At 42.2% G+C, this 116,845-nt stretch overlaps 1 protein-coding gene across 8 annotated transcripts; it reads left to right on the top strand.

Moving 5' to 3' along the window:
• Window positions 1–4,862: 4,862 nt before the first annotated feature.
• On the top strand, window positions 4,863–85,771 carry rmp24 (ribonuclease MRP subunit p24). 8 transcript variants are annotated; one of them, XM_078539193.1, is made up of 7 exons: window positions 4,875–4,954; window positions 16,015–16,127; window positions 36,595–36,710; window positions 41,675–41,697; window positions 41,786–41,985; window positions 68,727–68,947; window positions 80,177–85,771. In XM_078539193.1, the coding sequence occupies exons 3-7, from the start codon at window positions 36,622–36,624 to the stop codon at window positions 80,328–80,330; spliced, it is 687 nt and encodes a 228-aa protein (XP_078395319.1). In that variant the 5' UTR covers window positions 4,875–4,954; window positions 16,015–16,127; window positions 36,595–36,621; the 3' UTR covers window positions 80,331–85,771. The 8 variants fall into 8 exon arrangements, with proteins under 8 accessions (XP_078395324.1, XP_078395319.1, XP_078395322.1 ...); XM_078539197.1 differs by having other exon boundaries at window positions 4,893–4,954; window positions 16,067–16,127; XM_078539194.1 differs by having other exon boundaries at window positions 4,907–5,012.
• The last annotated feature ends 31,074 nt before the right edge of the window (window positions 85,772–116,845 follow it).

Below are 116,845 nucleotides of genomic sequence, written 5' to 3' on the forward strand. Positions count from 1 at the left end.
CATTCTCTCACTGTTAAAGACCCCGCTGCTCCTCTCGCGCTCTCACTGTTAAAATGGTGATCACCCACACCGCTGTTTCACTTTTATACTCAGTATATATATTGAGGGATTCTTCAACTTATATGTTGACGTCTATATTATTAGAAAAGCAGGGGGCAGTAGGGAGGGAGAAACTTAAAACAATCACTATCACTAGAGAGAAGGTACTAAGAAAACTAATGGGACGAAAGGCTGACAAGTCGCCAGAGCTTGATGGCCTGCACCCCAAGATCGTAGGCTGCAGAGATAGTTGGCTGTAATCTTCCAAAATTCCCTAATTCTGGAAAGGTCCCAGCAGATTGGAAAACCACAAATGTAGCACCACTATTCAAGAAAGGAGGGAGACAGAAAGCAGGAAACTATAGGTCAGTTAATCTAACATGTCATTGGGAAAATGCTAGAACCCAATATTAAAGAGTTAGTGGCAGGACATTTAGAAAATCATAATACAATCAGGCAGAATCAACATGGTTTTGTGTGTGGGAAATCATATTTGACACATTTATTAATGTCCTTTGATGATGTAACAAGCAGGATGGATAAAGGGGAACCAGTACATGTAACGTATTTGAATTTCCAAAAGGCATTTGATAAGGTGCCCCATCAAAGGTCACTGCACAAAATAAAAGCTCATGGTGTTGGGATGCTATATTAGCATTAGTTAGAGAATTGGCTAATTAACAGGAAGGAGAGAGTAAAATGGTTCATTTTTAGGTTGGCAAACTGTAACTAGTGGAGTGCAGAGGGATCAGTGCTGGCCTTCAACTATTTATGATTTATATTAATGACTTGGATGAAGGGACTGACTATATTGAAGCCAAACTTGCTGATGATACAAATATAGGTAGGAAAGCAAGCTGAGAGGAGGATACAAAGAATTTGCAAAGGGATATATATAGGTTAAGTGAGTGGGCAAATGTTTGGCACATGCACTATAATGTGGGAAAATGTGAGGTTGTCCACTTTGGCAGGAAATATAGAAAAGCAAAATATTATTTAAATGGAGAGAGACTGCAGAATTCTGCAGTACAGAGGGATCTGGGTGTCTTTGTACATGAATCATAAAAAGTTAGCATGCAGGTACTGTATGTAATCAGGAACGCAAATGGAATGTTTGGCTTTATTGCAAAGGAGATGGAGTATAAAAACAGGAAAGTCTTTCTACAACTGTACAGGGCATTGGTGAGATCGCACCTAGAGTACTGTGTACAGTTCTGGTCTCTTTATTTAAGGAGGGATATACTTGCATTGGAAACAGTTTAGAGAAGGTTCACCTGGGATGAAGGGTTTACCTGATGAGGAAAGGCTGAGCAGACTGGGGCTATACTCATTGGAGTTTAGAATGAAAGGTGATCTTTTTGAAACATATAAGATTCTGAGGGGGCTTGACAGAGTAGATGCTGAGAGAATGTTTCCTCTTGGTAATCTAGAACACTGTTTAAAAATAAGGGGTCTCCCATTTAGGATGGAGACAAGGAAGAATTTCCTCTCTGAGAGTCATTAGTCTTTGGAATTCTCTTCTCCAGATAACAGTAGTGGCTGTGTCATTGAATATATTCAAGGCTGAGTTAGACAGATTTTGATTGACAAGGGAGTCAAGGATTATGGTGGGCAGGCAAGAAAGTGGAGTTAGGCTACAATTAAATCAGCCATGATATTATTGAATGGCAGAGTAGGCTTGATGAACTGAATGGCCTACTCCTTCTATTTCTCATGATTTTATGATCCTCGCACAATCCGTTTTGTTACATAATCTCTCCTGCCTTCCAACCTATCACAGATTGTGAGACAGGAATGATGGGTGCCAGACCTTACCATTGTTTCCTATTGCTATTTTTCATGAGCCATAGACTTAGTATAGAGCATTACATGAAAGATTTCTATATCAAACAGGAACAATTTTTGTACTGCAGTAATTGCCTCCCTATCAGTCCATAATTGTAATCGCAAGCTTGTGTTTTAACCTAACAACCTGTTTATTTGTATATTATCCAACTATCTTATTTATTTAACAACTTTTTGGTAGTACAGAATTTAAGTATTGCTGAAAAAAGAGACATGTTGAAGCTTTTCATCTGGCACTCATCAGGACACTTTGCAAGAATACCAATATAAGGGGAAAACAACAATTTGGACTGTATGTGAAGAGAGTGCTAATTGGTTGGCAAGTGGACTCTGGTAGAGACGTTACCATGGAGAATGCACCAGTGATGGTGACTGACAGTTAACTGCCAGGCATTGTTTAAAATTTAAACCAGGCAGCTTGACCCTGATTGGTCAAGGCATTGCCCCGAGGAATGAGTCAGCGAGTGGCTGTCACTTATTTTGTTTAGCTGAAACAGGTGCAATGTGTGTACATGTTCTTTCTGTCTGCAAATTTTTCAGATACCTTGCCCTTCCAAGGTAATCCAGGGTCTATTGCAAGCCTACCTTCACTGGTCAATATACGTGTTGGGATTCTTACAGTTCCTCATGCTATAAGATTGGTCTTATCAGCAACCTTTGAAATAGGGCCGAAGCTATTTGCTCACCATATAAGCTTGATGCTGAAATAGGGCACATCAAAGGCATCCTGCAGGATAATGGCTACCCTGATTAGATCATTTTGCACTGCATATCACGCAAACTAACGAAAGGGCCACTTTGGTCCCTGAAAAATGCCCAGTCTACCTCAGATCACCCTGAAAAGGCAAGATATCTCAAAATTTGAGCAACAGGTGAAGCTAGTTGTTTCATGCTGCTACTATGCAGTAGCAACATGAGTGATATTCACCACTAACAGGATGCTGCCATTAAGCGAAAAAGACATTCTGCCTATCACACAAATGAGTAATGTGGTATATGAATTTCAGTGCCAGTGTGATGTTAGGTATGTAGGCCGTACGCCCCAAAGACTGACGGATTGTATCAAACAGCATGTCCCAGCCGCTGTTCGCAATGGGCAAGGTACAGACCGTACCAACCAGGCGTCCTTGCAAAATTCAAAACACAGTGTCCAACATTAGATGTGATTCTGCGATTGGACAACATTAGCTAAATAATCCTCAGTGTGCTAAGAAATAAATTGACAACCAATTTAAGATTGTCAGTCGGTCTCGCAGTGTAGCGCCTTTGCATATACTGGAAGCTACACATATTAATGCACAGGGCCCTGTTTTTTGCAAACAGAAAGAACATATACACACATTGCACCTGTTTCATTTAAACAAAATAAGTGACAGCCATTCGCTGAATCATTCCTTCAGGAAAAGTCTTGACCAATCAGGGGCAAGCAGCCTGATTTAAATTTCAAACAATGCTTGGCAGTTAACTTTCAGTCACCATCACTGGTGCATTCTCCATGGTAATGCTTTACCAATGAGTCAACTTGCCAACCAATCAGCACTTTCTTCACATACAGTGTAAATTGTTGCTTTCCCCTTATATTGGTATTCTTGTGAAGTGTCCTGATGAGTACAAGATGAAAAACTTCGACATCTCTCTTTTTTCAGCAACAACATTTTTTTGTGCCTATCCTTTGGACTTGAAATTTATCCTCTCCAATATTAGCAATGTCATGAGGGAAAAAGACAAGAATTGTGTGTATAGTTTTAACTAATTCAGCTACATTAGCTATTCTGTCTTCATTCTGTATTAGAATAATATAAAACATATCTATATATCTTAGAACAAACTTTATAATATTTTTTATGCCATTCCATCACATCATGTAACCTGAACCCATAGAAACCAAGATGACTTATGTCCACTGTGATACTGATGAACGTTTTTGGTTGCTAAGGGAATTAAGAAATATAAGAGCAGGGCAGGAAAGTGGAGTTGAGATGGATCTTATTGAATACCACAGAAATTTGGAAGAACCTGACCCTAATTTTCTTTATTGCAGCACAGTTAAGTAGGCAGCAGTAAATAAATTGCTAGAAAGTTCAGCTACCAGTGGCCTCTAATAATATAGTTAAGTTTTACAAGTTTATTTTTGTTATGTTGAATATATTTTTTGGGGGGGGGGGGTGGAGGACGGGGTCAATGGGCAGTGTCAGCTGTGGCTCAGTTGATCTCACTCTGAACCACAAGATTTGGGGTTCAAGTCCCACTCCAAGGTGTGAGCACAAAAATCCAGGTTGACACTCGAGTGCAGTGTTAAAGGAGCATTGCACCGTCAGAGGTGCTAAGACATTAAAGCAAGGTCTCATCTGCATATTCAGATGTATGTCAAAGATTTGATGGCACTATTGAAGAAGAGCAAGGGAAACATCCTTGTCTCCTAGCTAATATCCACTCCTCAGTAAACAGGTAGCGGGTGCTGTCACTGACTAGCTAATGCTTAGACCCACCGCCATGCTCTAGGGACCCGGGTTCAAATCCCACCACGGTAGATGGTGAAATTGGTGATCCTTCCCCAACGCACAGTAAATACACAGAGGCTAAATGATATCACAAAACAGATTTCTGTTCATTAGCACGTTGTTAACCACATTTGTAAATGTTGGCAGAAAACGGATGTTAGTCTGTGATGACAATCGAAGTATAAGCAGAAGAAAGAGTTAATCGTTACTGATTCCTTCTGCTTTGATTTCCAACAGCCGCCGCATTTTTGCTTTTCTACAGTGGAAGGAAACCCCCGTCCCGCGCGCGTGCGCGCCGCCGCCCTCAACCCCCACACCCCGCGCGCCGCCGCCCTCAACCCCGCCCCCCCGCGCGCGCCGCCGCCCTCAACCCCACCCCCCCCGCGCGCCGCCGCCCTCAACCCCGCCACCCCCCCCCCCCCCCCGCGCGCGCCGCCACGTCTTTCCCGACCGCGCGCCGCCGCGTCCCTTCTTCTCCCCTCCCCCCCCGCCTGGGCCTCTCTGAGCGACGATACTCCCAGTTCCTTCCCCATATTTCCGGCAGCGGCGCTGAAGGTGAATGTGGCCGGGTGAACCTCATTCTTTTTTGAGGCGGCAAAGGGACCTGCAGCGTCAAAACCCGTGCACGTAGGTCGTCATGTGTAATGAAGTGTGGGTTGGGAGATAACGGACGTGGGGAAAGCGACAGTTCCAGGCGGAGGGTTTGCACCACACCCGCCTAATCCAGCAGTTTAGTTAGTGTCCCGACACTGACAAATTGCAGCGTCAATTTGAGGATGAAGATTCCCAATTGGAAGGAGAGTGAGTCTCAGCTCCACTTTATTCTGAAACCAGGCCGGGTCCTGACTCTTGGATCTGGCCTACTTTACAAATGAACTCCTTAAGTTGGAGCTGCAGTGTGTAAATGTCCCAGTTAACACGTGGAATCATTCTTCATGTCCCAAGCTCCTCGCTGTGGTAAACTTGTCATCTGTGCAGCATCAGGTTTTAAACTTAATGAGAGCGATTTAATCGGTGACCCCCTACTCCGTTTTTCAGTTACACCTTCGGTTCTTGCACTCTTTTACTGATCTTTAACCATGTTATGCTATTGTAAAGTCCACATGGTCAACATTAATTTTAAATGTAACTATTTTTAAACATAACAGCTGGCTGCTGATGGGTCTGTGGTCTGGGTTACAGTCTTGGTAGGATGGATACTGTGAAATTAACATCAGTATTAGCATAAATTTACTATATACTTCATACACCATTGGTTCACATTTATTCTGTTATTTGATCAAAAAACAGCGGTTGCTGCTCATTGGAACACTTGGTGTTGTGTCACGTGATATATGCCAGCAGTGGCTGACCAATATGACACACTATAACATCCTAAAGTAATTTTCATTTTTGTTGGTGAGCACATCAGAAGAGATAAATAATGTTTCTCTGTTAAACTGTGAACTATCAAAGTGTCTTGAGATGAACTTTGCTTTTATTTTCAAAATGCATGTTGTGTAGCAGGACACGTGATAGAGGGTAGTCTCCAATTGGATAAAAGATTGACTCAAGCAAAGAAAACAGCGAGTTGTACTTTTTCAGACTGGAGGATGGTAGACAGTCAGTGTTAGAATCACTGCTTTGACCTTGTATAAATGACTTGGATCTTGGAGGAGTGGCCAACAATGAGGATGATAAAAATCATCTGCGATGTAACATATGAGCAGAATGGGCAGGCGAGTGATAGATGGAATTTAATATAGAGAAGTGTGAAGTGGAGCATTTTGGCACAAGGGATAGGGAGAGGTAACATAGACTTAACGGCACAGTTTAAAAGAGCCTAGGAATAGAGGGATCTGGGGGTTCATGTGCATTGATCTTTGAACGTGGTAGAACATTTGGAGAGAGTGGTTAGCAAAGCACAAGGGATCTTGGACTTCACAAATAGAGGTATTGAGTGCAAAAGCAGGGAGGTTATGCTGAATCTTCATAAAGCACTGGTTAAGCTCCAACTAGAGAATTGTGTCCAATTCTGGTCATGCACTTTTGGAAGGCTGTGAGGGCCCTTGAGAGGATGCAGAAGCAATTTACCAGAATGGTTCCAGGGATTGGGGATTTTAGTTATAAGGTTACGTTGGAAAAGCTGGGGTTGTTCTCCTTGGTGTAGAGGAAATTGAGGGGAGATTAAATAGATGCGTACAAGATTATGACGGGTTTGGATAAGGTAGACAAGAAAAAACTGTTTCCATTAGCTGATAGAGGGCACAGATTTAAGCTTTTGGGCAAGCGATGCAAGGGAGGAGAAACTCTTTTTTGCTGTGAGTGGTAATGACCTGGAACTCACTGCTCCACAAAGGTGGTGGAATCAGAAACAATCAATGATTTCAAAAGGAAATCGGATGAATATTTGAAGGAAATAATCTGGAGTGCTATGGGGATCAGGCGGTGCAGTGGACTGACTGGATTGCTCTGCAAAGAGTCAGCACGGGTTGCATGGTCTCTTATGTTGCAAATGACTCTTGACTTGAGTCATGCTTGACAAGTTGCACTACACCATCCGAGAACTTGTAATGATAATCTGACCAAAAATAACCATTTTATATCACAATAATATGACTAACAATTATGTTCTGTTTTCCAATAAATACTTCTGCTGAAACTACTTGTAGTGAATCTGTAAATGCAGCACTTATATAATTAACAGTCTTGTGTTTAATACATTTCTGTAGTCTCTCAATTATCACACATCTGTTGGGGGAAAACTTGGTTGTGGGGTCAAATAACCATGACCTGTCAAGGAATAGGTTGGTAGATTTCCACCTGATAGAGGGTCAATCTCCAATTAGGTAAAAAATTGGCTCAAGGAAAGAAAACAATGATTCATTCCAAATAGTAACAGCATTTATTAAGGTGCAGAAGATATTGCCTGACAAACCTCAAGCTGTTGACATTGAATTTCTATCATTTTAAATATAATACTGTGGCAACATGTCCAAGTTAGGATGATCTGGAACTTGGAGGTAATGACATTCCCACAACATTACCATTAAGCAGGGTGAGCAGCAGAGATTGTAGGGGAGAAAGGTATTGTCAAAGTGGCAATGAGATGCTGCAGTTAATCTTGTGGATTGTAAATACTGTAGCAATAGTGCACCAATTATGGAACGGTGGATAAAAAAGCCCAATGACAGGCACCAGTCAAGCCAACTGTCTGTACTGAATGGTGTCAAACTACTTGAATACTTTTGTGGCTGCGTACATCCAGAGGGGTTGAGTATTCCATCACATTCCTGACTTAAGCTTTCTAGATGGTGGAGAAAATTTGAAGTGTTATTTATTGTACCACTGAAGGACAATGGGACAACTTTTGCTTATTTGACAATGTCATTATCTGGCACTTTTTTGGCATGAAAGTTACCTGCCACTTGTTCACCCAATTCGGAATGTTATCCAGCTCCTGCTATAAGCTGGCATGAGCTTCTTCATGATCAGAGTTGTGAGAAGGGCTAAATACTGGAGTCGTCGTTAAATAGGTCCATACTTGACCTTATGGTGTTGGGGAAAAGAAAGGTCATTATTGAAGCAGCTGAAGCTGGTTTGCCTTCTGGAGTGATGCCTCAGGCTTTGATGGCTAACCATAACCATCTTCCTTTGCAATATGTTGGACTCCAATCACTGGATGATTTTCTTTTTGACCCCTAGTGACCCCTTGTACTTGGTTGAACGCTGGCTGGGTTTTCAAGGCACCCCACCGCACCACCCCACCAAATTATCTGGCATTCATTTGTTGCATCCCAGGCTGAAACAACACTTTGTGGTCTGGAGCTAAGTGTGTCTGGCTAAACCTGATTGAGCAAAAGATTATTGATGAGTAGGTGTCACTGATGATTGGAAAAATGGAGATAGGGCAGGAATCGGAAGTTAGATTTTTCTCTATTTTTATGTGGATAGGTTATACCTGGACAGTCACGTTGTCAGATAGAAATCAGTATTACGACTGCACTGGATCAGCCTGGTAAGCAGCCAACTCTGGTACACATGTTTTCAGTGTAGTAGCTGGAATGTTGTCAATGTGCAGAAGACATTTGCAAACATTTTAGTCTTGTCTCTTTCAATGGTGATGCTGTTTAAAGTCAGCAAGAATGTCTGGCTGCCTCTTGCTCGAGATTGTCTTTACATGTCACTTTTGTGGCACCAATGTTGTCTGCCAATTGGAAGCTCAAACCTGGATGTTACCTGTTATAGGCTGGCATAGCCTGTTATAGTTTAGTTGTACCTTCTAGATGCTCTTCCATAAAATTATCAATGCTAAAACTCTAATACTTAAGGTAGCATGTGAGACTGAATATGAAATTATAAGAATTGAAATATAGAATGCTGGTGAGGAGTACTGTTTTGGATTGCAGTGAGGTGCTGAGTGCAATATCACAGGTCATTGCTTAGACCCTTAAGGAGCTAAAAGGTAATGTAGATGCAGTTGACTCTGTAAATGGCATTGTAAGCAATGTAGATGGAAGCATAAAATATGATATTGATAGATTAAATGAGTAGAGCAGCAGTTTGGGTAAAAATAAGCAGTATTGGTTAGGAAGGGGCAGTGAGAGTAACGAAAGCAATACGGCATTAGTGACTGATGTCAGGGCCAATTAGAAAAAAACGCTGAAGGCACTACATCAGCGCGAAGCATTTGCAACAAATTAGTGAATAGATGGCATGGATAGCTCAAACCTATTAATTTGTAACAGTCATTATAGAAATGGTGTTGGAAACTAAATACTCCAGGATGCTTGACCTTTAGAAGAGATTTACAAAATGGAATAATAAAGGGCTGAACAAACACAGTAGACTGAAAGGATCTTAGGTCAGAAATTGAGAGGTTGGATTAGTTTGGGTAGAGCTAACTAATGGCATGGGGCAGAAACCATTGCTGGGAATTGTTAATAGATTCTTTTAATATTGGTTGTAATTTAGGGCAGAGTATAAATCAGGAAAATTTGATGGTAATACAGTAATTAGGGGGATCTGAAATTTGCAGTAATAAGTCAAGTTTATGGAATGTATAGAAGATGGTTCCTCAACATACTAATCCAAAAAAAAACTAACAAGGGAACAGTCTAGTTTGGATTATATTGTACGATGAGGAAGGGTTAATTAATAACCTTGTAGTAAAGAGGCCTCTAGGGATGGGTGACCATAATATGATGAGTTTGAAAGTGATTTAGTTGTTAGAAAGAATAGTCTTAAATCTAAACAAAGCAAACTATATAGGTGTGAGGAGTGAGTTGGCTAAGATGGATTGGGAAACTACATTGAAAGTTATGATAGTAGATGAGCAATTGCTAGCATTTAAAGAATTATTACATAATTTGCAACAAGCATACATTGCTTTAAGGCACAAAACCCCCACAGAGTGGTTCATACATGGCTGACGAGTTATAGATTATTAGATCAAAGGAAGAGGCTTACAATGTTGCCAAAAAGAGTTGAAAGCCTGAGATTTGGGAGGATTGTAGAATTCAGCAAAGGAGGATCAAGAAATTGATAAGGGAAGAGAAAAGAGAATATGAGAGTAGACTAGCAAGAGACATTAAAGCAGAGTGTAAGCATCACTAAAGGTTTGTACGTAGAAGAGATTAGCAAGAATAAACTTTGGTCTCTTAGAGATAGTGACAGAAGAAACTATAATAGAGAATAAGGAAATGGAAAAGACATTAAACTAATACTTTGTATCTGTCCTCGCGGTAGAAGGCCCAAAAAACATTCTGGAATTGACAGGGAACCAACGGTCTAGCGAGAATGAGGAACTTGAAGAAGGAGTACTAAAGAAATTAATGGGAGTAAGTGGCAATGAACCTCCTGTACCTGATGCCCTCATCCTTGGGTCTTAAAAGTGCTAGTTGCAGAGATAGTGGATGCAATGGTTTTGATCTTCCAGAATTCCTTAGATCCTAGAACAATTCCCAAGATTGGAACTTTTCAAACATAACCCTGCTATTTAAGAAAGGATGAAGAGAGTAAACATGGAATCATAGGCCAGTTAGACTAATGTCAGTTGTACACAAAATGCTAGAATCTATTATTCGGGATGTAACAGGACATTTGAAAAATGATAATATGATTAAGCAGAGTCAACATGGAGTTATGAAAGTGAAGCAGTGTTTGACAAATCTGTTGAGGTTTTTGAGGATGTAACTAATAAGATGGATAAGGAGGAACCAATGGATGTAGAGTATTTGGATTTTCAATAAGGAAGTTGATTGTGTGCTACAAAATTACACAAAATTAGGACTCATGGGATTTGGGATAACATTAGCATGAATTGAGGATTTGTTAATGAATAGAAAATAGATTTGGAAGACATGGACCATTTTTGGGTTGGCAGGCTGTAACTACTGAGGTACAGCAAAGATTAGTACTTGGGCATCAACTATTTACAATCTATAATAGTGACTTTGATGAGGGAATTGAGCGTAATGCATCCAGTTTGTTGACAATGCTAAGTTAGTTGAGAAAATAATCAGTGAGAAGGATACAAAGAGACTGTACAGGCTAGGTGAGTGGGCAAGATTACAGTTGATGGAATTCAATATGTGGTGAACTCTAAAGTTATCCACTTTGGTAGGAAAAATAAAAATGAGCAGAATATCTTTGAATGGCGAGAGACTGGGAAATGTTTGCATTCAGAAAGACCTGGATGTCCATGCGCATGAATCACAGCAAATTAATATGCAAGTACAAGCAATTAGGATAGCAAATGGTACATTAGCTTTTGTTACAAAGGGACTGGAATATCAGAGTAAAAAAGCTTTACTACAATTATACAGGATATTGGCAAGGCCACACCTGGAGTACTGTGTGCAGTTTTGGCCTCCTTACCTAAGGAAGGACATAATTGTCCAAGAGGAATTGCAGCAAAGGTTTACTAGACTGGTCCCTGGGACAAGACAATTGTCTTATGAGGAAAGATTGAGTAGACTAGAACTATATTCCCTGGCATTTAGAAGAGAGAGAGATGATCTAAATGAAACATACAAAATCCTTGAGGGGCTTAACAAAGTAAATGCTGAGAAAATATTTCCCTGGGCGGGAGAATCCAAAACATGGTGTCACAGTCTGACAATAAGGGGTTGGCTATTTAGAACTAGGAAGATAAATTTCTTTACTCAGAGGGTTGTGAATCTTTGGAATTGTCTACTCCTGAGCACTGTGAATGCTCAGTCATTCAAGACAGAGGTTCTAAGAGATTTGGAGTTAGTGCAGGAAAGTGGAGTTAAGGTACTGTTGAATGGCAGAGCAGGCTTGAAGGGCTAAATGGCTTACTCCAGCTTCTGTTTATTATGTTCTTATGAAGAATTTTGATTTACTGTGCAACTAATTAGTCTCCCTAGGTGTGTGCATGTGTAGTCAGGATAAATTTGAATAATTTACTTCAAGCCACGTTAGAGGGTGACATATAAACGAACCAATGCTGGAGGTTGGAGACATGGATGAAGAGAGAAAAAGTAAGTAGAGTTGAACAGGAAAGGAGAAGTAAGAAGTGAAGAGACAGGTCAGTGGAAGAGAGGAAGAGGCAGGTCAGTTCTGAAGAAGGGGAATTTAGATCATAGGATAGGTAGACGGGGATTAGGCAACCAGCCATTGGTAACAAAAACGCAGCTGGATGGGAGGATTTTAAAATGCAACCAGACAGGCAATTACTATAAAAGGAAAATGAAATGGGATAAATGTAACCTATGAATGGGGAACTGCAGCTCTTAAGAGTTTGAGCGGGGGAGAAATTACCAGGTAGTGGTGGTTTGGAAACAAATGCACCCAGAAGTGAATGACTGGGAATTTGATCTGGGGGGAAGGTTGGTTAATTCCTGCACAGTGGATGGAGGTATCAGCAGCTAATGGTTTTGTTTCTCAATTGCTTTGAGTTGTGACTTCTACTAGTGCTTCAAGAAAACTTGATACCAACTGTTTGGGTTTACTATTTTCCAACCATCATTCTCCAGGAACTTTTGAGGATGCATATTTGGTGCGGATTCCTTATTTCTGTTCTGTGGGGAGAGGAGGGACCATTATTTTTGGAGTTGAGGCGACCAAAATCTTGCTCATTGGTGAAGTTTGATAGTTGCTGAGAGGGAGAGGGTTTGATGGGAGACGGTTTCCCAACTGAGTACTTGATTATTGTGGTGGGTGAATGCTGAAAAATTGCTCAATGTGGTACGGAGGTAGTGAGGTTTGGGGCCTATTCTTGCTCAGTAAAGGGCAACCTTAATGCTTAATCGTGCATTAGAGGTATTGCAGGGATTTATAGTTTTTCAAATTATACTGCTGGCTTGGAGCTTACAACCTGGTAAAAACACAGTAATTGATTCAACAGCAACAGTAGATTGCCCTGCTGTATATTTGTGTCACCTAACGAATGTACCTCACTCTATACCTGATGATGACTGGCCCTTGTCGAATGATATTTACTGTGGCCCCATTCTGCTCTTGCCAGGATCATGCCAAAATTTTCTGCTATCCTGTTCATAATGGTCTGATGTGTACTCCTGGAGGCCTTCAGGTTGAACTGCCACTTGAGATTGGTCTGATGAAGTCATTGTGTACCATTCAGAGAAGGATGATGTGAAGACTTGCCGTCTCTCGCTGGTAATGTTGCTTTCTTGGGTCATGTTCTTCCTAGCAGCAAAGAATGTTAGTTTGTATGAGTTACTTATCTGTTATTTGTCTTTACAAAGGTAGCTATTTTGCTTCAATAAATAAATTGGTGCACTGCTACCCAGTGGCAAGTGTAAAGAAGTGCACTGAGTTCAGATAAACAAAACACCAGCAGTCACTTTACAGTAGGTGCTTCCAATGAGTTGTGTAACAGCACCATCTACAACTACCTTTAGAATCCTGAAACCACTCACTGCATTTAATGCATAAACAGATTAGGGAGACTTGATCGAATTGTTGCTTAGCACCAGCGTATTTCACATTAATTAAAATATATGACTAATCTTTATACAGAAAATATAGCTTGTATTGCAGAGGATTTGTAGAATTTCTATTTCATGGCATGGTAGGGGGGGAGCCTCAGAAGCAAAAAGATTGAGAAACTCTGCACTACAATAGGAACAAATGAAATATGAGCAGGAGTAGGCCATTCAGCCCCTCGAGCCTGCTTTGCCATTCAATAAGCTCATGGCTGGTCAGTTTGTACTTCAAATTCCACATTCCCATCAACCCCCGATTACCTTAGATTTCCTTGCCTAACAAGAATCTATATACCTTTTTTATTCATTCACAGGATATGGGCTTTGCTGGCTGGGCCAGCATTTATTGCCCATCCCTAGTTGCCCTTGAGAAGGTGGTGAGCTGCCTTCTTGAACCGCTGCAGTCCATGTGATGTAGGTACACCCACAGTGCTGTTAGGAAGGGAGTTCCAGGATTTTGACCCAGTGACAGTGAAGGAACGGCAACATATTTCCAAGTCAGTCCACCTTAAAAATATTCAATGACCCCGCCTCCACTGCCTTCTGAGGCCAAAGTTGCACAACCTTTTGAGAGCAAAAGATTCTCCTCATCTCTGTCCTAAAAAGGCGACCCCTAATTTTAAAACAGTGCCACGTAGTTCTGGACTCACCCAGAAGAGGGAACATCCTTTCCATGTCCACCTTGTCAAGACTGTTCAGGATCTTATTCAATGGACAAGTTCCAATTTTAGATTTGTTTATTATACACTTGTGTTCTCCATCTTCAATCCAAATTAAATAGCCAGCTCATGTCTTCATTATACCTCTGCTTATTTTAAAGGGATAAATCATAACCTCTCCCAAGTTTTTCTTCATTAAAATCAAGTTGAGTTCTGCAAGTTTTTCTTCATAACTCAGAAGCACTAATCTCGGGATGGTGCACCAATGTCCTATTGAAGGTCGGTTGCCTAAATTGAAAGCAGTATTTAAAGGCTGATAAACTTTTCAAGATTAAGATAACTTGTTTTGACATCATATAAATACATTTGCGCTTAACTATGTGAAATAAGGAAAATTGGTTTTTTTCTAAATTGGTCTCTATGCCATTTACTTAACTGAAAATTAGAGAGCAGCATGCTTTGCAGAAGAATCAGGGTATGCTTAATACAGTGGTAGTCATAGGGCCCAGAGCCCTTGATAGAGTTGCCACTTCTTATTTCTTTGGGCCTTCAGTCACAACCCACTACTCATTAATTAACCTCTGGCAGCCACTTCATCGAGTCCTTGATATGTAGCCTGTCACTTGTCTTCAGGAAGTGCAGCTAAGCACATTTGAATTTTGTGGCACTACTTGAACCTAGAATTTCTGAGGAAGGGGAGTTTAAAACTTGTTCTGGTTTCAACTCGAATGCACAATTAGTCATTTTTCTGTTTTGTTCGTTGTTTTCAGATACTTATAGGATCTTATCTATTTGGCAGCTCACCACCACTTTCTCAGGCGCAATTAGGGATGGGTGGTGAATGCTGGCTTAGCCAGTCACGCCCATGTCTCGTGAATGAATAAACAAAAAAGATATTGCATCAGATTCATTTCTTCAGATAACTGGTGAAATTTTATCTGCTTTCATATGCTGCTTGCATTAAAAGTTATCATTGTTGTTGTTCAACTCTTTTAACATTATGGATGGAACAAAAAGATGATAAACTATTTAGTATAAGAAACAAATTGCAAATGCTGGAAACCTGAATAATTAAAAATGTTAGGTCCACGCAGCAGGCCAGGTGGCATCTGTGGTGAAGACAGGCCGTTTAACATTTTGGATGAGTCAGTAAATTACTATGCTGCCTTTTGCAAGCAGTAGGGTAGATTAATTCTGTGAATGGATATACTAAAATGGGACCAGTGACTTTTGTGAACTGTATCTCATGCAATCTTTTGCAAACAGAGAAAATAAAGTACAGCAATATGATGGAAACGCATTCATCTTTGTGCTCCCTTCCAAGTCACACGGACATATGGTGCCACTTTTTTCATTGTTACTAGGCTATCTAACTTCCTACATAGCACCACGGGAGCATCATTGCTACAAATATTCCAATGATTCCATGAAAAAGCCTTCACTGCTGACTTGGGAATTAGGGACAGGCAGTAAATGCAGCCTTACCAGCATCACCCAAATCCTGTGAATGCAACCATAAAGATGAAACTGTGTAGTGACTTTGAAGCAACTGGACACTTGCAAGTTTTGGCTGCTGGTGTCGTACAATTGAGAGAGTTAGATTAACTACCATGGTTATGGTCTTCTGCACAGTTGTTATAAAGTCATAGAGTTATGCAGTACAGAAACAGGCCCTTTGGCCCATCGTGTCTGTGCCAGCCATCAATCACCTACCTATTCTAATCCCATTTTCCAGCACTTGGCCCGTAGCCCTGTCTGCTATGGTGTTTCAAGTGCTCATCTAAATACTTCTTAAATGTTGTGAGGGTTCCTGCCTCTACCACCCCCTCAGGCAATATGTTCCAGATTCCAACCACCCTCTGGGTGAAAATATTTTCCTTCAAATCCCCTCTAACCCTCCTGCCCCTTACCTTAAATCTATGCCCCCTGGTTATTGACACGCTAAGTAAAAAGTTTCTCCCTATCTACCCAATCTATGCCCCTCATAATTTTGTATACCTCTTTCATGTCCCCCCTCAGCCTTCTTTGCTCTAAGGAAAACAACCCTAGCCTATCCAATCTCTCTTCATAGCTGAAACGCTCCAGCTCAGGCTACATCCTGGTGAATCTCCTTTGCACCCTCTCCAGTGTTCGTAAGTATACTTTTAATTGCCACATAATATTTCTGTGTGTGTGTTTCTGATTAAAGGACAGGTACAGCAAGTAATCAGGAAAACTAATAGAATGTTATCATTTTTTGCAAGGGCAATTGAATACAAAAGTAAGGAGGTTATGCTTCAGTTATACAGGGCATTGATGAGACCACATCTGGAGTACTGTGTCCAGTATTGTTCTCCCTATTTAAGGAAAGAGGTAAAAGCGTTAGGAGCAGTTCAGAGGAGGTTTACTAGACTAATACCAGGAATAGCTGGGTTGGCTAATGAGGTAAGCTTGGACAGGTAGGCAAGGGTATGAAACTAAGTCCTTTGCTAGCACTGAACCGGGGCTGGGATTGGAAGATGGGGTGGGGACGGAGGGACAGGCAGGGGTGGAGGGTCCTAGATAGGTGTTGGTGTCAATGAGTTGTTGGAGCTTGGACAGGTTAGGCTTGATTCACTGGAGTTTAGAAGAGTAAGAGGTGACTTGGTTGAAACATAAGATCCTGACGAGTCTTAACAGAGTGGATGTGGAGAGGATGTTGCCTCTTGTGGGAGAATCTAGAGCTAGGGGTCACTGTTAAAAATTAGGGGTCGGCCATTTAAGACAAAGATGAGGAGAATTTTTTTCTGAGGCCGTGAGTCTTTTCCTCAAAAGGCAATGAAAACAGAGTCTTTAAATATTTTTAAGGCAGAGCTAGATAGATTCTTGATTAACAAGGGGGTGAAAGGTTATTGAAGGTAGGTGGGAATGTGAAGCTGCAGTTACAGTCAGATCAGCCATGATCTTATTGAATGGCGGAGCAGGCTCAAGGGGCATAGTGGCCCACTCCTGCTCCTAGTTTGTATGTTTGTATGTGGTCCAATTTAGAGCTACTTGTCCTTTGTGTGATTTTCAAATGTTCTTATTGTTACTTCTTGTTCACCTGTGTTAAAGCACTACTTTAAATGCTATATACAGCATGGATGGAGAAAAGCACCTGACCAAGATTCTTGATAGCACAAATCAATGAAGGTTACGACCCTATGGATGATTTTCTATTACCAGCCAGGGAGAGGGCTGTCCATGCAGCAGCAATCTGAATTGTCTGATTGTGCACCTTATCCAGATATCTGACTAAAAACAACCTTCAGTTTAGAAGTTTACAGGTTTTTCTTTTATCATGGTGCTTCTGCAAAAATATTTGCCAATGGAAAAATGATGGTTGAAATGCCATTGCTGAAAGCAGGACTAAAGTGGGACACTAAATTGTATAATTATGGGAAAAGTGCTGTTTCGAACATGTCAGATGGACATGCTGTACTTGGTGTTACATAACCAACCTAATCAGATGGCAGTTTCCGAGACCCCTATGATTGTGGGTCTACAATGCTGATTATCTAACTTTCTGTCATTTACACATAACAATGTAACTAATGATGGAAGAACCAACTGTTTGTAAGGGAGGGAAATGAGGAAAGAAAAGTGAAGAAAATTATGTAGTTTAGATTGCTTCTGTGATTGCTGTGGACCAGAATTAATGTTTGATATTGTATATTTTGTAAATTGCTGTTTCAAACCACTCTTGTCAATTTGGGGACTATTTTAGTTAAATTGGCACCAGTTAAAATGTTATTCTGTGATGTTTAAAAAATATATTGTATCGAGTGCATGAAGTACTTAAGTAGGAATGTTCATGCTATCGACTAAAGTATACAGCTGCAGTGTTCATTAGATTGTCTTTAGAGCTTTGTTTTTTACAGCTGTTATATACCCTTGTAATTCTGTGATCATATTTAAATTTGTGGAAGACTAAGTGTATTAATAAGAGGTCACATTTAGCTCCATTTAGAATTGAGACTGTTTACCTAAATAAGTTTTTACCAGGTAATATGTTAAGGTTAGTTTATCATGTGAATTATTTGCTGTTGCCTTGTACATCGACAAGGTTTTTAGCTCTCAAGTTCTACACGTTACCACCCAGCAAAATTTGGCTATCTTACTTTCAGCATTTTATACCTGCCGTGGTTGTTGTCTCATCCTCTAATTCTTTTTCACAGCTCCAAAGCTTTGCTCTTCTTCTCTCTCTCCCACCCATTATTTCTTCATATCTGTGATTTCCTCCCCTCAATATCCAACTGTGCCCGATTCTTGTTGCTGATGACTCATCAAATTCTTCTCATGCTCCTAATTTCCAGCACTTCATGTTCCAATATGGGAGATTGGGAAAATCGATTTGGCTGAGGTAGCCACGAGCAAGAATTCATAGTGTATTCGGAATAGTTTCTTAGAGCAATATGTTGTGGATCCAACCAGGGATCAGGCTATTTTGGATCTGGTAATGTGTAATGAGGCAGGTTTGATAAATGATCTCAGAGTAAAAAATCCCTTAGGAAACAGTGACCAAAACATGGTAGAATTAGCATTCAGTTTGAGAGTGAGAAGCTTGGGTCGGAAACAATTGTGCTAAATTTAAATAAGGGTAATTGCAAAGGAATGAGGGCAGAGTTGGCTGGAGTGGACTGGGAAAGGAGTTTAGCAGAAAAGACTATTGATGAACAATGGCAGACATTTAATAAAATGGCTCATGACTCACAACAAAGATATATCCTGGTGAGGAGGAAGGATTCTAGGAAGGGGATAAACTGACCATGGTTAATCAAGGAAGTTAAGGATAATATCAAATTGAAAGAAAAACATACAGTGTGGCAAAGATTAGTGGTAAGCCAGAGGATTGGGAGAGTTTTCAAAACCAACAAAAGATGACCACAAAATAATAAAGAGGGAAAAAATAAACTTTGAGGGTAAACTAGCAAATAATATAAAAATGGATAGTAGGAGCATCTTTAAATATATAAAAAGGAAGAGAGAGGCCAAAGTGAACATAGACCCCTTAGAGAATGAGGCTGGGGAAATAATGGGGAACCAGGAAATGGCAGAGGAGTTGAATAAATACTTTCCATCAGTCTTCACGGTAGAGGACACTAATAGCATTCCAAAAATACTAAATAATCGAAGGGGCAAAAGTGGGGGAGGAAATAAATACAATAACTATCACGAGAGAAAAAGTACTAGGGAAACTAATGGGGCTAAAGGCCAAGAAGTCCCCTGGACCTGATGGGTTGCATCCTAGGATATTAAAGGAAGTAGCTACAGAGATAGTGGATGCTCTGGTCGTAATCTTACAAGAATCCTTAGATTCTGGAAAAGTCCCAGAGGATTGGAGAACTGCCAGTGTTTATTCAAAAACTATAGGGCAGTTAGCTTAACATCTTCATGGATAGCACGTACAGTGAGGTGGTAACACCGCAGGTAAAGAGTGCACAGGCAAAAAGGGAATGGGTGGCTGCCAGACAGAGTAAATGCACTAGGCAGGTAGTGCAGGAGCACCCTGGGTCTCTCTCCCTCTCCCAACAGATTTTCCGTGTTGGATATGCTGGGGAGATGGTTTCGCACGGGAATGTAACAAGAGCAAAGTCCATGGCACCACGAGTGGCTCAGCTGCACGGAGAGGGGAAAAAAAGAGTGGGAGAGCAATAGCAATAGGGGATTCTATCGTAAGTAGAACAGATAGTTTCTGTGGTTGCAGACATGACACCAGGATGCTATGTTGCCTCCCTGGCGCTATGGTCAAGGACGTCACTGCAGGATATTTTGAAAGGGGAGGGTGAACAGCCAGAGATCGTGGTCCATATCGGTATCACCGACATCGGTAAAAAGAGGGATGAGGTCCTGAGAGCAGAAAATAGGGAGCTAGAAAATAAATTGAAAAGCAGGAACTCAAAGGTAGTAATCTCAGGATTACTTACAGTGCCACGTGCTAGTGAGATCAGGAATAGGAGAATAGACCAGATGAATGTGTGGCTAGAGAGATGGTGCAGGAGGGAGGGATTTATATTCCTGAGGCATTGGGACCGATTCTAGGGAAGATGGGACCTGTACAAGCTGGACGGGTTACAACCCAGCCGGACTGGGACCAATATCCTCACGGGTGTTCACCAGTACTGTGGGGGAGGGTGTAAACTAGATTGGCAGGGGGTTGGGAACCTGAGCGGGGAGACAATAGAGGGAAACAAAGGTAGGAGTGAAAGACAGAAAAGTAGAAAGCAAAATTGGAAGGCAGAGGAAGGTTAAGGTACTGTATCTGAATGCATGGAGCATTCAAAATAAGATAGATGAATTAACAGCGCAAATAGATGTAAATGGGTACGATATGATTGTGATTACAGGGACACGGCTGAAGGGTGACCTTGGCTGGGAACTGAATACCCATGAGAGCTATTTAGGATGGACAGGCAAAAAGGAAAAGGATGAAATCCATGCAATAGTGAGAGAGGATATTGGCTCAGAAAATCTAGATGTAGAATCAGTCTTGGTGGAGCTAAGAAGCAACAAGGGGCGGAAAACATTAGTGGAGTGTTGTCTATAGGCTTCCAAACTACTTAGTGATAAAGTAAAGTAGTGATAAGGTAGGGGATGGCATTAAACAGGAAATTAGAGATGCATGTAACAAGGAAGTAAACATGGATGACTTGAATCTACATATAGATTGGGTAAACCAAATTAGCAATAATACTGCGGCAGATGAATTCCTGAAGTGTGTACACGATGGTTTTTTACACCAGTATGTCGAGAAACTGACTAGGGAACAGGCTATCCTAGATTTGGTACTGTGCAATGAGAAGGGGTTAATTAATAATCTTGTGTGGGGTCCTTTAGGGCACAGTGACCATAACATGATAGAATTCTTCACTAAGATGGAAAATGAAGTAGACTGATCTGAAACAAGGGTCCTAAGTCTAAACAAAGGAAACTACAAGGTATGAGGCGTGAGTTGGCTAAGATAGATTGGAGAACTTAATTAAAAGGCATGATGGTGGATAGGCAATGGCTAATATTTAAGGAACGAATGTATGCAATGCAACAGTTATACGTTCTTTTTTGGTGCAAAAACACTACAGGAAAAGCAGCCCAACCATGGATAACAAAATAAATTAAGGGTCTTATTAGATCCAAAGGGGAATCATATAAGGTTGCTAGAAAAAGTAGCAAGCCTGAGGATCGGGAGCAGTTTAGGATTCACCAAAGGAGGACCAAAATATTGATAAAGAGGGGGAAAAATAGAGTATGAGAGTAAACTTGCAAGGAACATAAAAGCGGACTGTAAAAGTTTCTATAAGTATGTAAAAAGAAAAAGATTAGTGAAGACAAATGTAGGTCCCTTACAGCCCGAAACAGGAGATTTATAATAGAGAACAAGGAAATGGCAGAGCAATTAAACAACTGCTTTAGTTCTGTCTTCATGAAGGAAGACACAATAACTTCCCAGAAATACTAGGGAACCAAGGGTCTAGTGAGAAGGAGGAATTGGAGGAAATTAGTATTAATAAAACAATAGTGCTGGAGAAATTAATGGGACTGAAAGTTGATAAATCCCCAGGGCCCGATAATCTACATCCCAGGATACTAAAGGAGGTGGCCGCGGAAATAGTGGTACGTTGCTTGGCATCTTCCAAGATTCTGGAACATTCCTGGCAGATTGGAGGGTGGCAAATGTAACCCCATTATTAAAAAAGATGGGAAGGAGGGAGAGAACAGTGAATTATGGACCAGTTAGCCTAACATCAGTAGGAGGGAAAATGCTAGAGCCTGTTATAAAGGATGTGATAATAGGACACTTAGAAAATATCAATGGGATTAGGCAAAGTCAACATGGATTTATGAAGAGAAATCAAGTTTGACAGATCTACTGGAGATTTTTGAGGATGTAACAAGCAGAATAGATAAGGGAGAATCAGTGGATGTGATGTATTTGGATTTTCAGAAAGCTTTTGGTAAAGTTCCACATCAGAGATTAGTTTGTAAAATTAAAGCACATGGGATTGAGGGTAATATATTGGTACAGAGTGAGAATTGGTTAGCAGACAGGAAACAGAGTAGGGATGAACAGGTCTTTTTTGGAGTGGCAGATGGTGACCAGTGGGGCACCGCAGGGATCAGTGCTTGGGCCCCAGCTATTCACAATATATATCAATGATTTGGATGAGGGAAACAAATGTAATATTTCCAAGTTTGCTGATGACACGAAACTTGGTGAGAATGTGAGTGATGAGAAGGGTGTTAAGAGGCTTCAAGGTGATTTAAACAGGTTGAGTGAATGGGCAAATGTATGTATAACGTATAACGTGGATAAGTGCGAAGCTATCCACTTCGGTAGAAATACAGAATGGCAGAGTATTATTTAAATGGTGATAGATTGGGAAGTGTTGATGTATAAAGGGACCTGGGTGCCCTTGTACACCAGTCACTGAAAGCAAGCAAGCATGCAGTTGCAGCAGGCAGTTAAGAAGGAATGTTGGTCTTCATTGCGAGAGGACTTGAGTACAGGAGCAAAGAAGTCTTACTGCACGTGTACAGGGCCTTGGTGATACCACACCCAGAGCATTGTGTGGTAGTTTTGGTCTCCTTACCTAAGAAAGGATATAATTGCCATAGAGGGAGTGCAGCAAAAGTTCACCAGACTGATTCTTGGGATGGCAGGATTGTCGTATGAGGAGAGATTGGGTCAACTAGGCCTCTATTCACTGAGTTTAAAAGAATGAGGGGATCTCACTGAAATGTATAAAATTCTGACAGGAATGGACAAACAGGATGCAGGGATGCTGGGAGGTCTAGAACAAGGGGGCACAGTCTCAGGATACAGGGTAAACTATTTAGGATTGAGATGAGGGGGAAACTTCTTCACTCAGAGGGTCGTGAACCTGTGGAATTCTCTACCACAGAGGGCTGTGGAGGCCAAGTTACTGAATAATAATAGAAGGAAATAGATTTCTGGACTCTAAAGGCATCAAGGGGTGTAGGGAGAGTGCGGGAGTACAGCGTTGAGATAGCAGATCAGCCTCAAAGGGCCAAATGACCTACTGCTGCTTCTGTTTTCTATGTTTCTATATCAAGTTTGAAGTCAAAAATTATAAGGCACATCAGATGCTAGTTCAGTTCACAGTGGTTATTTTGTTGGCGTTACAATGTAGTTCAGTAATTAAACATGATTTGGCAAACCCACAACAATGATTCAGCAAACAGGAACAATAACATCTTGTAACAATAACAATTACATCTTCATGTAGGAAAATGGTCAAAGGTGCTTTACTGTAGTGTAATCAGACAAAAAAATAACTGGCCAAAGAAGGAGGAGTGACTAAAAGCTTGGTCAAATCATCTTACATATGACATTTTAAGAAATTATTCTACAATAAAGGTTTAAAATGAACAGTAGTTGTGAACTGCAGCCTCAGAAGTGTTAACTTGGAATTTAAAAACACAGTTGATGTCCAAAAATTACCCAAAAGACTTTACTCATGTTGGCTGAAAAAGCTACTGCTGTTAACAGCAGTCCATTTGAGTTTGAAGGGCAAACAGAACTATTACTGAAACCAGGAGAGTTCAGTAAAGAACAGTATAACATTTTTAATTAACTAAGGACTGAGCTAAGTCTGTATTCTTAATTGAATGGGATTTCTAATGATTTGCAATTAGCAACTTTGAGAAATTAAAGCTGAGTATGTGAAATTAGTCAATGCAGCAATCAACACTTGCCCACCTGAGCTTCTGATTAATTGAGATCACATGGGATTCATATTGTCCCATTTTCAAATTAGATATTGTGTGGACGTTGTTGCCCTAGATAATCAAAGGCAAATCACTGCAGTTGATGCTGGCAGGAGCTGGCTCTATTGTAACAAAATAATTTAAAGCTGCTTCATTGTAGTGTGAGCTCCACTGCCCTTTTCAGATCCCAACACATTTATTTATGGATTGCAACTAGCTGCATATGAGCTGCACATTGGGAGGCTAGAATCAGCACCAATTCAGTTGGGATATCACGCATTCAGATGGTCAAATTGTATAACTATGAGTGGATCAAAAAGGTGTTATTTGTCTCAAGGAAAGGTCTGAAACATTGACTGACATCTGTTTTTCCACAGATGCTACCAGACCTCTAGGATATAGACAAACTTTTCTGTTTTAATTGTCATGCTTAGAGCATCTGCAATAATTTGATTTCTGACATTTCATGCTATTCTATTCTAACTGGCCCAGTCAGTCTGCAGTCACATGCTATGCCAGGGAGACCTTCCCGCCCTCTCCTTTAATGTTTAAACTTGATGCTCAGGAAAAAATCTAGTGAACTATATGATCAGCAAATAGTAAAAGAGGAAAAGAGTGGGCCCTTAAAATTCATAAGTGATATAATTGGAGGTGATAATACAAGAATACAAGAAATAGGAACAGGAGTAGACCCCACAGCCCTATCAGCCTGCTCTGCCATTTAATGTGATCATGGCTGACCTTGGGCTCCAACTCCATTTTCCCATCCGCTTTCCGTATCCCTTAATTCCCTGAGAGACCAAAAACCTGTCTATCCCAGCCTTAAATGTATTCAACGATGGAGCATCCACAACCCTCTTGGGTAGAGAATTTCAAAGATTCACAGCCCTTTGAGTGAAGAAATTTCTCCACATCTCTGTCATACGTGTGATCTACTTGATTGTGAAAGCATCATTAACAGTCCACTCCTGGCTTTATGATGAAGGGAAGGTCATTGATGAAGCAGTTGAAGATAGTTAGATCAAAACTGATTCTACTTCCCACCTAGAACTCTTACAGTGATGGTCTGGTGCTGTGATGGTTGGCCCTGTGGTAACCTTAGCCATCTTTATGCCAAGGATGATTCTAGCCAACATAGGAGTTTTCTTTTGAGCCCCCTTGAACTTGTGTTGCTAGGGTCCCTTGGTGCCATACTTCGTTGAATATTGCCTTTAAGTAATTTGAGACGAGTGAGCCAGTTGGTAAAAAGATGGTTAGTGACTTCAAATAAAGATCCCAATACTTTAGATGGTAAATTGCATCTGTTATTGGAATTAATAAGACTTTTGCACTTCCTTATTGGTCTCTTTACTAGTGCAAGCAACTCCTACTTAAGATCTACTTAAAGTGTTGTTTTAAACCAGTGTCGCAGACACAACAATGCCATGTATTTACTTCTGACTGTATGCAAATATATCAACATTGTAGAACTGCTGCGGGCACATTTTTGTACAATTTCAGATACCTTATCTTCAATAAGACATTTGTGTATTGCAGAGGATTCATAATGTGATAGGAGCTAGACGTGTATAGTATGAGGACAGGTATGAAATAAACTTACTTTCATTGATGAAAAGAAATCTGGAGGACAGGGAGACTTGTATAATGTGATCTATGTAGGTTATCTGGTTGATGGGTAGCACTGAGCAGTTCAAAATTAACCAGCCCAAAATGAGACTAGAGGTCAGAAAATTTGCTCCATTATATCTTACCCAGCGTAATGGAACGTGACATACATTTAATATGCCATTGTTGATTATTGCCTTAAGACAAGCCGAGCTGGATAAATAGCTAGAAATGGGATTAAAGATTAAGAGGAAAAATATAGATATATTCCTTGAGGCAGGCTGATTCAAGCAGGGTTAGTTTGGGTCAAGGAAGGTTGCTTGGAGCCTGCTGGGGGTCTAGATACTTCAGAGATTTTCAAGATTACGTTTGAGGCCAAGGAATTGTGTTTAGAAGTTTTCACCTCAGAAATTAGGGATATAGTTCAAAATAGAGTTAAATGTACATTGATGATGATAGGAATGGGCTGTGGGGGTGGCCGGAATGGATGGAAATAATGGACAAAAGTACATAACTTTGTAGGTACGGTGTTGCCCACATAGGTTAACAAAATTATAAAAGCTGGAATCTTCTCATTTTCAGGCATTCCTGGAAGCAATGCTCCAAGAAAATGAGGCAAATAGATCTATATTAATATCCTTTGCTGTGGGGTTGCAGTGTTAGTGAGATTCAGAGAGACATTCCTAGTGCTGCTTTGCATGATAACAGTGCATGCTTCCATATGTATGACTCCAAGAGTTAACCCAACCTCGTTTTGATGCCTGAGGTCTGTGGTTCTGCTGCTGCAGGCCTGCCTCAGCTCTTCTGCTCAAATCCTCACCATTTGTTACCTCCAGACTTGGTTGTTCAAATTACTCCTGGCCAGCCTCCCATTTTCTACACACTGAAAACATGAGGTCATCCAGAACCCTGCTACCTATGTCCTAACTCGCATCAAATCCCATTCACCTATCACCCCTGTGCTTGTAGATCAACACTGGCTCCTGGTTAAGCGATGCCTTCATTTTAATGCTCCTGTGAAGTGCCTTGGGAACTTTTATTCCATTGAGGCACTATATTAATACAAGTTATTTTTGTTGTTGCTTGACTCCATGGATGCCGGGTCTTCTCTGGCAATTTTGAGGGAAGTTTTATTCTTTCATGGATATGGACATTGCTGGCAAAGCCAGCGTTTATTGTCATCCCTAATTACCCTTGAGAAGATGGTGGTGAGCCGCCTTGAATTGCTGCAGTCCATGTGGTGTAGGTTCAGCTACAATGCTGTTTGGGAGGGAGTTCCAGAATTTTGACCCAGCAACAGTGAAGAAGTATGAAATCAAGTTTAAGTCAGGTGAGTGTTATGATGTGCTTTGAGAGTAGCATAGCTATTTTCAGAGAAGCTGAGGTCTGTGTGGCTGACAGTTCTTCAGCAAATGGCTCAGCTTCTATGTTATTTATTGCTACTGAGCAAGGATCATTGGAAGTGCATAGTGCAGAAGATGGTTGGTGTGGTCCCAGTTCTGCTACCTATTCTATTTAACTAATGAGCTGGGGAAATATTTGTGCTTAGCTTTCTGACTTTTAGGCATGCAGAGAAACAAACAAGGATAAAGTTAAAGGTTGAATACTGATATTTTCTTTGATTTCTAAATCTATGGTATACAGTAGTATAATAATGCTAGACCACAGGCCTGGACTAATGATCCAGAGACATGAGTTCAACTTGTACCATGGCAGCTAGAGATTTTAAATTCTGTTTAAATAATTTGGGAATAAGAAGAAAGTATTAGTGATGGTGACCCGTAGAACTACCAGATTGTCATAAAAACACATCTGATTCTCGAATGTCATGCTCAGGAAAGAAATCTGCTATCCTTAACCGGTCTGGCATTTATATGACTGCAGCCCCTCAGCAATGTGGTTGACTTTAAACTGTCCTCTGAAATAGTCTAACAAGCCATTTGATTGTATCAAATTGCTATTTAAAAAAACGTTAGATAAGAATAAAACCACACAGACCACACAGTATCAACTTAGACATTTAATGCAACAAAGACAGCCCCCCCACCCCCCCGCCCAATCTACCTTGAGATGTCTTCCTCACTAATTAGTCCAACAACAGCCCGACATAGGTACAATTCTGAGTGTATGACTTTCAGCCACCGTCCCAGACTTCTCCATCACCATCCCTGGGTATGTGTCGTTCAATCGCCAGGACAGATCCACTGGAGGTGGTGGTACAGTGGTGTACAGTTAGGAGGGAGTAGCTCTGAAATTCTTCAACATTGACTCCAGACCCCATGAGGTCTCATGGCATTAGGCCAAACATGGGCAAGGAAACCTCCTGCTGATTATCACCTACTGCCCCCCCCCCCCCCTTCAGCTGATGAGTCAGCACACTTCCATGCTAAACACTACTTGGAATAAGCGCTATAGGGGTAGCAAGGGCACAAAATGTACTCTGAGTAGGAATCTTCAATGTCCATCTATGGAGCAGTAGCACCATTACTGACCGAGTCCTGAAGGGCATAGCTGCTGGACTGGGCCGATGGCAAGTGATAGGAGAACCTACAAAGAAAAACATACTCGACTTTGACCTCATCAACCTGTCTTCACAGATGTGCCTATCCATAGCAGTGACAACTTTGTCCTTATGGAGACAAAATCCCATCTCCGCACTCCAACTTGTGTGGCACGATCACTGTGCTAAATGGGATTGATTCAGATCTAGCAACTCAAAACTGTGCATCCATGAGGTGGTTTAGGCCATCAGCAGCAGCAGAATTGTTTACATCCGCAATCTGTAAGCTTATGACCTGGCATGTTCCTGGATTCTAGCTCTTAACCCTGGCTTAATGAAGAGTGTAGAAGAGCCTGCCAGGAGCAGCAGCAGGCATACCTAAAAATAAACTGCCAACCTGGTGAAGCTAAACAGCAGAAATAGCATGCTGTACAACAGAGCCAAACAATCCAGCAGATCAGATCAAAGCTCTGTAGTTCTGCCATGTTGAGTCATGAATTATGGTAGCAATTAAACAACTAACAGGAGGAGGATGCTCCAAAAATTTGCCCACCTTCAATGATGATGGAGCCCAGCATGTTAGCGCAAAAGACAAGATTGAAGCATTTGCAACCATATTCAGCCAGGAGTGCTGAGCCACTGATCCTTCTGAGCCTTCTTCTGAGAGCCCCACCATCACAAATGCCAGACTTCAACCAATTTGATTCACTCCATGTGATAGCAAGAACTGGATGCGGCAAAGGCTAGGGGCCCTGACAACACCCTGGCTGTTACTGCTGAAAACCTTTGCTCCAGAATTAGCCATGCCTCTAGCCAAGCTGATCCAGTGAGCTACATCACTGGCATCCAACTGACAATGTGGAAAATTGCCCAGCTACTTATGTCCTGTCCACAAAAAGCACGACAAGTCCAATTGCTGCCCCACCAGCCTTTTCTTAATCCTAAGTGAAATGATGGAAGGTGTCGTCGGCAGTGCTATCAAGTGGCACTTACTGTTAGAATCCCTGTAGAGACTGATACCTTTAAAAACACATTTGAATTTCTAGTGACCAACATAAAGGAATCACATGACAAGGTTTTAAGACTTTTTTAAAAATTAAAATCAACATCAACTAAACATTATTTAGGCAACTAATACTCTAAACTATAGAAAAGATAACCCTTGTTAATGTCTTAACACAACTTCACGCTGCATATATATATATATATATATATACACACACATATATATTATATATATATGCTCTCCACTGTTATGACACAGCAATTGGTAAAGGCTGAGTTACTTAAAATCTCAGCCTATATTTTCAATTAGTATGTTTGAGATGCAGCTCTGAAGAGGTTTTTTAATATACATTTAATTAAATATTTATTAATTTAACAAGAAATTAAACAAATATACATTCACATGTCTACAAATTGCTACCATAATAACTATTAAAAAAATCCCCAAATTAATCACTCCCAGGTAAATCTTCACCAAGGCAACAATAACCCATAGACTTTAAACAGACACCAGGCAAAGCACATTTGATCTTACAAATTCAAAATGAGGTCCCTTGCAATTTGGTTCCTTTGCAAACAGTTGGAGGGCTTACAAGCTGCTTAGATCTTACGTGCCTCTGACCTGCACCCACAAATTCCTCTCGGGTTATACCTAGCTTTCCCTTTGAATGTAAATTCTCATTGTATCACTAGGCTTTTGAACTCCACCTCTTTTGACAATAAAACCCCTTTCATAACTCCAATTTCATTAGTAATATGAACACATTTCTTGGTGTTTCCCAGCAAGGTGCAAGATTTTACTCCCTCCTTTTGAATGGTTTATTCACAAATGCAAATATACTCTGTCTTTTAACTTACTGTTCACCCAATTAACATCTCAAAACTAGTATACATCAGAGCACTCAGACTATCTGGCTTTAATCCAAATAAGTCACACACACACACCTGTAGACACAGACCCTACTACAAATCCAATTTAAAAATAATTTCCAATAACACTATATGCATTAATATCTTTTACACCACAGAATTGCAGTCTTTATAGGAAACATTCCACAATCACTCTCAGCTTCCAATGGGTTCAATTCTCCCAATTGTGCTGAGTCGTAACACCCCTTTTCCACTGATGGTCCTTTCCCTCTGTCTCCTGAGAATTGGTGAATCGACTTTCAGCAGTAAGGCCCACTCTGGTGATTCCTTCTCCCAGCCTCACCATGGCTAATCTTCCAGTCTCCTTAAATTGCTGCAGGTTCTTTCTCTTCAGCCAGTGGACAAGCTTTCCCCAGCATTCTGCCTAGAAGCTAACAGATAAAACAGCCTCTTCCCTCTGCAGACCGCAGCAGTTGTGATGTCTGTCCCTCTCTCTGTCTATTGAGTGGTGGCCGAGTTGGTACTATTGATAGAGTTGATCTGCAGACACCACTTGGGTGGAAACTTAAAGTTTATTTATAAGATACTCAGCAGCAACTACATGTGTGCTTTCAATCTTTACACTACTCGCTCTGAGGTGGCCTGTGCTTCTCTCCTATTGGTTACTGAAGATCATGTGATCTTCCTTAAGCATTATTCTTAAAGGTACATTACACTAAACAAAACCATAATTACTACATTCCTCCCCCTTTAACTTGGATATATATATATTTACAAGTACAACATTTTTTAAGACAACATAGTATTTACACTGGGTAAGGAATTTACAAGTTCAGCCTTTCAGGTGGTTTCCTGATGTGTGTAGAACATCTCAGCTCCACAATTTCTGAAGCATTGTCAGGAACCTCCTTTTCCGGAGTTGCCTGAGCATCAGGTGCTTCGGTGGGCACCTGCAGTTCTGTATCCTCAACTCTTACAGGAACATCAGACATGTCTGTTCTGGGCTGAGTACTCTCAACACGGAACACTGACCCGGTCATGAACGCTGTTGGAACCAATTCTTGGTGATTTGTTTCTCTCTTCCTTAAATGATCCACATGTTTCCTGATAATCCGGTCTTCCACCTCCACTTGGTAAGATAGAGGTCCAGTCACTGCACTTATTTCACCCCGTAACCACTTTATTCCTTCTCTGAAGTTCTTCCAAGTATACCGTCTCTCCCATGGTAAATTTCTTCTCACGATTATGCCAGTCGTGTGTAATTTTCTGGCTTCCCTGACTCCTTTCCATCTTCTGTTCTAAATTCAGCATTATTAAGCTCGATCTTGTCCTGAGATGGAGTTTCAACAACTCCGTAGGTGTGACACCTGTTGCTGTGCGAGGGGCGGTCCTGTAACGAAAACGAAAGTGTGCTAACTTAGTTGATAAGGAGCCGCCAGTTAGCTTTTTCGTGCCTGCCTTGAACGTTTGAACCACCCTTTCGGCCAGTCTATTTGAGGAAGGGTCGTACGGTGAAGTTTTTACATGAGTGATACCGTCGAGGCTTATAAACCGTTGAAACTCAGCACTCGTGAATGCCGTGCTGTTATCAGAAATGACTACTTCTGGTAGTCCATGAATGGCAAAACTTTGACGTAGTTTCTCAATTGTAGCAGTTGATTTTGGTGACTTCACATCATGTGTGCAACCATTTTGAATGGGTATCGACAATGAGCAGTAACATTGTTCCCAGGAAAGGTCTCACATTGTCAATGTGTAACCGCACCCAGGGTCTGCCTGGCCACTCCCAGTGGTGTAACAGAGCTGTCGATGGTAACTTTTGCAGTTGCTGACAATTGCACACAATTCTTCACTAAAAGCTCTATTTTGCCATCCATCCAAGACCACCATAGGTAGCTGCATGCTATGGTCTTCGTTTGGGAAATTCCTGGATGTGCGCTGTGTAGTTTATTTATAAGTGGCTCCCTTCCCTTTGGAGGAACTATCACTCATGCTGCCCACAATAAGATGCCATCCTGGATGGTTATTTCATGCCTTCTGTTGAAGTACGGTTTCATTTAGTCAGATACGGGCTCCTGTGACCAACCATGAAACAATTGTTCTCGTACTTGAGATAGGACTGGGTCCCGACTTGTCCAGTCTCTGATCTGTCGAGTGTATACCGGCGAAGAATCTAAGAAATTTAACAATAAAACAAGTTCCTGTGGAACTGGGACGTGCTCATCATTTTCTTGTAAAGACAGACGACTAAGTGCATTGGTGTTTGCGATTTGATTGCCAGGCCTATGTACGAAAGTGTATTCATATGCTGCCAAGATTAAAGCCCATTGTTGTATTCTTGCTGATGCTATGGTTGGTATAGCCTTGTCCTCACTAAACAATCCTAGCAATGGTTTGCGGTCTGAAACGATTGTAAAATGGCAGCTGTGTACGTACTGGTGAAATTTCTTGATGTCAAAGATGATGGACAGGCCTATTTCTATCTGCAAGGATCCCTTTTCCGCTGTGGTGAGCGTTCTTGATAAGTAACCTATAGGCAATTCCTTACCAATGTCCATCAATGAGCGAGCACTGCTCCCACTTTGTAGGGAGATACGTCACATGTCAGCACCAATTCTTTTGTCTGGTCATAATGCACTAATAGGTTGATGAGTGCAACAATTGTTTCATCTTTATGAAAGCTTCTTTCTGGGGTGCCTCCTAAGACCAACGTTGGTTCTTTTTGAGTAGAGAATGCAGGGGGGCCAGCACAGTGGACAAATTGGGTAATAACTGTCCATAATAGTTAATCATTACTAGGAATGATTTGAGCTCTGAGGTGTTCTTTGGCCCAGGTGCCTCTCTTATGGCTCTCATTTTCTCCTCAACCGGGTGGAGGCCCTGTGAATCTACCCAGTGACCCAAATAGATTACCTCCCTTGTTTGGAACATGCACTTTTCTTTTTTTTAAATACACTCCAGATTGCAAGAAACGTTTCTAAATTTGCCAAATGCTCTTTTTCAGTGAACCCTGCCACCAATACTGTAGTCTAAATAGATTACAACCTGGGGCAGTTCCTGCAGTAAGCTTTCCTTTGTTCTCTGAAAGATGGCACAAGCCGAGGAGACACCGAAAGGCAATCGTTTATATTGGTACAACCCTTTCTGGGTATTAATTGTGACAAATTCCCGGGAGGCATTATCTAACTCTAGTTGTTGGTAAGCATGACTCATATCAAGCTTTGTGTAGGTGGATTCACCTGCCAGCTTGGCATACAGGCCTTCAGTTTTTGGAATGGGGTGCCTGTCTAGCTTAGCTACTTTATTAACCGTCAATCTGTGGTCTCCACAAATTTGGACGCTTTGGTCAGGTTTGAGGACAAGGACTGTGGGTGCTGCCCATTCTGAGAACTATACAGGTTGTATAACGCCCAGTTTCTCTAGTCTGTCCAGTTCAGTGTCGACCTTTTCTCTTAATGTGTATTATACCGGTCTCACATTCATGAATCGAGGGGTTGCTTCCGGATCCACGTGAATTTTTGCCTGCATCCCCTGGATCTTCCCAAGTTTGTCCTTGAAGACTGTGGCGTAATTTTGAAGTAGCTCTGGTAACTCATTTACTCTCAACTGGAAAATTTCAGCCCATTCTAACTTATTCTCATTTAGCCAGTTTCACCCCAGGAGGTTTGACCCCTTGCCTGCTACCACCATCACGGGTAGCTTTGCCAATTGGCTTCCATAATGGACAGCTACTCTGCTTATGCCTTTGAATTGAATGTCTTCACCCGTATATGTTTTTAGTTTGGCAGTTGTTTCTTCCAAACTTAATTGATGTTCACCATTATTCAGATATCTGAAGGTATGTTCCCCAATTACTGTAGTGGAAGCTCCTGAGTCCACTTCTATTCTAACAGGTCTGCCATTTACTTTCACTGTGACAAATATTGGTTCTGTCTTTCCAATTTTCAGATTAAACAACGAATAAATGTCAGAATTTGTTGTTTCAGGCTCTTCTACACTGTAGATTTCATTGGGCTTCTTCTTTTGTTTACAAGCCTGCTTGAATCTTTCCTTGCACTGTCTCATTATATGTCCATTTCTGTGACAATAATAGCATTCTATTTTTTTAAACTGCCGGTCGTTAAAAGACTTTGTTTCAACCTCTATTGAAATTATTCTTTGATTTTGCTGCTAAGTTATATTTACTTACTCTTGCCTCTTCCCACCCTTTTCGGCTGGGGCTTCCCTCCCGATGTGGAGGATGGTACCATTTTGCACAACCTGTATTGCTTTTGAATCTCTTACTGCACTTTCCCTGGCCAGTGCTATCTCTAGCACCTTCTTAAAATTCAAATTCATTTCAGACAATCTTTTATGAAGAGTGCCCTCATTCACACCACACACTAAACGATCTCTGAGCATATCGTTTAGAGACGTGCAGAATTTACAATGTTCTGTTCACTGTTTCAAATTTGCCACGTAGCATGCAATTGTCTCACCCAGGGCTCTATTTCTCGAATCTCTGTATCATTACTGAATGCTTTGGTTGAAAATGACCCTTGAAAAGGTACACCAATTCATCGCAATTTTTCGAATCTGGGGCACTGGGTGCCATCAAACTTTGAATCAAACCATGGATTTTGCACCCACAAGTGCTTAAGAGGATTGCTCGCCTTTTCTCTGCCCCCGTAATCTCATATGCTTGAAAAAAGAAACAGAAACGTTCTATGTAATAAGACCAATCATCTGTGGCTGGATTGAAAGGATCAATTCTCCTGAATTGTGGAATTTTGAGAGGGGATATCATCTTCAATTCTAGCGGAGCTTTCTACTTCCAATCACTGGGTGAGGCACAATGCCGATTTCTTTTCAACTTGATTTCTTCTGTTCAATTCTGTTTTATCCTAGTTGCCAGTTTGTTGTGAGTGGTGGCCGAGTTGGTACTATTGATAGAGTTGACCTGCAGACATTTCTTGTTTATTTATAAGGTACTCAGCAGCAACTACACGTGTGCTTTTAACTCAAACTCCTATTTCTACACTACTCACTTTGAGGTAGTCCACGCGACTCTTCTATTGGTTACTAAAGATCATGTGATCTTCCTTAACATGCATTATTCTTAAAGGTACATCACACACACAATAAAACCATAATTACTACACTATCCCTTTCTCTTTGTCCGCTGCCCACGCTGTCTGCCGCCCACTCTGTCCACCCAGGATTTTTTAATCAAACTGCCTTGGAGTCTACAGTCTACAGAAAAGCAAAAACAGCTGCCTCAGAATCTGTAAATCTCCCCTCAACAAAACTGCTGCCTCTCTTTTTTGCGTTCAGGTGTGAAATACATTTCAGTAGCATTTGCCCTGGTCCGCATGGTAACCAAGCTCCACAGACCGGTTGTTGGACAGAACTTGTATCAGTTCACATTGCTCCATTTTACCTTGCTTTAAAGAGACAGCCCAAAATATAATTATCTTATAAAACCTCACATTCGTAACATCATTCATCAATAATCTGCTCATGAGTTCACAGTTTGGGTTCCCAGGATCACCCTGCTCCAGACCTCATTACAGCCTTGACATTAAGGCAGCATTTGACCAAATGTGGCATCAAGAAATGCTAGTTAAATTTATGTTATGGAAATTTTTTGGGTGGTAGGGAGATTTGACACTGGTTGGGACCATACCTAGAACAAAGGAAGAAAGTTGGCGTTTTAGAGACCAATCACCTCAGTCCTAAGATATTGCTGCAAGAATTCCTCGGGGTAGTGTCCTCAGCCCAACCATTTTAAGCTGCTTCTTCAATGACCTTCCCTACGTCATAAGGTCAGAAATTGTATTTTTGCTGAAGATTGCACAATGCTCTGTTTTCATGACTTCCTCAGATAATGAAGCAGCCCATGCCTGCAAATAGCAAGGCTTGGGCAACGTTCAGGATGGACTGATGTCTGGCAAGTAGCATTTGTGCCTTCAAGTGCCAGGCAATGACTACCTCCAATAGGACAGAGCCTATCCACTTCCCCATGACATTCAATGATATTGCTGATGCTGAATCCCCAGCATCAACATCCTAGAGGTCACCATTGGCCAGAAACATGACGCACAAATACTGTGATTACAAGAGCAGGTCAGAGGCTGGGTCATGAGAAATTCACCTCTACCACCATCCCCCTCCCCATCTCCCCCATTCCCAACCAAAAGCCTGTCCACCATCTACAAGACTCAAGTCAGGAGCGTGATGGAAAACTGTCCACATACCTGATTGCAGCACCAACAACACTTGAAACGTGACACCGCTTGGGACAAAGTAGCCCACTTTATTGGTACACCATCAAACATTAAACATTCCACCACCAACACTGCAGGATGCATTGCAGCAACTCACCAAAGCTTCTTCCGCAGTACCCTCCAACACTGTGGCCTCTTATCAGCTCAAAGGATAAGGTCAGCAGGTGTATGGGAATACCTCACCTGCAATTTGCACTCCATTCAAACTTGGAATTATATCAAAGGTTCCTCACTGTCGCTGGTCAAAACTTTGGAATTCCTTATCCTAACACCACTGTGGCTGCACCTTCACACAGATTACAGTGGTTCAAGAAGCTGACTCCCCACCACCTTTTCAATTAGGGATGGGCAATAAATGCTGGCCTTGTCAGTGACATCTGCCTCCCAATATTCCTGGTGCTCTTCAGTTGATCTGTTCGGAGGCTTGAGAAGGGGCAGTGTTGCTTCCTGATGGGTTGGGGTAGCTGGTGTAATGTCTTGCAAGTCCAGTGTTAATGGAGATTAGAATTTGAACTGTGGACTCCTTATGGAAAGTTTACCAGAAACATTATTGCAATAAAGCATACTTTGTGTGTAAGCAACCTTTTGGAAATTAATAAACCGTACTTATTAGCATACTATTTTGTCTAGGTCTTTATTTCCCATTGATGCTGTAACATGGCTGATGTTGCCAAAAGACTGCAATTTCTCAAGAATTCAGCTTTTCAGCTGAAGGAAACGTGTCCAGCGGAGGCGCGCTACCTCTTGTAAGTAATGTACAGTTGGGTCATTTTAATCAACTTCTTTCATTGTTGCTGTTACCATATTACTGATCAATTGGATCTAAGAGTGTAATGTGGAGATTATGTCCTGCCAAACTGAGACTTTAGATAGATCCACCTTTGGGGGGCCGACCAGATAATTTGCAAAGAAATATATTTATCGTGATGTATCACCTGACTGGTCATGCCAGTCTATTCATAACACCTGTTTTTAAATTGCTAAAATATTAAACAAATACCTTATGAATTGAAACTGATTTGTGTTGGCAAACTGTGATTTTGATATTATAATTCTTTCTACTTTCATTTCCCCTTTTCAATCCTTTATCTGCATTATTAGGATCTTCAGTAGTCACTTGTGTTTGGGAGAGAGCTCCTAGCAAAAGGGAAATATGTAAGCAGTCTCCATGCTTGTAATAATCACCATTTAAAACTAAAAAACATTTTAAACAAAATCTTGACCACATTCGTACAAGGGAACAGTGCAAATCCAATTTAGTCAATTTTTGAGGAATGTTTCCATAATTCAGTCATGAGTATGTCAATGTTACCCACCGTGACTTCTATTAATGACTTTAGCTGCAATGTATTTTAATCTACTCTTTCATTATATGGAGATGTGAAGGCTGTGTACAGATAACTTCTTTAATCTGACATGAAGGGGATGGTTGAGATTTACTGGGGATTCTGAATCTGAGTGAGCCCTTAAGAATTACTTCTGTTTATTTCAATTTGCTCAGACTGGAAGAAAAGTTTGCCTTCCTCATGGCTTTGGGCATCACAGAAATTGAAACACTCAAACCAGCTTTGGAGAAGAGAAAAAAGTGCTATTTCATTTCTGGTTCATGCTTCTTCCTACCCAGCTCTGAGTGTTGCAGGGTGCTGGGCAGCTGAAGATATGCATGTTATTTTTGGCTAGGTTGAGTTAATGCAGCTCATGTGGCTACTTTTCAAAGTAACTTTTTCCTTTCAGCTGAACGGGAAGTTTAGTGGCATAGTTATTCTTGTTAAATCCTGTTGGATAAAATATAATTTTCAGCCTGTAGAATTCTTTTAAAGGAATGGAACTGCTATAATCTTGGCTTGACTAAAGTTTTCTAAACCAAAACTTTTGTAAGTGGGTACTTAGGAGCTTAGATTGTCCTCAAACTTCATTTTTCTATAATGAGGCATTGTATACAGGTTCTTCCTTTACTGCTTTTATTATTCATCCATGTCTGCTGATTAAAAAATGTATTCTGGTGTTTACTACTTATTAAAAAAAAAATCACTGACCTCCAGTTCTGGCTGTGGACCTTCCCCATTGGTTTAAGATGATCATAGGGCAACAATACTGAAGTTGCATTGTTGGGTTTTATGGGCCAACCTGAAGCTCAGCCCACCTACTACTTGTGGCCAACTTATATGGCACTACCAGTTCTTTGCCTCCAGGGCCAGGGAGTCTGTTCATTTTTAAGGTGATGTTTTCCCTGCCTGTTATAATATAAATAGAGCATTACCAAAGCAAAAGAAAACTAGTATAAAAGCAAAAAACTGCGGATGCTGGAAATCCAAAACAAAAACAAAAATACCTGGAAAAACTCAGCAGGTCTGGCAGCATCTGCGGAGAGGACCACAGTTAATGTTTCGAGTCCGAATGACCCTTCAACAGAACTAAGTAAAAATAGAAGAGAGGTGAAATATAAGCTGGTTTAAGGGGTGTGGGACAAGTAGAGCTGGATAGAGGGCCAGTGATAGGTGGAGATAACCAAAAGATGTCACAGACAAAAGGACAAAAAGGTGTTGAAGGTGGTGATATTATCTAAGGGATGTGCTAATTAAGAGTAGAAAGCAGGACAAGCAAGGTACAGATAGCCCTAATGGGGGTGGGGTGGGGTGAAGGAATCAAAAAAGGCTAAAAGGTAGAGATAAAACAATAGATGGAAATACATTTAAAAATAATGGAAATAGGTGGGAAAAGAAAAATCTATATAAATTATTGAGAAAAAAAGAGGGATCGGAAAGAGGGTGGGGATGGAGGAGAGAGTTCATGATCTAAAATTGTTGAACTCAATATTCAGTCCAGAAGGCTGTAAAGTGCCTAGTCGGAAGATGAGGTGCTGTTCTTCCAGTTTGCTTTGAGCTTCACTGGAACAATGCAGCAAGCCAAGGACGGACATGTGGGCATGAGAGCAGGGTGGAGTGTTGAAATGGCAAGCGACAGGGAGGTCTGGGTAATGCTTGTGGACAGACTGAAGGTGTTCTGCAAAGCGGTCACCCAGTCTGCGTTTGGTGTCTCCAATGTAGAGGAAACCGCATTGGGAGCAACGAATGCAGTAGACTAAATTGAGGGAAGTGCAAGTGAAATGCTGCTTCACTTGAAAGGAGTGTTTGGGCCCTTGGATGGTGAGGAGAGGGGAAGTAAAGGGGCAGTTGTTGTACCTTCTGCGGTTGCATGGGAAGGTGCCGTGGGAGGGGGTTGAGGTGTAGAGGGTGATGGAGGAGTGGACCAGGGTGTCCCGGAGGGAATGATCCCTGCGGAATGCCGCCGGGGGGATGAAGGGAAGGTGTGTTTGGTGGTGGCATCATGCTGGAGTTGGCGGAAATGGCGGAGGATGATCCTTTGAATGCGGAGGCTGGTGGGGTGATAAGTGAGGACAAGGGGGACCCTATCATGTTTCTGGGAGGGAGAGGAAGGTGTGAAGGCGGATGCGCTGGAGATGGGCCGGACACGGTTGAGGGCTCTGTCAACCACCGTGGGTGGAAAACCTCGGTTACGGAAGAAGGAAGACATGTCAGAGGAACTGTTTTTGAAAGTGGCATCATCAGAACAGATGCGACGGAGGCGAAGGAACTGAGAGAATGGGATGGAGTCCTTACAGGAAGCGGGGTGTGAGGAGCTGTAGTCAAGGTAGCTGTGGGAGTCGGTAGGCTTGTAATGGATATTGGTGGACAGTCTATCACCAGAAATTGAGACAGAGAAGTCAAGGAAGGGAGGGGAAGTGTCAGAGATGGACCATGTGAAAATGATGGAGGGGTGGAAATTGGAAGCAAAATTAATAAATTTTTCCAGGTCCAGACGAGAGCGTGAAGCAGCACCAAAGTAATCATCGATGTACCGGAGAAAGAGTTGTGGGAGGGGGCCTGAGTAGGACTGGAACAAGGAGTGTTCCACATACCCCATAAAGAGACAGGCATAGCTGGGGCCCATGCGGGTACCCATAGCCACACCTTTTATTTGGAGGAAGTGAGAGGTGTTTAAGGAGAAATTGTTCAGTGTGAGAACAAGTTCAGCCAGATGGAGGAGAGTAGTGGTGGATGGGGATTGTTCGGGCCTCTGTTCGAGGAAGAAGCGGAGAGCGATCAGACCATCCCGGTGGGGGATGGAGGTGTAGAGGGATTGGACGTCCATGGTGAAGAGGAGGCGGTTGAGACCAGGGAACTGGAAATTGTTGATATGATGTAGGGTGTCAGAGGAATCATGGATGTAGGTGGGAAGGAACTGGACAAGGGGAGAGAGAATGGAGTCAAGATAGCAAGAAATGAGTTCCGTGGGGCAGGAACAGGCTGACACGATCGGTCTGCCGGGACAGTCCTGTTTGTGGATTTTGGGTAGGAGGTAGAAGCTGGCGGTCCGAGGTTGGGAGACTATCAGGTTGGAAGCTGTGGAAGGAAGATCTCCAGAGGAGATGAGGTCAGTGACAGTCCTGGAAACAATGGCTTGATGTTCAGTGATCATGGTCCAGGGGGAGGTAGGAGGAAGTGTCTGCGAGTTGTCGCTCAGCCTCTGCGAGGTAGAGGTCAGTGTGCCAGACAACAACAGCACCACCCTTGTCAGCGGGTTTGATGACAATGTCAGGGTTGGACCTGAGAGAACGGAGTGCAGCAAGTTCAGAGAGAGACAGGTTAGAGTGGGTGAGAGGAGCAAAGAAATTGAGACGACTAATGTCACGCCGACAGTTCTCAATGAAAAGATCAAGAGAAGGTAAGAATCCAGAGGGAGGGGTCCAGGTGGAGGGAAAGTATTGGAGGTGGGTAAAAGGATCCGTTGAACGGGGAGAGGACTGCTGCCCAAATAAGTGAGCACGGAGACGAAGGCGGCGGAAGAAGAGTTCAGCATCGTGCCGAACCCGAAATTTATTGAGATGAGAGCGTAAAGGTATGAAACTAAGTCCTTTGCTGAGCACTGAACGTTCAGCGTCAGAGAGGGGATGGTCAGGGGGTATGGTGAATACACGGCCGGGGCTGGGATTGGAAGACAGGATGGGGACAGAGGGACAGGCAGGGGTGGAGGGTCCTGGGTGGGTGTTGGTGTTGATGAGTTGTTGGAGCTTGTGTTCCTTTGCACCTGAAAGAAAGAAACAAAGTTTCTTGTTGAGGCGTCGGATGGGATGAAGAATAAAATGAAACTGGGGGCATGCACAGCTTTGAAAAAGGGTGCGGCGGTGCTGCTGAAGGGAGAGGTCAAGTGTGTTCACATGGCGGCGCATGGCATTGAGTATGGATCTCAGACTGTGACGAGGACAGCAGTCCGAGGAGCGTTGTATGTCCCGGAGATACCTGTAATCCTGGGTGGGTTCGAAACATGAGGGATTGAACTTCAGTTGAAATCTAGTATAGCTTATTCAGATTTTGGACATTTAGTGATCTGTTATTATATTACCTTAAGCTTTTCTGTGATTTATTTTGTGAAATTGTATTTATATCATTCTATGTAGAATATACTCTTGAAGTGATTCGAGGGCAAAGTACTGTGGATGCTGAAAATCTGAAATGAAAACAGAAAATGCTGGAAATGCTCAGGTCTGGCAGTACCTGTGGCGAGGGAAACAAAGTTAATGCTTCAGGTCAATGACTGTTTGTCATACATTTCTCTTTGCACAGAAGCTGCTGGACCTGCTAATTTCCTGTTTAAATATTAAAAGTCTGGTTTAAATAATTTTTGATTTTTTTTTCATTTTCCCTTTTAGATGGACGCATCAGTCTGTAACAGGTCAGTATAAAACACTGTGCTGCTTCATTGCTTGGATCAATATACAGATTTTGGACTAACTTTTGTTAACCATGCCTTTTTCTTGCAGGTATGAAAGTTAAACTAGAAGGAGTCTGCAGCCACTGCTTCGAGTGCTTTCTTCCTGGAAACCACAGAGTGCGAATGAAATCCAAAAGGGGGATGAAGTGGCAGATAAAAAAGCTACTGCAACGTGAAGCAGCCAATTGGAAACTTAATCTCAAACAAGTACGACAGCTGCAGAAATACAGAAACTCCAGGAGCACATTGGTAAGGTTTGACGCAATCCTGTCAACGTGTAAGAAAAGCTGCTGTCATGTTTACCGTGATTTTTCTCTCCCTTTTCATTGTAACTCTGAGCTTCAACATCCTAGAGTAAATTGTGGCCTCCAAGTCACATAGAGCTGTCAGCTATTGAATTAGGATAATGTCCAATAACACATTCTTATATATACTTGAAAGCCATGTGCCATTTGCAACCACTGCAGAATTCAATGATTGTAACTGTGGATAAAAGGGCCAGAGAGGGATTTTATTTCTGGAGTAGCAGCCTCTTTTTGTTATTTCTATGTGCAAGATGCTGCAGGTCACTGTGTTGTCCTACCATAGGGAGGGGCTTTGAAAAAATTCACTTTGGGAGCTATATTTGTGTAATTTTTTTTATTTGCTCATGTGATGTGGGCATCGTTAGTAAGGCCAGCATTTATTACTCATCCCTGATTGTTCTTGAGAAGATGATGGTAAGCCGTTGCTTTGAACCGCTGCAGTTCGTGTGACGTGGGTACGCTCACTGTGCTGTTAGGAAGGGATTTTGACCCAGCAACAGTGAAGGAACAAATCAGGAAGATGTGTGACTATGAGGGAAACTTACAGGTGGTAAGTGTTACCATGCACCTGCTGCTCTTGTTCTTCTTGGTTTCCCAAGAGGAATCACAGGAATTTTGAAAGATTTACAAATGTATAATTAAAGAAGATCAGTTAAAGTTCCAGAATCTAAATGAGAGATCACTTATGGATTTGTAGCTGCTCACGGTGATAGGTCTACAATGCTGTTGGATCTGAATGTTGTGTTGTTTACACTGAGGAATCCAGATGGCTGTAGAGAACCGCATGCCTGTTATCAACTGTACCCTATTTGCCTGTATACAATAGTGACTGCACTGCTAAAGGTAATTTATTGGACACGGAGTGCTTTGGGACAAACTGAAGATGTGATATGGCGATATTTAAATGAAAGTTCTTCCTTTCTGCTGTCACAAGTGTAACAGATGACATCAGGCCTGTCATAACCTTTTCTGTTGGGAAAATACTGTAAAGTATAAAGTAATTTTCAACTTCATATCTGGCATGAAGGACATACCAGCTATTTGGACGTACGATTTTCTGATCGTCATCTTAAATGGTCAGAAGAATATTCTTTGTATATTATGTTATAACAAGTTGCAACATTGCATTCATTTTTCATTGGTTACAATAATGAGGGAGGGAAAGAATTGTCAGCTTCCACTACTTCAAGAGGTATGATCTATAAATTCTTTTGGTTCCATTTTCCGATATTTACTGCGCTCAAGTAATCTAGTGTATCTGCATGCAGACTCAGGAATACTTCTGTCTGAACATCCTGCTCAACAGATTCTTGGGTCCCTGAGATATTGGGTGACCAATCTTTGTTCTTTTACTTTTCCTGGTTTGGTGTGCTCTGCCTTTCTGGATCTAATTTAATTGCCTGGCGTGATCCACCTCATGTCTCCTCTCTGCTGGTCTTTCAGTACCCTCTCTCCCACCACCCCTGTCACTACTTTCTGACTCTCACTGTCCAGTACTTAGTTTCCATATTTCAACCTTATAAAGATTTCTGGATGCATGGACGAGGCCATCTCTTACCACTTGCTTGTACTCTTTACTGCCTGTGTCCCCGTACAACAGTCCAACCTCACTTCTCTAGATAAAAGTCATCCCCAAGTCACTTAGAACTGCAGTATCGAGCTCCCAACTGCCTCGTCTTTCACCCACTATCTGTAATAACAGCTGTCTTGTTGATTTTTTGAACCACTTGATTACCACATTCATCCTTGTACCCAACAAAACTTTGTGTCACCCATCCCAATCATTCCACTTGGTACAGCCCCCCCTTTTCATTCCCTCATCAATGGACAGAGCAAAACAATTCGACAATCAACAGATCAAAGAAAAGCTCTGCAGACCTGCCACATCAAATCACGATGGTGATGGACAACTAAACAAATAACTGGAGGAGTAGACTCCACAAATGCCCCCATTGTCCATGATGGGGAAGCCCAGCACATCATTTGTAACCACTTTCAGCCAGAAGTGCCGAGTGGTTGATCCATCTTAGCCTCCACCTGGGGTCCCCGTCATCAAAGATGCCAATCTTCAGCCAATTGGATTCACTCCACGTGATATAAAGAAATGTTTGAAGGCACTGATACAACAAAGACTATGGGCCCTGACAATATCTCAACTGTATTGCTGAAGACTTGTGCGCAAGAACTAGCCATAGCCCTGACCAAGTTGTTCCAGTGCTGCTGCAGCACTGGCAACTACTCAACAATGTAGAAAATTACCAATCTATGTCCTCTCCACAAAAAGGAGGACAAATCCAATCTAGCCAATTACTACCCCATCAGTCTACTCCCAATGACCTACAAAGTGATGGGACATGTCATTGACAATACAAACAGACGGCATTTATTCAGTACCAACTTGTTCACCATTGCTTAGTTTGAGTTCCAGAAGGGTGCTGGGCTGCAGATCTCATTACAGCCTTGATCCAAATATAGACAAAAGAGCAGAATTCCAGAGGTAAGGTGAGTGTGACTGCCCTTGACATCATGGCAGCATTTGACCAAGTGTAGTATCAAGGAGCCCTAGCAAAACTGAAGTCATTGGGAATGAGGGGAAAACATTCTGCACTGGTTAGTCATACGTAATGCAAAGAAACATGGTTGTGGTTGTTGAAGGCCAATCATCTCATCCCCAGGACATCACTGAAGGTGTTTCTCAGGGTAGGCCCAACCGTCTTCAGCTGCATCATCAGTGACCTTTCCTCCATCATAAGGTCAGAAGTGGGGATGTTTGCTGATGATTGCATAGTGCTCAGTACCATTTCTGACAACTCAGATACTGAAGCAGCCTGCATGTAGCAAGACCTGACAACATTCAGGCTTGGGATGATAAGTAGCAAGTAACATTCACATCACACAGGTGCAAGACAATGACCATTTTCAACAAGGCAGCATCAAGGTTTCTCCCCTTGATGTTTATGTTTAATGGCATTACCATTGCTGAATCCCACAGTATCAACACCAACATTGACCAGAAACTTAACTGGACCAGCCATATAAATACTGTGGCTACAAAAGCAGATCAGAAGCTGGGGTGGGGAGGCGATGGCAGAGTGGTATTGCTGCTGGACTAGTAATCCAGAGACCCAGGGTAATGCTCTGGGGACCTGGGTTTGAATCCCGCCATGGCAGATGGTGAAATTTGAATTCAATAAAAATCTGGAATTAAAAGTCCAATGACATTGTCAATTGTCGTAAAAACCCATCTGGTTCGCTAATGTCCTTTAGGTCCCACTTGCAGGACAGACCCAGCAGAGGTGGCGGCACAGTAGTATACAGCCGGGAGGGAGTCGCCCTGGGTGCCCTCAACATTGACTCCGGACTCCATGAAGTCTCATGGCATCAGGTCAAACATGGGCAAGGAAACCTCCTGTTGATTACCACGTACTGCCCTCCCTCAGCTGACGAATCAGTGCTCCTCCATGTTGAACATCACTTGGAGGAAACACCTGAAGGTGGCAAAGGCACAAAATGTACTCTAGGTGGGGACTTCAATGTCCATCACCAAGAGTGGCTCAGTAGCACCACTTCTGACCGAGCTGGCCGAATCCTAAATGACAGCTGCTAGACTTGGTCTGCGGCAGGTGGTTAGGGAACCAACAAGAGGGAAAAACATACTTGACCTCATTCTCACCAACCTGCCTAACGCAGATGCATCTGTTCATGACAGTATTGATATGAGTGACCACTGCACAGTCATTGTGGAGATGAAGTCCTGCCTTCACTTTGAGGATACCCTCCATCGTATTGTGTAGATTTCAAACAGATCTAGCAACTCGAGCAGCAGCAGAATTGCACTCGAACACACCACATGGCCTAGCATATCCCCCACTCTACCATTACCATCAAGCCAGGGGATCAACTCTGGTTCAAAGAAGAGTGCAGGAGGGCATGCCAGGAGCAGCACCAGACATACCTAAACATGAGGTGTCAACCTGGTGAAGCTATAACACAGGACTACTTGCATGCCAAACAGCAGAAGCAGCAAGTGATAGACAGAGCTAAGTCATCCCACAACCAACGGATCAGATCTAAGCTCTGCAATCCTCCCATATCCAGTTGTGAATGGTGGCGGACAATTAAACAACTCACCGGAGCTGGAGGCTCCACAAACATCCCTATCCTCAATGATGGAGGAGCCCAGCACAGTAGTGCAAAAGATAAGGCTGAAGCATTCGCAACAATCTTCAGCCAGAAGTGCTGAGTGGATGATCCATTTTGGCCTCTTCCGGAGGTTCCCAGCATCACATGTTGCCAGCCTTCAGCCAATTCGATTCACTATACGTGGTATCAAGAAACGGCTGAAGGCACTGGATACTGCAAAGGCTATGGGCCCTGACAATATACGGGCAATAGTACTGAAGACTTGTGCTCCAGGATTTGCCGCGCCTCTATACTGTTCCAGTACAGCTACAACACTGGCATCTACCTGGCTATGTGGAAAATTACCCAGTTGTGTCCTGTACACACAAAGCAGGATAAATCCAACCCGGCCAATTACTGCCCCATCAGTCTACTCTCCATCATCAGTAAAGTAATGGAATGGGTCTTCAACAGTGCAATCAAGCAGCACTTGCTTAGCAATAACCTGCTCATTGATGCCTAGTCTGCAGCGGTTCAAGAAGGCAGCTCACCGTCATCTTCTCAAGGGCAACCAGGGATGGGCAATAAATGCTGGCCCAGTGAATGCATTAAAAAAAAAAATCACCTCTTGACTCCCCAAATCCTGTACACCATCTATAAGGCACAAGTCAGGAGTGTGATGGAATGTTCTCTACTTGCTTGAATGCTCACAGGTCCAACAACACTCGAGTAGCTTGACACCTTCCAACACACAGCAACCGGCTTGATCAGAACCTCATTCACCATATTAAACATTAATGCTCTTCACTACCAGTGCACAATGGCAGCAGTGTTGTACCATCTACAAGATGCCCTGAAACAACTAGCCAAGCCTTCGACAACACCTTCCAAACCCGCGACCACTTCCACCTTGGAAAAGGGCAGCAGACACATGGGAGCACCATCGTCTTCAAGCTCCCCTTGCCAAGTTTTGTGCCATCCTGACTTGAAATTGTATCACTCTTGTTCACTATCACTGTGTCTAAAGCTGAAACACTCCCTCCCTAAGAGTGCTAGAGATGTACCTACACAGATGGACCGCAGCAGTTCAAGAAGGCAGCTCACCACGACTTTCTCAAAAGCAGAAAATGCTGGCTGTCCTGGCAATGCTCACTTTCCATAAGTGAATATTAAAAAAAACATTGGAGCCAGACCTGAGCATAGCTGGCGCATAACTGGCTGAGCCATCTACTGGCCAATCAAGCTGAACCACATCAAAATCCTACAGGGCTTCAACAGCATAGTACTCTAGGATTTTTCTGGAGTTTAAAGTTAAACCCTGGCTTCTTTTCTGCACTACCAACCAACTCCTTTAAACCCTTCACCCTGCCCATCCTTTACCTCAATAATGCCAAAAACTGTGTTTATATAGCACCTTTAACGTAAAATATCTTAAGGCACTTCATGGAGACATTAGAAAACAAAATAATACAGAGCCACATATGGCAGTATTGTGACTGATGACCTAGAGTTTGTCAAAAAGATAGGGTATAAGGCTTGTCTTAAAGAAAGGTGAAGGGGTTCATGAAGGGCATTCCAGAGTTTAGGGCCCAGCCAGTTGAAAGTATAACCACTAATGGCAGAGCATTTAAAGTCAGGGATGCTCAAGGCCAGAATTAGGGGACCGCAGAAGAGGACAATCAGATGGTTGTGGGATTGGAGGAGGTAACAGAGATAGGGAAAGACGAGGCCATGGATGGATTTGAAAGCAAGGATGAGAAATTTAATGTTGAGGCATTGTTCAGCTGGGAGCCAGTGTAGGTCAGCAAGTACAGGGGTGATGATTGAACAGGAGTTGGTGTAAGTTAGGGCATGGGCAGCAGAGCTTAGGCTGACCTCAAGTTTACAGTGATAGAACATGAGAGGCCAGCTTGGAGTGAGTTGGAATAGTTAAGTCTAGAATAGCAGGCATGGATGAGGCATTCACCAGCAAGTTAGTTGGGGAGGGGTGGAGTCAGACGCTGTAACAGAAGAGGAAATAGGTGGCCTTAGTGATGGCATGGACACGTGCTTGGAAACTCATCTCAAGGTCAGATCTCTAAGTTTGAGGATAGCTGATGCATAACTGGCTGAGCCATCTACTGTCAGTAAGATGAGCACCAAAAATTCCACTTCCTCTGCTGCTTCCCTTTTGTCCATCAAGCCTCTTCATTTTGGGGTATTCATTATAATTTCATCGGCATCGTGAGTCCTAATTTTGTTCTTGGGCGTTCTGACAGTTTCAGATGCTGCCTGTTAATCCCTTCTATGAACATTTGGCTTCATTGCTTATCAATAGTTAGAAATTGAAAAAATATTATTAACACACATGTACATTAAAAAGTTAGTGGTGATCCCTTAAAAATTTCTTGTGGAAAAGAAAATCAATGCTTATGTTCAGAATTCTCTTTTTTTTCCCCCTCCCCCTTTTTGGCTCCTGAATTGTGAAGACTCTGACTTCCACTGGGGTAAAGTTGTCCTCTGGTACCATTGACCTTCAGGTACTTCAACCAAGATGCTATACACCTGTGTCTACTCAGTGAGTGTCAGCAGGCTTATGTAACTTTTTTTTATTCTTTCATGGGATATGGATGTCACTGGCTAGGCTAGCATTTATTGGCCATCCCTATTGGCTATGCAAGAAATCAATTTTGAGCCTGAGTTTATCCTCATCTGACACTCAAAAATACTTGTAACTTTCCAGGAGAGGTCACTGGTTAGTGATCAGGGATGAGAATCCTATTTGTTTTAATTTCAACTATCTTTCCTTTTTCCTTCCTAGCCTCAGCACACTCAGCTATTGGTGGTCAAGGGGTGAAGCATGGGGGATGCTTGATTAATGGTTGGAGTCATTCCCATTCAAGTGTGTGCAAATGCACGACTCAGAAGGCACCATGCAGACTGCCTGCAAGTCGTCCTGTCTAAGCTAATGCGTGTGTGAGTCTGCTTAAAAATTTTAAAGATACGGTGCATTGAAATGAACAGACAGTGTGCAATGAAAGAAAATTAGAGGGAACATTGGGTGGAGTCCTAGTGAATTCCTCCACTAATGTTTGAAGAGCTGCAGATCTTATCTAAAATACTGCTGCGAAGATCACTCAAACATAAGGACTGTACTTTTATAGAGAGCTGATATTAGCTACCAATTTCCTTTAGGCTTTCCATCGACATGTAGAATTTTAAATTAGTTGACCAATTACAGTATATACATATATTTACAGATACTTTATTATCAGGAAATCCTGATAATTGTGCTCTTCATCGAATCATAGAAAGTTTATGATATAGGAGGTGGTCATTTGGCCCATTGTGATGCTGCCAGTAATTTTCTACTATATGTTGATGGGAGAGCTTTGAACAGTCAATAATTGCTCCTAGACTTTTTGTTCATGCTTTTATTTTCACTTCATAATCATAAATTAGCCTGTGGTCTTTATGGTATTTTACAATCGTTACAGGCATGTACTGCAGATCAGGGCATCAACACCGTGCTTCCCATGCCATCCAGAAGCCCTGACAATCCAACCATAATAGCTCAGTTGTGTTGTGCTTATATTTTTTTTTTGCATTGTCCTATTTGAATTTTGAGGTTTGGAAAGGACTGTCCTTGCCACTTACTAAATCAGAACACCAAGATCTGTTGCAATCAGTACCTTGAGACGTTTGCAAATTATTGGGCAAAAAGCTGGCGCATCATTCCTGTTGGTGGCTTTTGTGAAGGAATATTCCAAGATTAAGCCATAGGGATATTATGATTTTACCTTTTGAGTGCTTTGTGGAGAAGATTCCACGCATCCCACCCCCATATTGGTTCCAATGTGTCACATAGTACGGCTAACCTTCGATGAACATTTTCAAGGTGGAGAAATGTGACGGTTAATTATTTAGATTCTAGCCAATCCTCTACCCCTTTCAAATCAATGGGCATCTGTTATCATGTGTGAGGCTCGATAAGAATGCCAGATCTCATTTCTGCCTCTGAAATTGATGACCTTCACACTCTGAAACGCCCTACACTCATTTGTTCAAATTGATTTTTTAAACTACAAAAATAGTGTTGTTTATTTGGACATTCTGATTTTTGTTTCTACTCCTGTGCTCTAAAAGTCGCAGGAAAACACTTCAACCGAGGACAATATTAGGGTCAGGAGACCTGCCTTTTGAAGTTGAAGAGCCTGCTGCTCCACACTGTTGAGGCTCACACAGTAATAATAGTCATTTGGGTCAGATTCCACAAGCAGCTATAGCACTATACCGCAGTAAAGAGCGAACAGTTGGTAAAAAGAGAAAATTGGCAGTTTTTTCATGTTTGGTGTTTTTAAAGTTTGGGCTCAAAATGAGATGTAATGTAAAGGAGGAAAAAATTTGGATTTATGCACTATACCACATCCATGGGGTGGCCCACAGTACTTTACGACAAATGATAATTTTGATGAGTAGTAAATGTTATATAGGCAAATTGGCAGCCAATTTGCCCTCCCACAGACAATGAGATAATATGTAGATAAAAGACTAGGTAATCTGTTTATAGTGATGAAAGTTGAGGAAGGATGTTGGAGCACTCCCTGCTCCTCTTTGAATATTACCCTGGGAGCGTTTACATCTATCTGAGCGAGAAGATGGAGACTTTATTTAATGTGTCGCCTGAAAGCTGACATCTTCAATACTGCAGCAGTTCTTCAGTAATAAATTGAAATGTCTTTCTAAATTGTGTTCCAAGTCTGTGGTGGCACTTGAATCTACAGCCTCTGACTCCAAGGCAACACCTGATCCTAGTTCACAAAATGGAAATATTCAGTGTTTATTACTGCTCCTAATCTTTTTCCTTTGTAATCTTTTTATTTCCCTTGTAAATTTGCATCCTGCTGTAATAATTTTTCTCTTTTCTGTTCTCCGAAAGATATTTTACAGTTTCATGAATGCAAGGAAGCATCTAATCCAAGCCCAATTTGTGCTTCCCTGCTGTATTATTTCCTGCGGAAAAGCTAGGAACAGTGGAGGGCAAAGAGGTTTAGAGGTCCATGTACATAGATCACTAAAATGTAGCAGTCTGGCACAAAAAATAATCAATAAGACTAATGTCATGTTAACCTTTGTAAATAGAGGGCTAGAATATATTGGAGAGGAAGTTTTGCTATAGCTATACAGAGTCTGGATAGACCACATCTGGAGTACTGTATACAGTCCTGGCACCATGCCTAGGAAAGAGTTCAGTGCAGGTTCGCTAGAATTCTACCAGTGCTCCAAGGTTTAGATTTTGAGAGATTACACGAACTAGCCTTGCATTTCCTTGAATATAGAAGTTTTAAGTGGCTTGGCAGCAAAGTTGGAGCCCATGATTAGGGATAGTGATAGCATGGATACGAACTTGGCTGAGTGACAGGAAAGAGAGTAGTGGTGAACTGTTTTTTTGACTGGAGAAGATTTACTGTGGTATTCTCCAGGGCGTGATACTGGGGCCTCTGTTTTTCTTGAAAAATATTAATCACCAGGACCTGGTGTACAGGGCACAATTTCAAAATTTACAGATGACACAAAACTTGGATGTATAGTGAGTTATGTGGAGGATAGTGATGGACTTCAAGAAGACATGGGCTGATGGAATAGGCGGACAAGTGGCAGATAAAATTTAATGCAGAGAAGTGATATATTTTGGTAGGAAGAATAAGAAGAGGCAATATTCGCAAAATTTTTTATTCTTTCATGGGATATGGGTGTCACTGGCTAGGCCAGCATTTGTTGCTGATCCTTAATTGCCCTTAAAGGTGGCGGTGACCACATTCTTGAACCACTGCAGTCCGTGTGCTGTAGATACACCCACAGTGCTATTAGGAAGAGGATTCCAAGGGTTTTGATCCAGCAACAGTAAAGGAACAGTTCCAAGTCAGGATGGTGTCTGGCTTGGAGGGGAACTTGCATGTGATGGTGTTCCGAAGCGCTTGCTGCCCTTGTCCTTTTTGGTGGAGGTCAAGGATTTGGAAGGTGTTGCAGAAGATACCTTGGTGAATTTCTACAGTGCATCATGTGTATAGTACACACTCGTGCCACTATGTCAGTGATGGAGCGAGTGAATGTTTAAGGCTGGCGTATGGGGTGCTGATCAATCAAGCTGTTTTGTTCTGGATAAAGTTGAACTCCTTGAGTGTTGTTGTCTCTGCACTCATCTAAGTAAGTGGAGAATACACACCACTGACTTGTGCCTTGTAGATGGTGGACAGGCTTTGGGGAGTCAGGAAGTGAGTTTCTTGCCTCAGAATTCCTAGCCTCTGAACTGTTTTTGTAGCAAGTATTTATATGGCTGGTCCAGTTGAGTTTCTGGTCATTTGTAACCCTCAGAATAAGATAGTGGAGGATTCAGCAAGGGCAATGCCATTGAATGTCAAGAGGATTTAGAGGTGGTCATTGCCTGCCACCTCTGTGGTGCAAATTTTACTTTTAACTTTTTAGCCCAGGCCTGAATGTTGTCCAGGTCTTGCTGCATATGCACAAGGACGGCTTCAGTATCTGAGGAGTTGGATATTAAGACTGCAAACATTGCCACTTCTGACCTTATGATGGAAGGAAGGTCATTGATGAAGCAACCAAAGACAGTTGAGCCCAGGAACCTACTCTGAGGAACTCTTGCAGTGATCTCCTGGGACTGAGATAATAGGCCTCCAACAACCACAACCTTCTTCCTTTGTGCTAGGATTGACTCCAACCACTGAAGAGTTTTCCCACGGATTCTTGTTGACTTCAATTTTGCCAGGGCTCCTTGATGCCACACCCAGTCAAATGTTGTCTTGATGTGAAGAGCAGTCACTTTCACCTCACATCTGGAATTCAGCCCTTCTGTCCACGTCTTGTCCAAAACTATAATGAGTTCATGAGCCAAGTGTCCCGGTGGAACTCAAACTGTGCATCAGTGAACAGGTTATTGCTGTGTAAGTGTAGATTGAAAGCACTGTGGATGACACCTTCCTTCACTTTGCTGATGCAAGATTAGGGTATGGGCAGGAAATGGCTGGATTGTATTTGTCCTTTTTGATGTCAGGACATACCTGGGCAATTTTCCACGTTGATTGTTAGATGCCAGTGTTGTAGCTGTACTGGAACAGCTTGGCTAGGGGCATGGCTAGTTGTGGAGTACAAGTCTTCAGCACTATTGCCAGGATGTTATCAGGGCCCATAGCCTTTGCAGTATCCAGTGCCTTCAGTCATTTCTTGGTATCAAATGGAGTGAATTGAATTGGTTGAACATTGGCACCTGTGATACTGGGGACCTCGGGAGGAGGCTGAGGTGGATCATCCACTCGACACTTCTAGCTGAAATGTTTGCAAATGTTTTAGCCTTGCCTTTTCAACTGACCTGCTGAGCCCTGCCATAATTGAGGATGGGAGTATTGGTGGAGTCTCTTCCTCCTGTTAGCTCTTTAATTCTCCACCTCAATTTGCAACTGGATGTGGCAAGATTGCAGTGCTTTGATCTGATCCATTGGTTAGCTCTGTCTGTTGTATGCTGCTTCAGCTGTTTGCATGCAAGTAGTTCTGTGTTGTGTTTTTCAACAGATTGACACCTCATTTTTAGGTATATCTGGTGCTGCTGCTAGCATGCCCTCCTGCACGTTTCATTGAACCAGGATTGATCCCCTGGCTTGCTGGCCATGGTAGAGTGAAGCTATGCCAAGACATGAGATTTCCGATCCTGGTGGAACATAATTCTGCTGTTACTGATGGCCCAAGGCTCCTCATTGATGCCCAACTTTGAGCTGCTAGACCTGACACTATATCATTTAGCTTGGTGGTGGTGCCACACAATATAATGGAGGTATGTTCAGTATGAAGACGGGAAATCATCTTCACAAGGATTGTGCAGTGGTCTCTTTTCATTCTTTCATGGGATGTGGGTGTCACTGGCAAGGTTCATTTGTTGCTCATCCCTAATTGCCCTTGAACTGAGTGGTTTGCTAGGCCAATTCAGAGGGCAGTTAGGAGCCAATCACATTGCTGTGGATTTGGAGTCACATGTAGGCCAGACCAGGTAAGGATAGCAGATTTCCTCCCCTAAAGGACATTAGTGAACCAGATGGGATTTTATGACCATCAACGATAGTTTCATGGTCACCTTTACTGAGACTAGATTTCATTTCAAGATTTAGTAATTGATTTAAATTCCACCAGCTGCCATGGTGGGATTTGAACCTGTGACCCAGACCATTAGCCTGGGCCTCTAGATTACTAGTTTGCTGATATTGCCACTACGCTACCATCTTCCCCCCACTTCTTCCTATACTTCATGGGCAGATGCCTCGTCACCTGCAGCTGGCCCAGTCTTGCAGATATGTCCCTCAGGACTTGGTCGGCTTGGTCAGTAGCAGTGCTACCGAACTACTCTTGGTGATGGACATTGATGTTCCCAACCCAGAGTACATTCTGTGCCCTTACCACCTTCAGTGCTTCCTCCAAGCAATGTTCAAAAACGGAGGAGTACTGATTCATCAGCTCAGTGGGGGTGGTAGTGCAGTGGGTAGTAATCAACAGAAGGTTTGACCATCTTTGACCTGATGGAGACTTCATGGGGCCCGGAGTCAATGTTGAGGCCTCCCAGGGCAACTCCCTCCCGGCTGTATATCACTGCAGCGCAGCCTCTGTTGAGTCATTCCTGCTGGGCATAGGACATACCCAGGGTTGGTGACGATGGTGTCTGGGGCATTACCTGTAAGTTATGATTCAGTGAGCATGACTATATCAGGCTGTTGCTTGACTAGTCTGTGAGACAGCTCTCCCAATTTTGGCACAAGCTCCCAGATACTAGTAAGGAGAACTTTGCAGGGTCGACAGGGTTGGGTTTGCTGTTGTCATTTCCGGTGCCTGGATCGATGCTGGGTGGCCTGTCCGGTTTCATTCCTTTTTATTAACTTTTTAGCGGTTTGATACAACTGAGTGGCGTGCTGGGTCATTTCAGAGGCATTTAAGAGTCAGCCACATTGCTGTGGATCTGGAGTCACATGTAGACCAGACCAGGTAAGGGTGGCAGATTTCCTTCCCTAAAGAACATTAATGAACCAGATGGGTTTTTACGACAATCAGCTGAGTGGGTTTGGTGGTAATCAGTAGGAGGCTTCCTTGTCCATGTTTGACCTGATGCCATGGAGACTTCATGGGGTCCAGAGTCTATGTTGAGGACTCCCAAGACAACTCCTTCCTGACTGTATACCACTGTGCCATAGCCTCTGCTGGGTCATTCCTGCCAGTGGGACAGGACATGTCCAGGGATGATGTTGAAGGCGTCTTGGACATTGGCTGTAAGGTATGATTCTGTGAGTGTGAGTATGACTTTGTCAGGATGTTGCTTGACTAGTCTGTAGGGCAGCTATCCCAATTTTGGCACAAGCTCCCAGATGTTAGTAATTTATTCCAAGATGGTGTAGGAACAGAGAGACCTGAGGGTATATGTGCACAAATCATTGAAAGCAGCAGAGCAGGTTAAGCTAGTGGTCAAAAAGGCATCCAAGATCCTGGGCTTTATAAATAGAACCATAGAGTACAAAAGTAAGAAAGGTATGAGGAATCTTTTAAAACACTGATTCAGCCTCAACTGGAGTTTTATGTCCAATTCTGGATACCGCACTTCAGGAAGAATGTGAAGGCTTTAGAGAGGATGCAGAGAAGATTTATGTGAATAGTTCCAGGGATGAGGGACTTACAGTTACGTGAGATTGGAGAAGGTGAGGTGGTGATTCTTGTTGAAGAGAGGATTGAGAGGAGAGTTGATAGAGGCATTCAAAATCATGATGGGGTTGAGAGTGTGGATAGGGAGAAACTGTTCCTATTGTGAGAAGGATCAAGAACCAGAGGACATCAATTTAAGGTGATTGGCAAAAAAATCAATGACGGCATGAAAAGTTTATTACACTGGCTTGGATCGGGAATGCACTGCCTGAGAGTGTGGTGGAGGCAGATTCAATTGCAGCTTTCAAAAGGGAATTGGATAAGCAGCTGAAAAGAGAGAAATTGCAGTGCTGCGAGGAGGTAGGACTAGCTAAATTGCTTATGCAGAGAGCCAGCATGAACATAACAGACTGAATAGCCTCACTGTGTTATAATTCTATAATTCTATTCTTAGTTTCATGAAATAAATAGAACTGTTCTAATATACACACCGATCTTATTTGCCACTAATAAAGTTCATTTCCAGCTTAGGTAGAATTACAAAGCACAACAAATTAAGCTAATACTAAAGTATCAGATAAATATTCACGTACATACAACACAAACAAGATTTGAAAGCTAAAAGCAAATTTTCAACAGAGAATATGAAGTAATACTGGCATAGCATAAACAAACCATTAATTCCACCTGTCCCGCTTTCAGTGCAGATCACCAACTTCTTCAGCTTCCCTCGAATAGTAATCATCATATAAACTTTATTGGTCTCTCTAAACCCTGATCAGGTTTTTACCAATAAAACAAAGAATCACAGTGGCAATCATTTTTATTTTAACCTATTTATTTTCCTTGAAACAGGACGACAGGTAAATTTTAATTGTAATCAACTTCTAAAGGTAGAAGCTGAATGGGGTAACATTTGTGGATTGGAAACAGTTCATCAGCTTCATTTTGCATTGCCTGACAGGTGTCTTTAGTTTGTAAGATTGGCAAAACCACAATGGAGCTTTTCCTCTCACAATGGTGAAATTAATGTGTACAGTCCCCAACGTCTAAATTGGATGCAACACTCATTTGGCAAGTGCAGAATATAAGACCTGGTACTTGCATTGAAAACTTCCATTGGTGTTTCAATTTCATAAGAACAAAGATAACAAACCACCTTTTTATTCCTAAAAGAAGAAAACATTTTTTTAATGTAGTAAATATGTATCCTATACTGTATTGTTTTACATTGGCTAATAAATTCTTCTTTTCTGATAAGTAATTGGCAACCAATCTTATTAATCATATTGTAAAAAAATCCTTTCTAATTAATGAAATAAGAAACAATAATAATCAATCACATTTTCTTTTAAAGGTTCAGGTGCTATCACAGTTCCCCCACCATCATAAGTAAAATGAATCAGAATATATGAAAATTCACAAAATTACCCATCTCGACACTCAGTTTCGAGTGTTCCTGTGCCTCCTCTCAGCACATGATGCAATTATTTCTCCAGACCTTCTCATTCTTAATTCCAGATGCGCCGTCACCTATAATGGACAGCACCATATTTGCCTACGCAACTGTAATGAGCAACAGCAATGAGCAACAGCCTGATTAAAATGAAGTTCTAGATGAAGAATACACAATCTGTGTACTACTATATATCATATTTGTAAACACAAGCATTTTAAGGATCTCAGTATAAACGTCAGTTCTAACTCCAGCAGGGAGAGATAAAGGCGCTATGTTCATGAGTGATGCCACAAGAAATCCATTTGTACATATCAAAAATAATATGGCACAAATTTCACAATTTGTGACCCAAGGCTTGTGTGTTTTTTACATTTTGAAGACTGTATTGAATCATCCTTGGATTATAAACAAAAATTGCTGGAAGAACACAGCAGGTCTGACAGCATCTGTGGAGAGAAAGACAGAGTTAACGTTTCGAGTCCATATGACTCCTCTTCAGAACTAAAGAGAAGTAAAAATGTGGTGAAATATATACTGTTTAAGGGGGGGTGGGACAGGTGAAGCTGGCTAGAAGGCCAGCAATGGGTGGAGGCAAAGAAGAGATTGAGAAAGATGTCATAAACAAAAGGTCGAAGGGGTGTTGATGGTGGTGATACTGACTAAAGGAGGTGCTAATGGTGACATTAAGAGTAGAAAGCAGGATGAGCAAGTAACGGATGGCCTAGTGGAGGCAGCGTGAGGGGAGAGGATGGTGTGGGAGAAAAGATCAACATAGGCCAAAAGGTGGGGATAAAACAATGAATGGAAATAAATTTTAAAAATCATAATAAAAAAAGTGGGAAAAATATATAAAAATTAAAAAATAAATATTTGAAAAAGGGGGATCAAAAAGGGGTGAGGATAGAGTAGAGTGTTCATGATCTGAAGTTGTTGAACTCAATGTTAAGCCTGGAAGGCTATAAAGTGCCTAAGCGGAAGATGAGGTGCTGTTCCTCCAGTTTGCTTTGAGCTTCACTGGAACATTGCAGCAGGCCAAGGATGGACATGTGGGCATGAGAGCAGGACGGTGTGTTGAAATGGCAAGCGACAGGAAGGTCTGGGTCATGCTTGCAGACAGATCGAAGCGGTCACCCAGTCTGCGTTTGGTCTCTCCAATGTAGAGGAGACCGCATTGGGAGCAGCAAGTGCAGTAGACCAAATTGAGGGACGTGCAAGCGAAGCACTGCTTCACTTGAAAAGAGTGTTTAGGCCTTTGGACGGTGAGGAGGAGGGAAGTAAAGGGGCAGACATTGCACCTTTTGCGATTGCATGGGAAGGTGCCGTGGGAGGGGGTTGAGGTGTTCGGGAGGAGTGGACCAGGGTGTCCTGAAGGGAATGGTCCCTACGGAATGCCAACGGGGGGGTGAAGGGAAGATGTATTTGGTGGTGGCATCATTCTGGAGTTGGCGGAAATGGCAGAGGATGATCCTTTGAATGCGGAGGCTGGTGGAGTGAAAAGGGAGGACAAGGGGGACCCTATCATGGTTCTGGGTGGGAGAGGAAGGTGTGAGGGCAGAGGCGCGGGAGATGGGTCGGACACGGTTGAGGGCCCTGTCAACCACCGTGGGTGGGAAACCTCGGTTAAGGAAGGAGGACGACATGTCAGAAGCGCTGTTTTGGAAAGTGGTGAAGGTGCAGAAAATTTGGATTTATTTTAAAGTGCCAGCCAGGACCAGCAGCTAGGGCGCCAAAGTATACACAGACAATCACAGCCTTAGATGAAAGCTAAAAACTTGTACGAAGAGTTCAGCTGTAAATTTGCAATTAGGAAATGGGAGACACACATGGGCGGGGACACGGGATGACTCGATCAAGAAATGGGGAAGGCCATTTAACACCTTGAGCCACATCCAGTCAGCCTTTTGTATAGAACAAACATACATTCTTTGCTCTCTTCAAAAGGACAATGCCCAGTCTCTGCACTGCAATTACTGTACAAGAACACCATTATCAGCCCACCAGGGAGTCATTGTGCTATGGCCTTTGTCTAACTAATACCATTAAGTTGTAATTGATAGTAAAAAAATCTATAAACTGTGCTCATTTGAACCTCGGTGGAGAAGCACCTGGATTGCCCAGCGTTTGCTCCCCGCATGCGCAATAAAGGAACCACTTAAATATTGTATCTGGACTCCGAGTGTTGAAATTTTGTACCAGAGTATTCCTCGGACCTTTTAGTGGCATCATCAGAACAGATGCGAACTGAGAGAATGGGATGGAGTCCTTACAGGAAGCAGGGTGTGAGGTGTTGTAGCTGTGGGAGCCGGTGGGCTTGTAATCAATATTGGTGGACAGTCTATCACCAGAAATTGAGACAGAGAGGTCAAGGAAGGGAAGGGAAATGGACCACGTGAAAGTGATGGAGGGGTGGAAATTGGAAGCAAAATTAATACATTTTTCCCAGTTCCAGATGAGAGCCTGAAGTGGCACTGAAACAGTCATCGATGTACCGGAGAAAGAGTTATGGCAGGGTGCCTGAATAGCACTAGAACAAGGAATGTTCCACATACCCCATAAAGAGACAGGCATAACTGGGGCCCATGCGGGTACCCATAGCCACACCTTTTATTTGGAGAAAGTGAGATGAGTTTAAGGAGAAATTGTTCAGTGAGAGAACAAGTTCAGCCAGATGGAGGAGAGTGGTGGTGGATGGGGATTGTTTGGGCCTCCGTTCGAGGAAGAATCGGAGAGCCCTCAGACCATCCTGGTGGGGGATGGAGGTGTAGAGGGATTGGACGTCCATGGTAAAGAGGTGGTTGGGGCCAGGGAACTGGAAATTGTTGATATGATATAGGGTATCAGGAATCGCGGATGCAGGTGGGAAGAGACTGGACAAGGGGAGAGAGAACAGAGTCAAGATAGGAACAAATGAGTTCCATGGGGCATTTCAGACTTCCAGCATCTGCAGTATTTTGCTTTCATCCTTGGATTAAATTTGGTGCATTTTCTGCTCACTGGATTGATAATTTATTTTTGTCATATGAGAGTTTCTTTTGGTCATGGCCTGTTTTAGGGTTTAAATGCTAGAATCACTGGCACAAAGTGACCCAGCTTTTTTAATGCACTACAAATAGAATATAAATGTTCTGTCAGTTCAGGAACTTGAGAGAAAAGGAAGCAATTCAGTATGCATATCTTGTGGGTTTTGCTTGATTAGTGATAGCCCGTTTGATTTTTTGGAAGGCTTTTAAATTTTCTTTGTCTCAGTAATTTTTTCAGCCTATCTTGGTTTAAATTGAGAAGTCCATCTGAAGGCACCAGAAAGCAGAGAGTCTATGGATGATTAACAATAACCTGCTTTTGAAAATTAATATTCAAGGATCTTGTCTCTGCCAGTTTAGATTGCAAATTAGTGCAGCATATGAAATTTGTTATTTTGTGACATTTGAGCTAGGATAATTGAGCATGTAACTACTGTAAATTTATAGCGTGTCACGTTACTGCTCTCTTATTTACTGTTTGATAAATCACTTTGACAGTTTTATAACCAAAGCTACAATATAATGAGGCATTTACATTACCTGCCAAGGTCAAGTAATGACACGATGTAACCAGTAACCAAAGTCCAGTGATCAGTGATTTCTTTCCAACCACTCAGCGTGCTGGATATTGGGCAAGTACAGGACATTGTGGTTCATTTGGTCATCTGACCTCTTTTGGTCTTATGTGGCTAGGTGTCATATTTTGTTTTACAGTGCTCCTATGAAGCACCTTGGGCATATGACATTATAAGTGCTTTGCGCATATAAGTTGTTGTTCATAAATGCTGGCGCCTGTGACACTGAATTCAAGTATAATTTATCTTGAGTAAAAACCTAAAAAATATGATAAGCAATGGTCATTCCTAAAACAAAAACAGAAACAGAAATACCTGGAAAAACTCAGCAGGTCTGGCAGCATCGGCGGAGGAGAGCACAGTTGACGTTTCGAGTCCTCATGACCCTGCAACAGAACTAAGTAAAAATGGAAAGGGGTGAAATATAAGCTGGTTTAGTGGGGGGTGTTGTTGGGACAAGCAGCCAGTAATAGGTGGAGATAACTAAAAGAAGTCACAGACAAGAGGACAAAGAGGTATTGAAGGTGGTGATATTATCTAAAGGAATGTGCTAATTAAGAGTGGAAAGCAGGACAGAAAAGGTACAGATAGCTCTAGTGGGGGTGGGGGAATACTAAAAGTGCTAAAAGGTAGAGATAAACAATGGGTGGAAATACATTTAAAAATAATGGAAATAGGGAAAAGAAAAATCTATATAAATTATTGGAAAAAACAAAAAGGAGCGGGAAGAAACGGAAAGGGGGTGGGGACGGAGGAGAGAGTTCAAGATCTAAAATTGTTGAACTCAATATTCAGTCCGGAAGGCTGTAAAGTGCCTAGTCCCAACAACATCCGCACCCCCCCACCTCCCTTAAGCCAGCTTATATTTCACCCCTTTCCTATTTTTACTTAGTTCTGTTGATGGGTCATGAGGACTCGAAGCGTCAACTGTGCTGTCCTCCACCGATACTGCCAGACCTGCTGAGTTTTTCCAGGTATTTCAGTTTCTGTTTTTGTTTTAGATTTCCAGCATCCGCAGATTTTTGCTTTTATCAATGGTCATTCCTATCTTTAAGTACTTCAAATAATCAATAAAAAATTAGAAACTGGGGTTTTTGTCTGGAAAATATCCTAGTGTTAAATATTTGAACAGTGGTTGAGAGAAGCATTTTTGTGGGATTTATTTCAAAATAAGCTTTAGTTTTATGACCTATATTAAATTAGGTTCTTTGGTAAAGCAGTGCTTTGTATTACAAATTCCTGCCCTGGTTTAAATGACTCTGTTTATAGTGGCTGAGTCATTATCACAGTTACATAATTTTGTCACTGTGTAAATCTGCTCAAAGCTGATGTACTGCTCAGTTCTTTGTATCCCTCTATGCTAATTAGAATACAGAACACCATGAATGAATTGATGATCCTCCCTTGTAGCAGGGGATTGGTTCAAAATTCTGTGAAGAGCCAACAGTGGCTACAACTAGCCCCGCCCAAATCAGTACTCCAGTCTGACTAGAAGCTAATGCGTTTATCTGCCCTCATCAGAACCATTGTTCAATACAATACAGCTGTACAGTTTATAAACCCTAAATGTCAAGTTTCTTTTGTTATGGCCGCATTTGTGTCAGTAAGTATTCAATCTTCTTAAAATTAGTGTATTTAAGGTATTTAATATTTTTTTTAAATTTGTGTATTTAGTTATTTACAATTACCTGTAGATAGATTATGGTATTTATGTGAGCTAGCACTATAATTAACAAGTCGCCAAATAGAAACATATATTTTAAACTGATCCTTTTAATTGTGCATGAAAAGATTCAAGTAGAATCTAGTTTAAAAGCTTAAAATGAAAATTTGCTATTCTCTGCTGCTAAATAAAATTGAACTGACCTTCAGATGTAAGCATGCAGTGCACGTCTGTTCATCCAAAGCATTCTGGAGAAACCCATTGGGTTTAGATAACAAGAAGTGCATCAAAGAGTTTGACAGGCTGTCAGTAGCATGCTGCGTTCAATAGGTTCTTTGCCAGAAATAACAGAAATCTGCCTACAGGAATTTTTATAGGATTTTTGTACAATCGTGCTTGTGCAGTGCTAATGAGCTTGTGTTTAAATGAAACTGATTTTTTTTTTCATACAATCTCTGGATTAGCCAAAAAAATGCAAGTCTTGGGGGCCATTTAATACATGCTGCATATTTAGGCTGGTAACCTAGATAGCCTGTACCTTGATTCACTACCACTTGGCAATGAATTGCGACTGATCCTTGCTTTATAGTAATATATTGCTTAATATGACATCTCACATTGGAGCTGTTTAGTATGCATGCTGCATGTCATGTATAAGTAATTGTTTCCCACCGTCAAGATGTCTCTCATTTCACTCTACGTTTGGAAAGGAACAATGATTAATGTTATGTCATAAAATAGAGTCATAGAATGTTATAACCCAAAAACAGGTCATTCAGTTCATCAGATCTGCATCATCTCCCTATGAACCACCCAAATAATCCAACTATACTGCTACATTCCCAAAGCCTTTAATATTCCCCCTTTTCAAGCATTTTCCCTCTAAAATGGATACTGTATCAACCACTATTTGTGACAAGAGAATTCCACATGTATGCTTGAAATCTCTCTAAAGATTTTTTCCTATTTTTTCTGAATAAATATAAAATTAATAAATATAAAATGTGACGATTACATTTGACATTTTAGCTGTTTGACTATTATCCATTGGACATCCAAATATATCACAATTTCCTAATATTTTACTTCTATCATTTTTGTTCTAGCTCACTGCACAAAACCTACTCCACTGTGTTATAAGTACTATATTTAGTTATGCAACAAATCTTGTAGGCAGGGATTGCAGCAGACTATTAACAAAGGGGCAGTTATAAGCTTGAATTTATTTCATATCATCTAATATAGTTTTTTTAAAAATCACAAAAGGAAAATGATGTTCCCAGTCCTTCATAATATTTTATTGGATTAATTTTTTGGCAATGACTCCTTGTTAACGTTCAGTTCACAGGCTCTGGTCACCCTTTGGTCCCATTGCTTCAACAGGCTCTTTGAATGTAAAGAGCATAACCAATGACCCACTAATGTCTACAAACCTGCATTTCCAAATGCTTTTGGATAGCGAGCAGTGACCAATTTCCCGTCCCTAGCCCAGAATGTGATAAGTTTAATTGTAGCACTCCTGCTGGCACTTTGAGAGAGCAGTACAGTACCATTCGCCTGTCTTTCTGCCTCACCGCTGTCCATTGTCTGACATCTTCATTTGGTTCAAATATTTATGTAATTTTTTCTTAAGTCTTTTAAAATTCTTTCATGGGATTTGGGCATTGCTCACAAAGCCAGCATTTGTTGCGCAACCCGAATTGCCTTGAGATGGTGGTGGTCAACTGCCTTCTTGAACCACTGCAGTCCATGTGGTGTAGGTACACCCACAATGCTGTCAGGAAGGGAGTTCCAAGGATTTTGATCTAGCGACAGTGATGGAACAGCAATATAGTTCCAAGTCAGAATGGCATGTGGCTTGGAGGGGGACGTGCAGGTGGTGGTGTTTCCGTGGATCTGGTTCCCTGTCCTTGCAGGTTTGGAAGGTACTGTTGGAGGAGCCTTGGTGAATCGTTGCAGTGCACCTTGTGTATAGTACACGTTGCTGTCACTGTGTGCTAGTGATGGAGGGAGTGTATCTTTACAATGGTGTATGGGGTGCCAATCAAGCAGGCTGCTTTGTCCTTGACAGTGCCAAGCTTCTTGAATGTTGGACCTGCACTCACACTTCTGACTTGTGCCTTGTGGGTGGTGGACAGGTATGGGGAGTTGGGAGGTGAGTTATATGCCTCAGAATTCTGACCTGCTCTTATAGCCACAGAATTTGGGCACTCTCAATTCCCAACATGCAAAGCTCTGCCGAAGCACTAAATATGCACTCTGTTTCTTGGCAATGAGTTGGGTATTTCACCTGGAAATAAATCTAGTATAAAAAGAAGACACAATGAGGGAAAAAACAAACAATAGTAAAGTTTATAATGGAGCCATAATCCAGCAGTATTTCAAAATTATTCTTTTATTTGGAGGACTTGTGTTAAATTCTTTTGGTGCTATTAGTTTATGGATTTTCATCATATGCAATTCAGAGTCAAGATGGGTTATTTTAAAAATCCATTCAAAGGATGTGGGTGTTGCTGGCTAGGCCAGCATTTATTTGCAGTCTTTAATTGCCCTTGAGAAGATGCTGGTGAGCTATGGCTTTGAACTGCTGCAGTCTTTCTAGTGAAGGTAAGCTCAATGCTAACAAAGAAACATAAGAAATAGGAGCAGGGCTAGGCCATACAGACCATTGAGACTGCTTTGCCATAGAATAAGACCATAGATTTGAGGCCAATCCCCTGGGGCTGGACCACTGCTTTTCTATATGTATTTTGTATACCTAAAAGTGAGCTGCAAACCTGGTGAAGCTGCAAAACAAGACAACATGCATGCTAAACAGCAGAAAAAGCATGCAGTACAGCTATGTGATCCCACAACCAACAGATCAGAATAGAGCCAGTCGTAATGATGATGGACAAGTAAACAACTAACTGGAGGAGTAGGCTCCACAAATATCCCCATCCTCAATAATGGGGGAACCCAGCGCATTGGTACAAAAGACAAGGTTGAAGCCTTTCCATCCATCTTTAGCCAGAAGTGCCAAATGGATGATCTCTCTTGCCCTCCTCCTGAGGTCCACAGCATTACAGGTACAGCCTTCAACCAATGTGATTCACTTCATATGATATCAAAAAACTGCTGAAGGCACTGGATACTGTAAAAGCTATGGGCCCTGATAAAATTCCAGCTGCAATACTGAAGACTTGTGCATGAGAACCACCCGTGTCCCTAGCCAAGCTGTTTTGGTACAGCTGCAACACTGACATCCACCTGACCTTGTGGAAAATTGCTTGGGTATATTAGGGCAATTAGTGCCCAACCAGTCTACTCTCAATCATCAACAAAGTTACAGAAGTGCAATCAAGTGGCACTCAGCAACATCCTGCTCACCGATTCTCAGATTGGGTTCCACAATGGACACTTGGCCCCAGACCTCATTACAGCCTTGGTCCAAGCATGGACCAAAGAGCTAAATTACAGAGGTGAGGTGAGTGACTGCCCTTGACATCAAGGCACCACTTGGCCAACTGCAGCATTAAAGAGCCCTAGCAAAATTGAAGTCAATAGTAATGAGGGGGAAAACACTCCATTGGTTGGAGTCATACCCAGCATGAAGGGAGATGGTTGAGGTTGATAGAGGCCAATCATCTCAGCCCAGGATATTGCTGCAGAAGTTCCTCGGGGGTAATGTCGTAGGCTCAACCATCTTCAGCTGCTTCGTTACTGACCTTCCATCTGTCATAAGGTCAGAAGTGGGAATGCTTGATGATTGCACTGTGTTCAGTACCATTTGCGACTTCTCCAGGTACCGAAGCAGTCTGTGCCCATATGTAGCAAGTCCTGGCCAACTTTAAGACTTGGGCTGATAAATGACAAGTAACATTCGGGCCACACAAGCGCCAGACAATGATCAACTACAACAAGAGAAAATCTAACCATCTCCCAATGATGTTTAATCCTCCAACAAACAACATCCTGGGGGTTACCATTGACCAGAAACTGACCTGGAATAGTGATATAAAGATTGTTGCTACAAGAGCAGGTTAGACTCTGAGAATTCTATGGCGAATAATCATCTTTTGACTCACTAAACCATATACAAGGCGCAAGTCAGGAATTTGATGGCATGCTCTCCACTTGCTTGGATGAGCACAGTTCCAACAAATCTAACGAAGCTCAGCATCTTAAAGTAGAGTGCAGCTGGCTTGATTGGCTCCCCATCCACCATCTTAAACATTCACCTCTCCACCACTGATGCACAGTAGCAGTAGTCTGTATCATCTACAAGATGCACTGCAGCAACTCATCAAGGTTACTTCACCTTCCAAACCCATAACAAGAGCAGCGGCTGTGGGGGTCAACACCTACAAGTTCCACTCTAAGTTACACCATCCTGATCAAGAACTGTATTCGTTCCTTCACTCACTGAGTCAAAAACCTGGAACCTCCTTCCTAACAGCACTGTGAGTGTACCTACACCACATGGACTTCATTCAGTGGTACAAGAAGGCAGCTCGCCACCATCACTTCAAGTAGGAATGGGCAGCAAAGGCTGGCTTTTCTCTCCTCCCATGAATGAATGAAAAAAACAGATTTATCATTGTTGAGGATGGTTGTGTGTTCATGGAGCCTCCTTAATTGTCTACTACCATTCCTAGCAGGGTATGGCAGGACTTAGAGGGCTTTGATCTGATCTGTTGGTTGTCGGATCACTTGGTTCTGTCTATAGTATGCCGCTTCTTTGGTGTGGATGTAGTCATATGTTGTAACTTCACCAGGTTGGTGCGACTGTCAGTTATGCCTGTTGCTGCTGTTGGAATGCTCTTCTTCACTCTGCCATTGTCATCAGACTAGGCCACCAAGCCTGATTCGATACAGTGTGAGGGATATGCTGGGCCACAAGTTTGCAGATTTTGGTGGAGAACAGTTCTGCTGCTGCCGATGCTGGATGTCCAGTTTTGAGTTGCCGGATCTGTTCCACATCTATCCCATATAGCACAATGGTAGTGCCATACAACAAGATAGTGTGAAGATGTGACTCAACCAGCTCGGTCAGTTGAGGTGCAACTAGCCTCTATTGGTAATGGAGATTGGATGCATTCTATGTTCTCACTACTCTCAGTGCTTCCTCCAAGTTGTGTTCAACATGGAGGGGCACTGATTCATCAGCTGAGGGAGGGTGGTAGGTGATAATCAGTATGTGGTAATCAGTAGGAGGTTTCCTTGCCCATGTTTGACCTCATGCCGTGAGACTTCATGGGGTGCGGAGTCAATGTTGAGGACTCTCAGAGCCATTACTGTACGCCACTGCCACAACCTGTAATGCATCTGCTGTGGCAGTGGGACAGGATATACTCAGGGATGGTAATGGCAGAGCCTGTAATATTGGCTGAGAAGTACGATCTGTGAATATGACTGTGTCAGGCTGTTGCTTGACTAGTGTGGGAACAGCTCCCCTATCCTGGCACCTATCCCCAGATGTCAGTTTTAAGGACATTGCAGGGCTGTCTGGGCAGGGTGTGCCGTATTTGTGCCCAAATCCGATGCCTAGGTCAATGCTGAGTGGTCCGTCTGATTTTATCATTTAATTTTTTTGTAGTGGCTTGATACAGCTGTGTGTTTGCTGGGTTATTTCAAGCACAGTTAAGAGTCAAACACATTGCTGTGAGTCGGAGTCGCTTATCAGCCAGACTGGGTAAGGACGGCAGGTTTCCTTCCCTAAAAGACATTAGTGAACCAGTTAGGTTTTTACAATCTTCTGGTAGCTTCAAATCTAGTTTAAGCACAAGAAAGAAATCTTCTCCCTGGTGCCATCAGGCATCACCACAATGCACAATTAGCCCTATAATACACCTGATCAAAAATGTACATGGTTTGTCCTTCAGCATTGTAGAAGTCACAAAGTAATCTTATTTTAATGTAAGTCTGTTGCAGCAGTATGCACAAAACCAAAAACCAATGCACCAGATGCCTTTTGTTTTCAAAAGCGTGTAGATGCTACAGTTAATGAGGAGAAATTGAAATTTTGCTATAAGGTTCCCTGGATTTCTTGGATAGTTTTTCAGATCATCTCCTTGGATTTCTGCGTTCCTTGAAGTAGTATGGAGGACATCTAACTTTATCCGCATTTGCTCTAAACTAAATGTATGAGTCTGAGCATAACTGTGTATTAGCTAAATGTTTTTTAAATCCACACAGTTAGTTACATGCTACACGTGTAAAGAAACTTCAAGATTCTATGGAGCGAATAGGACATCTCTTCCTGTAAGGCCCCGCATCCCAAGAAGTTTAAGTAAGACAAAAACGAACATGAAGGCACTTGAAGCAAGAACGCCACAGTCCACGCGGCAGGAAACCAGCTATTCCCCACTTCTGAATAAATCAGGTTCTAAAAGCAAGAGCCCAGCTACAACTCCAAGGTAATTATATTTTTTAACATAGTTTCCTATGTATACGTATCTAGGTCTTCATTTCCTGTTATCATAACCTATCCACCAAGTCATCTAATATTCTGAAGAAGCATTGAGTTAATTTTTGTCAAAACCTTTTCTCACTCAATTTAGTTATTTTATAATTGTAGACAAATCTCTGTACACTCCATCTGTTTCCTATGTGCTCAATTCACAGCACATCACATATTGGAAAAACAATGGGGTGCACATGGAAATGTTGGTCAGTGGCACCAAGGAGGCATTTGTGTCAAACCTGTTTGTAGGTTTTTGTTGGTTCTGGTTTTATTCAATGGACGTTCCCGATGTGGAATCTTTTTGTCTTCATCGGCTGCACAGGGTACATATTTTGGAGCTTTGGGTTACCGTTAATTTGCACATCTGCTTGGAGGATATGCAGATACTGTAAAGTTAAATGAATAGGTTGTGAAGAGGCTCTTATAGAGCATAAACATTGCTGTAGGTGAGTTAGGCCAAATTTTCCGTGCTATAAATTCTATGTATTTCAATTGCTGATACTGATGGATCTTGGAGTTCCGATTGAGGATTTATCCAACAATGAGACAATAGTGCTAAAAACAGATAAGAAATAGGGTGAAGTCACATGGACTTTGGGGTCAGGTGGGTAGCCAGAAGAAAACATTGCCAAAGTTCTGATCCTTCTGTTGTCATGCCAATCATCACACCAACAGTCAGCATTTTGGAGGCCGCATCGGTGTGGTGGTATTTGCTGACATAACTCACTGCAGACTCTGCTCGCTTGCCTCTGCCACCTGGTCCACTTCATCTTGAGTCCAGCTGCTAATATACCGGACCTGGTCACATTCTTCTGTCCATGTTGCTGCTTTCACTAGGCGAGGAATTGCCATTTCTTTGTATACTATAGGTGAGTACAAGGGTAGGACTTCAGACTCTCATTAGTATTCAAAGATCCACTAATTCCTGCCCTTTTTACTATCAGCAGCAGAGAGAGGAACAAGCAACAGTTAACAGTAGTGGTAGGAATAGGGCATCAGTGGATTGAACGGGAATTGAATGAGGCAAATCGATGATAATTGATTGGAGCAAATGGAGAAATGGAGGGCAATGAAAGGAAGAGGGGAAAGGTTGGTAAAGAAGGAATTGCATGATAATTGAAGAAATGGAAGAGCGTACCATTATTAACTTGTTATGGAGAGCAGAATGAGTGCCAGTTGGGTTGAGGGCCAATTTGAACTGGAAAGCTGGGTACAAGCTTAACTAAGTTATATGGGAAGAGAAGACTGCCAGGTTGAGTTCATAGTGGAGAGTGAGAAGAGTGCCAGAATTTGGGGTGTTGGTGAAGTGTCTTGGAAGGATAGGGAGCTAGAGCTTCAGCTTCTCATAACTGTCACTTTATGAACTTGTGTGTTTAGGGAGTAGAATGTGGGAGAGTTAATGTTAATGAATGTAAATGATGATCTGGTTGGTCAGCTGAAAATCCAAATTTCACTTTTTTCCTTTAAAATGAACCAGAATGCATGATATTTAATGCAAAAATTCACACTGTTCCCATTCATGATGTCACCATGGTGAAACTTCATGATGTCACAAATGTGAGAAGTTCTTCATTTTTTTTTTCCAAGTCACCTCAATCCACCAGTTTAAAAACAAAACATTGGACAAAGAGGTATTTGAAAGATGCTGATAATTGTAGGAAGGGTGGCCATAAAGTTGGTCAAAAAGGTGAAGTTTAAGTGCCTTTCCTTAAAGGAGAAAAGCAAAGGGTTAGAAAGGAAAATCAGAACATGGGATCCAAGTAGCTGAAGGCATAGCTGCCATTGGTTAGATGAAGGAATTAAGTCTTGCACAAGAATCCAGAATCAGGGGCATGGAGAGTTCAGAGTAGGGGGTACAGAGATAATGAGGACTGAAGCAATGGGGCAGTTTAACAGTTTATATTTGCGAAATTAGGACACCAGGAACCATGTAGGTCAGTGAGGACAGGGGTGATGGGCAGTTGGGATAAGATGTGAGCAGCAGGGTTTTGAATGAAATTTACAGAAATGTTACAGACAGGAGTAGGGTTAATTTAAACAGCACTAATTTCTCCTCTCACCATCTGTCCATAAACAAAGGTGCTTTTGATTTGCTTCCCGCTTTATAAGCGGTGGCATCTTTCCCAACCCCTTGGTTTTGGTGTGATGCAATTTCTATTAAGAACCCCAGAGCAAACTTAAGATAGGATGGACGCAAAGGGTTAGTTTATTTGCACACACTCAATGTGTGTGGGATGAGGGTCACAACGTTGCCTCCTTTGCATTCATACAGTAAAGAAGGGCAAGAGAAAAGAAAGATTTACAGTGCAGAAATCACAGAGAAAAGAAAATATTGTTTCACATGGGTCCCAGAGCCCAGAATCAAAATCCAATGAGGTATTCCTTCAAGGAGGTCGGCGGGCTAAAAACCTGATGCTATATAGTTCACCTTTCAGGTGGTGTTGACTTCACACAATGAGATGGGCTTGCAGAGATGAATCAGGCTTGTAAGTGATGGTACGGACTTTCCAGTAGAAGCAATGTAGATGGGGCTGGCTGTGCAACCTGGGCCAGAGCTCCTTGTCTGTAATGCTGCTAGTTAAATGGTAAACAAAAGTCCTCCTTCCCGCTACTCCAAAAGTCTAAAAATGTGAGAGCTTCAGCATCAACCCTTGAAACATCTGGAGCCTGAAGCATAGGTGAAGGCTGACTTCTACTTGGTGCAAAAAATACTCACCCTGGTCTGAATGCACTAATCCAACCTTTTCCAATTCTGTAAGCCTGAAACGTTTCATTGAGTTGAAGATGAAAAGCACCAGCGATAGCTTTGGGCAGGGTGAAAGGAAGTTGTGAGCTGGAATTGGATCGAGGACATCCTATTCTAGTTCAAACTTCAGGAATGGACTGTTAAAACTAACATAAGAACACTTTGGTTTGGCTTATTTACTAAGTCTGTGTTACTTAGTTGGAAAGCAGCTTCTTTGACTAGTTTAGACAACTTATGCCTGACATTTAGTTATGTAAAAAAAAATACTTTCATCGACGGCAATAAGCTGTTTCACAGCAATATTTCATAGCAGTTTCCAACAGCAATAACTGCTGTAAATGCAGCAAAGCAACCACATTTGTCAGAGAGCAATTCTGTTGGTTGAAGAAGTGTTCTGATGAAAGGTCACAGACCTGAAATGTTAACTCTGTTTCTCTTTACACAGATGTTGCAAGACCTGTTGAATATTCCCATTGTTTTCTGTTTTTATTTCAGATTTCCAGCATCTGCAGTATTTTGTCCCAGTAATTGTGCAAACCTGTTTTGATCTCAAGTATAATGAATTAAAACAGATAGACTATTGCTACCAATAATAATTTTTTCAAATAATTTATTAAAACTACTCTTTAATAAGAAAAGTAATGAATGATGCTGTTAAATGTTGGAAACAAGCAGTAGGTTAGTCAATCTTTGAATCAAATGTCAGCTTAAATTGAGTTTAAATCCCTGGAGTTGGACTTGAAACCACAACATTCCAACTTGGAAGCAAAGGTGATAACACTTAAGTCAAAAGTGACATCTAAGTCAGTGCTCTAAAAGGACCTTAGCATTAATATCAAGTAACATACAGTTTTAGTACCACAGTAATACATTGTAAGTTGTCAGATCCATGGAAGATCACTAGGCCCAATTATAGGCACATCCTTAATTCCATTGAAGTCTAATACCTGCTGGTATATTCTGAGGCCAATTACTGTTCCTTCTAGAATGGCATGTGCTTTTAAATTTCTGGCTCTCCAAATTTTGAGAGCAAAACAGAGTAAGAAGTGGCTGATATCCTGTTTTTGAATTTGTTTCTAAACTAGTTTTGCATCTGTGTCATATCAACTGTGCCACACTTGTCTAAGATAAATGTAAACGTTATTTTATCAGTCAACCCTGTGTGATGTTGCACATGGGGAGTAAGGATCCTTAGTTTTAAATGTCTGTCAGGTAGATATTTTTTCCATATTTTCTTTAAGGTGGGACCTTTTGATTAAATGCATACAATTATGTATATAAGTATTTTCCCAGCACTGAACTGGCAAATGAAGTAAAGTACGAAGATTTGATTAATCAATTTGTAGCTGTATGGAAGGAATGGTATCGTTATTTTTTGGCAAGTAGGTCATGAGGTGTTGGTGAATAAATTTACATGTTAACTGGTACACCCAGTACTTTATTAAATTTTACATTTGCAGATTTCACAAGTAGTGAAAATCTAGAGTAGATGAAATGGATATCAGCGGTTTCATGAATAAATATATATGTCAATATATTTAGAAAAACAATACTGCAGATGCTTAAAATCTGAAATAAAAGCAGAAACTATTGGAAACACTCAGCAGGCGAGGCAGCATTTGTGGAGAGAGAAACCAGAGTTAATATTACAGGCCTGTGACCTTTCATCAGAACTGGAAAAAGTTAGAGCTGTGATAGGTTTGAGCAAGGAGTGGGTGGGACAAGGACAATGGAAGGTCTGTGTTATATTGCTACATAGTTTATTGCTAGCATCAAGAGCTAGGAACTAATGCGAAATGTACATCCAAGGTGTCACATTTACTGCTACACTGCAGTCAGGTGTCAAGCAACAATGTATCATCCATCGGCCACTTGGAGAGCTGTAAGAAATGCACTTGGAGCTCCAGCAATTTGAGTCTAAAAGTGTGATTACTTTGAACTTCTGGGAACAAGAAGACATTACAGTGTGCATTAAGGTGAAAGACAAGAGAGATTGAATGACAGAAGAGTTAATCTTACAGGGCCAAAGGGAAGGGTGATGGGACAAGAAAAGAACAAAGAAACAAAAGATGTGCCTCGAGCAGGCCAAGGACAGAGATGTCATGCAGCATTGTTCCAGTTTGAGGAATAGCACTTCATCTTTTGATTAGGCACTTTATAGCCTCCTGTACTCAACACTGAGTTCAGTGATTTTGGACTGTAAACTCTGTTCCTTCATTTTGTTTCCTTTGCTTATTTCTCGTATATTTGCTTGCAGACAGCAGCACACCTGCTGTAGGCACGTATTTCCTTTCTTTGTTTATTTTCTTGCTCCATCACCATTCCCCTTGGCCCTGTAAGATTAACTCTTCTGTTATTCAGTCTCTCCTGTCTTCCACCCTATCCAGATCTCCCATTGTACTTGTTCCACCCCTTGCTCAAAACCTATTACATCTCCAACTTTTCCCAATTCTGATGAATGGTCATCTACCTGAAACGTTAACTCTATTTCACAATCTACAGATGCTGCCCGAGCTCCTGAGTATTTCCAGCATTGCTTTTATGTCAATGTTTTTAATCTGTTTGGAGGTTGTAGTCATTGAATTAGGTACACCCCAGTGCTGTTAGGGAGGGAGTTTCAGGATTTTGACCCAGCGACAATGAAGGAAATGCGATATATTTCCAAGTCAGGATGCTGAATGGCTTGGGGGGGGGTGTGTGGAACTTCCAGGTGGTGGTATTCCCATGTGTGTGCTACCCTTGTCCTTCTAGATGGTAGCTGTTCTAGAAGGTGCTGTCTAACGAGGCTTAGTGAGTTCCTGCAGTGTATTTTGTAGATGGTACACACTACTGCCATTGTACGTTGGTAGTGGGGGGGAGTGAACGTTTGTGGATGGGGTGCCAATCAAGCGGCCTGCTTTGTCCTGGATGATGTCAAGCTTCTTGAATGTTGTTGGAACTGCACTCATCCAGGCAAGTGGAGACCATCTTGTAGATGGTTGACAGGCTTTAGAGTATCAGGAGGTGAGTTACTCGCCACAGAATTCCTAGCTTCTGACCTGCTCTTGTAGCCACAGTATTTATATAGCGAGTCCAATTCAATTTCTGGTCAATGATAACCGCCAGGATGTTGATAAGCACATATCCAAGTTTTTAATTTGTAGATAGGGGAATGATGTTACAAATAGTATTGACAGAAATGGTAAAAGTTAATTGAATGATAGAATTAAGAAATGAATAAAAGCTGGAAGATTAAGGGAATTAACACCCAGCATTTATTTAATTGTGAGGGACATTGAGAAAATGAATTACCCTTGGTTTAAAAAAAAAAATGGCAGAATGAATTATTGACCAGGGCAGGGAGTTGGTTGAGGCTAGGAATTACAATCAAGAAAAGCAAGGAAAAATAGGGGATAGCGTTGATGCAGGCAAAGGGCCAGTTTTAAGCGGGCAGAAGAATGATTTGGGTGAGTAGATATAAAGCCTGGGAGGAGGAGAAGAACAGAATGGGGACAGGCAATTTGTCTTGCAGGATCAGAATTGACCATAGTGGGAGGTTAGCAGAGGCAAGAAATCATTTTAAGCATGGAGTGTGCTTCACATTGAGGTGGCTTGAGGTAAACGGTGGGCTGTGGATCTGTTAGAGTGTAACAAGTTACAGAGTTCAAGGCGGACCAGAGGCAATGGCTGGGCTGCGAGTGTTGTTCTGAAATGTGTCACTTAGCCTGTACATCCCTGGGGCTACTGGTCTCTTTAGCAGAAAGCATCAACACCCAGCCTGTACATTCTGGATTCCAGCTATAACGTCAGTAGAATTTTTTTTAAAATCACTTGGGGCCTGGAGGCATTTGAGGCCAAAGTCACAGTGTAAACAACAGGATTTTTAATACTGTATAGACTGAGCAGGTGGGGGATGTTATATTGCTACGAATGATTTGCGGTGTTGCAGGAAATTGTTATGGGTCAGCAAACAGATTAACATTGAAAATCCAATTTGAGCTCTACCTACTGGTATTACAGAGAAACATCACATTATAGGGAAGCTAAAATCTACCTGTGGACATTTTAACATGAGATCTCCCACAGGAATGTTTATACAACACTTTCAATGGGATATGCAACCCATGCACTAATTTTAATATATTGATTTAAGTTTTTCTTGGCAATACTCATGGTAAGTTGAAGGAAAAGCTGCTTTATAAGGAGTGGAATGTTATACTGTGTAAAGACCCAGTGGGCTGAATTTTCTTCTGCATTGTTGCCTGGGTTACACTTATTTTTCATTTATAAGGCAAATTAAAAAGACCAAATCTCCACTTCTTTTATGCTGCATGATTACTTCCGAAGGTTTCTCTGTGGAGCACCAGCGCCTGGAGCAGGTGCAAGAATTTAGATGATGTGGTAATAAGGCAAGAGTAAGAACATAACATATGAAATAGAAGCAGAAGTTGGCTATTCAGGGAAGGCGATGATGTAGTGGTATCATCGCTGGACGAGTAACCCAGAGACCCAGGATAATGCTCTGGGGACATGGGTTTGAATCTCACCATGGCAGATGGTGGAATTTGAATTCAATAAAAAAAAAATCTGGAATTAAAAGTGAAGACTAAAAGTCTAATGATGACCTTGAAATCTTTGTCGATTTTTGTAAAAACCTATCTGGTTCACTAATGTCCTTTAGGGAAGGAAATCTGCTATCCTTGCCTGGTCTGGCCTACATGTGACTCCAGAGCCACAGCAATTTAGTTGACTTTTAAATGCAATTAAGGGCAATTAGGGATGGGCAATAAATGCTGGCCTAGTCAGTGACGCCCACATTCCCTGTCTCCAGTGGGCCTGGGGGCCCTTGTCCGACACCAGCCTGCACAGCTAATGCTGCTGGGCTTCTCGACTGGCATGGGCCTCCCACCACAGGTATAATACCAGCAGCCATTGGCCACATGAGAGCCTCAATAGGCTCAAGGCTGGGTGGGCAGTCCAATGGCTCCCCCATCCCTGTTTAATTGAGATGAGGGTGGGTGGGTAGACGGTGCCCACTGGATTTTTCATGCCTTCCACCTTCAAGCCCCTCTGCCAGGGAGCATAAATGCAGACTGACGAAGGTCATGAATTAAATATTCGAAAATATTTGATTTTCAGAAGAGAGAGGCAAAATAGGAAAGGAGACTGGGTTGCCCCTGTGCCCCTGATAAAAGATGGGATAAAGACAATAGAGAGGAAAAAGATCTTAGCTCAGAAAATCTCAATTTAAAATCAGGTTGGATGGACCTAAGAAACAAGAAGGAGCAAGAAAGCACTGCTGTGAGTAATAGGCCCCTAAAAGTAATTGTAGAGTGCACAGAGTGTAAATCATTGAATTAGACATGCATGTAACAAGGGTAATACATTCATCATGAGGATTTTAATCTCCATATGAACTGGGCAAACCAAATTTGTAGAGATAGTGTGGCAGGTGAATGAGTGGAACGCCTTCAAAGTTATTTTCTAACTCAATATGTCAAAGAACCAGCTAGGTTATTTAGATTTATTATTTTGTAATGAGACACGTTAATTAATAGTAGTCAAGGAGCTCATGGGAAGAGTGATCATATCAAGTTTTATATTGACTTTGAAAATACAAAACTAAGGTCTTAAGTTTGAATGAAGGTCTCGTGAAAATGATGAATTTGAGGATTAGTAAAGAAATTGTTGTGCAGAAATTAATTGGACTAAAAGCCAACAATCCATGTATCTACGTCTTAGGGTTTTAAAAGGGGTGGTTAGAGAGATGGTGGATGCATTGGTTTTGATGCTCCAAATTTCCTAGATTTTAGAACAGCCCCCATAGTTTGGAAGGTAGTAAATGTAACCCCACTGTGTGTGGTATTTACAATCTATACTGATGACCTAGGTCAGGGTACCAAGTGCAAAATATCCAAGTTTGCTGATTATACAAAGTTAGTTGGGAAAGTAAGCTGTGAGGAGGATGCATAGAGGCTACTAAAGGATTTAGACAGTTAAGTGAATGGGTAAGAATATGACAGATGGTATATACTGTAGAAGTGTGAAATTATGCACTTTGGTAGGAAAAGTAGAAAAGCGGCTTTTTTTTTTAAATGACGAGAGATGAGGAGATGCTGGTATTCAGAGGGACCCGAGTATTCCTGTGCAAGGATAACAAAATCAGCGTGCAGGTACAGCAAGCAATTAGGAAAGCGGATAATATGTTAGCCTTTATTACAAAGGGAAAGAAAAGATACTGCAATAGTATAGGACCTTGCTGAGACCACACTTGGATCACTGCTAACTGTCTTAATTTACTTACCTAAAGAACATATATTTGCCTTAGCAGTAAGGCAGTAAAGGTTCATTGGACTGATTCCTGTGATGAGAGGATTGTCCTATGAGGAGAGATTGAATAGAGTAGGCCTATATTCCCTGGAATTTAGAAGAATGAGAGGCATCTAATTGAAACAAATAAACTTGCTAAGGAACATGATGAGGTAGATAAAAGCAAAATACTGCGGATGCTGGAAATCTAGAACAGAAACAAAAATACCTGGAAAAACTCAGCAGGTCTGACAGCATCTGGGGAGAGGGATAGAGTTTTGAGTCCGTATGACCCTTCATCAGAACTAAGACATATAGAAATGAGATGAAATATAAGCTGGTAGAAAGGGGTGGGACAGGTAGAGCTCGATAGGTGGAGGCCAAGAACAGATTGCCAAAGATGTCATAGACAAAAGGACAAAGGTGTTGACGGTGGTGATATTACCTAAAGGATGTGCTAATGGGGACATTAAGGGAAGCAAGCAGGACAAGCTAGTGGCAGATGGCCCTAATGCGGGTGGGGTGGGGGGAAGGGATCGAAATGGGCTAAAAGGTGGAGATGAAACAATAGATCGAAATAAATTTAAAAATAGGAGGGAAAAGAAAAAAATAAAGTTGTAAAAAAATTATAAATTATTGGGAAAAGGGGGATCGGAAAGGGGGTGGGGACGGAGGAGAGAGTTCATGATCTGAAATTGTTGAACTCAATATTAAGTCTGGTAGACTATAAGTGCCTAGTTGGAAGATGGGGTGCTGTTCCTCCAGTTTGCGTTGAGCTTCACTGGAACATTGCAGCAGGCCAAGGACTGACATGTGGGCATGAGTGCAGGGTGGTGTGTTGAAATGGCAAGCGACAGGGAGGTCTGGGTCATGCTTGCGGACAGACCGAAGGTGTTCCGCAAAGCGGTCATCCAGTCTGCATTTGGTCTTTCCAATGTAGAGAAGACTGCATTGGGAGCAGCGAATGCAGTAGACTAAATTGAGGAAAGTGCAAGTGAAGTGAGGAGGGGGAAAGTAAAGGGGCAGGTGTTGCACCTTCTGTGGTTGCATGGGAAGGTGCCGTGGAAGGGGGTTGAGGTGCAGGGGGTGATGGAGGAGTGGACCAGGGTGTCCTGGAGGGAACGATCCCTGTGGAATGCTGCCAGGGGGGGTGAAGGGAAGATGTGTTTGGTGATGCTGTTTCCCATGGCTGGGAAAATCTAGCACTAGGGGTCACAGTCTCATAATAAAGGTGTCAAATAATTAGTACTGAGGTGAGGAGAAACTTCTTCATTGAAGGGATTGTGAGCCTTTGGAATTCTCTAACCAGAGGGCAATGGATGATCAGCTGTTGAGTGTATTCAAGTCAAAAATTGATAGATTTTTGGATACTAATGGAGTTGAGGGATATGAGGATAGTTGGGAAGGTATAGCTGAGGTAAAAGATCATCCATGATCTTATTGAATGGTGGAGCAGACTCAAAGAGCTGAATGGCCTACTCCTGCTCCTAACTTGCAGTGAGTTAGGGAGATTATGGTGTCACTTACATGGCTGTGCCATCCTTATGTTATTGCTTCTTATCTCTATTTCTGTCCTCTTTGTTATTTCTCTTATCTGTCTCATTCTAAAAGTGGGAAAGCTGGTGAATATTTATAGAGATAGCTTGTGAACTCCCCACTTCCCCTGGAGAATCCTGGCCACTCACACACACTGCCTGGTTTCCATTGTCCAAGGGATCAACTTTAACCATTCTGAGCATTTAAAAAAAAAATTAAATGTTGTTAATTTTTTAAAGATATGTTTAAGAAACTTAAAGCCTCAGACAGGGTGGCTAAGTGCCCACAGCATTACCCAGCTTGGAGGCACAATCTTGGGAGCTAGAAGGACTGAAAGATATACATAAGTACACAGGAAATTTAAAACTCACCACCTCAAATTCAATGTGTGACAGAAATAGTATGATGTAACCTTCCTACAAGCACATTAGGGCTTTTTGTGTGAAATTATAATAAAGTGAGATAGCCAACAGATTTTTCTTTATATCACTTATTTTTATTTGCTTAGAAATGACATTTTTCTACTAAATGCTGATTTCAGATTGCTTCCAATATAGTGATCCCTATTTATGTAGTGCTTTAATATGCTAATTTTCACATTTATCTTTTTAGAACATCTGTCTCTGCACCTTCCACATCATCGCCTTCACTGAAATCAGTTAAGGGAAAGAAGCTACACTGCTCTCGTCTAAAGATGCTTTTGAATTGTGAGCAGAAACACGAGAACAATAAAGGGACTCTTCGAGATTTCCTATCTTCAGTGTAAACTGCAATTTGTGATCTTATCTTATTTGTAATGCTTAAACTTTGTGTCTGCACAAGTCAGAGCAAAAAAAAGTAAGTGGGAAAAGATGAATTGCCCGTCAATTCGCATAATCAGTTGGGTGCATGGCCATACACAGTATATAGCTTTATTCAAATTGAGTTTTGCAATGTTGCCATAAAATAAAGTTTTTCTTTGCTGTTGATAAATAATTATTAGAAATGTTACAAGAGCAAGCATGTTGGAGCTCTGACTGACAACAATGTGTCTGCAGTTCTGCGGACTAAACGGAAGCCTGGTAAGTGGTAAGCTAAGCTACCATCTGGTTTTCTCTGAAACGTACTGCTATCTGCAGAAGGATAACAATCCATTAGGCTTCTACATATTGAGGTTCAAATGGCAGCAGCTGCCAAAACATTAATGGTTGTAGTAAAGATTTTTTATTTATCAATGTGATCACAGATCAGTTTTTTATTGCTAAAATCTAAGGAATGATGCATTTTACTATTTTAACATTTTCAGCTTCGCTAATTGTGTATTGTGTTCATGGAACTAACTAATTTTTTCTCCCAATTGCCCCTGAAAACAGTTTCAAGCAGAGACTGTAGGTGGGAGAGACTTATGCCTGGCCAGTTACAGTGGGAAATAACATTGAATTGGGGGACAGTTGGAGTTAGGCTGCAGAGGTTCAGGGCAGATGCACGAGGGGAATACATTAAAATAGCAGAAAAACAGGAAAGTTGCTCATTAATGCTATATAATATTGATATTGTATTCTAAAGGTTATATGTATACTTAATGAAATGTACTTAAGCAAACATCTTGGTGAAGATGCAATTTATTAAAATACTGTTAAGCCTTGTGTTTCCATGCTTATAGAGGTGAAAGCTTGTCATGATAGAAAATGAAATAGTTTTTAGAGCCAATACCCGGGTCAGATACAATGTAATTTTATTCCTTACCCATTTTACTGTGCCAGAGTGATCTTTTTATTTCCCACACCAGTTCGAATGAGATTGTAACACTAGTTGGCAGTCAACTTTCCTCTACAACAACTTGGAAGTTCCTGTGTAGGCTGAGCACTAGTCAGGCCCTTTAAGTTAGCATGTGTGCATGGCTGCGTTTAAAAAAAAAGGTCCCATACACTTAAATAAATAGGTTGTGCGCAACAAAAAATAAGAGGGGACATCGATTACAATTACAATAGTGGCAGTTTTGCCTGAATAATTTTAACAAACGACTCTTATAGCTTGAGAGAGGGAGAGACTTGTATCTCATTAGTCTGCTCTGAATTTGAGCCTATGTCACAGAGTTGAAAAGGTAATGTGATCCCCAGTTGTCTGTTCCTTTTTTTATAAACTTCTTCGGGTCCCTGCCACTTTCAAGGAGATATATCTACAAAAATTACATTCTCTAATGTTCTGCCTAGTTTGGTTTTGAAAATGCTTTAATACTCATGGAAAACAGATTTTGCCAGTTTTTATTTTTGTCAATATATCTTGTAGGGCAGTGTTATTGGCTGAGCAGCTCTGATATATTTAGGTATGCAGATTTATTTTGTGTCATGCACACTATGATTCACATTTAAACAGCATGGGTCAATTATGCATGTAGAAAAGATGACCAAATACTATCCCCTCAGTATACTATATATGATTATAATATCTCCACAATGAAAATGTTTCTGCCTTTTATTGCAGTAGAGCGAGGAAGTCTGTTCTGCATCATTGGGGGTGCTGTCTTTTCAATGAGACTTAAAGCTGTGATTTGTCTGTCAGGCGGCAGCAGATTCAATAATAACTTTCAAAAGGAAATTGGATTAATACCTGAAGGGGAATAATTTGCAGTGCAATGTGGAAAGGGCAGGAGAGTGGTACTAATTGGATAGCCATTTCAAAGAACTAGCATAAAAAAATTGATGGGCTATGTCATGAAAAGACTGAGTAACACTATTTGAAGAGCAGCAGGAAATTCTCCCAGTATCCTTGTTAACTCTATTCCCTCAAACATAACCTACAAAACAGATTCATTGCTCCAATTTACTGTTAGGGTGACTGGGCTGTGTGTTATATGGGTTGCCATATTTCCCTAAAAAAAAATGTTTTAGGTTGTCCTGTGAACATGATGTTCTATATAGCTGTAAATTCTGTTCTTTATTGTGTTTTCCTGAGCCCCCAAACCTCAAACAAAAATTGCACCTCAGAAGTTTCTCTAGAGCATAAAAAAATCATGATTGGATCAAATATAATACTGGTCCAAAGCTAACAAATCTGATGGAACAAACAACGTAAAGCACTTAGAATGGTGAACAAGCATGGGAAAGCTATGATCAGTGATCATCAATTGCCATGATAAGCTACCAATTAAATAGCTCAATGCATTTGCTCTAGTCACTTTTGGCTTCCAGTTAGCTTTCCCTGAGCCAAGTATCCAGAACAAACAACTGGGATTTACCACCTTCAATATAGTTAAATGTCCCCAGGTGCTTTACAGGAATGTTATAAAGCAAAATTTGACATCAAACCACAGAGTGATATTAGGGTGGATGACAAAAAGCTTGGTTGAAGAAAGAAGTTTTAAGGAGCGTCTTAAAGGAGGAAAGAGAAGTATAGAGGTGTAGGGAGGGAATTCCAGAGCCTAGGACCTTGGTGGCTAAAGGCACAGCCACCAAAGTTGGAGCATTTAAAATTGGGGGTGCTCACAAAGCCAGAAGCAGAGGAACACAGATATCTTGGAGGCTATGGACTGAAGGGGATTACAGAGGTAGGGTGGCACAGCAAAGGGATTTGAAAATAAGGATGAGAATTGAAAAAATGAGGTAATGCTTAATTGGGAGCCCGTGTAGGTTAGCAAGCATGAATGATGGGTGAATGGAACTTGATGCAGCAGTGTTTTTGGATGAGCTCAAGTTTTACAGAGGTTAGAATGTGGGAGGTTGTCTAGGAGTGCATTGGAATTGTCAAGACCAAAGGTAACACAGGTATGGATGACTATTTCAGTGACAAATGAGCTGAGGCAGAGACAAAGTTGTAAGATATTAGTGATGGTATAGATATGTGGTCCAAAGCTCTGTAACCCTAAAATATTTATGAAATAGAAATATTAATCAATTCCAGAATAAAATGCTAGATTTTCCCTCAGTACCTTTGAAATATCTTCAGAAGTGTCCTCTACATCAAGCTTGCCCCTCTGGTCTAGCCTGGAATTCTGCTGGATTCTTGGTCCCTACATGCTTTACCCAGGATAATCCATATGTCCACAGATTCCCTTACAGCCTACATACTAACGGAATGAGGTGTAAAAACAATGCTAAGAGAAGGGGATTGGAAAGCAAGGGAGGGAAAGAAATGAAAGAAAGAACTTGCATTTATATAGCACCTTCATATCTTCAGGATGTTCCCAAGCTCTTCACAGCCTTTTGCTTTTGAAAGGGAAGTTACTAGTTCTTTGGGTAGATATGGCAACAAATTATCACATGTCAAGGTTCCACAAACAATAAAGAACTGAATGAACTTAATTAATTTACCTTGTGTTTGTTGAGGGATAACTGTTGGCAAGGACACTGGGAGAACTCTTACTCATCTTCAGAAATGTACCATGGAATCTGTTATGTCCAACGGAGAGAACAGATGGACCTTGGTTTAAGGTCTCTGAAAGACAACACTTCTGACAGAGCAGCATTTCCACAGCTTATATTTCACCTCATTTCTATATTCCCTCAGTTCTGATGAAGAGTCATACGGACTCAAAACTTTAACTGTATTCCTCGCCGCGGATGCTGTCAGACCTGCTGAGTTTTTCCAGCTATTTTTGTTTTTGTTTCAGCATTTCCACATTGTTGCACCAGAGTGTCAGCTTAGATTGTGCTCAAGTCCTGAAGTGGAGCTTCAACTAGAAAACTGCAAGATCACTACGACTGAACCAAGCTAATATTTAGAATAGAACTTAATAAATGAAAGAAACAAAAGTGAAAGAAGAAAACAGAACTGAAGGGAAACAGAAACAGTGAAAGGAAAAGGTTTAAGATGTTGGAGCCTAGCCTTTAAGAATTTGAGAACCACTCAAATACATCATTGTTTTGATATGCATATGAACTCTGATTTATTTATTTTAGCAGTGCTGCCATCTGGGCAATGGGGAGGAAAAGGACCCTTTTGAAGATGGGAAGATTGACAGGACAGGAAATGGAGAGAGAAAGCAATCCGGTTGCAGGGGGTGCCCTCTGGGATTGTTGGATATGGAAGGGACTGCTGGTGTTGGGGCTTAGTGGGTTCATGTTATAAAACAGCACTCTGTATACTAAGTTCACAGTGAGCATCATCTACTATTATTAAATATAAGAACATAATTTGGAATGTTTACCCTTCTCTCGCTTTCCCACACAACGGTTTGTTTTGCAAATGGCAATAATCCTGTAAATCTACTGCAACAGAAACAGAGCTCCATCATGCTGTAAACAACACTTTTTATAAATTTATATGAGGCTAGGCAGTAAAACTGATCAGTTAGCTGTGGCTGAAATGCTAAAACCCACTTCAATTACATTAGTGATATTTGAAAGGCTCTTGACATAGTTCCTTGCGCAGTCCTTGTAAAAAGCAGAAAGCTGAGGGAGTGAATTTTATGTGCGAGCTGTACTCCAGCTCCAAGATCTGTGCAATGATAGGTGAATCATTGAACAAATGAGGAATAATACAAAACTGTCCACTATTACCTTTCCTATCCCTGACATCATAAGGAATGGGCAGGAGTGGTTGTTCCAATCATTTCTGGAGCTATTATGGTATCCTTATTTGCAGACAATATTGTCTTTTAATGGGTTATGTGAGGATCTATGCACTCTATCCAGTATCTTGTGCAGCGAGTTAATCAGTAGGAATTCCTAAGCAAGATTTTGCATAGATGAGGAAAGAAAATGGAAGGTGTTGATTGGTTAAAATGATTAAAGTAATAGCATGGGAGAAGATTTTAAAAGGCAGATGACCGTGTCAGACTAATACCTATAACTCCCAATTACTTATTAACAATTTTAATTGGTTTGTTAGAGAAACCTAATTCTACTCCAAAAATATAGGAATATATCTGGCCAGTGGTATTCTAGGGTTTTTAGTTTCCTGCTACATACTACCTATTCCAATTTAGGCATGTTAGGACTCCATGCAGTATTTGTCATGTAAAGATTCATCAGAGACCGAATTAAAAAGTTACTGAAAGACACTTTTAAAGATTCAAACTCTGCGATATTTGACTGTTTGTGTGTTAAGTAAATCAATTATTGTACTACTAGTTCCTTGTGAGTTTCAATGTCTGTGTAATTAATTTATTGTAAATTTTGGCTATTGAGTTTACCCATGATGTAATGGTCCAGTATTTATTAGCTATCAAAGTGAACTGGAACGCATGGTGGGCAATGTAATAAAAATAAACATTTTGTTTATATAGTATATTGTATTATTTGCTTCTTCTAACCCTAACCCCACTAAAGTTAAAAGCAAGCTCAATTAAATAAAAGATCCATCTGGCTGATACAAATCAATGGAGGAACAGACAAATTGGAGGCAATTTTAACCTAATCCTTCTGTCGTGAAACTGTTGCATTTGGGTGCACCGCTGGTTTCAAACCCAACCCAGGGAATATCAGGTGATGTGCAAAACCAGCATTCTACACAGTACCATGGAGTGGTCAGGTTAGTTTAACATTACCCTGATGTGTCTATAGTTTGCTACAAAAGGTGGTTTTAATATACTAGTGCCTGTTAAGTGTAAAGTCTTTAGTGTTATTCTGACCAGAGACACCCCTGATATCTTTCTGTATAGCTGTTTATAGGTTTATGGTGGAGTTCTCCAGGCACTATTGGTGATAGGACCCCCTGTCCTTCCTGATATATATTAATTAACCAGGCATTGGTGTATAGGGCACAATTTCAAAAGTTGTAGATGGCCAAAACCTGGAAGTACCATGAACCATGAGGAGGATAACTTCAAGAGGATATAGATAGGGTGGTGGAATGAGCAGACACCTGGCAGTTGCAGATAAGCGTGAAGTGATACATTTTGGTAGGAAGAATGTGGAAAGGCAATTTAAAGAAAGGGTACAATTCTCAATGGGGTACAAAAACCTGGGGGTTTGCACAAATGTTTGAACCTGGCAGATCAGGTTGGGAAAATGGTAGAGATTCAAAGTCATGATGTGTTTATACAGAGTAGATAGAAACTGTTCCCAGTGGCAGAAAGGTCAAGAACAGGTGATTACAGATTTGAAGTGATTGGCAAAAGAACCAAAGACATGAGAAAAAATTTTTTATGCATCAAGTGGGGGAATAAATTTGCTGGCCTACGGGGAATGGAGCTAGCTAAATTGCTCTTGCACCATACCAGCACGGACTTAGGCCAAATTGCGGCTTCCTGTGCTGTAGCCATTCTATAATCCACTACCTTATATCTGTATTTTTGTTACTGATTACTTACCTATTTATTGTCAATAAATATGTTTGGTAATGTATTATCAGCTATGATCAGCTATTTGTTCTACCACCTTTTGAAGTCAAGGATGACGGCACATATCGAGTAAACTGAATAGAGTAAGAGAGATTCCTGTTCAGCCCTTGCTTGCTGGAAATTACCTAGATATGGGTCTGTAAAGGCAGGCTTAGTCCAGAGGGAGTGATGGCTAGCTTGTGAGATTGGCCTTTGGCTTTAACCTGATGTAAAGTATCTGAGTTACAAGTCTCAGAAAAAAAGCAACATGCATTGTCTCTTGTAAGACTGAGAAAAGTGTAGCAGTAAGTGCAGTGGCATCATATAATGGAGGTAGATTCTGTTTAAAGGAGACATGAATCTCCTTATGAAAACTACTGCTTGCTAGGATTACCAAGTGTTGGGAGATAGCCCATGTTAATTCAGCTAATAGATCACTTTCAATTTTAAAATTAATAATTTTTTTGTAGCTTGCATTTGGAGAAGGATTCATATTGGCAATGGATTTAGTAGCAACTTCTTCATGTTGATTGAAGTGGCATAGAAACTATCTGATCTTTATAGCCTCTCCCACTGCAAATGTTGTGGCCCTCAAACTGTTAGATTGCCAAGGTAGAAGATGTGAGTTGCAATAAGGGAGCGTGTTTACATAGTTCAGCCCATGCAGAATATCCCTAATATATTTCAGCTTCTTCACCTCAACACAATTCCATCAAGAGAGTCATTTTATACTAATTTCTGCATAGGACAAATTGGCTGGAGTTGTACTGTCTCAATTGTTTCCTGGTTCCTTATTCATCTTGTTCTTGTAAAGAAGATCGTGCTACCTGTAGAAAGAATATTCGATTTATGTTGGGTACTTATTTTAAATATCTACTGTCATTTGGAAATGTTAATTTGACAGCAATAGGTTGAGTAAAACAAGATTTTGAATACAAGAATAGGTTTCATTATGGCCAAGTCCAGTCCCAGTGGATCTTTATTTAAGCAATAACTGGTTGATGAAAGACCAGTGCCATGGCATTTACTTGTCTATTAGGTTGAATCTTCAAGTCTTATAGAAAAATAAAGCAGACACTAGCAGGGTCCAGTGCTTCATTCTTAGACTTCCCATAATATTTAATCATTCATTCATCCCACTGCTCAACTAACGTACCGCAACAGCATTATATAGCACCTTTAACTTAGTAAAACATACAAAATAGGAGTAGGCCATTCGACCCCTCAAGCCTGCTCCACCATTCAATAAGATCATGGCTGATCTGTTTGTGTTTCAAGTTCTGCATTCCCATCTACCTCTGATAACCCTTGATCCCCTTGCTTAACAAGAATTTATCAACCTCTGCCTTAAAAATATTTAGTAACCCCACTTCCCGTGCTTTCGGAGGCAGAGTTCCAAAGTCTCTCAACCCTCAGAGAAAAAAATTCTCATCTCGTCCTATAACGGCAGCCCCTAATTTTAGAACAGTGCCCTCGAGTTCTGGACTCACCCACAAGAGGAAACTTGCTTTCCATGTCCATCTTGTCAAGACCAACATCCCAAGGCACTTCACGAAAGTGTTATCAAACAAAGTTTGAACATGAATTACCTAAGGAGATATTAACCAGATGCATAGGCTTTATAAAAAGCTGATTCAGCCTCAACAGGAGTGTTGAGTCCGTTCTAGCCACCACACCTTAGGAAAGATGTGAAGGCATTGGAGAGGGTGCAAAGAAGATTTGAGAGTGGCTCCAGGGATGAGGAACTTCAACTACATGGATAGATTGGATAAGCTGGATCTGTCCTTCTTGGAGAAGAGACAATTAAATGAAGATTTGATAGCGGTATTCAAAATCAAGAGAGTCTTGACAGAGTATATAGGGAGAAACTGTTCTGAGAACCAAAGCACACTGATTTTAGATGACAGGCAAAAGTAGCAATGGTGACATGAGGAAAATCTTTTTATGCAGTGAGTGGTTAGGATTCAGAATGCACTGTCAAAGATTGCGATGGAGGCAGATTCAAAAGAGGCCTTCAAAAGAGAATTGGACAATTATCTGGAAAGAAATTTGCTTGGCTACGGGAAAAAGGTTGGGTGGAACTAGGTGAGTTGCTCTGGCAGAGAGCTGGGACAAACATGACAGGCTAAATAGCCTGTTTCTGTGCTGTAACCATTCAACGATAACAAAAACCTTGATCAAAGAGGTAAGCTTTGAGTTTCTGAAAGGAGGAAAGAAAGGCAGTTAATGTTAATCCTGACAAAGGGTCACTGACCTGAAACGTTAACTCTTTCACTCTACGCAAATGCTGCCAGACCTTGAGTATTTCCAGCATTTTCAATTTTTTATTTCAGATTTCCAGCATCTGCAGTACTTAAAAACTGTTCTTAAAAAATATTTCTTGTTATGAATGGCTGATTGTCAAGTTTAATTACTGTAATAGAAGCGTAAAGGTGGGCATTTGAACCATACTGACAGCAAGAAGATAATATAGGTTCATTTGAAAGCCTCTCAACTACACTCCAGAACTGCACCAGCTGTACTGAGACTACACTTGTCTCGCCTGTTGATTGAAATAACTGGATAAGCACCTTCTCCTTACAAAACTACAGAGGAAGGAACAAAACATAAACCAAGGCTATTTGAAAGGAAATAAATAAAAGGCTCTAACTGGTTCAGATCTCTGCTAGGCATAATGGCTATGGTGTAGCTGAAAGGAAAGTTCTGAACCACTGAATGTCCTTGATCACTTAGTCTTCAAAATCTCTTCAATACATCAATATCCTTTTCAAAGTATGTTGTTTTAAATTGTCTATGTATCAAATTATATTGCCAATAAATTACACATGGGCTGAATAATACACTTGTACACCATTGGCGGGTTCTGCACCCAGAAGTCGGTGGTGTTCTCACTTCCAGGCCCACCATCAGTGCGTGCCTGATAATATGTTAATGGCTGCCAATTAGCAGCATAGGTAGATTACAGACCATCATCCCGCTCAATGGGTGCTGGAAGGAGGGATGTTTGGCCTCGGAGGCTGCAGGCTGTGACCAGGAGTAAGGTCACGACCAACACTTTAGAGGGCCCCCTGGCACGGGACAGTATCAGGTGACCCATCAGATGATCACTTGAGCAGAAACTGTACATTGTGAAGATTTTTGAATTTCCTGGTCTAGCCAGATAAGTCTATTTACATCCAAGCTACTCTCTGCCAGCCATGTCAATCACCAAAGGTGGCACATTTTTAAAAAATCAGTGAGTCTCCCACGTTTTGGCTTTGAGGAGTTGTATATTTATTACATATTTCCATGAAGATGTCTGTACTATCTGAGCGACGGGAGAGGTGTTGTAGAAGGGGCAAAGCTGCCCCCAGATTCAGTGAGGCCGCCCTTGGTGCCTACCTGCGCGCACTACATGACAGACAGGACCAGCTCATGCCAAGCACTGGGCAGAGGAGGAAGCAAGAGGCAGACTCATGTTGTGTGGGAGGAAGTGGCCGATGAGATTAACAATGTTCACATGGTGAGGAAGACTTGGTCCCAGTGCCAGAAAAGGCTTAATGATCTCATGAGGTTGGCAAGGGTGAGTATGGCATCAGTATGAGCAATCTGGGTCCAGTGTGACCGAAGGCGACAGGGGAACTGGGAGCTTGGTCGCCCACTCAGCTCCTGAAGCCTCATCGGTTGGCAGGGAGGACCAACCAGTCCTAGTGGTGGGTGTGTGAGCTGCAGCTGCCTCCAAGTGGAAGTTCCTGTCATGGCACTTCTGATGGGGGCAGCGAGCCTTGTCTATCAACCATTGACACAGATATCAACCGTTGCCACAGTGACAGACAACTCGGATGTATCTCAGCAAGAATCTTCTGGAGGACGCCTGTTGAAGTCATCAAGGGCAAGGGAGATAGCAGATCAGATGCCTGCCTACAGTGCAGCTGCGAGTGAGGGGAGAGCACTGTGCCGGACCATGTGTAAACATGTTAGTAAATATTCACATTAATCACCAGTAAGGGCACATGGGTGAGGTTATTATTTATTGATGCTGTTATGCCTTGAAAGCTTGTGGATAAATACCAAACTCTCAGTCCGTCATGCTGATGTTCATATTGATTGCTGTGTCTATGTGACTAGTGTCTGAAGGTTGGGGGAAGAAATCAAAGGTTGAGGGAGGGCAGGAGGAATCGTGTTCTGGTGTGGGTTGATGGAAAAAGTTTCGATTTAGGGCGACAGAACTCTCTCATTGCAACTAGGAAATCAATCGGTGAGATTTCACTAAACCCAGTCTGTAGCTGTAAGAAACTCTATAGAAGCCTTTGCCATATTAAAGCATTCCTGGTGTCACAACCATCCATTCAATCACAACCAGAGTCATCTGCAGGGGCATTGCCGTGGTCCCTCAAATCATCATTGCCATCGTCCTCAGAGGATTGGCCCCATCTGGTCTGTCTTCATCCTCCAGGGCATCTCCTCTTTGGATGGTGATGTTATGGAGTGCGCAGCAAACCATGACCATCAGGGACACACATGGTGGGGAGTACTGTAATGCTCCTCCAGATCCAGGCATCAGAAATGCATTTTTAGGAGTCTGATGGTTTGCTCCACTTTGGCTCTGTTACTGGCAAGGCTGTTGTACCTCTTCTCCGTCAGATCTTGGCATGCTCACAGGCATCATTAGCCATCTTTTAATTGCATAGTTCTTATCACTTAATAGTCATCCCTCCATGTTTGGAATCTCTGAGTTCCTGAGAATGTATGCATCATGACTGCTGCCTGGGTACCTGGCACACACCTTGCATGATCTGTCGATTATGGTCGCATACCGGCTGCACATTGATCAAGTGGAAGCCCTTTCTGTTGATGAGGGTGCATGGCTGTACCGCAGGAGCCTTAATGGCTACCTGCATGCTGTCGATGTCTCCCTGTACCCTGGGTAAACCTGCAATGGCTGCAAATCCTTGGGATCTATCCTTCTGGCTTTGGACATCCTGTGTGAGGGAGGTGTAATTCCCCGCTCCTCGGAACATTGCATCTGTGAACACCTTGATACAATAGTGTACAGCAGGCTCTGTAATTCTACTAAGGTCTCTGCAGGCTGCCTGGAATGACCATGTCACAAGGAAGTTCAGTGTCACTGTCATCTTCAATGTGACAGGCATTGGGTGGCCCCCAAGGCAGTTGGATGATATCGCCCCTCCAAGCATCTCACAAAGTGATGTCACAGTTACCCTTGAAAGCCTGAGTCATTTTCTGCACTGAGACTCGCCCAGCTGCAGGTAGGTAAATCGCTGCCTGTATACCCTTGAGACAGAATAAGTTCATCTGTGCCTCCGCTGAGGTTTTCTGAGTTCGTCCTCACCCTCAGGGTCTGGTGCTGCTCTGTCCACTTCATGAGGAACCACAGCATCCTGAGCCTCCCTGTGTTCCCTTCTTCCTCTCACCCTTCTCCTCCTCCTCCTCCTTATCCTCCCCTCCTCACTGGAGGTTGTATCGCCAACTGAGACCACAATCCCCATCTGTCTCAGGTACTTTTCACCCCTCACCCCTGGGTAAAGGACAGGAAAAATATACATTGAGGAGAGCCCTCTGAGTCAGAGAAGAGTCCTCCTCATGAAAAAAAATTCACAAGGTTACTCTGCCCACTCAAATAAGCAGTCCCTGCAATCAATGGAGTTTGAACTGCAAAGCTGAGACTTTGCGGAGTCAGGTGTTGAGTTACTCACTGCAGATTTCCCAGCCTCTGGCCTGCCCATGTATCCAGAGGCTTTATACAGCTAATTCTGGTCAGTTTCTGGTCAATGGTAACCCCCAGGATGTTGCTTATTAGGGGATTCAACATCAAGGGAAGATGGTTAGATTCTCTCTTGCTTGAGATGGTCATCATCTGGCACTCGTGTGGCCCAAAAGTTACTTGTCATTTATCAGCCAAGTCCAAATGTTGTCCAGGTTTTTCTGCATATGGACAGACTGCTTCAGTATCTGAGGAGTCGTGAATGGTGCTGAACACGTGCAATCATCAACAGTCATTCCCACTTCTGACCTTGTGATAGAGGGAAGTTCATTGATGATTTTGTGCATGCTGTCGCAACAGAATTACTTTAAAGTGAGAATACGTTGTGATTTCTACAATGCAGAAGGACAAACCATATATATTTTTGATCATGTGCATTTCTAATAGAAAGCTGTGCCGGCAGGGAGCATGGTTTGAAGAATATAACCAACAACATTGTAGCCCTACCTCTGACTTGGATTCCCTTTGAATGTGGCTTTCCTATTCCAAGTACAAGAATTACCTTAAATGCAGTTTAGGAAAATATCTATTGGAAAGGCATCACCATGTGATTGATTGCTCCCTTACCCCTCCTCAAAAAACACTTGCTGCCCATCACTCATTCCCCATTGTATGCTACTTGATGAACATTGTGACAGTGGTGATGCCTGATGGCACCAGGGAGAAGATTTCTTCCTTGTATTTAAACTAGTTCTGAAGCTACCAGAAGATTGTAAAAATCTAACTGGTTCACTAATGTCCTTTAGGGAAGGAAACCTGCCGTCCTTACCCAGTCTGGCTGATAAACGACTCTGACTCACAGCAATGTGTTTGGCTTTTAACTGCGCTTGAAATTACCTAGCAAACACACAGCTGTATCAAGCCACTACAAAAAAATTAAATGATAAAATCAGATGGACCACTCAGCATTGACCTAGGCATCGGATTTGGACACAAATACGGCACACCCTGCCCAGACAGCCCTGCAATGTCCTTAAAACTGACATCTGGGGATAGGTGCCAGGATAGGGGAGCTGTTCCCACACTAGTCAAGCAACAGCCTGACACAGTCATATTCACAGATTGTACTTCTCAGCCAATATTCCAGGCTCTGCCATTACCATCCCTGAGTATATCCTGTCCCACTGCCACAGCAGATGCATTACAGGTTGTGGCAGTGGCATACAGTAATGGCTCTGAGAGTCCTCAACATTGACTCCGCACCCCATGAAGTCTCACGGCATGAGGTCAAACATGGGCAAGGAAACCTCCTACTGATTACCACCTACTAATTATCACCTACCACCCTCCCTCAGCTGATGAATCAGTGCCCCTCCATGTTGAACACAACTTGGAGGAAGCACTGAGAGTAGTGAGAACATAGAATGCATCCAATCTCCATTACCAATAGAGGCTAGTTGCACCTCAACTGACCAAGCTGGTTGAGTCCCGAAAGACGAAATGTGAAAAAAACCTACTAGGACTCATCCTCATCAATCTACCATTTGCATTTGTCCATGACAGTATTGGTAGGAATGAGTACAACACTGTCCTTGTGGAGACAAAGTCACACCTTTGCACAAATGACATCCTCCATCTTGTAATATGGCACTACCATTGTGCTATGTGGATAGATTTAGAACAGATCCAGCAACTCAAAACTGGGCATCCAGCATCAGCAGCAGCAGAACTGTTTTCCACCAAAATCTGCAAACTTGTGGCCCAGCATATCCCTCAATCTGCCATTGTCATCACACTAAGCCACCATGCCTGGTTCAATACAGTGTGAAGAAGAGCATCTCAGCAGCAGCATCAGGCATTACTGGAAGTCACACCAACCTGGTGAAACTACAACATAAGACTACATCCATGCATCCAGGCTTGCTGTAGACAGAGCCAATTGATCCAACAACAAATGAGCGAGAGAGTATAAATTGAGACCAAGGCCTGAGACCCACACCACTCACCTGGGAGCCGGAGAGATGGTGGGACCAGTCAGCTGCTCGGAACCGGCCTGCGCTGAGTTCGAAAGGAGAGTGAGAAAAAACAAATAGTGATATCACAGGAAAATCATAAGTTCATTGGTTGGTAAGAAACTGTTATTAGTGACTGTCTTTCAATTGCTGTAAATTAGAAAAGCGCATTATTTTTTTAAAAACAGCTATACTTGGATTTAAGTGAGAAACACCAGGAATAAGGGGAAGGCAGGGCCAGTACAATAAAGTGATATAAATAAACCAAAGTAAAATAAAATTAAGACATGGCAGGGCAGCTCGGTCAAGTGGAATGAGTGTTTTGTAATATGTGGGAAGTCATGGACGCTACTGGTGTCCTGGATGACCATATGTGCATGAAGTTGTGCCAGGTGCAGAACCTTCAGCTCCAGGTTTCAGAGCTCGAGCGGCAGCTGGAGTCACTGTGGCACATCTGCGAGGCTGAGAGCTACGTGGATAGCATGTTCAGAGAGGTGGTCACATCGCAGCTTAAGGGCCTGGAGGCAGAGAGGGAATTGGTGACCAATAGGCAGTCCAAGAGAATTAGGCAGGTAATGCAGGAGTCTCCTGGGGCCCTACTCACAAATCAGTTTTCCAATTTGGAAGCTGGTGAGAGCGCTAGTTCCTCAGAGGAGTGCAGTCAGAGCCAAGTTTGCGACACCACAAGCGGCTCGGCTGTACAGGAGGGGAGGAAGAGGAAAGGAAGAGCAATAGTAATAGGGGATTCATAAGTTAGAGGAACAGACAAATGTTTCTGTGGGAGTAGACATGACTCCAGGAATGGTATGTTGCCTCCCTGGTGCTAGGGTCAAGGATGTCACTGAGCGGCTGCAGGACATTCTTCTGGGGGAGGGTGAACAGCCAGAGGTCATGGTCCACATTGGTACAATAACTTAGGTAGAAAGGGGGATATAGTCCTGCAATCATAATTTAGGAAGTTAGGTCAAAAATTAGCAAGCAGGACCTCAAATGCAGTAATCTCTGGATTATTCCTAGTGCCACGTGCAAGTGAGTACAGAAATAGGAGGATAAGGCAGATGAATGCGTGGTTGGAAAGATGGTGCAGGAGGGAGGGCTTTAGACTCCTGGGACACTGGGACTGGCTCTGGGGGAGATGGCACCTGTACAAGCCGGATGGGTTGTACCTGAACAGAGCTGGGACTGAGCACCTTGCGGGCGTTTTGCTAGTGCTGTTGGGAGGGCTTTAAACCAACTCAGCAGGGGTATGGGAACCAGGAGAGAATATTAAAGAGGAATACCAGGGTGCACAAAATACTGGGAGAGACAGGTAGCACTAATATAGAGAATAGTAAGTTAATAGGTGGAGTTGGAGTAAGGGAGAAATTGATGAAGTCTTAATCAGGGTTACTATGCATGTATGTGAATGCACAGAGCATAGTAAATAAGATCGGGGAGTTACAAGCACCGATTACCATGTGGTAATATGATGTTGTGGTGATAACAGAGACTTGACTCAAGGAAGGGCAGAACTGGGTGTTAAACATTACTGGGCACAAAGTGTTCAGAAAAATTGGGAAAGAAAGGAAAGGAGGAGGGTGGTGGTATTGGTTAAGGAGAGCATTGCAGTGCTGGAGAAAGAGGATGTCCCAGAGGGTTCAATGACAGAATCAATTTGGTTGGAGCTAAGAAACAAAACCTGTGCTATCACAAAGCTCAGTGTAGTTTATAGACCGCCAGCTAGTGGGAAGGATGTAGAGGAACAAATCTGCAGGGAAATTACAGAGAGGTGCAGACATTATAGAGTTGTTATAATGGGGGACTTTAATTACCTGAATGTAGTCTGGGACAGTGGCAGCGTAAAGGTTGGAAGATAGACTGAAGAGTTTGAGACTGTTCTCTTTGGGGAGGAGAAGGCTAAGGGAAGATTTGATAAAAGTGTTCAAAATCATGAGGAGCTGGATAGATTAGATAGGTAGAAACTGTTCCTGCTTGCAAAAGGATCGAGACCGATAAGGCACAGATTTAAAGTGATTTGTAAAAGAAGCAAATGTGATGTGAGAAAAGATTTTTTTCAACCACTAACTTAGGCAGTGAATTCCAGATGCCCACCACCCTCTGGGTGAAAAAGCTTTTCCTCATATCTTTTCTAATCCTTCTACCAATCACTTTAAATCTATGCCCTTTGGTAATTGACCCCTCAGCAAGGGAAACAAGTATTTCCAGTCTACTCTATCTAGGCCCCTCATAATTTTGTACACCTCGATTAGCCTCCTCTGTTCTAAGAAAAACAACCCTAGCCTATCCAATCTCTCTTCATAGTTGCAATTTTCAAGCCCTGGCAGCATTCTTGTAAACTCCCTCTGCAATCTCTCCAGAGCAATTATGTCCTTGTAATGTAGTGACCAGAATTAGAACATAAGAACATAAGAACTAGGAGCAAGAATAGGCAATTCAGCCCCTCGAGCCTCCCCCACCATTCAATACGATCATGGCTGATCTCATTTTGGCCTCAACTCCAATTTCCCGCCCTCTCCCCATAACCTTTCAACCCATTACTAATTAAAATCTGTCTATCTCCTCCTTAAATTTATTCAGTGTCCCGGCATCCACTGCACTCTGAGCTAGTGAATTCTACAGATTCACGATCCTTTGAGAAAAGCAATTCCTCCTCATCTCTGATTTAAATCTACCACCCCTTAGCCTAAAACTCTGGCCTCTCATTCTAGAATGCCCCAGAAGGGGAAACATCTGCTCCACGTCTATTTTCTCTATCCCCTTTAGCATTTTATATACCTCAATTAGATCTGCTCTCATCCTTCTAAACTCTAGCGAGTATAGGCCTAAACTGCTCAATCTCTCCTCATAAGACAAGCCCCGCATCTCTGGAATCAATCTAGTGAACCTCCTCTGAACCGCCTCCAATGCAACTACATCCTTCCTCAAGTAAGGGGACCAAAACTGTGCTCAGTACTCCAGGTATGGTCTCACCAATGCCTTGTACAGTTGCAACAACACTTCACTACTTTAATACTCTATTCCTTTAGCAATAAATGCCAAAATTCCATTTGCCTTCCTTATTACCTGCTGTACCTGCATACTAGCTTTCAGCGATTCATGCACGAGGACACCCAGATCCCTCTGCACTGAAGCATTCTGAAGTTTCTCTCCATATAAATAATGTCGCCTTTTTAATCTTCTGACCAAAATGGATAACCTCACACTTATCCACGTTAAAAGTCCATCTGCCAAATTTTGGCCCATTCCCCTAACTTGTCCATATCCATTTGTAAATTTCTTATTTCTTCATTGCAACTTACTTTCCCACCTATTTTGGCATCATCTGCAAATTTAGCTATAGCACCTTCTATCCCTGAATCCAAGTCATTAATATAGATTGTAAATAGTTGGGGCCCAAGGACCAAACCCTGTGGCACCCCACTAGCTACAGCTTGCCATCCAGAAAAAGACCCATTTATCCCAACTCTCTGCTTTCTGTTGGTTAGCCAATCCTCTATCCAAGCTAATATATTACCCCTAATTCCGTGTTATCTTATCTTGTGCATTAATCTTTTGTGCGGCACCTTATCAAAGGCATTCTGGAAGTCCAGATACACTACATCTACAGGATCCCCATTATCCACTTTGCTTGTCACATCGTCAAAGAACTCTAGCAAATTAGTCAAACACGATTTACTCTCCATAAAACCATGCTGACTGTGATGGATTGCATTTTGACTTTCCAAATGCCCCATTACTACTTCCTTAATAATGGATTCCAACAATTTCCCAACGACAGACGTTAAACTAACTGGTCTATAGTTTCCTACTTTCTGCCTCCCCCCCCCCACTTTTTGAATAAGGGTGTTATATTAGCATTTTTCCAATCCACTGGAACCTTTCCAGAATCCAGGGAATTTTGGAATATTATAGCCAATGCATCCACTATCTCCTCTGCCACTTCCTTTAAGACCCTGGGATGTAGGCCATCAGGTCCTGGGGACTTGTCACCCTTTAATCCCAGTAGTTTGCTCAGTACTTTTTCTCTAGTGATGTTGATTGTTCTATACCCTCTGCACCACCTGTTACTATTGGGGTGGTGCTAATGTCCTCCACTGTGAAAACTGAGGCAAAATATTGATTAAGCATCTCTGCCATTTCTGTGTTCCCCACTATTAACTCCCCAGTCTCGTCCTCCAAGGGACCAATATTCACTTTAGCTACTCTCTTTCCTTTTATATACTTGTAGAAGCTTTTGCTATCAGTTTTTACATTTTGCGCTAGTTTTCTTTCATAATTTATCTTTGCTCTTTTTATATTTTTTTAGTAACCCTTTGTTGATCTTTAAAAGTTTCCCAATCTTCCAGCCTGCCACTGACCTTTTCAATTTGGTATGCCTTAGTTTTTGTCTTTTAAGTTATCTTTAACTTCCTTGCCTAGCCATGGATGCTTTTTCCCCCTCTTACCATCTTTCTTCCTCATTGGGATATATTTTACTCGGGAGGAATTGAATATCTCCTTAAATATCTGCCACTGTTCATCAACTGTCCTACCTTGTAGCCTTCCTGCCCAGTCCACTAGGGCCAAATCTGCCCTCATACCTATGTAGTTACCTTTGTTTAACTCCAGGTGGTTATGCTGGAACTGTATAAAATGCTGGTTAGGCCACAGCTGGAGTACTACGTGCAGTTCTGGTCACCACATTATAGGAAGGATGTGATTGCACTAGAGAGGGTGCAGAGGAGATTTACCAGGATGCTGCCTGGGCTGGAGGGTCTGAGCTATGAGGAAAGATTGAATAGGCTGGGGTTGTTTTCCTTGAAGCAGTGAAGGTTGAAAGGGGACCTGATGGAGATGTATAAGATTATGAGGGGCATAGATAGGGTGGATAGGAAGGCACTTTTTCCATTAGTAGAGGGGTCAATAACCAGGGGGCATAGATTTAAAGTAAGAGGTAGAAGGCTAAGAAGGGAGTTGGGAATTTTTTTCGCCCAGAGGGTGGTGGGAGTCTGGAACTCACTGCCTGAAATGGTGGTTGAGTCAAAAACTCTCATAATATTTAAGAAATATTTAGATATTCACCTGCATTGCCATAGCCTTCAGGGCCATGGACCAAGTGCTGGAAAATGGGATTATTACAGTCAGATATTTGTTGACCGGTGTGGACATGATGGGCCCAATGGCCTCCTTCTGTGCTGTAAATGTCTATGAGTCTATTTCCTTCCCTAAAAGACATTTGTGAACTAAATGGGCTTTTATGACAATCGACAGTGCTTTCATGGTCAGCATCACTAAGACTAGCTTTTAATTCCTGATTTATTAATTGAAGTTAAGTTCTACCAGCTGCTGTGGTGGGATTTTAACCCATGTTCCCAGTCCATTAGCCTGGGCCTCTGGATTACTAGTCCAGTGAAATTACCATTTATGCTATTGCTGCCTCCATTTTTTGCAGTCATATATTGCAGCAAGATATGATTGTATGGTATCATGGCTATTTTAGCTATTTTAACATTAGCATTGACCTTTCATTTATTTTAAAGGATGTCATACAGAATGCATTAAGGATGTTCTTACAATGGGCTGAACGTCCTGTTCCTGTGCTGTAACTATGCTATGATTCTATCCATCCCCTAAATTTCATCTGCTGTTCTTATTGACATAATACTAGCTTGTCGTTCTTTTTTAAAATGTCAACATCCTTCTGGTCAGGATTTGCCATCTTCCCTGTATTTCCATGGTTAGATTCAGAGACAAGCATCTTCACTTATGCTGGCTTTCAGCAATCCCGCACGCAGCTCATTATTTCCCCACAGTCCTAGTAAAATTTAGCCTCAGATTTTGTGAATGATGATCTCTTTACCTACACGTATGTTTCAACTCTCATATTTCAATGAATGGATAGAAAGGAAGACACAGTTTATCCTTCATCCACAACATGAAACATATCAAATCAACATCCTTCTCTTTTACTTTTGGTGGCACACATCTTCAGACTGAAAAGAACTTGCATTTGAACCATTTTCAGAACCTCGGGACTTTCCGAAAATGTTTTGCACCTATTGAAGCATTTTTAAAAAATATAGTCACTGTTGTGATGCTTGAAATGCAGCCACCATTTTGCACACAGCAAGGTCCCACAAATAGCAGTAAGATAGAGACCAGATCATGCATTTTTAGTGCTATTGGCTTAAAATAGCCAGACCCTGGGGCAGAACTCTCCTGCTCTTCTTCAAAATAGTGCCAAGTAATCTTTTCTATCCAGCTGAGGGCAGATGGCTATTAACAGGATCCAAGCCAGTTGGTGAGGTCAAAACCATGACACAGAGCTTTTCTTCATCAAGAGAATTTATTGATTTTGTTCAGTCTCACAGTTCTCCTTCCACACCCACTTTCCCAGCTGCCCCCTACTTTTAAAAAAAATTCTTTCAAGTTATCAACAGTCACAGATTGCAACTCTTTTGAGTACAATCACAGTTCTTGATTTCCAGGAGTGGGACATGAACCCACAACCTTCTAATTCAAAGGTGAAGGTGCTATGGACTGAGCCACAGCTGACACCTCCTGCCTCCCTACTTATATGTGCTCAAAGTACTTAATTAAACAATCCTCTTCACCTGTGTATCTTAACAATATAATTAACATGCTGTTAACAGATTCCCTTTTCTTTCTTTAAACAATAACTTTATAACACATTCAAATAATTTCAAAATAAATCAAAGAAAAAAATAATTTTCCACATTTCCTATAAATACCATATAATCATATATTTTCATTAACATGATTAACAGCAATTTCCAGATGATAACATGGGTCATTCTATGCATGTGCAGTGCACAACCTAACCTGCCTGAAGCGCATACTGGAAATTTAAATTCAGATCATCCTCTACTCCTGAGCCTAGGTCAGAGAATCTTGAGTTTGGAGAACAGTCCAACCGGGACCGGGCACCAGGTTGATTACAAGGGCAGGGAGGGGTCTTCCAGCAGGGCAAGCCGTGTCGCTGGGGTGGGCCTCCATGGGGCACCCGGTGCCTAATCAGGAAGTCCAAACCAGACCTCCCCGCCCCCCGCCAGCCTTCCCCACCCCCCCCTCCGCCTCCTCACCGAGCCCATGGGCAGATCGCTAGGGTATATCTTGCAGCCATCATAATACAAGACGCCACTCTTCCAAGACTTACAACAATTTCTTAAAGCCAGACCCCTTTTTGTACAACAGTCTAATAATTGTTGACTTACAACAATCCATTTTATCTTAGAGATCTCTTTTCCCTCTAACATTTCTTTCATGCTAGCAAGTTTAACGTTTTCTCAGTCACACTTTTTGGTGAATGTACATTGTCTGTAGAGAATGGTTGTCCGCATAACATTCCAACATTCAATGGGCAAACTTTTCTCAGAATGCTCCTTGTATAGGATTTCCTTCAAAAGGTTTGATAAGTAAAATCCCATATCTATCACTTCTACCAGAGCCAGTGGGTGGGATTTTCCAGCTCCGCCCACCACCGGGATCGTCCGATGTGGCTGACAGTCAATGGACTTTTGGCTGGGCCGCTGAATCTCCCAGCGGGTCAATTGACAACATTTGTTATTTTTTCCAACCAATAATATGATAAACCCTGCTGTACTAGAATATCCATCTGGAAGATTGGCATGTGAAACATCATTAAAAATGACCAATTTCTAATCTTCTGGATTACCCAAGGCTGGGAACTTGAGAGCACATTTCTCTAAATTTAATTTCTTTAATGTTTTATTTGCTCTCAGAACTTCCTCAACTGTATCATGTTTAATCATAGTACTCAGTTCCAATACATCATAACTAGCATCATGTCTACTCTGAGTGCACAACCAGTTCATCTGTCCCCATTTTCTAAATGAGACTGTTGATTCAAGGTCAGTCCCGGCTTATTCTACTTAATGTCTAACCCTATATTAAAGGCCCCTGAGGCCTGACTTCCAAACTTAAACCCCTTCTTTATTTTACCGATCTCAAATTCTGCAGAACCTCCCTACAGAAAATCATTGATTTTTTTTGGAAAAATATACTTTATTCATAACACATCTGAAAGAACATTACAAAACATTTCTAATTGGCCATCACTAAAGTGCAATCATATTCAACTTTTACACATGGATCATGAGGTGCTTCAATACAATCAATGAATATTACAGTCATTTCAATATGGTCATTACAGACAGTCAGACAACTCCAATCCCATTGCACTTTCGACATACATCATGTTGCACTCTATGGTGCTTCAATACAATCATAAGACATTTAGCATTCACTACACACATTTATTGTGAGCTGTACAGCCCAAGGGGTCTATACCTTTCCCAGCCCCTCGGTGCACTATGGCAGAAAGGTCTTAGACAGCAACCTTTCCCCATTGCGCCTTTGCGGCGGCTGCCCCAAGCTTTAGTGCGTCCCTCAGCACGTAGTCCTGGACCTTGGAATATGCCAGTCTGCAACACTCAGTTGGGGACAATTCTTTGCACTGGAAGACCAACAAGTTTCGGGCAGACTAAAGAGCGTCTTTCACCGAGTTGATGATCCTCCAGCTGCAGTTGATGTTTGTCTCGGTGTGTGTACCTGGGAACAGCCCGTAGCGCAGAGTCCTGTGTCACAGAACTGCTCGGGATGAACCTCGACAAAAACCACTGCACCTCTCTCAAGACCTTCTTTGCAAAGGCACATTCCACAAGGAGGTGAACAACGCTCTCTTCCCCACCACAGCCACCTCGAGGGCAATGTGCAGAGGGGGTGAGACCCCTGGCGTGTGGGAAGGAACTGACAGGGAGGGCCTTTCTCACCACCAGCCAAGCTATGTCTTGGTGCTTGTTGGAAACTTCTGGCAATGAGGCATTCTGCCAAATGACTTTGACAGTCTAGTCAGGAAAACAGCCGACAGGGTCCACCATCTCCTTTTCCCGCAGGGCCTCTAGGACATTACGTGCTGACCGCTGCCTGATGGACTTGTGGTCAAAGGTGTTTCTCTGCATAAATTTTTCCACGAGTAACAGGTGGTACGGCACGGTCCAACTACTTGGAGCGTTCCGCGGCAGTGTGGCCAGATCCATCCTTTGCAACACCGGGGACAGGTATAACCTCAGCACGTAGTGACAGTTGGTGTTTGCATACCGAGGGTCTACACACAGCTTGATGCAGCCACGCACAAAGATGGCCATTAGTATGAGGGTGATGCTGGGCACGTTTTTCCCCCATTTATCTAGAGGCTTGTACATCACGTCCCTGCGGACACGATCCATTTTCGATCTTCAGGTAAAGCGAAAGATGGCTTGGGTGATCACCATTGCGCAGAAGTGAGGAATGGGCCAGACCTGCGCCACGTACAGCAACAGCGAGAGTGCCTCACACCTGATGACCAGGTTGAGGGCGCTGGTGAGAAGTGACTGAATCATTCTGGGAGAAGTCACCGCAGCCACTGCGACTCAGGAGGGAATCGAGGAGAAGGACTCTTGCACTCAACAGGAGGAAGAGCATCCAACAGAGGGCGCTGGTGAGAAGTGACTGAAGTATTCTGGGAGAAGTCACCGCAGCCACTGCGACTCAGGAGGGAATTGAGGAGAAGGACTCTTGCACTCAACAGGAGGAAGAGCATCCAACAGAGGGTGCTGGTGAGAAGTGACTGAAGCATTCTGGGAGAAGTCACCGCAGCCACTGCGACTCAGGAGGGAATCGAGGAGGACCCACTGTCAAAGAATGGAATAGCCCCAAACATTACATTGCTGTACTGTTTCCATCCCTCCCTCCTCCTCAAACCTAAAAAAAAAGAGAGAGGAAGAGGCAGTGCCTTCAGGAGTGCACCAGACCTGTGAGGGACACTCTTCTGATAGTGGATTTTAAAGAAAAAGCAGCTGATTGGTGAGTAAATCCTGGGAGCAGACTCGGAAGCAGGAGCACCGGAGCGGTAAGTATAAATCTAGCTTACCTCGGGGATTCGCGGCCTTGTCTCCAGGGAGCAGACTCGGAGGGAGGAGCACTGGAGCGGTGAGTATAAATCTAGCTTACCTCGGGGATTCGCGGCCTTGTCTCCAGGGAGCAGACTCGGAGGGAGGAGCACTGGAGCGGTGACCTCGGGGCACAGAATAACTGAAGCCAAAACTGAAAAAAGTGACATCACAGGAAAGCTGTGACTTGATTGGTTGGTAGGAAATCTGCACCAAATTTGAAAAAAAAACACTGCAAAGCTAATTAATAAATTAATTATCTAAGTCGAGATGGCTGGACAGGTGATGTGCTGTAGCTGTATGATGTGGGAGCTGGCAGATCCCATTGCGAGCCGAAGTGACATCTGAGGCAAGTGTTGCTTGCTGGAGGAACTCCAGCTCAGAATTAATGAGCTGGAGTCCGAGCTCTGGACGCTGCGGCACATCCGGGAGGGGGAGAGTTACCTGGACGCTTTGTTTCAGGAGGCGGTCACACCCGGTAGATTAAGTACCTCAAGTTCAGTAGGTGGTCAGGGTCAGCAGGGTGTGACTGCAAGTGAGGCAGGTAGAGGGATCCTGTGTTCAGGAACAGAGGAGCCTCAGCTCTTGACTTTGTCCAACAGGAACGAGGTACTTGCTCCCTGTGTGGATGAGAAACAGGGCTGTAGGGAGGATGAGCCAGCTGACCATGGCACCGTGGCCCAGGAGGACATTCAAGGGAGGGGAGCAAAAAGACAAGTGGTAGTTGTAGGGGATTCTATAATTAGGGGAATTGATAGCATCCTTTGTAAGCAGGATCGAGAGTCCCGCATGGTATGTTGCCTGCTCGGTGCCAGGGTGAGGGACATCTCTGACCGGCTTGAAAGGATATTGGAGTGGGAGGGGGAGGATCCAGTTGTTGTGGTCCATGTTGGGACAAATAACATAGGTAAGACTAGGAAAGAGGACCTGTTTGGGGATTATCAGGAACTAGGAACTAAATTAAAGAACAGGTCCTCAAGGGTTATAATCTCCAGATTACTACCCGAGCCACGTGCAAATTGGCATAGGGACGCGAGAATAAGGGAAGTAAACATGTAGCTAAAGGAGTGGTGAGGGAAAGAGGGGTTCCATTTCGTGGGGCACAGGCATCAGTATTGGAACAGGAGGGATCTGTACCGTTGGGACTGTCTCCACCTGAACCGATCTGGGACTAATGTTCTAGCGAAACGGGTAAATAGGGTGGTCAACAGGACTTTAAACTAGAAAGTGGGGGGGTGGAGGGAAGGGTAAAACACCAAGAAGTATGACTAATGGGAAACAAAGCAGCAGGTTAGCGTGTGGGGGGGTGGATTCAACTTTATGGAAAATTATGAAAAAACTGAAAAGAAAGGAGAGCCCAGGAGAGGCTATTAGAGTCCCCAGAACTCAAAATAGGACAGAGTGTTTGGAAAGGGCTAGGAATCTAACTTCAAGCACATCAGATAAAGGGATGACAATGAGAAAGGGGACGGGAAATACAGGACTGAAGGTGTTGTATCTGAATGCACGCAGTATACGAAATAAGGTAAATGAGCTTGTGGCGCAGATTGAAATTGGCAGGTATGATGTGGTGGGCATCATGGAGACATGGCTGCAAGGGGATCAGGACTGGGAGCTAAATACCCAAGGATATACATCCTATCGAAAAGATAGGCAGGTTGGCAGAGGGGGTGGGGTTGCTTTGTTAGTAAGAAATTAAATTAAATTGATAGCAAGAAATGACGTAGGGTCAGATGATGTAGAATCTGTGTGGGTAGAATTGAGGAACCACAAAGGTAAAAAAACCATAATGGGAGTTATGTACAGGCCTCCGAACAGTAGTCAGGATGTGGGGCACAAGATACACCAGGAGATAGAAAAGGCGTGTAAGAAAGGCAAGGTTACTGTGATCATGGGGGATTTCAATATGCAGGTAGACTGGGAAAATCAGGTTGGTAGTGGATCCCAAGAAAAGGAATTTTTGGAGCAGTTTGTGGTGGAGCCTGCTAGGGAACAGGCAATTCTATATTTAGTGATGTGTAATGAGGCAGATTTGATAAGGGAGCTTAAGGTGAAGGAACCCTTAGGAGGAAGTGACCATAATATGATAGAATTCACCCTGCAATTTGAGAGGAAAAAGCTGGAATCAGATGTAAATGTTTTACAGTTGAATAAAGGCAACTACAGAGGCATGAGGGAGGAGCTGGCCAGAATTGACTGGGAGATGAGCCTAGCAGGAAAGACAGTGGAACAGCAATGGCAGGAGTTTCTGGTAATAATTTGGGAGACACAGCAAAAATTCATACTAGAAGAAGCATACTAAAGGGAGGACGAGGCAACCATGGCTGACAAGGGAAGTCAGGGACAGCAAAAAATCTAAAGAGAAAGCATACAATGCGGCGAAGAGCAGTGGGAAGCCAGGGGATTGGGAAGCCTACAAAGACCAACAGAGGACAACTAAAAAAGAAATAAGGAGGGAGAAGATTAAATATGAGGGTAAACTTACCAGTAATATAAAAGAAGATTGCAAGAGTTTCTTTAGATATAAAGGGTAAGAGAGAGGCAAAAGTGGAGATTGGGCCGCTGGAAAATGACGCTGGAGAAGTAGTAGTGGGGAACAAAGAAATGGCGGAGGAACTAAATAGGTACTTTGCGTCAGTCTTCATGATGGAAGACATGAGTAACATCCCCAAAGTTCAAGAGAGTCGGGGGGCAGAGGTGAGTATGGTGGCCATTACCAAGGAGAAGGTGCTAGGAAAGCTGAAAGGTCTGAAGGTGGATAATTCACCTGGGCCAGATGGATTACACCCCAGAGTTCTGAAGGAGATAGCTGAAGAGATAGTGGAGGCGTTAGTGGTGATCTTTCAGGAATCACTGGAGTCAGGGAGGGTCCCAGAGGACTGGAAAATTGCTAATGTAACCCCCCTGTTTAAGAATGGAGTGAGGCAAAAGACGGGAAATTATAGGCCGATTAGCCTGAACTCGGTCGTTGGTAAGATTTTAGAGTCCATTATTAAGGATGAGATTTCAGAATACTTGGAAGTGCATGATAAAATAGGGCAAAGTCATCAAGGGGAGGTCATGCCTGACAAATCTGTTAGAATTCTTTGAGGAGGTAACGAGTAGGTTAGACAAAGGAGAGCCAATGGATGTTATCTACTTGGACTTCCAGAAGGCCTTTGACAAGGTGCCGCACAGGAGGCTGCTCAGTAAGATAAGAGCCAATGGTGTTAGAGGCAAGGTACTAGCATGGATAGAAGATTGGCTGTCTAGCAGGAGGCAGAGAGTGGGGATAAGGGGGTCCTTCTCAGGATGGCGGCCGGTAACTAGTGGAGTTCCGCAGGGGTCAGTGTTGGGACCACAACTTTTCACTTTATACATTAATGATCTAGATGAAGGAACTGAGGGCATCCTGGCTAAGTTTGCAGATGATACAAAGATAGTTGGAGGGACAGGTAGTATTGAGGAGGCGGGGAGGCTGCAGAAGGATTTGGACAGGTTAGGAGAATGGGCAAAGAAGTGGCAGATGGAATACAATGTGGGGAAGTGTGAGGTCATGCACTTTGGTAAGAAGAATAGAGGCATGGACTATTTTCTAAATGGGGAGAGAATTCAGAAATCTGGAGTGCAAAGGGACTTGGGAGTCCTAGTCCAGGATTCTCTTAAGGTTAACTTGCAGATTGAGTCGGTAGTTAGGAAGGCAAATGCAATGTTGGCATTTATTTTGAGAGGACTAGAATATAAAAGCAGGGATGTGCTGCTGAGGCTTTAAAAGGCTCTGGTCAGACCACATTTAGAATATTGTGAGCAATTTTGGGCCCCGTATCTCAGGAAGGATGTGCTGGCCCTGGAGAGGGTCCAGAAGAGGTTCACGAGAACGATCCCAGGAATGAAAGGCTTAACATATGAGGAACGTTTGAGGATTCTGGGTTTATACTCGATGGAGTTTAGAAGGATGAGGGGGGATCTGATTGAAACTTACAGAATACTGAAAGGCCTGGATAGAGTGGACATGGGGAAGATGTTTCCATTAGTAGGAGAGACTAGGACCCGAGGGCACAGCCTCAGAGTAAAGGGAAGACCTTTTAGAACAGAGATGAGGAGAAACCTCTTTAGCCAGAGAGTGGTGAATCTATGGAATTCATTGCCACAGAAGGCTGTGGAGGCCAGGTCATTGAGTGTATTTAATACTGAGATCGATAGGTTCTTGATTGGTAAGGGGATCAAAGGTTAGGGAGGAGAAGGCGGGAGAATGGGGTTGAAAAACGTATCAGCCATGATTGAATGGCGGAGCAGACTCGATGGCCGAATGGCCTAATTTCTGCTCCTATGTCTTATGGTCTTATGGTCTTCTGGTCTTATTACCTGCAATGGAGAGAGAGCGCCCCTCCCACATGCCCAGTTTTCTTTCCACCATAGCCACTCGCTCCTTCCAGTTTCTAACATATGCCCTGGTCCTTCTGAACCATATCCCCAGCAACTTCAGGCCGTGAGCCCTGACGGTGAAGGGGACAAAGGATCGGTCAGCCCAGTTCCCAAAGAACATGACCTCACTCTGTCTCACCACATCTTTCCTGCCAAAACAAATCACTTCACACTTCTCTGCATTGAACTTCATCTACCACTTGTCTGCCCAATCCACCAATATGTCTATGTCCTTTTGAAGTTCAAGACTATCCCCATCACAGTTGACAACATTTCCAATCTTCGTATCATCTGCTAATTTTGAAATCCTGCCCTGCACACCATAGTCTAGGTCATTAATATGTATCAGGACGAGCAAGGGTCCCAACACTGACCCCTGAGGAACTCTGCTGCAAACCTTCCTCCAATCTGTAAAACCTGCCACTCAGTTGGTGATTCAGCGATGGTAAAGCCATCGAATGTCAAGGGGAGATGGTCATTGCCCACCACTTGTGTGGCGTGAATGTTACTTGCCACTTGTCAACCCAGACCTGGATGTTGTCCAGGTCTTGCTGTATTTGGACATGGATTACTTCAGTATCTGAGGAGATGCGAATAGTGCTGAAAATTGTCCAATCATCAGTGAACATCCCCACCTCTGACCTTATAGTGAAAGGAAGGTCATTGATGAAGCAGCTGAAGATAGTTGGGCCAAGGACATGTGACATATCACACATAGCTACAGCCCCATTTTACAGCATCCTCAGGAAGAGTTGGCAGGGTCTCCATAAACCTCAGACTCAATTTAAAGGCAAGTGCCCCACTCTTCACCCATTCACCTCTTCTTGTATTCAGGAAGCAGGGACTATCTGCTTTTCCTGACTGGGTTTTTAACTATTTGTTGTAATCCTGTTTTGCTGTGTCATTTTTGGATATCTAGCACTGTTTTAAGTACCAATGTGATAGAAAACTAGTTATCTCATAATAACTTCACAGTTATCAGGAGAAATATCTGAACATCAGTGCATTAAAAAGAAAGAACTGGCATTTATATCGCATATAACATTACACTGAAGTCTCAGGGAAAGTTTTATATATTCCCCTGTTAAATTGTTTTGATGATCACCCCATCATGTGGTAATTACCAGAAGATCAACAAATGAATGCAATGTGAATGGGATTTTTTGGTATCTTTTTCACTGTGTCAGTCATGCAGAAAAAAATGCTTGTACTATATCAATACATTTTAGTTTTCTTTCCTCCTCCTGGTCCTCTTGAAGTCAGCATCTTCTGGAGTAACTTGAGGTTCACATTTAACCAGTCCGTGTCCATATGCAGCAAAATTCAGGCTTGGACTGATAAGTGGCAACTAACATTTGTACCACACAAGTGCCAGACAATGACCGTCTCCAACAAGACAGAATCTAACCATCTCCCCTTGACATTCAATGGCTTCACCATCGCTGAACCCCCCACTATCAACATCCTGGGGATTACCGTTGACCAGAAACTGAATTGCACTAGCCATATAAAGATGGTAGCTACAACAGCAGGTCAGAGGGTGGGAATTTGATGGTGGTTAACTCACCTCCTGACTCCCCAAAGCTTGTCCGCCATCTACAAGGCAGAAGTCAGGAGTGTGAAGGAATACTATCCACTTGCCTGGATGAGTGTAGCTCCAACAATGCCCAAGAAACTTGTCACCATCCAGGACAAAGCAGCTTACTTGATTGACATCTCATCCACCACCTTAACCATTTGCTCCCTCCACTGCCAAAGAACAGTGGCAGTAGTGTGTACCATCTATAAGATGCACTGCAGCAACTCACCAAGGTTCCTTCAACAGCACCTTCCAAACCTGTGAACTCTACCACCTACAAGGACAAGGGCAGCAGATGCATGGGAACATCACCGCCTGCAAGTTCCCCTCCAAGCCACACACCATCATTGCCCTATGGCAGTAGGTATAACCTTGAATCAGTGGTACCATGCTGGTTCCTAAGTTAGAAAGTTGTGAGTTGAAGTCCAACTCCAGAGACTTGAGCATATAATCTCGACTGACATATCTGTGCAGTATTGAGAGTGTTAACTGTCTGAAATACCACCTCTCAGATAAGATATCAAAAGGAGTCTCCATTGTTAATAGCATGTTAATTATATTTTTAAGAAACACAGGTGAAGGACATTGTTTAATGAATTACTTTGAGTGCATATAAATAGGGGACAGCTGAGACACTGGGCGTGTGGGAGAAGAGCTGTGAAACTGGACAAGCTCAATCAACTCTCTTGATAAAGAAAAGCTTTGTGTCTTGGTTTCTGCTTCATCAACTGGCTTGGATCCTGATAACATTGGTAGCAGGGAATGGTTTGCCTAAAGTGAAGATTAGAAGCTAAGATATATTTTCAGACAGAAGGTTGTAATTGGAGTTACTTTGGAGAAGAACGGCTGAAACCATGTGTAAAGTATTAGGGTATGATCTTCCACCATTATTCTGCAAAGCTGAGCCTAATGACTAATGGAAGAATGTGGGCATGGGTCATGTCCTTACCAAAGGAAAAGCAAGATATGGCCTTGGCACTTTTGCTTCCCACCAGAAGCAGGATCAGGTGCAAAGTATTTTCAGAGCTAGAGGCTCATTGTTTGGACACTGAGGAAGGTTTGAATGATTCCACATTTATAAGAAAGATGATTGGTTAAATGCATATGAGGTATGGTCAGGCTTTTATAAATTTAGAAGGATGGACAGTTATTCCATAGAAGAATATATCATGGAATTTAACAGGTTATATACAAGATTGCAGAAATTCTATTTGGAGATCCCTAATTCAGTGCTTGCTTTCAAATTGTTGGATTGTGCTAAAGTATCGAACATGAATAGGCTCCTGGCCTTGATTGGAGTTAGATGCTCAGAAAAAGTTCAATTGGCCAAATGATTGGGTGAATTGTTACAATCAGTCTTGACCAAGTTTTCCACATACACAGTGAAGGACTCCTTCACATTTGCGAAGACCATACAGGACTTGCATACCGACAGCGTAGTAATTATAGTTTTGGGAAATGTAGGACTGTAGCATGTGTTGCAAGATCACATGATCTGTGCAAAGCATTGTGTTAACAATGCAAGGAACCTCTACTTCAGAGTTCTTCTTTAGTTATGGAGTTTGATGCACATGTGTAGTTGCTGCTGCTGATTTGTAAATAAAGTTGTATGTTTCCACTAAAAAAAGTTGTCTGAAGATCAAACCTATAACAGATAGCAATGCTGTGTCCATGTGCTCATTTGACATTGCTAGCCTATTCACCAATGTCCCACTTAAGGAAGCCATAGATTTTTGCATTGCAGCACGATATCATGGCGATCTAGACCTGCCACCATTGCATGAATCAGTATTCATTGAACTTATGAACTCGGCAGCTCGCACACTTGACTTCAGTTTTAACGACACCATGTATGTCCAAATAGATGGTGTTGCCATGGGATAGCCTCTTGGCCCAGCTTTCACAAACACCTTTGTTGGGTTCCATGAGAAATGTATCTTCAATGGAATGACACCTAACCTCCTACCGCACTCATATTTCCGATATGTGGATAATACATTTGCTATATTTAAATCTGCAGCTGCATGTAATAATTTTCTTATGTGTCTTAATGGGCTCCAACCTGTGTTCAAATCACCTATGAAATGGAGCAGTCAAATTGACTCCCCTTCCTTGAAGTACTAGTTGAGAAATCTGCCAGGGGATTCTCTACCATGGTCTACTGCAAGCCTACCTTCACTGATCAATATATGCGTTGGGATTCTTACAGCTCCACACGCTATAAGATTGGTCTTATTGTCAACCTTGTAAATAGGGCCCGAGCCATGTATACATCATGCAAGCTTGATGCTGAAATTGGGCGCATCAAAGGCATCCTGCAGAATAATGGCTACCCTGATCAGATCATTTTGCGCTGTATATCACGCAAACTCATGAATGGGCCTAAGGCTGTTACTTTCAGCCCTGAAAAGTGCCCAGTCTACCCTGGAAGGACAAGGTATCTCAAAAATTGAGCAACAGGTGAAGCCAGCTGTTTCACGCTGCTACTATGCAGTAGGAACACGAGTGGTATTCGCCACTAACAGGATGCTGCCATCAAACCAAAAACACTTTCTGCCTATCACACAAGTGAGTAATGTGGTATATGAATTTCAGTGCCGGTGTGATGCTAGGTATGTAGGCCATATGTCCCAAAGACTGGCGGATTATATCAAACAGTATGCTTCAGCTGCTGTTTGCAATGGGCAAGGTACTGACCGTACCCAACCAGCTGTGCTTGCAAAACTCAAAACAGTGCCCAACATTAGATGTGATTCTGCGATTGGACAACATTTGCTAAATAATCCTCAATGTGCTAAGAATTACATTGACAACCAATTAAAATTGTCAGTCGGGCTCGCAATGTGGTGCATTTGCGTGTACTGGAAGCTACATATATTAATATACAGGGCCCTGTTCTTTCAGACAGAAAGAACATGTACACACACACCACCTGTTACAGCTAAACTAAATAAGTGATAGCCATTCACTGACTCATTCCTCAAGGCGATGCCTTGACCAATCAGGCTCAAGCTGCCTGGTTTAAATTTCAAACAATGCTTGGCAGTTAACTGTCAGTCACCATCACTGGTGCATTCTCCATGGCAATGCCACTTGCCAACCAATCAGTACTGCCTTCACACACAGTATAAATTGTTGTTTTCCCCCTTATATTGGTATTCTTGCACATGTCCTGATAAGTGCAAGATGAAAAACTTAGACATATCTCTTTTTTCAGCAATACTCAAATGTTAGCATTTGTCCATTTTTAAACTGCTCAGAAACTTCCAGAACTACCATCATGTGGTCAGTGGCAGCCATTTGATCAGTCCAGCCATTTATTCATTAAAAAAAACAAAATTTAAACAAGAGAAAATGGAAGAGAAACAAATTTATTTTAGATTTTTTTCTTTTTTGTGCCGTCTCGGCGGGACACACATGACATAGACATTTCTGAAGGGGAAGATGAAGATACTGATCAGTCAGAAGGTCACCAGTAGCCTTAGTCCGGTAATGGGTGTTTTAATTGTGGATTCATTCAATTGCTCTGTGTTAGATGGTGGGTGCACATTAACAGTATATGGAGTGGATTGGTTAAAGTGTTAGGTGAATTCTCAGAATCGTAAAGACTGAAGTAAGGGTATGCAATATGAAATTTCTACTTACTTCAGGTTTGGCGACAATAACATGTTTAAGTCACTAAAGAGAGTTGTGATTCCATGCAAGATAATTGAGGTGAACCATTTTATCAGCATAGACTTGGTATCCAGTTAAGTACCCTTACTGTTGAGTAAGCTGTCTATGAAAAAGGTTCAAATGAAATTAGATATGGAACACAATGAGGCAATTGTTTTTGGAACTCTGTAGATTCCCAGTTTACACAACTGGGACATTATTGTTTCCCCTTAACAAGACCTAACATTTCTAATCACCATGTTAAAGAAGTGTTGATGACATCATGGGGTAGGAATTTAAAAGAAAAAAGGAAAATTGTTTTAAAACTACTTTGGCAGTTTTCCCATCCATCTTGTCATAGTTAAAAATCCTACTAAAGAATGCAGGGGCAACGGAGAATGAATATACTAAATTTATAGAAGAGGTCAGTGAGAAATGCCATATATGTAAAAACTGTAGGAGGTCATCATCACGGCCTGTAGTGAGTCTCCCATAAGCAAGAGACGTGAAAGTACGGGATAAGGACAAAAACATTTTTCTCTTACACTCCCTAAACATGGCAACTAGATTCAGTCTGTCAACAGTAATATATAGTAAAGACTAAAAGGTAATTGTGAACAAGAAAATGGAAAAATTGATAGGAACTGAACTGGAAGCATCAGCTAATTTCTTAACTGGCAATGAGCAGAGGGAAGTTATGAGTATGTGTGTCGGTGTGAACATCATAGTAATGAACAGCAGCAGAAAGTCCCATGAGTAATGGGGTTCATGAAAGAAATTATTCAGTAATTGATGAGATGCTTCTCAGATGTGGGCAGTCCATGCAAAGAATTCACTTCAACTTCTTTCGAGTACAATCACAGTTCTTGGTTTTCTGGGAGTGGGACATGAACCCACAACCCTCTGATTCAAAGGCGAGGGTGCTATGAACTGAGCCACAGCTGACACCTCCAAGAATTAACTTCAAATGGTTGGGGGCTACAGTCCCTATCAATTAGTCCATGGGAGGAATCCAAAAATACCTTCCGTGATGTGAAATCAACCCCCAGCCTTGGAAGGGACTACAATTACTTCAATTTTTTCTGAGTACTTGAATACCCTGCATGCAGGGAGAAGAAAATTTATCAAGGTTGTGGTTTCAGAGGAAATTTTGTGAGCCTTACGACACCCCATGAAGCCATCAGAAATAAATTTTAACCCAGGGGTCATGATATATTACAAAGGAGAAGAGCAGAAAGTGTGGAAAGGCCTGGGTAAGGTTATAGGCAGTGATAGGAAAACAGTATTTTTACAACACAGTAATCAAACCATTAGGGTATATTCCTCAAGGCTAATTGGCACTGATTTAACATTTACAGAACCTGAACAGGTAACAGAAAGTGAAGAGGCACCATGCACTTCACAAACATATACGTTGGACAATTATGTGTAGCAGATTAAATGCCCTGCAGCGAGTAACTCACCTCCTGACTCCCCATAGCCTGGTCCACCATCTACAAGGCACAAGTCAGGAGTGTGATGGAATACTCTCCACTTGCCTGGACAAGTGCAGCTCCAATAACACTCAAGAATCTTGATACCATCCAGGACAAAGCAGCCCGTTTGATTGGCACCACATCCACAAACATTCACCTCCTCCACCACCAACACAGTGGCAGCAGTGTGTACCATCTACAAGATGCACTGCAAGAACCTCACTAATGCTCATTAGGCAGCACCTTCCAAACCCACGAATGCTACCACCTAGAAGGACAAAGGCAGCAGATAGATGGGAACACCACTACCTGCAAGTTCTTTCCAAGCCACATACCATCCTGACTTGAAAATATATCTCCGTTCCTTCACTGTTGCTGGGTCAAAATCCTGAAGCTCCCTTCCTAACAGCACTGTGGGTGTACCTGCACCACATGGACTGCAGTGGTTCAAGAAAGCAGCTCACCACCACCTTCTCAAGGGCAACTAGGGATGGGCAATAAATGGTGGCCCAGCCAGCAAAGCCCACATCCTGTGAATGAATAAAAAAAACCCATCACCAGTGCATTCTCCAAGGCAACGCTTCTATCAGTGTCCATTTGCCAATCAATCAGTAATTCCAAGATTGGACAACATGTGCTAAATAATCCTCAATGTGCTAAGAATTACGCTGACAACCAGTTTAAGATCATCAGTCAGGCTCACACTGTGGTGGATTTGTGTGTACTGGAGGCTACATATATTAATACACAGGACCCTGTTCTTTGCAGACAGAAAGAACATGTACACACATTGCGCCTGTTTCAGCTAAACAAAATAAGTGACAGCCATTCGCTGACTCATTCTTCAGGGCAATGCCTTGACCAATCAGGGTCAAGCTGCCTGGTTTAAATTTCAAACAATGCTTGGCAGTTAACTGGCAGTCACCATCACTGGTGCATTTTCCATGGCAATGCCTCCACCAATCAGAGTCCACTTGCCAACCAATCAGCACTCTCTTCACATACAGTACAAATTGTTGTTTTCCCCTTATGTTGGTATTCTTGCAAAGTTTCCTGATGAGTGCAAGACAAAAAGCTTCAACATGTCTCTTTTTTTCAGCAATACTTAAGTTCTGGAGTACCAGTCATAAGCCCTACAGCCAGGATGTGGTCAGGGCCCATGGGCTTTGCAGTGTCCAGTGTCTTCAACTGTTTCTTGATATCACGTGGAGTGAATAGAATTGGCTGAAGACTGGCATCTGTGAGGAGGAGACCAAGATGGAT

This window comes from Cetorhinus maximus, chromosome 3 (assembly GCF_964194155.1).
Source record: "Cetorhinus maximus chromosome 3, sCetMax3.hap1.1, whole genome shotgun sequence".
NCBI classification, from domain to species: domain Eukaryota; kingdom Metazoa; phylum Chordata; class Chondrichthyes; order Lamniformes; family Cetorhinidae; genus Cetorhinus; species Cetorhinus maximus.

Bases quoted from the DNA above. Each gene is read 5' to 3' on its own strand.
- rmp24 (XM_078539198.1), top strand. From the start codon at position 36,622: ATGGCTGATGTTGCCAAAAGACTGCAATTTCTCAAGAATTCAGCTTTT. The intron at 41,698-41,785 runs GTCAGTATAAAA...TTTTTCTTGCAG, and splicing joins GACGCATCAGTCTGTAACAG to GTATGAAAGTTAAACTAGAA. The intron at 68,948-80,176 runs GTAATTATATTT...TTATCTTTTTAG, and splicing joins AGCCCAGCTACAACTCCAAG to AACATCTGTCTCTGCACCTT.